This window comes from Mirounga leonina, unplaced genomic scaffold (assembly GCF_011800145.1).
Source record: "Mirounga leonina isolate KUSES-001 unplaced genomic scaffold, KU_Mleo_1.0 Mir_170, whole genome shotgun sequence".
Lineage (NCBI taxonomy): Eukaryota > Metazoa > Chordata > Mammalia > Carnivora > Phocidae > Mirounga > Mirounga leonina.
Window position 1 is genome coordinate 27432221 of NW_023270433.1, and position 144179 is coordinate 27576399.

A 144179-nucleotide genomic window follows, 5' to 3' on the forward strand; every position below is an offset into this window, starting at 1 on the left:
TTTCTAATAAGCAGAATAGGAAGGGCTTCGTGAAGAATATAACATATTTTTATCTTTATCCAGTTTTCAAAGTGCCATAGACCTTATGTTCGTGAACCAAGGAGCGGATAGGAGAATGATGAAGGTTTTATCCTATCTCTTTTAAAGAGATAAGAAAAGAAATGGCATCCCATAGTGAGAGTGACAACTAGAAGAAAGAGGGGCAGCATGCGTGCCATGGAGGAATGATTTAGAAAATTATCCAATTCAAGGGAAGCAGAAGCTCAGAAACCTACATGACTCAGGAAAGTCATAAATTCCTTCCCTTCCCACCCAGGACCACCACACTGTACAACATGGGATGCCATGCACATCGTAGCCTAGGTAAATGTGACACAGTAGGGAGTCTTAAGGAGTCTTTTTAGATCTTTTCCCTTATTGCTTTCTCATGAAACTTTAATACCACGGATATATTGTATGTCTGTTTGTGTACTGTGTATATATCTGTGCTTCATTCATAAAAGAATAAGAGTTTCTGTTCTTTCCCTTACTCACCCCCACCGATAAGAACAAAAGTCCACCCTCTTGGAAGTGAAATCGTCTATGTTGAGAACGTATGATGGAGAAGAGGTACCCATTTGGGTTACAATGGCCATCTTTACTACCGACCATCATGTGAATAGGTCTCCAGCTCCCCCATGGCACTTGGAATCTCACGGGAAAGGAGACAATCATTTAGCAGCCCTGTGGCAGGCATATTTCACTTTGAGTCATTTTCATTTCAATCTCAAATATTAGGTTATCCCAGTTGACATCTAAGTCACGTCATGAATAACAACAAAAGCCATTGCCAGATACAGAGGAGAATTCCCACATTTTTACAAAGCTAATGGAACTTTTCTGAAAAGCTCTAAATCATCAGTCACACAGGCATTTGAGTGGGTAGCAGCCTTTAGTGAAAGATTAGGGCTGCTCGTGCTCAGACTTTCCCACTCAACACAACCCCCCACCTTATTACGTGGGCCGATTGACCCTTCCTGATTCTGCATCTCTAACACCATCGTATCATTATTGGCCTTACCTTCATCAGGGCTGCTATTCTGAACTGGCAAAGACTTTGAAATATCATTTGTTCATTCTCACTCCTCCTATTAAACTTTTCCATAGACGAGGACAGTGTAAGAAACTTGTCTTCATTCTGATAATAACTGTCTCCCCAATACACAAAGATATTAAAAGGTTGAAGTGGTTATTGTTCATTATAGTTTTAAGTGACTTTTTTTTTCCCATTAAGGTGAGTCATGTATCATTATAGAGCTAATGTTGCTATCTCTATTTTAAAGTTGAAAGGCTCTATTTGGGGCTGCTAGCCAGACTTGCTTTTCTTCCCATTTTTCAAGTATCGTTCTTTGTAATGGCAAACAACAGCAAAACACTTTCACTGTTCTTTAATGGAGTGATCTGTCTTGAGAACAAATTAGATTCTCAAGGGCCTATTCAAGCATAAGACTCAATGACCACTTTCAAGTTTATTAAATATAAGGAAAATTCTCCCATAGAAAACAAGTGTAGACCTTGAAACCCCTAAGGTCTTGTCTAACTCCTAAGATTCCAAAAACAGTATTTTTTTTAATACTGCAGGAAACTTAGAGATTGCCAGTGTACCAGGTTCAGGTGATAAGCTAGAACTACAATAAATATTTCACCAGCCACTCTCCTCCCCAATATTAGCCAGAGACTGGTCTATACCATACCCATCCATCTCCTTTCTTGCCTAAATTTTTGTGATATTTGATCACTAAAAATTTGGGAGATTTTACTGCACAGTTTAAGGAATGTGTCCACATCGAAAAGAAAACACAAAAGTACCTTAGAATCTCTCTTCTTTAAAACATCCAGTACTGGGGCGCCTGGGTGGCTCTGTTAAGCATCTGCCTTCAGCTCAGGTCATGATCCCAGGGTCCTGGGATCGAGCCCCGCATTGGGCTCCCTGCTCAGCGGGGAGTCTGCTTCTCCCTCTCCCACTCCCCCTGCTTGTGTTCCCTCTCTTGCTGTGTCTCTCTCTGTCAAATAAATAAATAAAATCTTTGAAAATAAATACATAAAACACCCTGTATTTCCTACAGCATAATTCCTTCCTCATCCCCTGCAGAGGGATCTGATCCCATCCCCCCAGGCCTTCAGTAGCTTCAAATTGCCATCAGCAAAAAAGTGACAGTTGCTTAGCATGACATACAAAGTCATCTCCAGCCTGATCCCATCTGTATTTATGACCTCATTTCAAGCTAGCCTTTGTCTTACTTTTTCTGTTACTAGGCTTTTCTAAACAAGGCTCCCTTCCTCATGTTTATGCTTCTTTGCATGTCATTCCTTCTGTCTAGAAGTTAGGTACTTTCTCCTTGGGATGACCATTAACAATTAACAACTGACACCTCCCTTAACAAGCTCTTATAGAACTAGTCGTGCTTTCTTCTCTATTGTCAGGATGCTTTGCACACATCTCTGTCACAGTTCTTCTCTGAATGAATTGCAGTTATTTGTATGCAGACTTGCTCCTGCTGATAGGCAGTCTCTCTTTTGAGGGCAAGGACTGTGTTAACTCAGTAAAATGCTTATGACATTATGCATTTATTTACTAGGCTGAACTACATAAAACTGCTGATATTTAACCATTTTTGACCTACAAAAATGACAATAGTTATATTATTTATAATCTACTTCATTCCAAAACCACTTCTCAAAATCCTGTCAAAAATACACTGAGACAGAGGTAGTCTGCTCACCAAGTATTGCAGCCAAACCCTTACTTTTCCTGATGCCTCTACCATTGGGTTGGGCCATGGAGCCAAGTATGGTCAATAAAGCAACAAAAAGGTGAACAGAAGTATGTTACTTGCTGGCTGAAACAGTGAAAATAGCATGTGCATCTTTCCAGACTCTTCTCTTGCTACAATGACCAGCCTGCATGTTCCAGATGGTGCAGCTACAGATGGTAAAACTTTAGCATGAGCTGCTGAGTGACATATGGAGCAGACACCCCGACACCAACCAATAACGTGCATAAACAAGAAATAAACCATTGTTGTGGTGAGCCACTGGGATTTCAGCTTTAAATCTGGCTGATCTTATACATAACCAAGTTAAATAACACAGACAAAGAAATGAGGGAAAGGGACATAAAGATAGAGAAGTAAGACAGGATAAGATTAAACGCAAAGTGCAAGCCATTAATTATGTCTTCTGTGTACTAAAGGTATGATACAAATTTGATTTGAGCTTTCCTGTGATCAAGAAAAAGAGGAGAAACCATCTCTTGCAGAGTTTGACATCTCAAAAAAATAAAAACTAACTTACAACAATGCTTTAAATTTTTACATATACTGAAGGAATAAACGTATCATTTTTTATGTGTAGGCTGTATATCAGGAAAATAGAGATAGCAACGTTAGCTCTAGAAAGATTAAAGATTCTTTCTGAAAATGGGTCAGAGAAACCTCTTAACTATGTTGAACCTAGTCTAACATTAGATCAATTACCTTTCTATCTCCAGAGGTATTAACTTCAAATTTCCAATTAGCAAATGATTCTAAACAAAAGAAGGCTGATAATGAGGTAAACCACTCAATTTATACATGCATCTTTAATAAGCTCTTTTTAAAAATATTATTTTAGATAATGCTCAAGTGCATATTAACAAATCCACAACAAAGGATTTTATATTAATAAATTCTTAGCTCAGAGGTGAGAATAACACCTCCAAGAATTTTGTGGGAATCACAGGGCATAGAGACTGATAATAAGATATGAATAACTTTATCCTCCAAACTTCTGGTGAAACTAAGACAGTAATTATTTGAGTTGTTATCTCTCCTGTACATATTTCCAAATTAAGATATAAAGATAAAATTTATATGCATATACAATATATGCATGTATAAGCATTTGAGTCAAAAGGCTTGTGAGATTATGGATGATTTGTATTATCTTCTTTATACTTTGCTTTTTTTCAAAGTATTTAATAACAAACTGCATTATTTTTACAATCAGAGAAATGCATTTTTCAAAATATATAAATTCAAACACTTTGGCATTTTGATCCAGCCTCTCCTCAATACTATCCATCCACCCACACTTCTCATTCACAGCCTTGAACTGAAGTTTCTTTAAAGACAGAGATCATATTGGGGTGCCTATGTGGCTCAGTCATTAAGCATCTGCCTTAGGCTCAGGTCATGATCCCAGGGTCCTGGGATCGAGCCCTGCATTGGGCTCCCTGCTCAGTGGGAAGACTACTTCTCCCTCTCCCACTCCCCCTGCTTGTGTTCCCTCTCTCACTGTCTCTCTCTGTCAAATAAATAAATAAAATCTTAAAAAAAAAAAAAAACAGGGATCATATCATACTTACCATTTATTACCCCTTTACTGCCTCTATCATTGAAAGCTTCTCTGACGACAGAAATTCTTATTATAAACAAGCCTGATAGGTCTATGAAATACCAAAGCCTCTGCATTTGCACTGGCAAAATTCATAGAGAAGCCCACTCCTAGTTCACTTTAGAAACTCCTGCTTCAGCTCATGTGTGCCAGCAACTCATCCTGAATAATGCGATGTTCTTGTTTATTTAATATGATCTTGGGTCTGTTCTGTTGTCTCTTTTCTCAAAGCCAAAATTATTCAAACATTTTATTTTTATGCCCTTTTTATCCACTATTAAAGCCACATGACTCATTTCCAGAAATGCACATCCAGTTTTATTATTCTAGTCAAAGCACATGGCATCTCTGCACAGCAGTTAACTTCTCATATAATGCTTTAATAAGTTGGAAAGAAAGAAAAATATGAGTGCTTTCTTCATGTTAATTGATTTAAAATCTTGAACACTGATCTTTTCACTTGGTGTTCAATAAACAATTATAAAATCAATCTGTCAGTAAATTATGACATATTGCAATAATATCTTCCTTTACCTAAAATTTAGGAAAGGAAACTTAGAAAAATAAAAGCAATACTTCCCTGTTCAAACCATCAGACCCTCCATGTTTTGAGTAAACATTTTGCACTCACACACACACAAACACACACATGCACACATAACCCTCCAGGTAGGGCTGAGCAGCTCACTAAAAGTCCTCATTTTGTCCTCCCAAATCTTTAGATTCAGGTTCTTCTTAAGCACAGGTCTCACAAATAATCCAAAATAATGTCTTTAAATTCCAAAGGTCAGGCCCTTTTGTTTCCATTATTCCTGGGACCCAATTTATCTCCACCACAAAGGAGCTATCTGGTGTTTTCCTGAAGAAATACAAAAGACTGCATCATTAATACTTTGATAGACAGAGCCAGTAGTAAACTTAGTTCACGAAGTCTTTGGGAGGGCAGTCTTGCAACATATCTTTAAAGTGTTAAATTCCTGCATAAACTCTGACTCCAAATGTTTACTTCTAATAATTTATCCTAAGGAAATAATAATGGATATGTGCAAAGTTTACTTAAAAGAATGCTTATTATAAAATTATGTTGTTCCTGGAAAAAAGATCAACAGCTTTTATTTCAAGGTAATATGATTATGTCTTTTATTATCTTCTTGATAGTTTTTTTATTTATTTAAATTTTCCTATAATAGAAATTTAATCAGACATAAGAATTCCAGTTTCTGATCTGAGGATAGGCCTTGCTTACAAGCAGTTGGCAGACAGAGATGACTGACACTAATAATTTCACCTTTCATGTAAGACTTTTTCCTCCAGAATCAGAGGGAGGGCGTGGTCAAAGCCAACATTCAGGAAGTAAAAGGAAGGCCATTTACCCACATTGCCATAATAAGCAGGTTTTTAAAAAAATCACTTCTCGGGCGCCTGGGTGGCTCAGTTGGTTAAGCGACTGCCTTTGGCTCAGGTCATGATCCTGGAGTCCCGGGATCGAGTCCTGCATCGGGCTCCCTGCTCGGCAGGGAGCCTGCTTCTCCCTCTGACCCTCCTCCCTCTTATGCTCTCTGTCTCTCATTCTCCCTGTCTCAAATAAATAAATAAAATCTTTAAAAAAATAAAATAAATAAAATAAATAAAAAATAAAAAATCACTTCTCATTTGAACTGTCTGAAGCAATTTCTGCCAAAATCCTTCTTTAGCTGTTCAGTTTAATAGTTTGTATTTGTTTTCTTCTACAGTTATAAGTCATCAGCCCCCTGGTTTAGTTTGAATTATTGAAAATGCCTCAATAGCAGTGCAAATACAGAAATAGTGCTCCCATGTATTAATGTTCCAGGGAATAATCCTGGCCAAAGGCCATAGCTGACACCCAATAGCTGGTTGATGCCAGACATTTGCTGACAAATGTCTGAAACACTTGCCTCAATTTATAAAAATCTCCAAGTTGCTATTTAAACTCTAGAGTTCCCTATGAAAATGACCAGGACAGCAGTGTGCTGGAGCCAGGTCATACCTCCTCACAAACCCCATTTTTAAATATTCAGGGAAAGTGGCTGGGTCATTACCTTCTCCTCTTGAGCAAAGTTGTTAAACCTCTTGGAGCCGTAGTGTCATTATTCAAAAATTCAATAATTCCTACCTCACAAGAATATTGTGAGAATTAAATAAGAAAGTGCCTGGCTCATAGTAAATATTTGCTAAAACAAGAATATGCTAGCAAAAATTGTACCTGACCACGAGAAAATTCTCCAGCATGACCAGGGAGCTCCTGGCCATTTTCCTTTATAATGCCCCCCACCCCCCCGCCCTTTTTAAAAATTTTCTCTAGCATTTCCTCGACTGGAAAAAAAATGTTGCAGTAGGAATAAAAAAGATGGGTTTCAGTCCAACCTCTGAACCTGTGATCTGGAGTAACACTCTCTGGGTTACAATGACTATAACAAATATAAGGCAGGATGGCTATTTAAGGTCCCTGCAAGTTACAAAATTGTATGTTCTTATTTTTTTCAACTTTTCCATGCAAACTTTCCTTTGTTTAAACCCTTCTGGTTCTCCCATTTCCCACAAAACAGCATCCCTTTCCAAGTAGCTTTAAATATTGTAGTCCCAGCTCAGCCGTGAGAATGTAATAAAGGTTCGAAGAGAGACCGGGAATATTGTGATACAAACTTAGCTTAAATTACTAATGAAGGAAGCCATTGCCAAACGAACTTGCTCTCCTTAGTATTGCAGTCGTGCATCAGGAACTAACTGCATTTGATTTACTACATGTCTTCACTGACCTTCCAGCCCATTGGCTAAGCTGTTAGGTTTGCCTTGAAGTCCGTAAACCTTGGGTCCCTCTTGTTCTCAGTCTGGACCTTGGGCATCACGCAGGCATCATTCACCTTGATTGCCTTAGTGACCTTTCCCTTTCACTCACTGGAGCTTCTGGAATGTTTTCTTTTTATCCTCCATGGTAAAATATCTTTCACAATTGAGATCTCAGAGCCTCGGATAAGAAACCAGTTAAGGTATCTTGGACCATTTTTCTGTACCTTGGAAAGATATTATTGCCATAATATATGGTTTGTTAGTTTTTTTCAACCAATTTCCCTTCTGAGATCCCTGTGTGTCTCTTGGTGCCTCTAATTATTCCTGAATTTGAGTAGCAGCATTATAGATTTAATGCAACAGATGATACTGATAGTCTGTGCCAAAAGTCCAAATTGCTCTAAAGACCATGTATGTAAATTTAACTGGTACCTAAAATGTATAAAATGTTACCTTTTCATTATGAGGCCAATATTTTCTTTTCAATATTTATTTCACAACCAAATTTCTATAATTCACTTATGAGGCAACTTGGTGAAGAGGAAATAATCTATTAGGCTTTTGAGCTATAGGTTGGATCCGATATCTATGGGTTCTAGAGAGTCTCCATCAGAGAAACCCCTATGTAAACCATAGAACAGCTTGAACCTTCTCATTTCTGGGGAAGCTTGCATGGTACATATTTTAAGAGAAAAAATCCAAGACAGCTGAACTACCACTTGAGGGTCAGGCACCTGAATAAATCATAAGGTATAGCTTCTGCTACATATATATAAGTGCTCTCCAGCCATTCTTTGGGGGCAGAGCTCTTGCTGGCCAAGGAAGATTTTTATGAATACCAGAGTGCTCAGCAAGACTGGGGGCTCCCTGGAAGCGGCTGAGGTTACAGCAGTGATTGGGACAACCTTGGTGCCTTGGTCTATAGCAACAGAGGTACGGAGTGCAGGCCTAAGTAGAACACATTCCTATGTGGTTGGTGAGTGATGTCCAACAGACGCTGAACAAAATTCAAGGGGATTGTAAAATCATGGAGGTGGTCCTGACAACTGTTGGCATTTAGCCTGGAGCTCACCCAGTCCCTCTCTGTGCTCCCTGCAGTGATATCCAAAGGTCATACCTTTAAGAGATAATACAAAATGTATGAGAGGATCTTGTATTGTGTTGATGCAACCCAAAGTAAAGCAAACTGAAACAGAATAGTCGTGGCTTCTTTTTGGTCCTTGTTGGATAGAAGTAGGTGCCAATTCTAGTGCCAACATTCACCAGCAATATGACTGGGGGCAAGTTCCTTCAACTTTCTAAGCCTGGCCTTCCTCATCAATAAATTAGACAAAATAATGTATACCTTATAAGGTCATTGTAGGATCAAACTTAATAGCCTATGTAAAGTCCTTGCTGTGTAATAGGTCCTTAGTTAATGGCATCTGTCTTTACTGTTAGGCTGATGATGAGATGATGATGGTGGTACTGATTTTTAAACAAATACTTATTACAGAGTTTGGCACACAGTAAAAAATTAATATTCATTTTCCTTCCTTCTTGAGATTTCTTTATGTCAAATATTTATAATGTAATCTACCCGTAGCTTTTTTCCCTGGTGCCCTAAAGAAAAATGTACTGTCTTTAAAAAAAAAAAAGTTACCACTGATCTTCTCTCCATAAGACACTCTTGTGTTTTGTGCTAAGATGTGGGGAACAATGGCCTTTGGAGTCAGAATACCTGAGTTTTTCCTCTTTAACCATTCTCTAAGTATTAATGAACGTTCGTGTTAGAGTCATTTTTCTCTTATTAATATAGAAAACAATTAACTTAAAAAATAGAAAGCATTAATTGTACCAAAGCTCCTGAATCTTACTCCATCCAAAATATAATGACCATTTGAGAACACGTACAGTGTACAGGTGTACTATCTCATTTAATGCTTACAATTTTATTAAGTAATTGTTACTGCCATTCTGATTTTACAGATGAGAAAAATTTGGCTGATAAAGGTAAAAAAAACCTGGACCAAGGTCACAAAGCTAATAGGCAGTTGGGAATTAAACTTCTGCCCAATTCTAAAGCTTGTGCTCATATCTGTTATGCTAAATATCTAAGACAGAAACTCTTAGAAAGCTTATTCTCTTAGTGAACTATGAAATAATAAAAATCGTGTGAACAAAATGTCAACTTGTTCATTAGGATAGGAAGTACACATAATATAAAAATGATAAATCAGTAGACTTTTTTTATAACCTCAGTGTTCCGTGAGAAAACTAAACTCATCAATCTTCTTCCCAACTAATCTTTTCAACATTAATAATTTCCTAAAGTAAATTAGGAACTGGGAATTAATTTAATGAGTTTTTCTTCCTAATGACATAAGCCTCATATCATTGTAGTTTCCAAAGCAAATTGTCATTTAAGTTATCAAAAGCTGTGGATTTCAGCCCTCTATGGAACTCAGAGTTAAAAACAAAATTTAATAATTAGAATTTATCACTGAAGTGGACACTTCTCATTCTCAAAAAAAAAAATGTGTTAACATAGATAGCAGCCTGATTTCCTTAACAACTTAAGGATGTTTGTTGCTTCTCATGTGTTACCTGCTCCACAAAACACATGCTGCCAGTATAAAATATGGCTTGTATACATTTTTAAATACACAATTATAATTTTCAATGAGCCATGTACTAGAGATATATTGGTTCATGTCACTTGTATAAAATGTCAGTCAAGTTGGCAGCTAGTTCACCCTTTTGATGTCCTTGAAGCGGAGCACAGAATGCTGAATCTCATGTTATCATTAGTGATGCCAATCAGAATAAGAATCAGTCACTCACTTTTGGAGCGCCTGGGTGGCTCAGTCGTAAGCGTTTGCCTTCGGCTCAGGTCATGATCCCAGGGTCCTGGGATCGAGCCCTGTATCGGGATCCCTGCTCTCTGGGGAGCCTGCTTCTCCCTCTCCCACACCCCCCTGCTTGTGTTCCCTCTCTTGCTGTGTCTCTCTCTGTCAAATAAATAAATAAAATCTTTAAAAAAAAATCAGTCACTTACTTTTAACCAAAAGAATGAAAAATTGAATTACCTCTGATTTGTCAAATCATTCCATGGAGTAAGGATACTATTAATAAATCATACTAGTCCTACAAAGGGACCAGAATTCCCACTGTAACATTTATGGGCGAGTCATTATATTTATGGATTAGGAGGATTCAATCAAAAGGTTTGGATATTTCTTTAAGTATATTAGTACTTGAAAAGATTAAATAAGTTGAAGTATTATCTGTCTAGTCAATCTACATTTGTTTGTTTGCTTGTTTGTATGAATACCCATCCTGGACAAGAGTCTTCTGATAAGGGGATGACAGAACAGTACAAAAAGTTGAGTTGTCTCTATGCAAAAGAATGAGTAGTTTACAAAGTTTGTAGGAGAGGTGGAACTATGATAAGAACATATGAGGAGTGGCTGAGGAAACTGGATTTATTTAGCCTCAAGAAGATTCGGCAGAGAACATGCTATTTATTTGAAACTGTCATATGGAAGTTGATTAATAAACAAAACAAAGGCAAATGAGTAGCAGACACAAGAAGGCAGATTTCTACTCATCATAGGAGAAGACTGTAAACATTACAGCTGTGCATTGCTGTTTAATCTGGAAACCATTGAAAATATTCAACAGATTGAGGTTGAGAACATCATATGGGGAAAATGTATTCTACACAAGAAAACTAGGTAGTTGGCCAGTACTCTTTCTTTCAGTCCTAAATTTCTCCAGTCTAGAGAATAAGACACAGAGAAATTACTCAAGAATAATTTTAAAAGAAAATGACAGAAATTAACAAATACAAAAAAGAGAAATTCAAACTGAGGGTGAAGTATTGTCACAGCTGACTCTAAGACTGAGTTAGTTTGCTGAATGCTTATTAAGGAGCTCCCTTAGAGACATCCCTGTGGAAGAGAGGAGAAGGAAGTAGGACTGAGCAGAGAGAGAAGTCAAACTATGAGGCACCCAGGACCAATGGTAGCCTCAGCCTGCTCCCGGAGTTGCTCTGAAGCTGGAAAACCCCTTAACAGTTGTCCTGAGTTGGTTCAAAATGGCCAGGCCTTTATTTACTTTTAGCAATCATTCACTAGACGTAGACTCCCCCAGGAAGGGATGCAACCTTGGGCAAGGTGACTCCCTGCAGCTGAGCCAGACCCTGAGATAGCCTTCAGCTGTCAATCAGCAACAATTGGGGTAATAAGTCCTTCACTGAAGGGGCGTCTGGGTGATATATCATAGTGTCTCCAAATCACCCCTTGTGCAAGTTGAATCTAGTTCTTCATATACAATTTAGGAGCAACTTTTATAGGATTCTAGTAGACCTCTCTTGAATGAACTTCAGTGGGGAGGAAAGTTGGTGGGACAAACTACAACCCCTTCAGCTGGTCTCAGAGCCACAGGTGGTACTCATTGTCTCTCTCCAACAGTGGACCAGCGCTCTCCATTCTAGATGCCCCTTCGTGGCAGTATTAGCTCAATCAGCAATGGTAATGAAAATCCATACTACTGGGCATAAGTCCTATTGTGTCAGGTGGGAAGAACCCGACTTAAAGGAGGAGTCTGGGACAAGGGATTTCTGGCACCTGGGGCACCCAGGTGTTTCACATCCTAGGACTCCCTTGCCACCCTTTCCTAATTCCCTTATATTTCCCAAGATTCCACAAGATTGGGCTTCCTCTGTGAAGAATGGTCACGGCAGCAGCACCTCGTATCTGATTAAACCGTTCTCTGAGCTGATGCTCAGCACATCCCAGCCCATTCTCTCCCTGTGCTTCCATTGGACCCACACTTACTCCCCCACATACCCTAAACCACATAGTCCACCCTTCGGGCTCCCGTTTGCCTTCCTGGGAAGCCTCACATTCCCTTCCCTTCCCTGGTTCTGGCTTTCCGGTGTCACTCATGGTGTTCAAAAGAGAACCTTTCCTGGTGGAGGGGCCAGCTCCCCCATCTCAAGGTGTTGGAACTTGGGCTGCATAGAAAGGAAGCAATGTGCTGACGCTGTTCTGGGAAGGCCAGAGGAGCAGATCACAATGGTCTTCTGTGATGAATTCAAGACCTCTTGCAGCTGCTGGGAGGAAAAACTGACCCCGAGGGGTTACACCGTGTGATCATGTTGCTACAGACTTTGACCTTGCCAGAGGTAAGCTTTTCACCCCTAGAGCCTGTGCTATATCCTGGGACTTTGGCCACCAGGGACCTGGGCATCCTGGAAGGTGTTAGACTCTAGGTACTTATCCATGTCCCTCACTCCTTGCCAGCCCCTGGAATGAGCCACCATTACTGTGTGACTCTGACCATTGGGTTAGGGGAAGTTTAGTGTATGGAAATCACTTTGATGTGGTCTCCCGATATTGAACGGGTGAGGACGAGATTGACTAGATGTGTACGAGGACGGGGGTGTAACAGTGGTAAATTACAAGGGGGTCGTGGGCTAGCTGATAAGGGACTTGTGCTTGATTCTTGATGTTGCAATTTTATCTTAAGATGGATTATTGCTGGGCCCACCTGACTTTACGACTTGGTAAATCTGACAGAACCAAGCAAATGATGGGCACTTGGGGCTGTATGGTCAGTTGGTACCCCAAGCTTGGTACTCCATCTCTACAAGGGCTCAGTAGCACACCAGGAGTTGTTTTTCAGAAGATATTGGAGTTTCTGCTGCAGGTGGCTTGGCCCTGCCCTCTCTGTTGTGAATATCTCACTGGAGCTTGTGTGAGTTTCAACATGCTGTTTTTTCTCATAGCTGGTAATACCACAGGGTCTGCCTGGTTATATGTTCCAAGTGGCAAAGCTGCTTCCACCAGTGCCTGGCCTTGCCAAAGAACTTTTCCTGCTTGGGGCCCCACTCAAAGCTTCTATGTCACCTGGTATATGGGTCAACACAACTATTCCTAGTTATTGAACATACTGCCTTCAGAATCTGAAGAGGCCAATTAGTCACTGTTCTTCTTTGTATTAGAAGGTGAAGATGCATTAATTTATCTTTTACTTTGTATGCGATGTCCTGGAATACCTGTTACCACTAAACCACTAAAATTTTACTAGTGTGGCATACTGGAGTCATCCTAGGGTTTATCTTCCATGCTCTGGAGTACATGTATTGTAACAAGTTCCCTAATAGTCAGCCCTTCTTGCTCTTCTAGCATAATACAAATGATGTCATTGATATAGTAGATCAACGTGGTATTTTGCAAGATCTGTAGATCGTCCAGACCTCTTCACAGTATATTATGATAGCAGAAGGAAAACCCCAAATAATCCTGGAACTAAGCTGTAAATATATACTGTTGCCTATTATCTGAATTCAAACCATTTCTGGTCCCCTAATCTGACAGTAATGGAAAAAAATATATTTGATAAATCAGTGGCTACATTTCAGATAACCAGGGCTGTTTTAATCTGCTCAAAGGTATTCCACCTGGTGTGGTGGCTATAATTAGGACTACTCTTTGGTTGAGTCTGATGCAAGTTTCTAGGATTCATCTGGTTTTTGCAGGAGCCAGACTAGTGAAATAAGTGCAGAAAGGGCTGGACCACCAACTCTACATTCTGTAGATTGAGACTGCCAGGAAATGCTACCAATTCCATGGGATATGGTATTTTTGATTTGTTGTTTGGGAAAGGAGTTTGCCAGTGTTAGAAGCTTCCACTTAGAATTTCACACTAGAATGACTTTCACCCCACAGGCCGAGGACCCAATGTAGATGGTGTCCCATTATCAATGATGTCTATTCTGACTACATTTGGAAGAGGATAATGACCGCTAGGTGGGTGCATGCACTCGCTGTCCCCCTGTGAGCCAGTTTTCATTTATTATATAGCCTCCATATGCCCCCACTCTAACAAACAGATCATGATGAAACTCCAGGCCTCCAGGTATCTGTTTAATTCTCTTTATTCATTATTCCATAAAGTGTTTGGGTATTTACTTTTCCCTAGGGCACAATTATCCTGGCTTATAACTGGTCATCTTTGTGAATTTAATCTGAAAATCTGTCTAATTTATGTGTTTGAATTATTTTCATTTAATGTAATTATTAATATGCTTGGACTTTGGCCTAACACATTCTTATTTGTTTTCCCTTCATCCTTCTGTTTTTCATTTTTGTTTCTCTTACCTGATTTGTGGCAGGTTATTTGAGCATGTTTTAGATTTCATTTTAATTTATCTACATAGCTGTTTGATTTTATGTCTTTAGGTTTTGTTAGGGATTTTATATATATATATATTTATATAAAATAGGAAGGGGAGCAAGATGGCGGAAGAGTAGGAGACCTGGATTTCGTCTCCTCTCAGGAATTCAGCTGGATAGGGATCAAACCATTCTGAACACCTACAAACTCAACAGGAGATCGAAGAAAAGAAGAGCAACAACTCTCTCATCAGAAAAGCGACCACTTTCTGGAAGGTAGGACGTGCGGAGAAGTGAATCCGAGGTGATATTCGGGAGGATAGATGGCGGGGAAGGGGCCTCCGTTGGCCGCTTCTGGCAAGTGATAGAACCATGGAGCACAAAATCGGAACTTTTAAAAGTCTGCTCCGCTGAGGGACGTCACTCTGGTGGCTAAACGGGGGGTGGGACCCTCCAGGACAGTGTGGCCTCAGGACCCTCGGGGTCACAGAAAGACCGGGGGTGCCTGAGTGTGGCAGAGCTCCCAGGTAATGGAGCAGGGAAGCCGGCTGCAGAGGCGGAGCCCAGGCGCGGGCTCTCAGCTTGGGGTTGCCATAAACCATGATCCGCGGCACAGTCGGGCCACTGCTCCTCCAGCAGGGACCCAACAAGCGGCAGATCCAGGGAGACTCACCTTCCTCTCCCGGGACGAGCCGTGAGGGAGCGCACCGCAGGGATCTGCTGGGTTTGGAGACTCCACATGGGGTCGGGTGCCAGAGAGAGAAACGCGCGGTCACAGGCCGGGTGGGCACGGAGTGCGGCCAGAGACCGGGGAGACGGGAGTGACTGATGGCTTTTCTCTGGGGGCTCACTGGGGAGCGGGGCCCCGAGTTCTCGGCTCCTCCGGGGCAGAGATTGGGAGGCCGCATTTTCACTCTCCACCTCCGAAGCCGTACAGAAAGCTGGCAGGGAACAAAAGCTCCAGAGAGCAAACCCAAGCAGATTACTTAGCCGGGAGGGGGCAAGGGCGGGGCAATTCCGCCTCTGGCAAAGACATTTGGAAACCACGGCAACAGGCCCCTCCCCAGGAGATCAGCGAGAACAGCCAGCCAAAACCAAGTTTACCGATCAATGAGAACGGCAGAACTCCATCCAGCACGAGGGGAATACTGCACGTAGAATTCATGGCTTTTTTACCATGATTCTTTAGTCTTTCAAAGTTAATTTTTTTTTAACTGTCTTTTTTTTTTTGAATTTTTCATTTTCCCTTTTTCAACCAACATCTTATCAATCCCTTTTTTTAAAAAACATTTTTATTTTTCATTTTTAGAGTCATATTCTATCCCTTCATAGTAGTTACCCGTATTTTTGGCATATATATTTAAGTTGTTCTCTCTTTAAAATTTTGAGATAGTTTCTTCTAACAGATCAAAATATACCCTAAATCTCTAGTATATAGTTTTTTCTACTCCCCTGCCTGATCACATTCTCTCCCTTTTTTTTCTTTTTTCTTTTTTTAAATCCTCTTCTTTCTTTTTTCAAACAACTTCTTACCAATTCCTTTTATAAAATTTTTTATAATTTCCATCTTTACAATAATATTCCATCCCTTCATCATATCAACCCTTATTTTTGTACATATATAAGTTTTTCTTTCTTTAAAATTTTGGGAGGCACTTTCTCCTAAAAGACCAAAATTCATCCCAAATCTAGTGTGTGGCACTGACCTATATACCAGCCTGATCATATTTGATCACATTCTGTTTTTTTGTTGTTGTTGTTTTGTTTTGTTTGTCTGTTTTTATCTTTATCTTCCTCTTTTTCTTTTTTCTCTCTTTCCGTTTCTTTTCCCACTGCTTCAGGTCTTTTCTGATTTGTTTAGAGTATATTTTCTGGGGATGTTGTTACTCTGCTAGCATTTTGTTCTCTCATTAATCTATTCTCCTTGGCACAAAATGACAAGACGGAAAAAATCGCCTCAACAAAAAGAACAAGAGGTAGTACCGACTGCCAGGGACCTACTCAATACGGACATTAGTACGATGTCAGATCTAGAGTTCAGAATCATCACTTTAAAGATACTAGCTGGGCTTGAAAAAAATATGGAAGTTATTAGAGAAACCCTTTCTGGAGAAGTAAAAGAACTAAAATCTAACCAAGTAGAAATCAAAAAGGCTATTAATGAGGTGCAATCAAAAATGGGGGCGCTAACTGCTAGGATAAATGAGGCAGAAGAGAGAATCAGTAATATAGAAGACCAAATGATGGAAAATAAAGAAGCTGAGAAAAAGATAAACAACTACTGGATCATGAGGGCAGAATTCGAGAGATAAGCGATACCATAAGACGAAACAACATTAGAATAATTGGAATCCCAGAAGAAGAAGAAAGAGAGAGGGGCAGAAGGTATAATGGAGCAAATTATAGCAGAGAACTTCCCTAATTTGGGGAAGGAAACAGGCATCAAAATCCAGGAAGCACAGAGAAGCCCTCTCAAAATCAATAAAAATAGGTCAACACCCCGACATCTAATAGTAAAACTTACGAGTCTCAGAGACAAAGAGAAAATCCTGAAAGCAGCTCAGGAGAAGAGATATGTAACCTACAATGGTAGAAACATTAGATTGGCAACAGACCTATCCACAGAGACCTGGCAGGCCAGAAAGGACTGGCAGGATATATTCAGAGCACTAAATGAGAAAATTATTCAGCCAAGAATACTCTATCCAGCTAGGCTGTCATTGAAAATTGAAGGAGAGATAAAAAGCTTCCAGGACAAACAAAAACTAAAGGAATTTGCAAACACAAAACCAGCCCTACAAGAAATCTTGAAAGGGGTCATCTAAGCAAAGAGAGAGCCTAAAAGCAACATAGACCAGAAAGGAACACAGACAATATACGGTAACAGTCACCTTACAGGCAATACAATGGCACTAAATTCCTATCTTTCAATAGTTACCCTGAATGTAAATGGGCTAAATGCCCCAATCAAAAGACACAGGCTATCAGACTGGATTAAAAAACAAGACCCATCGATATGCTGTCTGCAAGAGACTCATTTTAGACCCAAAGACACCCCCAGATTGAAAGTGAGGGGGTGGAAAACCATTTACCATGCTAATGGACACCAAAAGAAAGCTGGGGTGGCAATCCTTATATCAGACAAATTAGATTTTAAACCAAAGACTATGATAAGGGATGAGGAAGAACACTATATCCTACTTAAAAGGTCTATCCAACAAGAAGATCTAACAATTGTAAATATCTATGCCCCTAACAGGGGAGCAGCCAATTATATAAGGCAATTAATAACAAAAGCAAAGAAACACATCAACAACAATACAATAATAGTGGGGAACTTAACACCCCCCTCACTGAAATGGACAGATCGTCTAAGCAAAAGATCAACAAGGAAATAAAGACTTTAAATGACACACTGGACCAAATGGACTTCACAGACATATTCAGAACATTCCATCCCAAAGCAACGGAATATACATTCTTCTCTAGTGCCCATGGAACATTGTCCAGAATAGATCACACCCTAGGTCATAAATCAGGTCTCAACCGGAACCAAAAGATTGGGATCATTCCCTGCCTATTTTCAGACCACAATGCTTTGAAACTAGAACTCAATCACAAGAGGAAAGTCAGAAAGAACTCAAATACGTGGAGGCTAAAGAGCATCCTACTGAATAATGAATGGGTCAACCAGGAAATTAAAGAAGAGTTAAAAAAATACATGGAAACCAATGAAAATGAAAACACAACTATTCAAAATCTTTGGGATGCAGCAAAGGCAGTCCTAAGAGGAAAGTATAGAGCAATACAAGCCTTTCTCAAGAAACAAGAAAGGTCTCAAGTATACAACCTAACCCTACACCTAAAGGAGTTGGAGAAAGAACAGCAAATAAAGCCTAAACCCAGCAAGAGAAGAGAAATAATAAAGAGCAGAGCAGAAATCAATGAAATAGAAACTAAAAGAACAGTAGAACAGATCAACGAAACTAGGAGCTGGTTCTTTGAAAGAATTAACAAGATTGATAAACCCCTGGCCAGACTTATCAAAAAGAAAAGAGAAATGACCCAAATCAACAGAATCATGAATGAAAGAGGAGAGATCACAACCAATACCAAAGAAATACAAACAATTATAAGAACATATTATGAGCAACTCTATGCCAGCAAATTAGATAACCTGGAAGAAATGGATGCATTCCTAGATAGAGATGTATCAACTGCCAAAACTGAACCAGGAAGAAATAGAAAACCTGAACAGACCCATAACCAGTAAGTAAATTGAAGCAGTCATCAAAAATCTCCCAACAAACAAAAGCCCAGGGCCAGATGGCCTCCCAGGGGAATTCTACCAAACATTTCAAGAAGAATTAATACCTATTCTTCTGAAACTGTTCCAAAAAATAGAAACGGAAGGAAAACTTCCAAACTCATTTTATGAGGCCAGCATTACCTTCATCCCCAAACCAGACAAAGACCCCATCAAAAAGGAGAATTACAGAGCAATATCCCTGAAAACATGGATGCAAATTATTCACCACGACCAAGTGGGATTTATCCCTGGGCTGCAAGGTTGGTTCAACATCCGCAAATCAATCAATGTGATACAATACATTAACAAAAGAAAGAACAAGAATCATATGATTCTCTCAATAGATGCAGAAAAAGCTTTTGAGAAAGTACAGCATCCTTTCTTGATCAAAACTCTTCAGAGTATAGGCATAGAGGGTACATACCTCAATATCATAAAAGCCATCTATGAAAAACCTACAGTGAATATCATTCTCAATGGGGAAAAACTGAGAGCTTCCCCCTAAGGTCAGGAATGTGGCAGGGATGTCCACTATCACCACTGCTATTCAACATAGTATTGGAAGTCCTAGCCACAGCAATCAGACAACAAAAAGAAATCAAAGGCATCCAAATTGGCAAAGAAGAAGTCAAACTCTCACTCTTTGCAGATGATATGATACTTTATGTGGAAAACCCAAAAGACTCCACCCCAAAACTGCTAGAACTCATACAGGAATTCAGTAAAGTGGCAGGATATAAAATCAATGCACAGAAATCAGTGGCATTCCTATACACCAACAACAAGACAGAAGAAAGAGAAATTAAGGAGTCGATCCCATTTACAATTGCACCCAAAACCATAAGATACCTAGGAATAAATCTAACCAAAGAGACAAAGGATCTGTACTCAGAAAATTTAAAATACTCATGAAAGAAATTGAGGAAGACACAAAGAAATGGAAAAACGTTCCATGCTCATGGATTGGAAGAACAAATATTGTGAAGATGTCAATGCTACCTAGAGCAATCTACACATTCAATGCAATCCCCATCAAAATACCATCCACTTTTTTCAAAGAAATGGAACAAATCATCCTAAAATTTGTATGGAACCAGAAAAGACCCCGCATAGCCAGAGGAATGTTGAAAAAGAAAAGCAAAGCTAGCGGCATCACAATTCCGGACTTCCAGCTCTATTACAAAGCTGTTATCATCAAGACAGCATGGTACTGGCACAAAAACAGACATATAGATCAATGGAACAGAATAGAGAGCCCAGAAATGGACCCTCAACTCTATGGTCAACTAATCTTCGACAAAGCAGGAAAGATGTCCAATGAATGTTGTCTCTTCAACAAATGGTGTTGGGAAAATTGGACAGCCACATGCAGAAGAATGAAACTGAACCATTTCCTTACACCACACACAAAAAATAGACTCCAAATGGTTGAAAGACCTCAATGTGAGACAGGAGTCCATCAAAATCCTAAAGGAGAACACAGGCAGCAACTTCTTTGACCTCAGCGGCAGCAACTTCTTCCTAGAAACATCGCCAAAGGCAAGGGAAGCAAGGGCAAAAATGAACTATTGGGACTTCATCAAGATAAAAAGCTTTTGCAAAGCAAAGGAAACAGTCAACAAAACCAAAAGACAACCGACAGAATGGGAGAAGATATTTGCAAATGACATATCAGATAAAGGGCTAGTATCCAAAATCTATAAAGAACTCATCAAACTCAACACCCAAAGAACAAAGAATCCAATCAAGAAATGGGCAGGAGACATGAACAGACATTTTTCCAAAGAAGACATCCAAATGGCCAACAGACACATGAAAAAGTGCTCAACATCGCTTGGCATCAGGGAAATCCAAATCAAAACCTCAATGAGATACCACCTCAGACCAGTCAGAATGGCTAAAATTAACAAGTCAGGAAACGACAGATGTTGGTGGGGATGTGGAGAAAGGGGAACCCTCCTACACTGTCGGTGGGAATGCAAGCTGGTGCAGCCACTCTGGAAAACAGTATGGAGGTTCCTCAAAAAGTTGAAAATAGAGCTACCATATGACCCAGCAGTTGGCACTACTGGGTATTTACCCCAAAGATACAAAAGTAGTGATCCGAAAGGGTATGTGCACCCCGATGTTTATAGCAGCAATGTCCACAATAGCCAAACTGTGGAAAGAGCCAAGATGTCCATCGACAGATGAATGGATAAAGAAGATGTGGTATATATACACGATGGAATATTATGTAACCATCAAAAGGAATGAGATCTTGCCATTTGCAACGACGTGGTTGGAACTCGAGGGTATTATGTTGAGTGAAATAAGTCAAACAGAGAAAGACATGTATCATATGATCTCACTGATATGAGGAATTCTTAATCTCAGGAAACAAACTGAGGGTTGCTGGATTAGGGGGTGGGGTGGGAGGGATGGGGTGACTGGGTGATAGACACTGGGGAAGGTATGTGCTCTGGTAAGCGCTGTGAATTGTGCAAGACTGTTGAATCTCAGATCTGTACCTCTGAAACAAATAATGCAATATATGTTAAGAAGAAGAAGAAGAAGAAGAAGAAGAAGAAGAAGAAGGAGAAGAAGAAGAAGAAGAAGGAGAAGAAGAAGGTAGCGGGAGGGGAAGAATGAAGTGGAAATCAGAGGGGTAGACGAACCGTGAGAGACGATGGACTCTGAAAAACAAACTGAGGGTTCTAGAGGGGAGGGGGGGTGGGAGGATGGGTTAGGCTGGTGATGGGTTGAGGAGGGCACATTCTGCATGGAGCACTGGGTGTTATGCACAGACAATGAATCATGGAACACTACATCTAAAACTAATGATGTAATGTATGGGGATTAACATAAGAATAAAAAAAATAAGTATATATATAAAATTTTATATATATATAGTAGGAGGAGAGAAAGAGGGGGAAGAAGGAAGAGGACATATATCAGAAATAATGAACTAAAGAAGAAAGACTATGAAAAGGAGCAGTGAAAAAGTACCTAGCCTCTTAATATTTATACATTCTATTAAAAGACAAACTCAACTCTTATTTTTAAATACTAAGATTTTAAGTGACATTAAAAATTCTTATTTTCATTCCTCCTATCAAATGTAACAATATCCCAACTAAACATGCTCCTTATTTCATTTGTTAATATGCCTCTTTTATAATTTTGGCCATGGCTATAAAAAAGCTTGGAAGCTGCCAAGGTGGGACAGAGGTGGTGCTTTGGAGAAGATATGTATATTTAAGATAGAAAGACCCATTGACAACCCTGTCAGACAAATTTATAAACTTTTCCTTCTCTTCATTTTATTTCATCTAGAATGTCCTTATTTTTCCTTCATTTCTTTTAAGATTTTTATTTATTTGAGATAGTGAGAGAGAAAGCATGAGCGTGAGCAGTGGGAGGGCAGAGGGAGAGGGAGAAGCAGACTTCCCCCTGAGTGAGGAGCCTGACAGGACTTAATCACAGGACTCTGAGGTCATGACCTGAGCTGAAGTCAGCCACTTAACTGACTAAGCCACCTGGGTGCCCCTTTCCTTCATTTCTGAAGGCTATTTTCTCTGGGTAGAGAATTATGGATAGACAGTTTTTTCTCCTAGCACTTCAAAAATACTTTTCCTCTGTTTTCTGCCCCTCATGGTTTCTGATAAGAAATCTGAGGTCATTCAGGGCGCCTGGGTGGCTCAGTTGGTTAAGCAACTGCCTTCGTCTCAGGTCATGATCCTGGAGTCCCAGGATTGAGTCCCGCATGGGGCTCCCTGCTCAGCAGGGAGTCTGCTTCTCCCTCTGACCCTCCCCCCTCTCATGTACTCTCTCATTCTCGCTCTCTCAAATAAATAAATAAAATCTTAAAAAAAAAGAAATCTGAGGTCATTCAAATTGATGTTTGCCTGTATATCGTATGTTGTTTTCTTTTGGCTGATTTCAAGACTTTCCCCCCTCATTTTCAGTTTTAAGTAGTTTGTTACATATTTGGATGTAGTTTGTTTTTGTTTTGTTTTTGTTTTTGTTTTTGCATTTATCCTGGTTAGATGTCACCAAATTTCTCATATCTGCTCATATCTTCTCACCAAATTTGGGGAATTTTAAGTCATTGTTTCTTAAATTTTCTGCATTGATTTTCCCTCCTCTCTCTATCTGGGACTCCAGTGACAGGAATATTTATTTTTTAATATTTTTAATATTGTCCCACAAGGTTCTTGAGGCTTTGTTCATTTTTTTTCCCAGTCTTTTTTTTTCAGAATATAAAATTTCAATTGGTCTGTCTTCAAGTTCAAAGTTCAACTTTCCTCTGTCATATCCAGTTTGCAAGTGAACTATTTAGGCAATATTTTTAAATTCCATTATTGTATTTTTCAATTCTAAAATTTCCATATTTTTTTCTATAAAGCTTCTACTTCTTTGCTAAGAACTTCTATCTTCCCATTCATTTCAACGATATTTGCCCTTACTTCATATAACATGGTTATTTCTGCTTTAAGTTGTTTGGTAATTCCAGCATCTGGGTCATTTCAGGGTTAGCATCTGTGAATTCTCTAGCATCTGTGAGCTTTATTGAGACTTTTACTGGTACTTTGCATCAAGTACTTTTCAACTATATCCAAAACTTTTTAGATGTTATGTTGTGAGCTTATTAAATTCTTCAGAGAATGTTATTTTATTTTAGCAGCAACCAACCTATTAGGTTCAGATGCAAGTCTTAACCTGTCTTTTGTGGGCTATAGTTTAGATATCAATTTAGTTTTCAAAGTTTATGCAGTGCTATTTGTGCCAATATGGGAACTTGTCAGTGGTTTACGCTATAGTATGACAGCACACCTCAGGTCAGTTTTTTGCTTGTGCAGTTCAGAGGGTGAGTGCTGGACATCATACACAGATTTAGATATCTCTTACTATAAATCATTCCTATGATTCCCCCTCTTCCCACCACACACACACACACACACACACACACACACACACACACAGTGTCTTCTTGTTGATCCTCTGGCCATTAAGCTTAAGTTTTAGTGTCTTGTGCTATCATAGACTTCCTAGAATTGGGTCTACCTCAGCCGCAAAATGGTGTGAGAAAAAGAGAAAAATAACATGAATCCCACACTCTTTGGACCATGGATACTTACTTTGTGGGTTCTTTTGGTCAGAATGAAGGATTTTTATCTCACAGTTTTAGGTGCCTGAGCAGTCATCACTGTAGTCCTTGCTAAGCAAGAGCAGCTTCATGGCTGGGGCTTTGCATAGGGCTGGACTGGGAGAATTTTTTTTAAACTAGAATTTCCTTTACAACTATTGGACAGGGCTCCCTTTCCTCAACCTTTGGCCAGAAAAGGAGGGAGAATTTCTTGGTGATTTTTTTCTGTCCATACCCACAAATTTGGGGTACCCTAAAACCTAAGGTAGGAGTCATGCGAGAAAAAAACAAAACAGGAGACTCAAGGCTGTATTGGTTATTCTTTGAGTTTTAATTTCTCTCTGAAATCTGCTTGCTGTTATTTACTTTTCAGGCTTCTCAGTTAGTGCCTTCATGTATTTGGTCTAGAGCTTTTAGTAAGTCTTAATAAGTGGAAGAAGTAGGGTGGAGTGTATTTACTCCATCCTAATTGGAATTTGAACCCCAAAACCCAGTCTAAAAAATTTAGAAATAGATTATTGTGAACCTCACAAAAGAATGTTAAGCATTACTTAGTCATTACTATTCTGATAAATTAGGGTCATGACATTTAAGAAACCTAAACAAAATAACAGTAAGGAACATTCAGTAGTTTCTTTCTTATTAGACCATTTTTACTTGGCTGGTTTTTGAATTATCCTGTAGCTTCAGTTCTTCTCATGCATTAAATGATTTCACCACTCCTTGACATAATAAAGACTTTAAGTGTTTGTTTGACAAATGGCTCATTTGACCTATTTATGAATGAATGCAGTTGTTTGACATTTCTAGTACAAAGAGTAAAGATCTCTTAATTTTTCTGTGTTTTTCTAAGTGAAATGACTTCTTAAATGTTAAGGATTTTAGTCATTTTTGAGAATAAATTGCTTTATTAAAAAAATAATTCTAACATCTACATCACAATAATAGCATCTCTATATTCTCTTTGCGCAACTAAAACTTTTTTAAATGCAGCATAACAAGAACATTGACCGTAATACTATGCCTTGGTGATGCATTAAATTAAATAGTTCTTGTAATAAAAAGGAACAACTTAGCTTCTAATAATTGCCATGCCTCCTAAAAAGTCTTACCTTCATCAAATTCCCATAAGTATTTTAGTCCTGGTCATGACATTTAAATTAAAAAAATAAGACTTTTTTTCTGTTCCCCTTCTTACTAACAACCACCCTAAGCAAGTTTCTTCATCTGTCTGTGCTGCAGCTTCTCTGAGTGGTGTTTGTGCGATATAGTCCTTCCTCTGTGCCTCTCGTTTTCTTATGTAAAAATCTTGCCAGAACAATGCACTATCATTGCACTGAGCAAAAATCACAAATTCTATTTTTTGTTACATTTTCATTAAAGTAGTGAGAGTCAGAGGCCTGCCACGGAACAAGAAAAGAATGAAGGATGCTATCTGCCCCAAAAGCACGAGTAGTCCTAGCAGCTCCTACAGTCTCGTGGACCCCAGGGAAGGACACACTTCTATGGCAGATTTGCTTAAGCCTCTCGGCTTGCTTCTGGTTTCTGTAAGTGTGTTTCAGTGAGATATTGTAAATCCCAGTCACATCTATTCTCTCTCCAGTTCCTTGTTTTAATCCATATAGCTCTGAATTCTCATCTCTAAGTTCTCTATAGGAACAAATACAAATATAGAGTGAGAGAAAGTTAAGCCTGGGGCATAAGTAAGGGCATAAGTGAGAAATAATTGAATTTGAAATAAGGATGTTGATTAAAATATATTACATATTTAAATGTGTTATACACTGTGGAGCATAGCCTCCAGCCCTGCCTGACGGGGAGGCCTGGTCAGAGCCCCGGGCAGACAGGTCTGCCCTACAGCTGTGTTACTGCATGAACTAAGGCCTGCCCTCGGTGCAGCATAGACTCAAGCTCCGTCTGACCAGGGGACCCTGATAAAGGACTCCAGGCAGCCATGGGGCCCAGACTTCTACGTGTATTTTTTCCAGCACCACAAAGCAATTAACTCAATTCTCGGCAGACACTGACCCCATGTCCCACAAATTTAACTCCATTCTGATACTATCTACCTGGGGATGGTGTCAGATTCCACAGATTAAGGGCTCAGTCCCAGAAGACTGCCCAAACTTCAGATATTAATTTCAGGTCCAGATGGTTACCTGTGTTTCTGACCACTGGCTATAAAGATCCCACAAGCTTCTCCTTGGGTTTCATTAATTTGCTAGAGCAGCTCACCAAACTCAGGAAACCAGTTTATTTATTAGATTATGGGTTTATTACAAAAGGTATTAAAGGATATAAATGAACAGCCACATGGAAAGATCCATAGGACAAGGTGTGGGGAAGGGGCCTGGAGCTTCCATGCCCACTCCCATTGTGTCACTCTCCCAGCACCTCCACAATTCACCAACCTGGAAGCCAGCCCAAGCCCAGCCTTTTAGGTTTTTATGGAGGCTTCATGATTAATTAAATCATTGGCCATTGGTAACTGAACTCAATCTCTGGAGTCTCTCCCTTCCTCAGAGGTTGGGGAGGGAGAGGGATGTAAGGGCTGAAAGTTCCAACCCTCTAACCAGGCTGTTGGTTCCCCTAGCAACCAGCCCCAATCCTTAGGTTACCTGAGAGGGGTTCAATAGTCATTCATTAACATAACAAAAGACACCTTTATCATTCTCTTCACTTAGCAAATTCTAGGAGCTTTAGGAGCTCCTTGCTGACATCCCAGGACTAGACCAACTGTAGATGTCCTATAATCACAATATTACAAACACCCACTCTTCAGAGAGCCCAGCCTACAGCTCCCCCCAGCAGCCAGTCCAGGCTAAGGCCCTACCCAAATGCAAAGCCCAGCCTGTGGCCTCTATCAGACAGGAAGCCCAGCCACTGACCCCACCCAACTATAAAGCACAGCTTCCATCCCCACTAAACTGCATGGTATAGCTAGAAGCCCTATCTGAATAGAGAGCCCAGGCAGAAACCATGTCCAAATGCAGAGCCTAACCAGCTGCCAGCCCATTCAGCAAACCCAACTACTGGATGTACCGCGTGGCCCCATCTGTGTCCCCATCCAATTGGGAAGCCCTGCCTGCAGTCCTACCTGAATGTGGAGTACAGCCAGTGGCACCATCCAGTGGGGGAGCACAGCCTGAGGTCCCACCCAACCAGGAGTCACTGGGGTAGCCCCATTTTGGAATTCTACTGGGGGCACCAGCAGGCCAGGGAGCACGGTCTGCCATTCCCACCCATCCGCTGTGACTGAGGAGTCCAAGGAGAGTCCCTGGCTGACTGCAGAGCCCAGCTAGCAGCCCCACCGGCCAAGGAGCCCAGTAAGTGGCCATTCCTTACTAGCTCCCCGCCTCAGAACATGGGCAACATCCTCACCGGACTAGAGACCCCAACAGCAAGCCCCGCCTGCTTGTGGATCTACCAGCTGACCCACCCAGCCCCCCAGGCTGAGCTGACTGAAGGTCTTTCCCTGCCAAAGCAAACCTGTAAACACTGGATGAGATCTTATTTTCAAATGCAGTAAGATGTTATTCAAAGGGTACAAACTTCCAGCTACAGATGAGTAGGTTCTGGGGATCTAATGTATAGCATGGTGACTATAGTTAACAATACTGTATTGTGTACCTGATAGCTGCTAAGAGAATAGATTTTAAGTGTTCTCACCACACCCACACAAATGGTATGATGGATGTGTTAACTAATCGTACTGTGGTAATCATTTTGCAATGTATATCAAATCATCATGTTTTATACATTAAACCTATACAATGTGGGATGCCAATTATATCTCAATAAGCCTGGAAAAATAGAAGTGTTTTATTCTCTCCCTATGAGCCTGGTAATAAGACCAGTGTAGAAATAAAGCTTGTTATTTGCCACTTGTAATTCATTTGAGCATTTCCTTTTCTCTTTTTTCCTCTGTCCCTTCAATCCCCACTTTCCAGAACCTCCTTCTCCACCATTGATTCCCCCCTCCACATCCCACCTCCCAACAACTGCTAGCATTGGTCTTCTCTGAGGCTTCACTGGTCGTCAGAATACCTTAGTATGTCAGGGATAAACCCTGGTGGCCCCTTAGATGCTAAATCATAACACTCCTTATTCACTCCCTCCTTGGCCCAGATCTTAGAACTGTGTTTCTTCTTTACTGTTCATGTTCTGCTTTCCTGGGAATGGAACTATATAAATTCAACTTCAAGTCATGTCCCCAGGACTACCTCCCTTTCCGATAATATTTCCAGTCCTAACTTCTCCCATACAGATATTCTGGAAACGGGTCCCCAGCCACTTGGGTGGATGCATTCATTCTAATTCATCAAGCTATACTCTTATGATTTGTATACTTTTCTATACCATGTTGTACTTAACAAGATGTTTATTAAAGTAAAAAATATAAGCAGAAAACAAGAGGGCTGAGTGCAGAATGCCAACGATGTGGAAAAAGTGGCTATATCTCTTAGAGGAATAAGATTTGGTAAGAGAAAATCTGTATGGTTGAGGGGACTCATAAAAGCTGCTCAGGGTGGGTGGATAAAGTCATCTCTGTTTGGCATGGAGAGGGGTGTGTGTGTGCAAAGAAGGCAAGCAGCTAGAAAGCCCCTGAAGATTGAGGAGTCTCGCCTTTTGGTTAAACCCAGCAATGCTTTTAATAAAATGGCTTATCTTGTGCTTCTCTGCTTGATGTTTCCAGAGCTCCTTGGCGACTCCAGGTCTTCCTGGATTCTCCTTGCTATGTCCCTAACTGCCTCAGTGGCATCTCCAAATGACAGAATAAGGACTCTTCCACCCCAGGGCCTTCTCAAGCATCAGCCTGTTTCAGGTTCTGTTTCTATAGGCCCTGCCCCACTCCCTGTGCCTGCCTGAACACCCATCCTGTAGTGACCCCAATATGCCCACATCAGCAGCCTGTTTTTGCACATAATATAAATGTTTCTGTTCTCTAATGTTGAGTCAGGCCATAAAACATACTCAGCACTGTTACTTAAAGTTCATCTTGACCTGGCTCCCTGGTTGACTGGGGTGAGAAAATTCAGAGCATGAGAAGGCTATGAGTTTCCATGAGTCAGGAAAGCTCATTTAAGTGATAAATCTGGAGGACAAAAGTAAAAACTGTCTATAGGTAAGTTATATCATGACAAGACTGAATAACCCTAATCTACCTCAACGATGCTACCCTGGATAAAACTTTAATTCTTTTTCCTTTAGGACACTTTGAGGTCGCTCTAGGCCATACTTTCTAATTACTGTGGAGTTTTGTTTGTCTGTGGACTTCTCTCCTAGTCACACAAAGAAGAATACGGAGCTTGAGCAAAGAAAAAATGAAACCATATTATAGAGATTATATTTTAAATTCATTTTGTTTGAAACTGGAGATAGGTGAACTCCAGAAGTCAGTTGTAGTGTCTGTCTTTGCCAAAAAATGGACTTTGTAAATGCTAAGTTCCTGAGACTACCAGTTCTGCTCTGTAAAGTGTAACGGGATTTGGTCACTTTGATTACTGAAAGCGAGGTGCTGAAAATCATCAGGAGTATGTGAAGCATTGTAGTTACTCCCTTTATTCTGAACCCGCTCTGAGGAAAATTGATTATTCATTAATTGTCATGAAGGTGCTAGGGAAACATAGGTGAAAATATTGTTCTTGAACTCAAGCAGTTGATGGTCTAATTTAGGATACAGAAATACAAACAAATACAGTTCAGAGTCGTGAGGGCTCTAACGGAAGAACTAGCTTCTCGGAGGCCTAGGTGTGTGGAGAAATGCATGATGCAAAGAAAGTTATGCTTACATTGGGCTTTCAAGAATGAGGGTTCATCAGGAAGAAATGTTGCCTGAGGTGTGGTGGAGCAAGAATGACCATGTGCCTCACGCTACGCCCGGAGCAAGCTGAGCAGGAGCCAAGGAGTCCTGTGGTGGAGGCTGGCCTGGCAGCGCAGACCAGTTTAAGTATGACAGCCCTTGCATACTTAGTTTGTAGCTAAAGGGGAATAAATAGAGAGTTTTAAGAGAATGAGATGATCAGATCTGCATTTTAGAAGGATACTGGAAGTAGCGTGAGCAATGGACTCACGAAAAATAGACAAAAGACAAGACCTGTTACAAGGCCCTGGCAAAAATCTCAGAAATAAAACTATCATATTTAACATATTTTGAGTGTTGGAAAGATCTTATCAAAGGCAGAATTATATGTTTGAAATTACATCTATAAAGGCTTTGAAAATTATTCATTTAATAAACACATTCATTTAATACACTATCATGTATCAAGCATTGAAAAAGCAGATATATAGGATGTGTGCAAAAGATTTAATTATAGCACTGTTCATTGCAAAGTTACAACTAAATATCTGCAAATAATCAAAGGACCCACAATTATTAGATTGCCTAAAATATTTTTCTATTTTATACATACACATTATACATATATAGTATGTATATACATAACTTTTTAAAAAGGCACATGACTTTTGTACATTTTTTTTTCAAAATATGAACAATTTCCATAATTATTTGTCATTTAAATGTAAATGCATTCCATCATAATGTTACTAGATAGAGAACCGGTTCCAAACTCAGGTTCAGCTGCTTGCTGCTTGAAAATCAGTACTCTAGAAACCAAGTGATGGTGGGAAAGAAAAGGTTGCTTTATTCAGGAAATCGGCGAACTAATGTCTCAAAGGCCATCTTCCCCGTCCAGGCGAAGCTAGAGGGCTTTAAAGGGGAAGACATGGGGAAAACGGGGGAGGGGGGGAGGCGCACGCTATGTGCAGAACAAGCAGGTGCCCAGGCGGTGAGTGGAATGTGGACATGACCCTGAACAGACTCGCTGACATCTGTATGAGAATGAAGTTAGGCCTTACCTTCTGGGGAAGTTTGGTCCTCCACTCCTAAGGCCCGTGGTCTGCAAATCTCAAAGTGTTCCTCTCCCCCTCTGTTTTCTGAAAGACTGTTATTACTTCTTCCTTGAATGGTAAAATTTACAAGTGAAACCCCATGGGACTAAAGTGTTCCTTGTGGGAGGATAGTCATTTGAATTGCATTAATAGATGTGAGGCTATTCTGGTTTTGTCTATTCTTGTCAGTTTTGGTTGAGTTTTATCTTTCCAATTTGTCTAAATTGCTGCATTGGCATAAAAAATCATAATTTTTTTAGGTATCCTTTTAATTAGGTAAGAGCCATAGTAGTAACTCTTCTTTCCATCTTGATATTAGACTGATTTTGTTGTTCTTTTGAGAACCAGTTAGCAGTTTCACTAATTTTTTCTCCACTGTTCTTCGGTCCTATATATGCTGACTTCTACCTTTTATTATTTCCACCTTTCTATTTACTTTGTTCTTATTTATTTAGAAAATGGAATATTAGACCATTGAATTTGCACCTCTTTTGGTTTTCTAAATCTATCATTTTTTTAACCCCCCCCCCCAAAAGGGATTCCTGACCATAACAGAAAAAACTAGAAATCTGTAAGAAAATATTACCTGGAAATTAAATACATTCCAAAAGAATCCAACAGTCAGAAGAAATGTCAAAGCAAATTAGAATATATTTTGAACTTAAAGATGAAAATGCAACATATCAAATTTTGTGAGATGAAGCTAAATGATATAGCTTGCTAGAAAGAAAGGTCTCAAGTCAATAATCTAACCTTCTACCATAAAGCTAGAAAAGAGCAAAGTAAGCCCAAAGCAAGCAGAAAAAAAGGACAGAGCAGAAATCAAAGAATTGAAAACTGAAAGGCAATAAAGTAAGTCAATGAAACAAAAAACTGGTTCTTTGAAAAGACAATAAAATCGACAAACTTCAGCAAGATTGACATAGAGAAAAAAACATAAATTACCCATACCAGGAATGAAACAAGTGATAGCACTTCAGAGCTTGAAGACATCAAAAGGATAATGAGGAAATACCATGACCGCTAAACAAATTACAAATTTGACAATTTAGGAGGAAAAAATTCCACAAAAAAACACAAAGCTATCCATTATAAAAGATAAATTTAAGTAGCCCCATAACTATTAAAGAAATTGTACTTTACATTCTCCCATCCCACCCCCCAATCTCTAGGCCCAGTTTCACAGAAAAATGCTAATATTTAAAGGATTAAGAAAAATTCTATAGGATTCTACAGAAAATGGAAGAAAGAACATTTCCCAATTCATTTTATAAAGGTAGCATTATCCCAAAACCAAAGAAAGCCAGTAGGGAAAAACAGAAAAGAAAAAGAAAACATACTGGTCAAAGTCCTTCATGAACATACACAAAAATCATGACCAAACTATCAGCAAACAGAATCCTCTAATAAAGGCATACCCTGGAGTTATTTCAGGTTCTGTTCCATACAACCACAACAAAGCAAGTATCACAAGGCAAAATTTGGGGTTTCCCAGTGCATATAAAAATATTTATAAGTCTATTAAATGTGCGACAGCATATGCATATACCTTAATTAAAAAATACCTTATTGCTAAAAAATGCTAACCATCATCTATCTGAGCTTTCAGTGAGTTGTAATCACTGATCACGGATCACCATAACAAATAATGAAAAAATTTGAAATTATCATGGGAATTACCAAACTGACAGACTCAAAGAGAACAAAGGCTGTCAGAAAAATGGTGCTGGCAGACTTGCTTGCTGCACAGTTGCCACAAACCTTCAATTTGTATAAAAAAACAAACATGCAGTTATCCGTGAATCATAATAAAACAAGGTATGCCTATACATAAAAAGAATTATAGACCATGGCCAAATGGGGTTTAATTTAGGAATACCAGGTAGGTTTAATATTCAAAAATTATGTAATGTAATTCATAATATAAACAGGTTAAAGAAGTTACATGATCATATCAATCAATGCAGAAAGGGCAATGAAAATTCAATAATGCATCCATGACAAAAGCGATCAAACTAGGAATAGAAGGAAACTTATCTTGATAAAGGATGTAAACCAAAAGCCTACAGCTAACATTTAGGTGGTGAAAGACTGAATGCTTTCCTCAGAATTCTGGGGAAAAGGTAATATGCCAGCTGTCATTATTACTCTTACACAACATTGGCCTGGAACCTCAAGCCAGGGCAGTTAAGAAAAGGAAATAAAAGGCACACAGATCAAAAAGGAAGAAAACCTGCCCCGATTTGCAGATGACATGATTGTGGAAGTGGCTGGCCTATTTGATTGCTTCGCCATATTAGAAAAGGGATTCTCAAGTTTTTGCTTTTGCCTTTGTTAGTGTACCTGAAATGCCCAAACCCAACAAAAAAAAGGAATCCTTTTCAAATGTTTGACATTCTTCCTAAAATAATTTTCTCACATTTTGCGTACTGCTCATCGAGGTGGGTCTTAAATTTATTACGTACAACACACACAAATGTTCCACCTCTCAGAAGGGTAATATATAATCTATCAGAGTCTGCAGACCAGCTGCCAAGACTGGTATCTTGGCTCTGCCTCTAACTGTGTTGCCACCGTGAACAAGTTTCTTAACTTGTCTGCTCAGTTTCCTCAATTATATAATGCTGATCAACAGTACTTACCTCAAATGTGAGAACATGTGCAAATGAGAATAGCATCTGATGTAGAAAAGAGCTCAGTAAATGTCAGTTACTCCTATTATTGCAGATCTGTGAAATAAATGTCCTCATTTCCCCTTCATGTCTTCTTCTAGTCAAAGAATATGAACAACATGACTCAACAAAAATTTAATGTTTGAGGATTTTCATCCAAGAGCAAGATTATATATGACACAAATTAGGGAAGCAAACACAGAAAATATGCAGTAAAGAAAACTGGTTCGTATGGCAAAATATTCAACCTCACAAGTTATTGAGAAAGTGCTAGTTAAAACAGCAATGAAGTACCATTTTATAACTAGCAAATCAGAAGTAATAAAACTAATAGCCAGTGCTGACTGGGTTGTGGTCAACAGGTATGTGACCTTGCTGCAAGTGTGAACTGACTGGCAAACAATTTGCAATGCATTTGAGAGGAAATAAACTCCTGTCTGTCTCATATGTGGTATTAGACCTCCTGTACTTCAGCATTTACAGCTTTGTCTCCCTCTCCTCCCACAATGGACAAGAACTAACTCCAGATTCAATCCTTTCCGATGTGTTATCTGACATGAGAAGGAAGGATGAGAAATGTTAAAGCCAAGGCCAAGAACTATAAGCATATATAGAGGAAGGATAACATAAAGGAACTAATAAGACTCAAGTATCAAGAAGGGATGTGGGGCCAAAATAACATACTCAAGATGGGATTAGATCATATGAGGGCTTTCAAGATTCAAAGTTTGGAGACACTGCTCTGGCAATGTACCTAGAGATAACAGGACCTACATATAGTAATCTTATGGTGGGTGGTAGTGCTTCTTTTGAGTTCTTAAAGGAAATTCAACCTTTTGAACTGGAAAGCAGAAGACATTAAGAAATATAATAATCAACAAATTTTGAGTTCTTTTGGTAAAATAGATGGATCTTTTTATAAATGTATAAGAATGAAGGAAAATAAATACATTCTCATTCACCAATAGACTGTACTGATTGGACTATGAAAAGCCAGACAAAAATCTCTGAAAACAGGAGACTTCAGATAAACGTGGAGGGCAGCATGCAACAGACCTTCTCCCAGACTTCTATTAAAAACCGGTGAAGACTTTTGAAAAACTTAAGATTGCACAGACCAATTACTAAGCATATAGAAACATGATATCCAAACATCACTGAGTCTACATCAGGGCTCTGGCATTGTATCTTCACAGAACTAACCACAAACAGCTCCTGCATGCCTAACAGCATCCTTTGTGTTCCCATTGTTGGTCCAGATACTTGCTTTATAAGTCTTCCTTACCTAAATGACTTTCTTAACAACAGAAAACACACTAATATTACCTTAGGAATTAAACTAATTAAAAGCTGACTATCAGCTATATTTATCCTATAATTTAATTTCATGTTTCTTTGATTTTTTAATTTTGCAAACAGAATTTACCCACCAACCATGTATCTCAGGCTCCCCAATATATATATATAAAAGAATTGTGTAAGAAAACGTTTGAGGACATGCATAAAATCACAATCACAGTAATTGGACCACAGTTACACTAATTAAGAAGAGAGGAATCTATACTCATTTATAAGTGATTACATAAAGGAAGAGAAGATACGGGTTAAGTAACAAAACATTACATTTTTACATAAATAAGTAAAGCCAAAGTTCTTTGTTTAAAAAACAGGTCAAGGTGAAGGAGTAAATTTGTACTTTTAACTTCCAGATGTGGTCATTTGGGTCCTTTTGCCTTGGATGTGGTTTCCTTTGGAATCTTTCCATTTTGACACTGAGTAAATCTGGCTACTGTAGAAACACCATCCACAAACTTGGTTTTGAAAAGGACATTTGCATTGTTGAACATACCCTCCTTCAGTGACACCACAATGAACTTAAGGGAAAAAAAGAAAACATAAAAGATACTTCTTGTAATCTGAAGAAATGCACTCCTGTTTTTATTCTGGGGTTAAGAACTGTGTGGAGATATGCTGATTTTGTTACTTCTTTCAAAGCTTGGCTCAAAGCAAAGGCACCATCCTCAAATGCAAGTAACAAATAGTTCTAATATTGGGCACCTAGATGAATTCTAGCTTTCTAAATTTGGTTTTAGGAGTCTCTTAATTTTACCTGGAGTGCGTCATCACCCAGGTTTACTAATTCCTACTGCTTGTTGCTGTCCTCTGCAGCTAGCTGGCATCACTGTTTTGCTGCTAGCTCTAAATGCCCCGCTGAAATAGCCTTCTCTCTGATATTTTAAGAGTATCAAAGAAGGCTACTAGTTCCTACACGCACTACCACTAGGTCAGATGGAACATCTACAGAATTAAGAAAGGGTACCACTTCACTGTTACCTGCTAAAAAGACTACCATAATAATAGTCTGTGATAACTACGATAAGTGAAGCCCCCCGGAGTTGTACGGTGCATTATCAATATAACCACGTGTGGCAGCCCCAGTTCCTGCAGCAACAGTTCGATAAAAAACAAACTGTTCTTAAAGGGCTTTTCTCTATTTCCTACCCAGGAAAAATGACGAGTGCCCCCATCAAGTACCACATGATTTTCTGATTTCCTAAAACAGTCTTGCTTTGGGTGTGTATTCTCTGGCAGCTAGCTAGAGAAAAAAATAATGTTAAATTAATTCCAAATTATGGGAAACTTAAGATTCTCCCTCAGGGTACAACCAACAATGGTAATGCCTGGCTCTTTCTTTAATAGGAAACCAAACCTTTTTTCCTCCTATATCCATTTGAATGTAAGTATATGTAAATCTTCACTATATATTTAAAGAGATACACAATAATATTTCTCAATCCTAAATATCTTCATATTGGCCATTACTAAAGAACAGTTTCAGAAGAACAAATAACTAAAACTATCCCGGAGACGTCTTTTCTGGTTCTTACCTGAGAATGTGTGAAATGAGTACGCAGCATCTGTCCAATATTCTGGGTGTGAGAAAGGTCCAAGGCTGCATCTACCTCATCCAGGATATAAATTGGAGCAGGTTTGAAGAGGAGCATGGATAATATTAATGACAAAGCTACTAACGACCTGCAAAAAAGACCAAAAGAGAAGTTATCAAAAGTTGATTTTACCACTCTTTACCCAAACACGGAAGCAAATCTGCTATCCTCTTATTATGGAATAGTGCAGATTTAACTGAAAGATCACCATAGAAATAAAGAATCTTAAGTTTCAAACTTCAACATTTTTGCTGTATTAAAATGGTTCTCTTATTTTAGCTTTTCCTTTTTTCTCTTCAATGGAGTTTTATTTTACAGGTTTATATTCTTTCCAATCAAAGAATCAGGATAATTGGCACTTACTCTTAAGGAAAGATCATGTTAAGTATTCTCTTTCCTTCCCCAATTGCTGTTAGATGCCTAGGTAGCAGGCGAGTGAGGGCCATAGACTCACTGGTTGACAACCGCTAGTGCTTGGTGATACTGTAACTGGTTTAGGTGCCCTCTTTCAAACTTTTACTATGCATGCATCTATGAGTACCTACACACACATTCTTATTGGCACCATTTAAGAGTAAGTTGTATAGATTATAGCCCATGACTTCCCAGTGTCAGAAGTTCAAACAATTATTATGTGATGGTTAATTTTGTGTGTCAACTTGCTTGGATTACGGAGTACTCAAATATTTGGCTGAACTTTATTTCTGGGTATGTCTGTGAGGGTATTTCTGGGTGAAATTTGCCTTTGAATTGGAAGACTCAGTAAAGCAGTTTGTCCTCTCCAATGTGGGTGGACATCACAGTCTGCTGAAGGACTCAATACTAAGAAAGGTAGAGGAAAGAATCTGTTTTTTCCTGCCTCATTACTTGAGCTGGGACATGGATATTCTGCCTCAGTGTTCCTGGTTCTCAGGCCTTCACACCCAGACTGAATTACACCACTGGCCCTCCTGGATTTCTAGCTTGCAGACAACAAATTGTGGGACTTCTCAGTCTCCACAATAAGACGAGCCAATTCCTTATTAAAAAACAACCTCTTCATACACATACACGCCCTGCTGGTTTTGTTTCTCCGGAGAACCCTAATAATACACCTTATTTAAAATTTGTAGTTAGGCATCTCAGATTCTATAGGTCTTTTTCAGTTCTCTTCTAGCTAACCATTCCCTGTAACTGTAGCTGGTTTTGTTCAGAATCCTAATAATTCTTGTATTTTTTTCTTAAACGTTTTATTTAAAAAAGGCTTTTTTTTTTTTTAAGGTGAAACCAAAATATCTAGCAAGGGAAATGTATGAAACAGTGCAAAAAACAGTGAGACTGACTCTACCTCAATAGAGGGGAGCTGAGGTCATACAAGCAACCTAAAATTATTTTTCATTGGCCTTCTCTGTGCCAAATGCTTATGGCACTGAGCTTTCTTCCAACTTAATTTTTCAGAAAAAAAATATCTCACCAAGAGTTAAAACTACTGTGCTGGATATACATCTAAAATAATGGTATATATCTAAAAATAATTTTGTATCTTAATTATGGAAATAATTTTCAGGTCCAATAAGAAAATAAGCATACTAAATTTTAGGTTTTCCTCAAAATATTTTCTAGGACTTTGGCAAAAAAAGTTAGATATTGGGATCTGAACTGTGGAATTCAATTTTAACAGTCACCAGAATGTGTCTTATACTGTTAAAATATTTAGGAATCTTACAATGAAATAAATCAAGGGACCACTATTCTAATTATAAAAATGACAAAGGATTTCACAAGGAAAATGAACAGGTCTTAGTATTTTCTACATATGTAAGAGTAACATGATGGCATCATATGGCACATGAGAACAATTTAAGGACTAGGATTGCACATCCTGAAAGGGAAAAATAAATAATAACCATCTTTAATTAATGTGAATATTCACGATTTTCTCTTAGTAGGTTTTAATTATTTGGTTCTCTGCAGCAGGTAAGGAGGGAGGCCACATGACCTCTTAAGTTTCTCCTTAGTATGCTGATTATCTGAATTCACTCCTTTATGTAGATCCAAGTTTCCTTCTGGTAAATCCTTTTCCTTTCACCTGAAAACTTCCTTTAACTTGTACAGTTCTGCTGGGATCAAACTCCTCCAGCTTTTGCTTTTCTGAAAAAAATATTTATATTGACTTCAATTTAAAGAATATTTCAATTAGACATAGAATTCTTGGTTGACATGTTTTTCTTTTAGCACTTTCTAGATGTTGTTCCAGACTTCTGGCTTGTACAGTTTTGACAATAAGCCCGAAGTCATTTTTCTCTTTGTCCCTTGCTGCTTTAAGATTTTTCTAATCATTGGCATATAAAAATCACAATTTCATATAACATGCTTTGCTATGTTATTGTATGTATGTGGGGGGGGGCAGGGGATGTGTTTATCCTACCGAGCGTTCACAGAAATGAAGATTGTGGGTTTATAGAACTCATCAAATTGGGAAAATCTGGGGCCATTATTTCAAGTATTTTTCTGTTTTGCCTCTTCCTTTCTTCTTGGAACTCCAAATACACGTATGTTAGATGGCTTGATAGTCACTGAAGCTCTGTTTTTATAGTTTTGTGTTTCTTAGTTTAGCTTTAATAGTTTCTATTTGCTGTGCCTTCAAAGTCATTCATGTTTCTTTTACACTGTCTAATCTGTTAATGTCATGTGGTGAACTTTTCCTTTCAGGCATATTTTTTTATCTCCAGAAATTCCACTAGGTTCTTTTTCCCCTGTAATTCTTGGAAATAACTAACATAATTCTATAACTTCCTTGTCTCCTATTTTTATCACCTGCCACTTCTGGGTCTGTTTCCATCGAATAATTTTTCTCTAGGCTATAAGTCACATTTTCTTGATTTCTGTCCAGTGCTTTTTATCAGATGCCAGACACTGTGTTATGTTAGAGTCTCAAGTTACATGAGGATCAGCTTGCTCTCTTCAGGGTATGTGATGAACTCTGCTGTGTGTGTAGAGTAGCTTTCACTTTGGGAACAGTACAGACTGAATGCTAAGCAGGGGCCTCCCAAAATTCTAATCTGTTTCTTTAACTTAGTGAGACTACTAGGCTTCATATGGATTCCCCTCCCTGCACCTGCAAACCAGAAATTCTCCTATGGAGAAAGCTGGGGTGAACACTGAGCTCAGCAGTTTTGTTTCATTGTTCTCAGGTATCATATTCTTGGCCTATTCATTTCCCAAAGTCTGAAAACAGTTGTTTTTCATATATTTTATCTAGTTTTCTAATCGCTTACCCTTATTTCTCCTTTGTTGCCTACTATCTTAAAGGTTTATTTATTTATTTGAGAGAGAGCATGCACATGCAAGCGGGCGGAGAGGGAGAGAATCCCAAGCAGACTCCCAACTGAGTGTGGAGCCCAATGTGAGGCTCAATCCCATGACCCTGATATCATGACCTGAGCCGAAATCAGGTGTTGGATGCTCAACCAAGCATCCAGGCGCCCCTGTTGCCTATTATTTTAATCAAATGTTTTTTTAAAAAATCTGCAGTCTTACATATAAAGCTCCTTAAATTCTACATGTAAAGATTACCTACCAATTTTCAATTTTGTTTTGCTTAGCTGTGAGATCATGATGGATTATAATACAATAAGAGGAATGAGAAATTATAATACTGCAAAGGGATTGCTTACCTCTGACCACCACTAAGTTCTGTTAGGTTTTCTTTCCAAGTATTTCCTAAAGCAACCTTGAACTCCAAACCATCCAATACAGTTTGCCCCTCTGGTGGTGCAAGCATAGCATTAGCACCAGGCAAGAGAGTAGAAAAAATAGACCCAAAGTCCTTGTTCACCTGGATTTAAAAAAAAAAAGATTAAAATAATATAGAAAGCTTTCCAAGAATAATCAAATGTTGGTATGTATATATTCAATCTAGCAGATGCATTTTGTTGTCTGTTACTAACTCAGGTTTTGACATATTATGGCCCATGTGACAAATCTGGCCATGCCCATTCATTTATATACTGTCTATGGCTGTTAGCACTAAAACAGTAGTCTAGTAATTGCAACAGAGACTATATGGCTCACAAAGCCAGAAATATTTATTACCTGCCCCTTTACAGAAAAAATTTACTGGGCTCTGCTCTAACTTCCAAGGGGAACTACAGGCTATACTTCTAACTCTATCCTGGAATTCTGATACTTTTGTAAGCTATATTACAGGAATCTTCAGAGACACACAACTGTATAATATAGGAAACTGAAGTTGCAGTTGGGAGAGGCAGAAAAGGAAAACTCTCTTTTGGCATAAAATGTTCTCTTATAAAACTTGTTTTCTGACTGTTTTGATAGGCCAGTGGTTATCAGCCAACCTTAAAAAGCCTAAGATCAAGGTGAAGTCTAGGAAAAAAAGAGGCATGAAATCAAACCGCCAGATCTGTTCAAGGTGTTGAATGGTCCTTTTCTGTAGGCTTCTTCTCAGCCAAAGAAGTTGTCAAAAGACAGGAGCAGGACTGGACCCCAACAGAAAAAGGCTAAAGAAGCTGTCTGGTTTATCCCCATTAAGCCACAGATTTACCTAGAGATTTAAGTCAATATTTGAATTGTGATTGGGTAATTTCTGTGCATACACACTTGATCAATGATTTGAGAATTTTCAAATACACAACTAATAATCTTAGAGTTCATCAAATTTGAGTGTGTACATTCACAGGCACAAATCCATGAGGATCTGACAGTCATGTTCTCCAAAGAAATCCCCAAATTCAAGTGCATGAATATTGGTACTAATGAGATCCAGATACAATCAAGCAGTGCTACTGAATATAGATGTATTAAGGAATACAGTTTTAAGAGCAACTGCATTACATGCTGAGTAATATTCTACACAGAGTTAATAGGTTTTAGTTTTATCTGGGATAGATTTCTAGAGCTAGGTGAGGTTCATCACAATGGAGAGGACCACTGTCTTTTTTGGGAATGATAAAGATAGCAGCATTTATAAACACCTTTGGTTCTTTTTCTTTTCTTTAATTTTTTGGCCAGGCAAGAGAAAAGCACTAAACAGAGGATTAAAACAGTAGACTACTACTAAACCCTTAACATGACCATGGATACCATGTGGAAATTCCTCCAAAGGGTAAAAGAGAAACTTATCAGTTAATGGGCAGAGAAGAATACAGCCCTATTCAAGATAGGAAATGCACTACATTCATGGACAGATATAAAGGTGAAATGCAATCAAATTCTGAAAATCCAATACGTTAAGAAGGAAACAGAAAAATAAACATAGCCAATGCCGAAAATACTCTGGCTTTCTGAATGAAGTGTGCTAGAAGCCAGAAGGAAATATATAATGCTAATAATAACACTACTACCTCAATAGGTTATTGTGAGGATTAAATGAGAAAATTAATATGAGAATGGTACTTCACATATAGTAAGTATTCAATAAATTTACCTGCTTTGAGAGAACCTTGGAAATTGGGGGAACATCAATTTAAAGGATAAATCTGTACTTGCACTAAGTCCAGGACTCATGGGGAAAACAAGAGACAAAACCTCTCAGATCCAGTGTTAAGTCCACATTTATACAAGAATAATGGGACCAACTTTTTGCATGTATTTTAAAACAAACACCACAGAGAGATGGAACACTGAAAATAAGTTATAGAGTAGTAAAAACAAGGTGACTAAAAGGGATAATTATGCTGCCATTACTGAAAATGAATTTTTCAGAATTATGAATAATTAGAGAATTAAAAAGCAAAAAAAGAGGCGAGGTGCCCAATTAAATCCCAGAGGCATGGGACTGTTGAAGTACCAAACAGCACGGTAACTATGTTTGGAATCTTTTGGCTGAGAGTCTTTTGCTAGGACAGATACAGGAAAACTTCCACATAAGAGGCTAAGGAATTATCCTACAGGAGACAAATACATGCAGTCAGGGAAGTAGAAATAATAGTAAAGAATCTTGAAATCTGCCAAAGTTGTCATAAGATAAAACAAAAAAGGCACTTAGGATTTTGCTGAATGACAGTCCAGTGAAAGAATTCTAAACTTCCTTGCTTACTGCCCTTTTAAGGGCAACAAGGGCGACAGCAGTTAGCAACTAAAGGCAATTTTAACTTTGGTTCTAATCTAGAAAAAGAGAATTCCAGTTTTTCCACCTTTGGCTATATGATCTTAGGCTATTTCAACTTTCTAGGCTTTGATTTCTTCATCTATAAAATATGGATGGCTAACTATCAGTTATGGAATTGTTAATTTACGTATAAAATGCTTTGCTAAAAACCTACAGAATGCATAATTATGAATTCTGAAATGCAGTTAATAACTTGTAAGTGGTAAGGAATATGCCAATCTTGTTAGAGTAATGTTCTGCGAAGGAATATTTGACTTCTTTGAGCCTGGGCCAGAGAAACCAAGGAAGTTAGAACCAAAGGGGTCCTTGCTTTCCAACAAGCAGAGCTTCCCCAGTGCGAAACTGAGACTGCTTCCAGCTTCCCAGCAGTGGGGTATGGCAGAAATCGGACAGAATCTAAGGTTTCAGACAAATGGTATCTCCTTTGAAAGTAACACAGACGTGGAAACAAGGTTAAGAATGAAAAATAAAGAAATCTAGAAAGTTAGAAATTTAATATAACTTAGGAACCAGAGAAGTAGACTATGAGAGTATGATGGAAGGACACAAATTTACCTTTGCAAATCGGTAGCAGTCAAGTCTAGAAGGTTTTAATTAAAGCATGAGTGTGTGCAAATCATCCATTTTAAATTCATCTCAGTGTACTACTGACCATTCTTCATCCTTTCCTCATATAGAATAAATGATAATATTTTTGGTTCAAATACCTTTTGCCAAGCAATATTTAGGGCTTGGTTTTTCTTCTGGTCAAGGTCTTCTATAGTTGCAAGGATTTTGGATTTGTCATTTTCTACAATTCTCTTCTTCTTCATCAAGTCATTATACTAGTAAGATAAAAAGCATACTTAATTGGAAAAATATAAAATTTTCTTTATATTCTAGAATTCAGTCAGGATTAGAGGTTTAATTTTTATATATAATATGTACACTTCTGTGTAACAAAGATATACTGCGTTAAGAGTTATAATGTAAACCAAATCATGAAAGTAAATAAATCACCTATAGGTAAAATTTAGTTGCTATTGAGAATTTATAGGACAAGCTCCTGAAGTATTTTGATTCCACTAATACACCAGATCTTTCTAACAGCCAAGGCAAAAAAGAAAATGTGTCGTATGTAAACTCAAAAGTAGCCCTAGCATGCTTTCTTTTTTTTTTTATTTATTTTTTATTCTTATGTTAATCCCCATACATTACATCATTAGTTTTAGATGTAGTGTTCCATGATTGTTTGTGCATAACACCCAGTGCTCCATGCAGAACGTGCCCTCCTCAATACCCACCACCAGGCTAACCCATCCTCCCACCCCCCTCCCCTCTAGAACCCCGTTTGTTTATCAGAGTCCATCGTCTCTCATGGTTCGTCTACCCCTCCGATTTCCCCCGCTTCATTCTTCCCCTCCTGCTACCTTCCTCTTTTTTTTTTTTTCTTAACATATATTGCATTATTTGTTTCAGAGGTACAGATCTGAGATTCAACAGTCTTGCACAATTCACAGCGCTTACCAGAGCACATACCCTCCCCAGTGTCCATCACCCAGCCAACCCATCCCTCCCACCCCACCCCCCGCTCCAGCAACCCTCAGTTTGTTTCCTGCGATTAAGAATTCCTCGAATCAGTGAGATCATGATACATGTCTTTCTCTGTTTGACTTATTTCACTCAACATAATACCCTCCAGTTCCATCCACGTCGTTGCAAATGGCAAGATCTCATTCCTTTTGATGACATGCTTTCTTCTTAAGGTCAGTTTTAGCAGTGACACAAAAGTTCAATTCCTCATCATGATGTATGAGTCCTACATAATTTGGCTCTTACTTATCTGACTTTTTGGCATCCCACTCCTCCCCAGGCTCCAGCCATATGGTCTTCTTTTCAGTTCCTTGAACATAATAAGCTCATTATAGCCTTCTAGCCCCTGCATTGTTCTCTCTTCCCAGAATGCTCTTTCTCTGTATCTGACATAATTGGTGCCTCAAGTTTCAGCTCTAACAGCACATCTTCCCAGATTGGTCTTTTCCTGGTTAATGTAGAAACTCACTGAAAAAAATTTGAGGGAGGCTGCAGAGGGATAATTACACCATGAGAAGCAGCAGCACTTTCTAAAAATTCTCTTAGCTCATTTCTCCTCAAAGCTTCAAAGGAGGCTTCAAATCCTCCCTGAAAAGTTCTAGCCAGTCCCGCTCGCTTCCTTGCTGTCTCTCTGCTTGATGGCCAAGCTCCTAAAACTCCTCTCTGCAATTTTCTCTTATTCCTTGCATAATTCCATGTAGTTTCTTATTTGGACGAACACAAAATAGAACAAAACAAAAGGCCATCTTACTGAACGACAGAGCCTTTCCTTCTGGTAAGGAAATGGGAGTTGGAGAATTCTTTTAAAAAATATTAGACCAGTTTTCATTATCTAATAAAAGCAAACAAGTGAATAAGTTTCACAATATGCAGTTCAAATTCAGACCAAAGATTTCTCCTCCACAAATATGGCATATATTGCGAAGCTTTAATGGAGAAATAAAAACCAGGAACATTTTATAGATAGATCACAACATGAGCGTTATTAGCCTACTTGGTATCTAACATTATATTCTTTGTAGACACTAATGTCAATAACAGTTACAAAAAACCCCATTATAGCAAAACTTCTTAAAAGTAATTGAACTCATAAGTATTACCACTTTTAGAGAGCTCTCATAACTCTATGATACAAATTCAAACAGAATTTTGCAAAATTAAAGGTGGTATAAGGCATAACAAAATTACTCAGCTATTTCCTATGGAGCTGTCAAGAATACGGACTGCTTTCCCCTGTGGATTTTTCTAGCAACATGGCAGACTATAAAAGTTTTGTCAGGGTTGGGGAGATGGATAACATTATCAAGTAAGTGAGCATTAAAACAGAAGACGCTGCTGGACTTACAGATTAATAGAGGAATGGTTATGCATATAACAATATTAATCATTACTTAGGTAATGGTTCTAGTATACCCTAGAGTCAAAAGGAAGACAATAGTTATGGAATGACTGGTAAGGAGGCAGATAGCAGAGTACACCTTATTTTTCAAAGCCCTTTCAAGGCAAGTGAAAGAAAAGATAGAAATGTGAGAAGTTGACTAGAACAAAAAGTAGAGTTTTTACTTACACCAAGAATAAGAAAAGGGTAGAATATGTTTGTGGCAAAGCCAATAGAAAAGTTATTCAAGGTACAACAGAATATATAAATAATTGATGACGCAAAACAATGAAATAAGAAAGAACTGAAAAAGAAAGGGAAAATAGAAAGAAATTCGGTATCAAGGGCATCAAGCAACAGATTTCCTCTAGTACTTGTTGCCGGGGTCCTAGATAGCCATTGAAGCTACTCGGGTGGCCGGTCCAAGGAAAAGGACTTACCCGTTCTTCAGCTTCTGTCAGAACATTCATAGCTCTCATGTTGACATTTCTCCCCAGTTTCTCCTTCATTTCTTGCAACTTCTGAAGTCTCTGACCAGCTTCTTTTGGGTTGTTGGTTTTGAAATCATAGGCACTATTAGGTTGCCCAAAGAGGTGTTTCTCTGCATTAATCCAGTCATAGTCTTTCAACATTTTGGAGACCTAGCCACAGAGGATAATAGAAGCATCTATCATTGTTTGCAAATGGACATTTAGAAAACGAGTTTCTTGGGGCGCCTGGGTGGCTCAGTCGATTGAGTCTCTGACTCTTGATTTTGGGTCAGGTCATGATCTCAGGGTCCTGGGCTCTGAGCTCAGCAGGGAGTCTGCTTGAGGATTCTCTCCTTCTCCCTCTGTCCCTACCCCTGCTTGTGCTCTCTCAAAAGTTTCTTAAATATTTAGTAATTTTAAATCAATGACTCATTTGTAAAAATGAGGTTCACTGTGAACAGTAAACCTACACTAAGTATGAATATTTTTACCTGGAGGATAGGCTCAAAAAAAAGATCTTCCCATTACTTAAGCACTGAAAGAATAGCCAGCCAGCTCAAATTTATTCAAAGTATATGTAAAACACCTCCGTTAGAATGAAATATAGGTCAAACTCAATCAATTGCTTCAAAAACAACTTGTGAAAGTTAAAATTCTTATAGGAATACTTAAGTCATAGATTTGGTAAATTTATGGAAGCCTAATCCTGACTGACAATTCTGAGAATTATTAGATAAATAAAAAACTCCCTAAACGTTGACTCCATTCCCTTAGCCGCTCCCTTTTAACAAGGCACAGTAATGTACTTTATATATTATAAACAGTTAAAAATTTTAAATTATAGTGCTTAAGGAAGACTTTCTTCTACTAAAATTGTTTAAGGTTGGTTCTGACTGGTAGAATCGAATCCTTGTCCATTTGTTTGTCCTTATTAATTCCATGGGTACTGTCTCACCTCCAGGCTCCAAAGAGGATCCTTTCCAGTCTGCCTTCCCTGCTGATCCATAAGCTCTATGAAGGCATTCTGGGTACATGTTGCTTATCCTTATCTTCAGAGCCTGGCTACTATCTGATACTACTTCGTATGCAATAAATATTTGATAAATTATATACTTCAAAGAATCCTTGACTTTTTAGCAGTTCCACTTGTGAGTCTCCTTTTCACTTCCTTAACTGTAAATAAAATCCCCCAGCAATCACCACTACTGGCATTTTCAATTACAAAAAACTATTAACAATATTAACATTGGTAATATTTCAGTGAATCCACTAATATTAGGCTACCAGCCTAATGGGAAATCGACAATAAAATATTAGGATATTAATGATGTGGCTATGAAAATATTTGTATTTTTTAAATTAAGGAACGAACCTGAACAGGCACACTTGGCTCTTTCAGAGGGTAGGGTGACTGTTTTGTATGTTCTGACTTTTTTGAAGTTAAATCTCTTCTACTTTTAAGGTGCTAAAGAAGATTTAAAAGGCACCAAACTGTTACACTCATCAGAAAACATGATGGGTGAATTACTAAGACTTCATGGGTACAGCCTCTTAACCAAGCAATGAATTTCTGCAAAAGCATGTATTCTTTTTAAAGTATTTAAGACACTATGATACATAGAAGGAAGAAACTTTTTAAGAGTGACCAAAAACTGAGATAACCTCAAAAAGATAGCTGCTTAGCAAAACATCAGATTTCAGGGGTGCCTGGGTGGCTTAGTCATTAAGCGTCTGCCTTTGGCTCAGGTCACAATCCCAGGGTCCTGGGATCAAAACCCACATCAGGATTCCTGCTCAGCGGGAAGCCTGCTTCTCCCTCTCCCACTCCCCCTGCTTGTGTTCCCTCTCTCACTGTATCTCTCTCTCTCTCAAATAAATAAAATCCTTAAAAAAAAAAAAAAAAAAAAATCAGATTTCAGATGAGGCTGCAAAATTGACTGTACAGATCCTCACAAGGACATCCGGAAGCCAATTAAGTCCTTATTTTAGAAGGTGCCTGTATATATATTTCTCTGAGTTTTTAATTCATTTTGAAATTATACTATTACTATTAATATATTAATAGTTCTATGAATATTTGGGTATTAAAAAATGGTCAGTTCCATGGGAGACCACTATTCAGTAAAACATCTTGGAGATAGGAATACCTGAAATTTAGAAACAAAACATTTATGCCATTTGGTGAAAATGAACATTGCTGAGAAGCCGTTAAAATAGCTGTAAGCCTCAAAATTATGTTACACAGTTCTGCCATTTTATTGAATTCTTCATTGAGCAGTTTACCAGAATATTTCAACAACTTAGAAGTAAAAATCTGATTATGGGTAAAAATAAACAACAGAAACGTGCCTTTGCAGCAGCATCTTCAGCTTCCCGTTTATGTTTGCTGATGTTGTGGTCCAGTTCCTTAATTTTAAGCTGAGAATCATTGTTTTGTTCCTTATGTGTTGCTACTTCGCCATATTTAGCTTTAATTACGTTGTCTTGGGCTGTTATCACTTCTTTTTGCTTGGTCACCTCTTCTTGGGCTTTATTTACAGACTCCTGAAACATAATTCAAAGACAACATATAGCAAGGTAATATGGACCTATTTTTAGTTTATTAAAAGATCTAACAAACTTTAGGGCAAGATGGGAATCTGATTACAGGCAGATGGTCACCTAACCCTCTACATTTCATATCCCCATTAAAATGGCTAATTTACATACAGGAGAAAACTTGTTTTACCACTAGAAATACGATGCGTTGCAGTGTTCATGCTGGAAGCAACAAAGTTTCTGCTGGATACAGCTTAGTTGGGATCAACTTGCAGAGGGGAGGAGAGACTATAGCAATCTGACTTTTGAGGTCTCAGAAAAGTGGCATTTTTTGGTACTTAACAAGAAGATAATATGACAGATCCCCAAATATCATTTACCAGGAGGGGTAGAATGTGGGCTGGGGCTTTCTACTTTTCCCTTCTATAGTTATAAGCCATATTTACCAGTGACAATGGAAGGTCATAATGTTTGGTTCTAGCACAAGGGTCAAAACAGAAAAATAAGAGAGAAACTTTCTGAATAAATAGATCTGTGGCACAAAGAAAAACTTTCTTGCTTTGATTTTTATTTTCCCCTACTTCCCAAGGCTGAAGCTACTCAATCTCCAAAGTGGTAATTATAACTGCAGTTCAGTCTATCACTAATCCTCTGCCCCACAAACCCCTTTGCTTCATCTTAGATCTTAAAAGAAATCACAAAAATATCTAAACCAAAAAAAACCTAGTTCAACTCATATTTAGGTAGGGGGAAAACCTAAGTAAGACAACTTGCTTCAAGCATCTGAGGAAGAACGGTTCTTCATGATGAAAAGCACAAATAAAAAATCTAGCAGTATTTTAGGCATGCTCATTAGGAAATTATCATTTTGAGCAACAAAGAATACTTAATGTTATGGTTAGGTTATTGAATGTTCTCAAAGTGCTTTAAATTCCTTGTAATGTTTAAACTGTGTCATTAGAGGGTCTTTTGAGGAAGGAAAATAAATCATGGCATTCATATAAAGACCTAAAGATATTTTAGCTTTTTGAAACCTTTGAAGAACAAGAAAAGCAAGTGAAAAATACTCTGGTGATATTAACCAAAGGGAAAAATAACAGACACAGGTTTATTAACTAACAAACACCGTATGTAAAAAAAAAAAAAAAACATGTTTATGAAGATTCTCTCAGGGCTACAGGTTAAAAATTGCATTGCAGGGGCACCTGGGTGGCTCAGTAGGTTGAGTGTCTGCCTTTGGCTCAGGTCATAATTCCAGTGTCCTGGGATGGAGCCCTGCATTGGGTTCCCTGCTCTGTGGGGCGCCTGCTTCTCCCTCTCCCACTGTAGCTACCCCTGCTTGTGCTTGCTCTCTTTCAAATAATAAAATCCTTAAAAAAAAATAGTTTTGACTATTTTCATCTTTTTTATAATAGAAATCTGTCACTAAGGTTGAGCAGAAATGAAATTTTCATTTTGTCTAATTAGTTATAGGCAGTTTCTTTTCTTAGCCTCCTGGGAGTGTCCTTTGATACTCTCATCAAGGAAAGGAAACAATTTAGAATGCAGAGCCTGAAAGAACAACCTTTAAAAACTACGTGATCCATTTTATACTTTTCCATAAAGAGAAATGGAAATAGGTACATGTTCTAACTTTGACTTTATTTAGATTGAGAAAGGAGTACCTAACTATTTTCACATTTATTTTGGAAACACGTATCTAATTTTTAAATGCTACATGAAAAATATGAGATTAAGACAACAAATCAGAAAAAAAACTAAAGATAGTTTTAAAAAATGAAAACTTACTTTGGAGGCAAAATAGAAACTGAACAGAAACTAGAAAATTTAATCAGCAACACAAAAACACAAAGTTGAGAAGCATTTTGATCTCTTAATTTCAAAAAAAGAGTAAAAACTGTTATTCTAGTGATATGACAATGTGCTACAAACAAAAAAAACTTGAATTTAGCCAAGAGGAGGATCAAGAGGAAAGACCTACTTTCCAAAATACCACATACTATAACATTAAAATAATCATTTCAAAGGAAAAACATAAAATGTAGAAGTAGACGACACAAGTAAGGCAAAAACACCACAATTAACGTCAAATGAACGCAACTCTCTTTTCAAAAGCTATCTACATTCAGTTACAATGAAAATGAAGGATATTTACCAATAGTATCAATAGCAACATGACAGAAAACTTTAACAGCATGGTGACTATCATGATACTGTACTGTATATTTAAAAGTTGCTGAGAAAGATTGTAACAGTTCTGATCACAAGAAAAAAAAATTATAACTGTGTGGTGACAGATCTTAATTAGACTCACTGGGGTGGTCATTTTGCAATATATACAAATAAATCATTATGCTGTACTCTTGAAACTAATACATATCAATTATACCTCAATATGAAACAATTCAAAGTCAAAATCAAAGAAAGGGACAAGAGAGTAGCCAATATTCAGGAGGAACAATCTCTAATAAAGACATACCACAATATGAATTTGCAGGTGACAGAATGTCTAACATGGGAAATCCCCTCAGCCCTAAATCCTTTACTTCCCCGCTTCTGATATCAGAACATTTCTCCCCCACCAGCAGCAACTATAGTCAGCCTCACCAGTAAAGGATGCTGTAGGGAAACTGTAGAAAGAGGTTTTACATCCCAGTTCTGGCATGCTTTTCTCAAAAGCAAGTTTGTCATGTGCCAGGGCTAGCAGCTTGCATGGCTGTCCCAACATCAAGCGGGGGGCGGGGCGGGGGGGAGGGAGAGGAGAGCGGGGCTTTGCAGCATGTTCACATGGCCAATGCCCCTGGCATCCCATGTGGCATTTCAAACTTCACCACCAGGGGGCCACAGTTATGTCTTCTCCAACTAGATCCGGTTTGCAGCCCTACCAAGTGCAATGAGGCTCTTTGCCAGATTTGTTCCTTCCATGGGTGAACTTCCTCAGCCCTACTCCCCATATCTGCTGCTCCTATATCATTGAACATTCTCTTTACTCTTTAGTGACCCAGCACACATCATTCCAAACTCCTACTGCAGTTTTTTAAACTTAGCCTGTTCGAATTACTGTGTACTTTTTGTCTTCAGAGTAGAGCCAGACTAAAACAATTAGTATTATTTCAGGACTCTTTCTGGATCAGTAATCACTGTTTTTGCCTCTCATCAACACAAGAATGAAGAGATTGAGACCTCTAAAGTCAAATATCTTCAAGCCAACATTTTGTAAGTGATTAACATTTGCTATTTCTCCAATATGGTAAGTAAACATTACCTTATTTTTAGCCACCTCAGCTGCCATTACTTCAATCTGTACTTCATAGGATTTGATAGCTTCATTTACAGCTTCAAGCTGTTGCTTATAGGATGCGTGCTCTCTCTTGAGCTCTTCCAGCTCCAGAGTGATAGCTTCAACTTCCTATAAGAAATCATTATCTACACATTCAACAGGCTATTAATTACTGAAAAATGAATACATACATATCAACAAACTTTGTAAGATTCTCATTCAGGTAAGACCCACAGCGTAGTTATTCAACTACCAAAACACATGTAAGCTGTTTCCCCTGAAGAAAGGAGAAAGGAAATTTATTTTCCTATACTTAAAAAAAAATGATGACAAACGTATGTAGTTTTTACAGGTTCAAAGAATTTAGCATAAACTATTTCCTTTATCCTTTTATTCCTACAGAGAAAAATATAGAATTCTACATAAGAGATAAATTAGCAGAGGAAAAGCCTTTTTTAAAACAATTATTCAATGTAAAAAAAAAATAGTTTCTCAATTTTCTTCTTTCCCATTATACTCTTTAGTTCGTTAGAAAATACTCTGTGCAGGTTTTTAGTGACAGAATATGAAGAAAAATAGATTTAAATAAAATCATCTAGAAAAGCGAGCACAGCCTTTGGAGACAGAAAAGGCTAGGTTCAAATTTCAGCTTTGGCACTATCCAGAAGATAAAAGCAGTTATCACCACCAGTCTACAACTGAATGGCACTTTGTAAAGTAACATGCTTTGTCTTGTATCTATCTTTCACAGTATCCATTCACATAGATGATCACCTAATAGAAATGTCACCACTCAAGCCGATAGGACATAGCTCTACTACAGGATACAAGCTTTGGTCTACTCTTAAGTGAAGCATTTACAAAAAGGCAATTTTGCTCTTTCTCTAAAATTAGCAAGACATTGCAACCCATCCTTATGACATTCATTACAAGGTTTTCAGCAAAATGACTTAGAAGATGAATACTTTATTTCCTAAAGAACCATAGTGTGCTTTTAGATGTTGTGAATACTGATGAATAAGGCCACCTTCAGCTCTATATTGACAATAGAAGATTGGTTCCACTTCAAGAAAGGTTATTACCTGTTGTTTTTCTTTCATTTTCTTACTAGAAGCATCTGCTTTCGTTTTGGCAAAATCCAGTTTTTCCTGAGCATCCTTCAGTTCTTGCTCCCTTTCAGCCTCTGCATTTTTCATTTTATTCTCCAATACTTCATATTTTTCTTCTGCTTTTTTCTGAATTTCTTTGGTATTTTTTAAGGTCTCCTCACTTTCCTCTGCATCATAAAGTAGGCAAATGTGGCTTAATGAGGTCCTCCAAACTATTAGTAGTTACAGGTAATGGTTTATTAATGCCTTATAAATGCATCTTTTAATAGAAGAAATGGTCTGAAAAATTGGAGGCTAAAATTTAAAAAAATTAACTGTTCCAACCTTATTCTAGAAACGTTATGTTGAAACACAGATCCTACCTAAGAGCCATACTTGAATCATCTAAAGATCTATGAAGAAAGTATTTCCAAGCATATGAACTTGAGGAACATAATAAACTTTACCTGCAACTTACTTAAAAGATCACAGATCATCTTTTTAATACCTTTAGTACGCTTCTTAAACCAGAATCGACAGTATAACTATGGTATTTTCCCCTTACTTAATTGCCAAAGGCTTACAGTTAATTTCATAAATAAGCTTATGTTGTATTCTTTGCTCATTTATGCCTTTTCTTAAAGCAGAGAAATACTGAGAAAACTTTTCTAGGATGAAGCATAGGAGAAATATCTCTAATTTACAAAGAAAAAAATAAAACCAAGATAAAATGAGCACATTACTGTTACAACTGCCATACACTGTTTTAGAATGTAGATACAAATATAACCCTGGAGACCATGACTACACAATGTCCTATACTACTTTTCAGTGCATAATATCACTATAAGAAATCAAAGAAAATTTTTAAAAAATACCTTAAGACAAATGAAAATGGAAATACAACATACCAAAACTTAATGGGATGCAGCAAAAGCAGTTCTAAGAGTAAAGTTTATAACAACTGCCTACATTAAGAAACAAGAAAAATCTCTAACAATCTAACTTACATGTAAAGGAACTAAAAAACAAACAAAAAACAAAGCCCAGGTTAATAGAAGGAATGAAATAAAGATCAGAGCAAAGGAAAAATGAAAGAGACCAAAAAATAATAGAAAAGATCCATGAAAGTAAAAGCTAGTTCTAAGAAAGAAGGAATCGACACACTTTAAGCTAGCCTAAGAAAGGGCTCAGATAAAATCAGAAAAACAAGGAAGACATTACAACTGATACCACAGAAATACAAAGGATCCCAAGAGACTACTATGAACAATTATATACCAAGAAATAGGACAACCTAGAAGAAAGAGATAAATTCCTAGAAACCTACAACCTACAAAGACTGAATCATGAGAAACAAAATCTGAACAGACCAATTAGTAATTGGTAAGGAGATTGAATCAGTAATCAAAAACCTCTTAACAAACAAAAGCCCAGTACCAGATGGCTTTACTGGTGAATTCTACCAAACATTCAAAGATTTAATACCTATCTTGAAGTCTTTCAAAAAACAGAAGAGGAGGGCACACTTCGAAACTCATAAGGCCAGCATTACCCTGATACCAAAACCAGACAAGGACACCAGAGGAAAAAAAAATTATAGCCTAATAACCCTGATGAACCCAGACACAAAAATCTTCAGCAAATATTAGCAAACTGAATTAAACGATACATTAAAAGGATGATACACCGTGATCAAGTGGGATTTATTCCAAGGATGCAAGGCTGGTTTAACATCTGCAATCAATATGCTACACCAAATTAACCAAATGAAGGATAAATAACATGTTTTCAATAGATGCAGAAAACATTAGACCAATTTCAACATCCATTTATGGTAAAACTCAACGAAGTGGATATAAATGAAATGTATCTCAACATAAAAAAGGCCATGCAAGACAAGCCCACAGCTAACATCGTACTCAATACTGAGAGGCTGAGTTTTTCCTCTAAGATCAGAAACAAGACAAGGAGGACTCTTGCCACTTTTACTCAGCATAGTACTGGAAGTCCTAATCAGAGCAATGAGGCGAAAGAAAGAAACAAACAAAGGCATCCAAATTAGAAAGAAGTTAAACTATCTCTATTTGCAGATGACATATTATATACAGAAAATCTAAAGACTCCACTAAAAAACTGTCAGAACTAATAAATTCAGTAAAGTTGCAAGATACACCAATGTACAAAAATCTGTTGCATTTCTATATACTAATAATGAACTGTCAGAGAAATTAAAAAAAACAATCCTATTTATAATTGCATCAAAAAGAACAAAATACGAAGGAATAAATTTACCAAGGAGGTAGAAAGTTGTGTACACAGAAAACTAAAGCACTGATAAAAGAAACTGAAGAAGGCACAAATAAATGGAAAGATCTACTGTACTCATGGATTGGGAGAATACTGTTAAAATGTTCAGACTACCCAAAGCAATCTGCAGATTTGTTGAAATCCCTATCAAAATTGTAATGGCATTTTTTCAGAAATAAAACAATCCTAAAATCTGTAGGGAACCATAAAAGATCCTGAGTAGCCAAAGCTATCTTAAGAACAACAAAGGTGGAGGCATCATACTCCCTGATTTAAACTATAATACAAAGCTTTAGTAATCAAACAGTATGGAATTGGCATTAAAAACAGACACATTGATCAATGGAACAAAACGAGCCCAGGAATAAACTCATGCATGTATGGTCAATTAATTTATGACAAAGGAGCCAAGAACATGCAATGAAGGGACAGTTTCTTCAATAAATGGTGCTAGGAAAATTGGACAGCCACATGCAAACGAATGAAACTGGACCACTACCTTATACTACACATAAAACTTCACTCAAAATAGATTAAAGACTTAAATGTAAGACCTGAAACTATAAAACTCCTAGAAGAAAACATGAGTGAAAACCTCCTTGGCACTGGTCTCAGCAGTGATTTTTTTGGATTTCACACTAAAAGCAAACGCAGCAAAAGCAAAGATAAGTGGACAATATCAAACTAAAAAGCTAGAGCAAAAAAACCCATCAACAAAAGGCAACCTAACGAATGAGAGAAAATATCTGCACATCATTTATCAATAAGGGGTTAATACCCCAAATACATAAAGAACCCATACAGCTCAAAAGAAAAAGCCAGTCTAATTAAAAAATGGGTAAAATATCTGAATACACACTTTTCTACAGAAGACACACAGTCAATAGTTACATGAAAAGATGCTCAACATCACTAAGCATTAGGGAAATGCAAATCTTAAAACTACAATGAGGTACCATCTCACACCAGTTACAAGGGCTATTATCAAAAAAAAAAAAAAAAAACAAGTGCTGGAGATGACGTGGAGAAAAAGGAACCCTCACACACTGTTGGTAGGAATGCAAATTGGTGCAGCAACTATGAAAAACAGTACGGAGGTTCCTCAAATAATTAAAAAATAGATATGATCTAAATAAAAGTTCCACTTCTGGGTATTTGAAGAAAACAAAAACACTCAAAAAAATATATATGCACCCTATGTTCACTGCAGCATTATTTTTAACAACCAAGATATGGAAACAACCTAAGCATCCACCCATGGATGAACAGATAAAGAAAATGTATGTGTATATACAATGGAATATTATTCAGCCAAAAAAAGAAAACCTTGCCATTTGCAACAACATGGATGAACCTTGAAGGCATTATGCTAAGTTAAAAAAGAGAAAGAGAAATATGATACAATATCACTTACATGTTGAATCTTATTTTAACCAATTTAAAAAAATCTTAGCTAACGCATACAGAGAACAGATTAATGGTTGGCAGAGGTGGGGGGGTGAACAAAATGGGTAAATTACTTTTATAAAAAGGGAAGAAAATATATTAGTGGGAATATTGTCCTAAAGAATGAGAAAAACTAAAACTACCATATACAATTAAATTCTAATTAAGTGTAAGACAAGTTCTTAAAATTAGGGGTAGAGGCGGCTATAAATTGAATCATGTCAAACATTAAAAATTTCTGTTTAATAAAAATACTATAAACAAAGTTAAAAGACAAGCACATAAACCAAAAGATATTCGTAATGCAGATAATTTACAAGAAATCAGCACTCAAACAAACCATAAACAACTCAAAAGAAAAATGGGGAAAAGAAATAAAAAATTCAGAAAATAGAAGTAGAAACCAAAAGGTCCAAGGAACATATATAGATCCTAAGCTTCACCAGCAAATCAAGGATCTGCAAGTTAATACTAATATGCTATCTCTTCAGAACAATCAGATTTGGAGATATTTTAGTCTTTCCAGAAAAGAAAGGATTTGGAAAAATGAGAACTTTCATATGCCACTGGTGGAAATGAATACTGCTGCAAATGGGCAGAACTTGGCAATATAATAATAATAATAATATCTAATAAAAATATTTAGTGATTACTTCAAATAAATATATAATAAAGAGGAGATCTAAAATGTCTAAAGTAAGGTTATCAGTAGAAATAAGATAAAAACATTCTGTGTTTAACCTACCAATGATTTTTTTAAGAGCATCTAATTCTTCTTGTTGCTTATGATATGAGCTTTGCTGAAGCTTCGTTTGCAATAAATCTGCCTCCTCAGTTTTCATCTCCCATTGCTGTTTTAGTTGGCGATACCTTAGAAAAAGAAATTTACAATAAATGATCACAACTTTTCTGATATTTGAGATATGCATTTAAACTGTAGGCTCTTAGCTAAAGTAATCTCACAATATAAAATAGGAATAAATAGGTTCCCTTAAAAATGGTCTCTCCTACTGATCCTTACCAAGAAGAAAAACTCCACAATAGCTCCCCACCACAAAAACACATTAAAATGTAACCACCACACAAAATTTCAAAAATCTGGTTATCAATTCCCATTTTCAAATATTAAAGTTCCCTACATTTTGTAATGAGACCGATAGTTTAAAAAGGCACAGTACTGGGGTGCCTGGGTGGCTCAGTCAGTTAAGCATCTGCCTTCAGCTCAGGTCATGATCTCAGGGTCCTGGGATCGAGTCCCGCATCAGGCTCCCTGCTCGGTGGGGAGCCTGCTTCTCCCTCTCCCTCTGCTGCTCTCCCCTGCTGATGCTCTTTCTCTCTCGCAAAAACAAAAAAAATAAAAAAATAAAAGGCACAGTACTGAACTTAAACATTACAGTGTGCTCTTCTTGCAAATCCTGTAATTATAGCCCATTTCTAGCTGCTGAATATTCTTTCTTTGGAAGTTATTTAGCTAATTCAGCTGCAGTGAAATTTCAAGCTGTAATAAATTCACAAGGAAGCTTGGCACTAGAAATTCATGAGGTCTGAGGAAAAAGGAAGGAAGCAACTTATAAAACATAAATATTCCCTTGAGTATTCTTGCCTGAGAATGCTTGACAGCAATTAAAACCATAATTTTCAAGCCATTTCTCAATTCGTTTAAAAATGTGGAATGCAGAAATTTGAAAAAAGTTAGAAACTTTTTTCATAATATAGTCCGTGAAAGAATGGCTTTAGGACCTTTCCACGCTCATATTTTTTAAGTAGGCTCCATGCATCTTGCATGGAGCCTAACACAGGGCTTGAACTCACGACACTGAGATCAAGACCTGAGCTGAAATGAAGTCGGATGCTTAACTGACTGAGCCACCCAGGGGCCCTCTACTCTCATATTTTTAACAATCTATTTCCTTTCCTTGACCTCAATGCCACTATCAGTCCACAAGACAATTCTGTAAAATAACTTTATTCAGTAGTATTGGATCATTTAACAGGAAGCCAAATGCAACTACAAACTCATTGCCTTGCCAAAGCTTCCACAGATCTCAGAAATCTTCTTCCCATCTTTTTCCAAGAAAAGTTCATTCACTTTTTGGTAATTTATGTTAATGAAGGTAAAATCAGGCTTTACATATGTATATGTTTGAAAGTGGGCATTTTGATACAATTTCTATCTTAGAACGATTATGACCATCTCTTCCATATGTATAGTATTCCAAAAAAGTTTTGGCACCATTCTAAGCTTTCATAATTCAGAAAATGAAAGCGAAAAATTTACAAATATATATATATTAAAGTTTATCTACATACATATTTTAACCTTTATTCAGTATTGCAAATTCCAAAAAAAGTGATTTTAATTTTAACTCTGTTCCCATTTGTCATCTTCAGAGAGACTGGAAAAAAATCAGAAAGTTTCAAATAATGTACTTTTTAAGTTTGTGGCATTTTTCCTCTTAGAACTTAGCATTATCTAATATGTTTTACCAATTTAACTTTTTTTAATTGTGTTTTCCCAGCTATATATATGAAAACAAGAAGGAAGAGATTTATCTCTTTGGTTCACTGCTATATTCCCGCTCCTAAAAGAGTACTTGGGACATAGGAGACACTTAGCAGTAAATAACATTAATTGACAAAAAGAGGTTACATTAAATAGCATGATCCCAATTTCAAAAAAATAAAAATATGTATCTACCTATATCATACACAAACAGAAGTAATGTTGAAAAGCACACATGCATACCCATATCCACACCTACACAGAAGAAACACTGTTAAGGAAACACTTTACAGTGACTTTCTACATGAACTTGTTTACTTCCTCAGTGGGAAACCCAGTGATCTTTATTATCTATCAGACAGCAACAAGCTGCTAAACTTAATGCTGACATGTGATTGATGCTATACTGTTTATCATTTCAAATCAAGGACTCCAGTATCCTCTGGTATCAACCTCCAGAGTATCTATGGATTTCCCCATCAATCCCAGTAGAATGTTACCAGTATATCTCAACAGGGAAAGAAAAATATCTGGCTGATGTTTTCTTCCTTTTGTTTAATTAGCTTTCCCTATTTTCTTATAACAAAGACATTATTTTTATCAGAAAAAATAACTGATATGTAAGTTATCAACTCACAATTTATTCAAATAAAACCAAGGATATTATGAAAAAAGGCAAAAGTTATATTTCTTTAGATAAAATTCTTTCATTTTCTACCATGCAAGTCTTTGACCAGAAAGAAACTTTAATATATAATTTAATCTGACAGAAGTCTTACTTTTCAGCTGTGTTTTTAAGACCTGCTAATTCCTCGTCTAGAGTCTGTAGCTTATTCTCCTTGATTCTCAGCTCATCTTGAACATCTTTGAGTTCTTGAAACTTGGTTAAAATAGAAGCTGCCTGGGATCGAGCACCTGATAGAAACAAATTTTAATAGGCCTTAGACATTAAGTTACAACATACTTAGTAGACAAAAACTTTCTAAGAATTATACTTGAAAAGATTCAATGGCAAATCTTTTATAGTAAGCTTATAAAGATATAGAATTCATTTTATCATTAGAATCTTAGGGCATATATACTTGATAAGAAAATACTTCTAAGCAGATGTGGTGGATTGTTTATTCAAAATAATCACTGCCCCTTCCTACTGGGCCCATCCCTCTCAGGGCCATTTTCCTCTCTAATATCAGCTTAGCTATGTAGTTTTCTCTGGCCAATGAAATGGAAAATGTGCCTCTTTTGAAAGTAAGCTTTAAAAGGGAGCACATAATTCACCATTTGTTTTCCCTCTCCCCTGAGAAAAGCATGTTCAAAGTAGGGGCTATTTTTCCTTTAGCCTGGGTTCCAGAATGAGAATAACACAGAACAGAGAGAAAAATGACCTACAGGTAAAGTAGCATAATTATGGTACTATTTTAAGCCACTGAGATTTGGGGGCTATTTTTTACCGCATCATAATCTGGCCTAAACTTTGATATAGCAGAGGAAGCAGAGGAAATTGGTTTCACTTTACAAGCAACTATAATTGTCTGACAACAACAGGTTGAGTTATGTTGGCAAGAAAACTCTAGGTTTGATGGGAGAATGCAAAGTCAATTAGCAATGCTATTATGAGCACTTTGGTAATATGATACAGGGACAGATATTTGCCATCCCTGAAGTAGGAACTTCAAGAACATCCAAATCAATGAAATCTAAAAAGTTTCTTCTATTTTACACATTTAAAAATATTTGATCTCTCTTTATCTTCCAATTACAGATATTAATCCTCTTATTGTATATACTGGAATTCATTTCGCTGGCTATTGTTTTCTTGGCCTAGAAAGAAATTAAGTCACTTGATACCTCAACAGGCATTATACTTGGCTTTGTTAAAAGCACAAACTGGGAAAACAGATAACCTGAATTCAAATCCTGGGCTTTGCCACTTACCTGCAAGTTATTTAACCACCCTGTAAGTTAATTTCTACAACTGTATACTGCAGATGATAGTAATACACCTGCCACATTGTTGCTATAAGGATGAAAAGAGTTCATTATTTAAAGCCCTGAGAATAGGTCTTCATAAAATGATAAAAATGTTGTGTATCTGCATTGCGCAGTTACCCATTAACTATTTGTGGTCAGAGTCCTTGAAATGTGACTAGGACAATCGAGTAAATTATTTTATTTAACTTTAATTATCTTAATTAAATGTAAAGAGCCACATTTGGCTGCTGTACTGAATGGCACAGTTTTAGAATGTTGCCTGGTACACAGGAAGTACTATTCAGTGTTTGTTAGCTACTTGATCACTCAACATAGATCTGGAAACTCAATGTGGCAAATATTAGAATAAGAAGAATATGATCATTATTTCATTCTCAAGGGCAGATTTAATTCTTTTGTTTTACTTTTCACAGATGCAGTGGCATATACTCAAGTTAGAATTTAGCGTTTCCTGAACAAGGGTAAAAATGTACTGAATTAAAAAAAATTTTCCAATGACTAGAATATCCTAATAGGGCAAAATGCAAGAGAAAAAAAACAAAACAAAACAAAACAACGCAAAAAAACAGGAACAGACTTACTTGAGAAAAATTAAAAAAAGCAACAGGACTGATTACTACACTATGAGCTCCTTGAGGGCTAAAATACTTCAAAATTTCTCAGTATTTAATTAAATAGCTGTGACACGGTAGGTAATCAAAAGAAAACCCAATCCTTAAGTTAGAAATAAAACTCTGGATTAAGTCATTCCAAACCCACAATTTCCTATTTTAAAAAACAAAACAAAAAAGTCCCATCCTATTTACCACACAGAATTTTGAGGACAAAATAATATAAAACTTACCTCCGAGATTTGCGGGGAAGATGGAAGCAGGATAGAAGGACCCCTAGGGTCACCTCACACCATGAACAGAACTAGATAACTATGAAATCATCCAAAATGCCCCAGAAATTGACCTGAAGACTGGCAGAACAAACTCCACAAGTAAAGGCAGAAAAGAGACCACATCAAAGAAGGTAGGAAGTGTGGAGACGTGGTTTGGGAGAGAAACGGCTGCCGTGATGGGGTGGGAGTTATGCTGAACTAGCACACAGGGGAGGCCACACAGGGAAGACAGATCCCCTAACGACTAGCTTCGAGAGTGAGAGGGGCCAAATTTCCTGAGTTTTGGCAACCGGCAGAGCTTAGAACCTACAGTTTTAAAGGTCAGTGTGCTTGGGTCTGGGAGAGCCCCAAAGGTATTGTTCTTTGGACAGAGTAGGGCAAACAGCCCACCAGCAAACAGCATGGTAACAGCTTTCTGCAGAGCACCTGGGGCACGCAGTGGGGAGGTTGTGAGCTCATCTGGAAGCATGTCCCAGAGAGCGTTCACAGAGAGACCCCTCCTAGAACAAAGGAACGAGTAGGCATCATTCCCCTCTCCCACCTCTCAGTATAAACATAGGGCCACATTTGAGAACCAACCCAGCAGACACTTGCTACCTAACATCCTTACACCAAACTCCATCTCCCATGCTCAGGTGGTTTCCCCCTTCCCAATCACTCTTGCCTCAGTCCCAGAATAGCAGGCTCCCACCCCCAGAAGACCAGTGCAAACCCCTGGCAACACCATGTCTCCCGACCTGGGAATTTTACAGGGCTTCGGTTCCACTGGCAACAGGTCTCATTTCACGAACAGACCAGAGCACACCTAGTTAAAAATGCTCCACATTCAGGCCAGGGACTAAACAGTGTTGCCCACAATAGGCAAAGAGAGCCTCTGCAGACAATTGGCCTGAAGGATAGAGAGGCCAGGACATACTGCAGACGCTCGTGGAAACACCAGGTCCTGGAGAATAAGGGACACTATACTGCTAGGCACTACAGAGACCTCTTCTCCATCAAGCCATTACCATCAAGAAAAGGAGATGACTTTCCTAACACAGAGAAACAGGCAGAAACTTAGACAAAATGGGAAGACAGAGGAATCTGTCCCAAAGAACAGGAAAAGGCCACAGCCACAGATCCAAGCAAAACAAATACAAGTAACATGAGTGAAAAAGAATTTATTTATTTAATTTTAAAGATTTTATTTTTGCAAGAGAAAGAGCAAGCACGTGAGTACACAAGCAGAGGGGAGGGGCAGAGGGAGAAGCAGACTCCCCACTGAGCAGGGAGCCCGATGTGGGACTTGATCCCAGGACCCTGGGATCATGACCTGAGCTGAAGGCAGATGCTTAATCAACTGAGCCACCCAGGTGCCCTGAAAGAGAATTTAAAGTAATGATCATAAAGGTACTGCACTTTAAAGAAAAGTGGAAGACATCAGTGAGACCCTTAAGGCAGAAATAAAAAAAGAACCAATCAAGAGATGAAGAGTGCAATAAATGAGATTACAAACACCCATGATGCAACAAACAGTAGGCTGGGAGAAGCAGAAAAACAAATTAATGACGTAGAAGACAGAGGGATGGAAAATAAACTTAACAGGAGAGAGAAAAAAGAATTATGCAAATAGAACAGACTTAGGGAACTCAGTGACTTCCATTAAATGTAATAATATTCATATTGTAGGGATCCTAGAAGAATAAGAGAGAAAAGGGGGTAGAAAGTTTGAAGAAATCATACCTGAAAACTTCCCTAATCTGGGGAAGGAAACAGATAACCAGACCCAGGAGACATGAAGAACCCCCCCAAAAATCCACAAAAGCAGATCCACATGAAGACATATTATAATTAAGATGTCTAAATGTAGTGATAAATTTTAAAAAGGAGCAAAACAAAAGAAGACAGTAACCTACCAGGGAAACTACATAAGGCTATCAGCAGATTTTTCAGCAAAATCTTTGAAGGCCAGAAGGGAGTGGCATGATATACTGCAAGTGAATGAGAAAAAGATGCAGCCAAGAATACTCTATCCAGCAAGGCTATCACTCAGAATAAAAGGAGAAAGAAAGTTTCCCAAAGAAACAAAAATTAGAGCAGTTCATGACCACTAAACCAGACCTGCAAGAGAACTGACTAGGAAGGAAAGACCAAAGTGACAGTAAGAAAGCAGGAAACACAAAAGTAATAAAAATGAGTATTTCTGTAAGAAATCAGTCAATGAACTCACAAAACACAATGATGTAAAATATCCAAATACCTAAATGTGGGGAGGAGAATGGTAAAAATGGGTTCAAACTTAAGCAAAATGCTTCCTAATATAGACTGCTATATTCAAAAGATATTATATACAAATCAAAAGATAGCCAGAAATTAAAAACGACTAAAAGAAATGCAAAGGAGAAAAAGGAATGCAAATATAGCACTAAAGAAAACCAGCACACCATGAAAGAAAAAGGATGAGAAAAACTTCAGAAACAAGTAACAAAATGACAGTAAGTACACACCTATCAATAATTATTTTGAATGTAAATGGACTAAATGCTCCAATCAAAATAGGGTGACAGAATGCATAAAAAAAAAAAAAAAAAAGACTCATCTATATGCTGCCTATAAGAGACACATTTCAGACCTAAAGACACCTGAAGTTGAAAGTGAAGGAATGGAGAAACATTTATCATACAAACGGATGTCAAAAGAAAGCAGGAACAGACATATCAGACAAAATAGATTTTAAAACAAAGACTGTAACAAGAGACAAAGACACCATAAAATAATAAAGGGGACTATCCAACAAAAAGACATAACAATTGTAGATATTTACACACTCAACATGGAGTACCCAAATACATAAAACAGTTAATAACATAAACGAACTAATCAATAACCACACAATAATAGTAGGGGGACTTTAACACCCCACTTACATCAATGGATAGATCAATCAGAAAATCCACAAGGAAACAGTGGCTTTGAAGGACACACTGGACCAAATGGGTTTAACAAATATATTCAGAACATTCCATCCTAAATAGCAGAATACACATTCTAATCAGGTACACATGGAAAATTCTCCAGAATAAATCACATATTGGGCCACAAAAGAAGTCTCAACAAATTCAAAAAGAACTGAAGTTGCACCATGCATCTTTTCAGACCACAACACTATGAAACTAGAAATCAACCACAAGAAAAAAATCCACAAAGAGCACAAATACATGGAGGACAAAAACATGCTACTAAATAATGAATGGGTCAACCAAAAAAAAAAATCAAAGAAGAAATCCAAAGATACACAGAAACAAATAAAAATGAAAACACAACAGTCCAAAAACTTTGAGATGCAGCAAAAGCAGTTCCAACAGGGAAGGTTACAGCAATACAGTCCTACCTCAAGAAGCAAGAAAAATTTCAAGTAAATAACCTAACCTTATACCCAAAGGAGCTAAAAAAAGAACAAAAATCAAAACCAGCAGAAGGAAGGGAATCATAAGGATTAGAGCATGAATAAATGATATAGAAATTAAAAGAACAGAATAAATGAAACCAGGAGCTGATTCTTTAAAAAGATGGATAAACTGATAAATCTTCAGTTAGGCTCATGAAAGAACAAGAGGAAAGACTCAAATAAATAAAATTACAAATGAAAGAGAATAACAACAAACCACACAGATAATACAAACAACTCTAAGAAAATATTATGAAGAACTATATGCCAACGAATTGGAGAACCTAGAAGAAATGGATAAACTAGAAACATAAACTACTAAAACTGAAACAGAAAGAAATAGAGAATTTGAATAGTGATTACCAGCAAGGAGACTGAATCGGTAATATAAAAACTGCCAAAAAGCCGAAGTCCAGGACGAGATGGCTTCACACGCAAATTCTACCAAACATTCAAAGAACAGTTAACATACCTATTCTTCTCAAACTAGTCCAAAAAAAAAAAAAAATAGAAAAAGGAAAATTCCTTCCAAATTCCTTTTCTGAGGCCAGCATTACCCTTATACCAAAACCAAATAAAGACACCACAAAAAAAGAGAACCATAGGCTAGTATCTCTGATGAATATATATGCAAAAATCCTCAACAAAATCTTAGCAAACCAAATCCAAAACTACATTTTAAAAAGATCATTCACCATAATCAAGTGGGATTTACTCCCAGGATGCAAGGGTGGGTCAACATTCGCAAATCATTGTGATATATCACACCATCAAGAGAAAGGACAAAAACCATATGATCATTTCAACAGATGCAGAAAAAGCATCCCAGAGAGTAGAACATCCATTCATAATAAAAGCCCTCAAAAAAGTAGATTTAGAGGGAACATACCTCAACATAATAATGGCCATCTATCTACAAAAAACCTACAGCTCACATCCTACTCAATGGGGAAAAACAGAGCTTTTACTCGAAGGTATGGAACATGACAAGGATGCCCACTCTCACCATTTCTATTCAACATGGTACTGAAGTCCTAGCCAGAGCAATCAGCCAACAAAAAAGAAATAAAAGGCATCCAAATTGGTAAGGAAGAAGTAAAACTTGCACAATTTCCAAATGACATTATACAATATATAGAAAACCCTAAAGACTCCACCAAAAAACTCCTAGAACTGATCAGTGAATTCAGTAAAGATTCAGGATACAAAAATCAATGTGCATAAATGTTGTACTTCTATATACTAATAATGAAGCACCCGAAAGAGAAACTTAATCAAAGGGGTGAAACACCTATATTTCCAAACTCTACAAAAAACTGATGAAAGAAACAGAGGTGACAGAAAAGATACTCCATGTTCATGGAATGGAACAAATATTGTTGAAATGTCCAAACTACGCAAAGCAATCTACACATTTAATGCAATTCCTCTCAAAATACCAACCAGGGTTTTTTCACAGACTAGACGAATCCTCAAATTTGTATGGAACCCCAAAAGACCCCAAATAGTCAAAGCAATCTTGAAAAAGAAAAGCAAATCTGGAGGTATCACAGTTCCAGACTTCAAGTTATATTAAAAATCTGTATTCAAAATAATATGTTACTGGCACAAAAACATACACACAAATCAATGGAACAGAACAGAAAACCTAGAAATAAATTCACAATTATATGGTCAATTAATCTTTGACAAAGGAGGAAAGATATCCAATGGGAAAAAGAGATCTCTTCAACAAATGGTGTTGGGAAACTGGTCAGCTACATGCAATAAAAGTAGACCACTTTCCTATACCACACACACAAATAAACTCAAGATGGAATAGACGGAACTGTAAGACCTAAAACCATAAAATTCCTGGAAGACAGTACCGACAGTAATGTCACTGATATAGGTCACAGCAACATTTTTCTAGACACATCTCTCAAGGAAAGGGAAATAGAAGCAAAAATAAACATTTGGGACTACATGAAAATAAAAAGCTTCCGCACAGCAAAGGAAACAATCAACAATACTAAAAGACAGCCTACAGAATGGGAGACGATATTTGCACCTGACATACCTAATAAGTATCCAAAATATATAAAAAACTGATAAAACTCAACACCCAAAACCCAAAAAATCCAATTAAAAAATGAGAAGACAGGGCACCTGGGTGGTTCAGTTGGTTAAGCAACTGCCTTCGGCTCAGGTCATGATCCTGGAGTCCCTGGAGTCCCGCATTGGGCTCCCTGCTCGGCAGGGAGCCTGCTTCTCCCTCTGACCCTCCCCACTCTCCTGGGCTCTCTCTCTCTCTCTCTCTCATTCTGTCTCAAATAAATAAATAAAATCTTTAAAAAAAAAAAATATGAGAAGACATGAAGAGGCATTTCTCCAAATAAGAAATATAGATGGCCATTAGACACATGAAAAGATGCTCATCACTCCGCAAGGAAATGCAAATCAGAACTATGAGGTATCACCTCACATCTGTCAGAATGGCTAAAATGAAAAACACAAGAGACAAGTGTGGCAGAGGATGTTAAAAAACAGGAACTCTTTTGCACTGCCAGTGGGAACGCAAACTAGTGCAACTACTGTGAAAAACAGTATGGAGGTTCCTCAAAAGGTTAAAAATGGAACTACCCTATGGTCTATCAATCACACCACTGGGTATTTACGCAAAAAATACAAAAACACTAATTCAAAGGGATACATGCACCTTATGTCTACTGCAGCATTATTTACAATATCCAAATTATGGAACCAGCCCACCTGTCCATCGAATGATGAATGGCTAAAGAAGAGGTGGTGTATGTGTGTGTATGTATGTATGTACACACACACACACACACACACCCCATGGAATATTATTCAGCTATAAGAAATAAGGAAATCTTGCCATTTGCAAAGACATGGACAGAACTAGGAAGTATAAGGCTAAGTGAAATTAAGTCAGTCAGAGAAATACCATATGACTTCATTCATATGTGGAATTTAAGAAACAAAGAAGAAAAAGAGAGATAAGCCAAGAAACAGACTCTAAACTAGAGAACAAACTGATGGTTACCAGATGGAGGGCTGGTAAGGTGATGGGTGAAATGGGTTACAGGGACTAAGGAGTGTACTTGTTGGGATGAGCACTAGGTATTGCATGTAATTGTCAAATCACTAAATTGTACACCTGAAATTAATACATCACTGTATGTTACAAAGAAAAAACTGATACAATCAATATTGCATAATGATTCTTTTTACTTTTTTGTTTGAGTCTTATTTAAATTCAATTTAACTAACACATACTGTATTATTAGTTTCAGAGGTAGAATTTAGTGATTCACAAGTTGCATATAACACCTAATGCTCATTCCATCAAGTGCCCTCCTTAATGCCCCCATCACCCAGTTACCCCATTGCCCCCACCTTCCCTCCAGCAACCCTCAGTTTGTTTCCTAGAGTTAAGAGTCTCTTATGGTTTGCCTTCCTGTTTTCCTCATTTTTCCTTCCCTTCCCTTATGTTCATTGCTTTGTTTCTTAAATTCCACATATGAGTGCAATCGTATGATTTTTGTCTTTCTCGGAACTTATTTCACTTAGCATAATACCCTCTAGTTCTATCCATGTCATTGCAAATGGCAAGATTTCATTCTTTTTGATGGCTGAGTAATAGTCCATTATGTAAATATATATGTGTATTTTATACCTTATCTTCTTTATCCATTCATCTGTAGATGGACATCTGGGCTCTTTCCATAGTTTGGCTATTATGGCCATTGTGGCTGTAAACATTGGGGTGCATGTGCCCCTTCGGATCACTATGTTTGTATCTTTGGGGTAAATACCCAGTAGTGCAATTGCTGGGTGGTAGGGTAGCTCTATTTTTAACTTTTTGAGGAACATCCATACTGTTTTCCAGGGTGGCTGCACCAGTTCTCATTCCTATCAACAGTATAAGACGGTTCCCCTTTTTCCACATCCTCGGCAACACCTGTTATCTCCTGAGTTGTTAAATTTAGCCATTCTGACTAGTGTGAGGTGGTATCTCATTGTAGTTTTTGATTTGTATTTCCCTGATGCCAAGTGACATTGAGCATTTTTTCTTTCATGTGTCTGTTGGCCATTTGTATGTCTTCTTTGGAGAAATATCTGTTCATTTCTTCTGTCCACTTCTTGATTGGATTGTTTTTTCGGTGTTGAATTTAATAAGTTCTTTATAGATTTTGGATTCTAGCCCTTTATCTGATAAGACATTTGTAAATATCTTCTCCCATTCCATAGGTTGCCTTTTAATTTTGTCGACCGTTTTCCTTTACTGTGCAAAAGCTTTTTATCTTGATGAAGTCCCAATAGTTCATTTTTGCTTTTGTTTCCCTTGCCTTTGGAGATGTATCTTGAAAGAAGTTGCTGTGGCCGAGGTCAAAGAGGTTGCTGCCTGTGTTTTCCTCTAGGATTTTGATGGATTCCTGTCTCACATTTAGGTCTTTCATCCATTTTGAGTTTAAAGTTCCAGTTCCTTTTGACTCAATACATTTAGTACTGAGTATTAATCTTGTCTTCTAGGCTTTCTTTTGTTGCTGTTTGTCTCATATCTTGTGTATTTTTTTAGTTATTTTTACTTTTTTTTTTTTAAATCATTTAGGTTTAAGCCCAAAAGTAAAGCCCAAAAAAACCACAAACAACCCTAAAAGTAAATAAAAAGTCAAATCCATAAATCTTTGCACTTCAATATTAGATTTTTAAGTCACTAGTAAACTGATATGCTTAATAACTCTGTTTCTGCTTCTCCTTTTTATAATCTTACCTATCTCTTAGAGCTACTGAAACATTAAATGAACTAATGGTATGGTTCCTGGCATATCCTAAGTTCTCAATAAACATACAGAGGAAAGAATATTTAGTAGAGGTTCAAGACTTAGCTCTGAAATCCAACTCTTTGAGTTAAAATACTAGCTCTAACACTATTTGCTATTGAATGCATTACTAAACTTTTCTAATTTTAATTTCATTCCCTAAAAAAGTAGGAAAATAAAACTTTATAGAATAGTTGTAAGGAATAAATGAGGGGGGAAAAAAAAGCAAATATATATAGCACCTGGCATAGAATGAATTAAATATTAGCTATTTTTATTCCTTGCAAACAAAAAAGCAACCTACCTCCACTCAATGTCCCATGAGGATCAAACACATCACCCCCTAGAGTTACAGTTCTAGTCATTATCCTTTTATCAAAGGCCACTTTTTTTGCATTATCCATATTATTACAAACAAACGTTGTTCCAAAGACAAATTCCATTGCTTTCTGAAGTTCTGGTTTGTATTCAACCAGGGAAAGAGCCACGTGAACATTGTTAGGACCAACCTGTGGGAAAACAACAAATATATCACAGTACATACTACCCCTTTCTTTTCAAATATTTTACAAAACAGAACTGCTATACTAGAAATTTAAGTACCACTTACCTAGCACTACAATTCCTTTTGACCTTTCTAAAATACTATGGAAAACAAGAGTTTTAGAAAAAATTTCAAGTTTAAACATTGAAACTTCTATGGCTAAGTAAAATATTTAAAGTACCAGGTACTATGAGAGTGTCTATTAAGCAGGAGCCAGTACCAAGTTTCTAAATCCAAAATGGACTATTTGGACACACTCTCTTAGTTAAAATACGGCAATTGCTGGATCAACACAATTATATAATATGTTCTATTTCAATTATTAATTTGCTTTTTCTATAGTGAATACATTTTCATTCAAATTAAACATGCTAAGCAGCCACCTATCTATCAGTTACAGAAAAACACAACTAGCCATTGAGAGGGCAAAAAAAATTTTAAATCCCTCGGTGTTGTATTTTGATCCAACTGCCTCTTCTCAACCTTTGTTGATGTGTACTTCTGCCCATCTTTTTAAAACAACTAAGCATCCTTTAAGGAGCTTAGCAGCAGCAAGACAAATCAAAATGAAGGCAGCTCTGTATAACAAATGTTCAGCATTGCCCTCTGACATAGCAGCTATCATTAAAAAGGTTTGGCTAAGGGACCTGGCTAGAAGTATTTTTGCTACTACCTGAAACCCCACTTCTTACACTGGGACTTGTCCAAAAGCTGAAGTAACTTCCAAAATCTTCCAGACCTAATGGTGATTTTTCAAAGTAAACAAAGTACTAACCAGAAACACTACCTTTCTTTTTTTTTTTTATTCTTATGTTAATCCCCATACATTACATCATTAGTTTTAGATGTCGTGTTCCATGATTCATTGTTTGTGCATAACACCCAGTGCTCCATGCAGAACGTGCCCTCCTCAATACCCACCACCAGGCTACCCCATCCTCCCACCCCCCTCCCCTCTAGAACCCTCAGTTTGTTTCTCAGAAACACTACCTTTCAATTACTCTGCACTCATTTTCCTTCTGAGTATACATGTCAATACAACTGTATTTTAAAATAATTTTCACTGAAGGCTTCTCAATAGCAGCAAGAACACTGAGTATCCATTTAGTATCTTAATTATAAATGCATTTCTAAGTTTCACAGAACTGTCTTTTCAACTGATGCACTTGGAATGCCTGCTCAATAACAAACTGGTAACACTGCTGAACATTAGGATTGGCTTCATGTTATTACCCAATATTACACAACTATAATTGCCTTTTAAATGTATTGCCTTGTACTCCTCTGGGGTTTGTTTTTATTTTTTTTACTAATAGCAATACCACTTTAGATCCACCTCAGCAGCTGAATGGGTATCCTGGTCCCCTGCTTTGTATGTCCAGAGGCCGGAAGGCAACCGAGAGAAACTCTAAGCATCTCTGTAAGATTGATAGATAACAGATGTCACTGTGGGCAGTTTAACTGTGTCTGGCATGAAAAAAAACTGAAGAATTCTGGTATTTATAAACTCTGTAATTCTCGTAACTCAGAGATTGGAAATTTAATATCATGTGATTGTCATGTGACCGGACTGAAGGTTTAAAGACATTTTAACATTACAACTTTGTAATATCAAAGGTAGTTTTAGTTTTCCACTGTTTCTACTGGTCCTTCCATCTATTTTCACAAAAGCCAACCCTTTTTTGGTAGCTTAAATGTTTAAGGCATGGTAACAACAAAATTTTGTGGTTCTACATATGATTATGTCCCCCAAGTTAATGTCCTCTAACTAAAACAAAACAAAACCAAACTAAAAAACAAGATGTACATAAAACATAAAGAAGACTTACAAGATTCTGAGCGACCCTCAGAGTTTCTGGAGCAATACATCGGGCTGAAATTTTATTGAGTGGAATTATAGTGTATCGACGTTTCAATTCCCCCTTTTCTAGTAACTTTTTTCCAGTAATCTAAAAAATTGTGCATTTGAAATAAGGAAATATTAATGACAGAAAACGTTCAGAGGGAAAGAGTGCAAGTTTAGGAATCCACAATTAAATGTTTAGTGCCTAGTATCCTGAACAATGGAAAGTCTAAAACTGGTAATATGCATTCTGGATTCCTAAGTAAACATAAGACTTCTTTGGGAATACAGTTTTATCAAATATACTATAATCAAGAATATAATAAAAAGTCATTAACTGAACAGCTACACCTGTAAAGATAACCAACCTTAGGAATACCTTAAAACATCAAGAAAGTACTTAATTCTAGCAGCTCATGATTTTTCCAGCTAAGGAGGAATTATAAATTTTCTTTAATTAATTTACCTCTGTGTCTACTATAACATTGTAGAGCCGTTCCCCAGCCACCAATTCTAAAGCTGTGGTTGCAGAAGTATCTTTCACACTAATCAGGGAAGCTACAAGTCCTTTCACACAATTTCTATTCCAGTTCTTCTCTGGATCCCTAAAATAGAACAGTTGACAAAAATTAATCTGAAACAATAAAATAGAAAAAGTTGTATTTTACTAGTGAAGAGCTCGTCCTAGCAACACATCAAAAGCATGTACACTTTTAAGAAAAACAAAAATTTGGGCGCCTGGGTGGCTCAGTTGGTTAAGCGACTGCCTTTGGCTCAGGTCATGATCCTGGAGTCCCGGGATCGAGTCCCGCATCGGGCTCCCTGCTCGGCAGGGAGCCTGCTTCTCCCTCTGACCCTCCCCCCTCTCATGTGCTCTCTGGCTCTCTCATTCTCTCTGTCTCAAATAAATAAATAAAATCTTTAAAAAAAGAAAAAAAGAAAAAAAAATTTAATGTTCAGATGACTAGTCAACTCTTATTTTAAGTCACTCAAAAGATCTTTCAGTACATATTGTTTTCAATGAAACAAAAACAACTTTGATGTTATAATCTTTTTTTTTTTTAAGATTTATTTCAGGGGCGCTCAGTCGTTAAGCATCTGCCTTCGGCTCTGGTCATGATCCCAGGGTCCTGGGATCGAGCCCCACATCAGGCTCCCTGCTCCGTGGTAAGCCTGCTTCTCCCTCTCCCACTCCCCCTGCTTGTGTTCCTGCTCTATCTCTCTCTCTCTGTATCTTAAAAAAAAAACTTTATTTCAGAGAGAGTGAGTGCAGAGCCCCACACAGGGCTCAATCTCAGAAGCCTGAGATCATGACCTGAGCTGAAACCAAGAGTCAGACACTCAACTGCCTGAGCCACCGAGGCTCCCCGAGGCTATAATCTTTGTAATACATATATTACTCTAAGTATTCCATGAAAAAAAACCCATGTAAATTTGTAAATTGTAAAATGTTAATGTTAGATATTTAAAGAAACTCTGGACTGAGATCTAATTTCCCTCATTTTGGTCTTAAGAATTCCCACTGCCAACACTTGAAACATTTCAATAAACATTTAAGGAAAAAAATGCCAATTAAGGAAAAGCAGCTTACAATATTTTTCATACAAAAATCTTAATGTTAACAAAATTTTCAGATTGTCTTCCATCTTAAATGAAAATATATCTTGGTTAACATTTCAGTAAGTGTTTAGGGAAAAAATACCAATTAAGGAAAAGTAGCTTACAATATTTTTCATACAGAAATCTTGATGTAATGAAATTTTCAGATTGTCTTTGAGCTTAAATAAAAATGTATCTTGGCTATTACCATGTTAAAATTTAAGGTTTAAATCTCTTACCTGTAGGCAAATTGAATATTAGGAAATCTGGCTAAGAGAGCTTCATATGTTTCTTTCAATCTACTGATATCACGAGATAGCTGCCTGCGCTTTTCCAGAAGTCCTTCCTCTTTGTTTTCTGAACAGTAAATCACAAGTAAATGGAAACAGAGTTTTAAAAATGCAAATATTCTACAGTTTTAAAGAAACTATCAGTAACCTCTATTTCCAGAGCATTCCTAGAAGCAAAATACAAATTTCTGGTATTAAATAAAAAGCATGCTTAATATTAAAGATCAAGTAGACAATTATTACCAACAAGTAACAGAAATTTTCATTCCAAAAACAATATATGAATTGAATAACTACAAATGTGGAAATATACAAATGACATTTTGGGAGTTTTCAAATGGCACTTTGGTGACCAAAGCAGGAAACTGTCAGTAGTGAGTTTTCAAAAATTCAAAGAGCTGGGAAGATGGTAAAGTGGAGAATCTTAACCTCACCACATCCCATGGATTCAACTAGATAACACCTACATCAGTGTAACCCAGAAAATTGCCCAAACGCTGACAGAACAGACTCTCCACAGCTAAATGTAGAGAAGAGGCCACATGAAACAGGGTAGGAAGGGCAGAGATACAGTCAGGAGCCAAGCAGACCTGCAGGACTGTCAATGGAAGGGAGGGACACCGAGGGCACAGAAACGGGAGAGAAATGGACTGTAGTCACACCAGGCACCCCAAGCACAGGGAACCGCAAGGGGAAAACAAATCCCCACTGAATGGCGCCTGGGTGGCTCAGTCAGTTAAGCATCTGCCTTCAGCTCAGGTCATGGGCCTAGGGTCCTGGGATCAAGCCCCGCATCTGGCTCCCTGCTCAGCAGTCGGCTTCTCCCTCTGCCTGCTTGTGCTCTCTCGTGCTCATTCTCTCTCTCTCCCCTCTCAAATAAATAAAATCTTAAAAAACAAACAAAACAGAAAAACCATTTCTCTTTGAAAACCAGAGGGGCATAATTTCACAAGTTCTTATGATCTGTAGGGACTAACACTTGGAACTTTAAAACTCAGCAGGCTCAGCTCTAAGAGAGCTGAGAGGGTGAGAGGAAACAGACTCCCCATCCTTAAAGAGATAGCACGACAAATAGCCCCACAGAGACACAGCATAAAAGCAGCAGTTTGAAAAGCTGCCTAGACTATTCTGGTGGGAGATTTGTTTACCAGTCTCAGAGCATGTGCTGGAGGGGCAGGGGTCCTTGGGAGACTTCTCCGGGAACAAAAGAGCTGGCAGGCACTATTTTCCTCCTCTACCACCCCCCGGATCCTAGACACACAGACACTTGCAGGAACGAGCATAGGTCTCCACCTAGCTTGCTAACAGTGCATCTCACCCAAGTTTTGCAGACTTGTCCTTTCCCACAACAGACCTGTGCAAACCTTGATAAAACTGCTGCCGCACTCTGCTTTCTCGTGTGGACCTGCCCCCTCCAATATGCCCTGGGTCAGAGCCCATCCAAAGCAGTCCAAGCCAGGCAGGGTACAAACAGCCCCAACAGGGACCAGCCCAACTCTAAAATAACTCCCTACGCTGCAGAGAGGGGGAAGATAACGACATATACCAGTCCTACTGAGGCCTCAGCAGTAGGCTGGGGTCATATACCTGGGCTGACTGTAGGCCTCACCCACCAAGGGCTTTCTCCGGGGAAAACAACAAACAGTTCTGTGCTACCCCAGCAGTTCTGTGCTAATGGGCCATCATCACCTACCTCTTCTCCCCTCCCCCTCTCACTTCCCCTGACACTAGCTGCTGACTGCCCCATGATTTAGGAGCAGTGTTGGGGTATCCATGTGGTCTCAGCAGCTTCTTCCTCTCTGGCAAACACCTGGTCTGACTCCACTCAAGCCCAAGGCAGCCCCAGACTGGCCCACTAACAACTCAGGGTTCAAACCCTGTCCATGACAGGCAAAGAGAGACATTCCAGACAACTAGACTGAAGGCAAAAGCAGCTTAGCCACAAGAGTAGGGTACACATATCACATAGGAGATACCACTGAAGCATCAGGTTCTGGTGAACAGGGGACACTGCACTGAGGGTATTACAGGAACTCTTCTTCAGAAGGTCATTACTCTCAAGAGCAGGAGACGTAGCTAATGTTCCTAACATGTAGAAACAGACACAGAGAGACAAAATGAGGAGATGCAGGGATATATCTCCAAAGGAAGGAAGAGGACAAAAATCACAGCAAGAGAGCTCAATGAAACAGTGAGGAGTAATATGCCTGATAAAGAATTTAAAGTAATGATCATAAAAATACTCACTGGACCTGGAAAAGAGTGAACTTCAGTGAGACCCTTAACAAAGAGACAGAAAACATAAAGGAGAACCAATCAGATGAAGAACTCAATAAATGAAATTAAAAATACTCAAGATGGAACAAATAGACTAGAGGAGGCAGAAGAACAGATCAGCAACCTAGAGGACAAAGTAACAGAAGGCAATCAAGCTGAACAGGTGATAGACAAGATAACAAAAAATGATTACAGACTTAGGGAACTCAGCAATACCATCAAGTGTAGTAACTTTCCCACTATAGAGATTCCAGAAGGAGAGAGAGAAAAGGGGGCAGAAAATTTGAAGAAAGAATAACTGAAAACTTCTTGAATCTAGGGAAGAAAACAAGTCTAGATCCAGGAGGCAAAGAGAGATCCCAACAAAATCAACTCAGTGGGGTCCAAACCAAGACACAGAGTAATTAAAATGGCAAAAAGTTGTTATAGAGAATTTTAAAAGCATCAAGAGAAAACAGTTACAAGCAAGGGAAACTCCGTAGGTTATCAGTTGATTTTTCGTTGCAAACCTTGTAAGCCAGAAGGGAGTGGCATGCTATATTCAAGTGCTGAAAGAAAAAAAGCCTGTAGCCAAGAGTATTCTATCCAGCAAGGCCATCATTCTTTTCAAGTGCACATGGAACATTTTACAGAATAGATCACATATTAGGCCACAAAAGAAGTCTCAACAAATTCATACCACAATGCTAAGAAACTAGAAATCAACAAGAAAGTCTTCAAAAAGTACAAACACATGAAGGATAAAAACATGCTACTAAAGAATGAATGGGACAACCAAGAAAAAAAAAAAAAAGGAAATAAGTACATGGAGACAAATGAAAATGAAAACACAGTGGTCCAAAATCTTTGGGATGCAGCAAGCTGTTCTAAGAGGGAATTTTATAGCAATACAGGCCTACCTCAAGAAGCAAGAAATACCTCAAACATCCTAACCTTATACCTAAAGGAGCTAGAAAAAGAACAAACAAAACCCCAAACCAGCAGAAAGAAATAATATAGATTAGAGTAGAAACAAATGAAAGAGAAACTAAAAGAAAAGAATAAAAGAAACCAGGAGTTGGTTTTTTTAAAAAAGATCAACAAAATTGATAAACCTTTAGCCAGACTCAGCAAGAAAATAAAGAAGACTCAAATGAAATCAGAAATGAGAAGAAATAACAACCAACACCACAGAAATACAAATAACTGTAAGACAATATTATGAAGAAATATATACCAACAAATTGGACAACCTAGAATGGATAAATTCCTAGAAACATACAACCCAACAAAAATTTATTTCTTCCTGTTTCAGTTTAACAGACTGACTACCAAAAATGAAACTGAGTCAGTCAGTAATATAAAAACTCCCAAAAAGCTGAAGTCCAGGACCAGACGGTTTCATAGGCAAATTCTACCAAACTTTTTTTTAAGATTTTTATTTATTTGACAGAGAGAGACACAGCAAGAGAGGAAACACAAGCAGGGAGAGTGGGAGAGCGAGAGGGAGAAGAAGGTTTCCCACAGAGCAGGGAGCCTGACGTGGAGCTTGATCCCAGGACCCTGGGATCATGACCTGAGCTGAAGGCAGACGATTAACAACTGAGCCACCCAGGGGCCCCTCTACCAAACATTTAAGGAACAGTTAATACCTATTCTTCTCAAACTATTCCAAAAAATAGAAAAGGAAGGAAAACTTCCAAATTCATTCTATGAAGCCAGCATTACCCTGATTAAAAAAAAAACAAAAAACAGATAAAGACACTAAAAAAAGAGAACTACAGGCAGTATCTCTGATGAATATAAATGCAAAAATCCTCAACAAAATATTAATAAACCAAAACCAACAATACATTAAAAGAAATCATTCACCACAATCAAATTTATTTATTTATTTATTCCTGGTGATTAAATAGTCACAAATCATTCAATGTGATATATCACATCAACAAAATAAGGGATAAAAACCATACAATCATTTCAATAGATGGAGAAAAAGCATTTGACAAAGTACAACATCCATTCACGATAAAAGCCCTCAACAAACTAGGTTTAGAGGATATATACCTCAACATAATAAAGGCCTTGTATAAATAACCCACACCTAACAACATACTCGATGGGGAAAAACAGAGCTTTTCCCCTAAGATCAGGAACAAGACAAGAATGCCTACTCTCACCACTTGTATGCAACATGATACTAAAGTCCTAGCCACACCAATCAGCCAACAAAAAGAAATAAAAGGCATCCAAACTGGTAAGGAAGAAGTAAAACTCTCACAATTTCCAGATGACATGATACTATATATAGAAAAATCAAAAGATCTACCAAAAAACTGCTAGAACTGATAAATGAATTCAGTAAAATTGCAGGATACAAAATCAATGTACAGAAATCTGTTGCCTTCTATGTACCAATAATCAAACAGCAGAAAGAAAAATTATACACCAATAATGAAACAGCAGAAAGAAAAATTAATATTCCCATTTACAATTGCACCAAAAATAATAAAACACCTAGAAATAAACTTAACCAAGAGGGTAAGAGACTTGTATACTGAAAACTATAAAGCACTGATGAATAAAATTATAGATAACATAAACAAATGGGAAGGTATTCCAGGTTCATGGCTGGAAGAACAAATAATGTTAAATTCACCATACCACCCAAAGCAATCTACAGATGTAATGCAATCTCTATCAAAATACCAGTATCATTTTTCACAGAACTACAACAAACAATCCCCAAATTTGTATGGAACCACAAAAGACCCTGAAGAGCCAAAGCAAATCTTGAAAAAGAAGAACAAAGCTGGAGGTATCACAATCCTACATTTCAAGATATACTATAAAGTTGCAGTAATCAAAACAGTATGGTACAGGCACAAAAGTAGACACACAGATCAATGGAATAGAATAGAGCGCCCCAAAATAGATCCATGATTATATGGTCAATCAACCTTTGACTAAGCAGAAAAGAATATACAATGGGAAAAAGTCTCTTCAACAAACGGTGTTGGGGAACTGGACACTTTCTTACACCATACACAAAAATAAACTCAAAATGAATTAAGGACCTAAACGTCAGACTTGAAACCATAAAAATCCTAAAAGAAAGCATAGGCAATAATGTCTCTGACATCAGCTATACCAACATTTTTCTAGATAGGTCTCCTGAGGCACAGGAAACAAAAGCAAAAATAAACTATTGGACTATGTCAAAATAAAAAGCTTCTACACAGCAAAGGAAACAACCAACAAAATTAAGACAACCTATGGAATGGGAGAAGATATTTACAAATGACACATCCATTAACGGTTAGTATCCAAAATATACAAAGAACTTAAAAAACTCAACACTAAAAAAAACAAATAATCCAATTAAAAATGGGCAGAAGACATAAACAGACCTTTCTGCAAAGACACAGAGATGGCCAACAGACACATGAAAAGATGCTCAACATCACTAATCACCAGGGAAATGCAAATCCAAACCACAATGAGATTTTACTTCACACCTACACACCTAGCTATACTCAAAACAAGAGACAATAAGTGTTGGCAAAGTTGTGGAGAAAAAGGAACACTTGTGCACTGTTGGTGGGAACGCAAACTGGTGTAGCCACTATGGAAAACAGCATGGAGGCTCCTCAAAAAATTAAAAATATGATTACCATCTAATCCAATAATTTCAATACTGGGTATTTACCCAAAGAAAATGAAAACACTAATTTGAAAAAATATACACCCTTATGTTTATTGCTGCATTATTTGCAATAGCCAAATTATGGAAGCAGCCCATGTGTCTATCAATAGATGAATGGATAAATATATGATATAGATATACAATGGAATATTACTCAGCCACCAAAAAAGAATGAAATCTTGCCACTTGCAACGCAGATAGATCTAGTGAGTATAACGCTAAGTGAAATAAGTCAGTCAGAAAAAGACAATTACCATGATTTCACTCATGTGGAATTTAAGAAACAAAGCTGCAAATAAGGAAAAAAAAGAGACAAACCAAAAAACCACTAACTATAGTTAACAAATTGATGGGGAACGTGGTAGGCGGATGGGTGAAATGAAACAGGTAAAGTGGATTAAAAGTACACTTAATCATGATGAGCACTGAGTAATGTATAGAACTGTTGAATCACTATACTCTACACCTGAAACTAAAATAACACTGTATATTAACTATACTGGGATTAAAAAGAACAGCTGTTTTATACTTAGTTGACCCTTAAACAATGGGGCGACTTGGGAGGAGGTTGGGGCACTGACACTCCTGCCCCACAGTTCTAAATCCATGATTTTTTTTTTTTTTTTTTAAGTAACCTCCATGCCCAACATAGGGTTTGAATTCACCACCCTGAGATCAAGAGTTGTATGCTCTACCACTGAAACAGACACACCTAAATTTGTTTAACTTTTGACCCTCAAACTTAACTAATGGTCAAATGTTCACAAGAAGCTTTATGGAGAAGATAAATGGTTAACACATAGTTTGTTTTATGTATTATATATTGTGTTCTTACAATTAAGTAAGTTAAAGAAAATACATTTACAGTACTAAATTGTATTTATCAAAACAAAAAAAAGCCTCAAGTAAGCAGACCCATGCAGTTCAAGCTAATGTTCAGGGATCAACTGTATTTAGAAATATCTCTTACACTAACACCCATTAATAGAGTAAAAAAAAAATTCGTACTTGCTATTTCCTTTATTTAATTTCGTTTCTATCAACAATCACTACCTCCTAATGATTTAATATCAAGTGTTTAAATGCAAACCTTCATAATTTAGCTTTTTCATTTCGGCTTCAAGTTTTTCTTTAAGTTTCTTCACAGCCTCTAAAGCTTCTTGATCCTTCCTGTAGCCACTATCCATCTTCTTAACTTCAGCCTGTTTAGTCTTTAATTCTTGTTGAGCATGTTTCAACTTCATCTGCGCCTGTTATTGAAAATTTAATAGACTATGTGAGGCAAACAGTGCTAATGATTAAATGGCCAAAAATGCAGATTGGTTTAAGAAACATCAGCCTTGAAAATGTAACGGTTAGGTCACTTGCATTAATATCTCAAGGGATGAATCATTTCCCAGTATTTTCTCCTCAGAAAACTACTCAGAGTCTAAATGAATATATGCTTAACCTAATTCATCAAATCATTTATAATTTAAGTCCATATTTTTAATACTTATTAAAGATTACATTACTGAGTTCAAAAATTATATCCAAGAATAACTGTCATTAGCTGGTTAAATTAAAAACACAATAGAAAGCTAGTAATCAGAACTCTAGTTCTCTTCCTTTCATATGTGTATTTGTATTTGTGTATTTGTGAGTGTTGTTCAATTAACAGTGGAGAAACTGTATTGAGCAGTAAGAAAATTACACTGGAATGGGAAACTAAACTGACAAGAGAAATTTCAGTGCTAGGAGTTGGATATTCAAATGCTAGTTTATGTAACTGAGTACACTGTTCCTTAAAAGAATGAACCAGTATTCTGAGATCTAGGTGGATGTCACCTCATCTAAAACTGAATAATGGTGGACTTTTCCCAATATATAGTAAGTTAACAGAAAAACTGAGAGGACCTGAAAGTTTTTCTATTGATTTCTTACAGATTTTTGTGACCATCATCTTTGAATGGAAAAGTTGCAAACGTGTAACAGAAAATGTTGAACAGGATTAATACCAACACAGATATGAACATCTGTATATATTTTTAAAGAGGAGTTGTCTTTTAAAAAAATTTAAAAATGCGTGAAAAAATATATGTATTTTTTCTTTCTGCCCTCAAAACTCTTGCATCCATAGGACTTTAAAAGCTGCACAACTATCTAAACAAATTTGAGGGGCGCCTGGGTGGCTCAGTCGTTAAGCGTCTGCCTTCGGCTCAGGTCATGATCCCAGGGTCCTGGGATCAAGCCCCGCATCGGGCTCCCTGCTCAGCAGGGAGCCTGCTTCTCCTTCTCCCACTCCCCCTGCTTGTATTCCCTCTCTCGCTGTGTCTCTCTCTGTCAAATAAATAAAATCTTTAAAAAATATATATATACAAATTTGAAAGCCTTCACTGACAAGCCTTAAAGATTATGAAATTAGTGTAGGGAAAGGGAAGACTAGAATGGGGGAGAGGGAGGTAGAGGTACTTCCAAGGACGAAAGGTAAGGACTAAGTGCGGTGGGCACAGAAATGGACAGGATGTTTGTTTTCCTGTTAAAGCTTAAGACTGCAACTTTATGTTGCCAACAAAAACAGGGAAAAGAAATAAGAAAAAACAAGAAATTAACCTCAAATATTCCATACAATACTACAAATAAAGCACTTACTGAATTTACAATTTCAACTAACTATGAAAGTAGTTAATGTTGTATAGCATCTTAAAATATTGTCATCAATATTTAGTAGTTAAGATATAGAGTGGCAGAATAACAAATTCCATGACACTGATCTGAATATTGTCAATGTTTTACAACAACTGCTAAAGCATAATGTGAAGCAGCTTCTAAAAAAAAAAAAAAAAAAAAAAAAAAAGGCAATCACACGGTCGTTAACGTCTGTATTTACCTGTTTGGCTTCTGTCTGAGCTTTACTTATGTCATTCTTACAGGCCATCATTTGACCAGCAAGAGTTGCTTCGGCCCCATCGTCACTGCTCGACAGGCCAGCGGAAACAGCATTGAAGTGTTGCTGTGCAGCAGCCAAAGCTTCAGCATCTTTGTTACCTGCTTCCTGAAGGGCGTTCAGCCCATCTGTTATCTTTTTAACCTCTTTTTCCTTTGCTGCTAAAGTTCTAGAATCCTTCAGAAAGAGTTTAAGATTGGAAAGTATTAGGTTTTAGGAAAGACATCCATTTTTTCCTATACACCTATACCTTTAGGTCATCAAATTTCATAGCATTTTGAAGTGGACATGGTTAAAAGGAAAATAATTTAACCATCATAACTTTAAATACTTTATTTCCATTTTGAAATTCACCCTGTTTTTCAGATAAACGTGCCCTTATACTACCAGAAATACTTTCATTCCATATGTTACAGTCTAATCTAGAAATTAGCTAAAATATTATAGTGCAAACCAACCATTTGAAGAAACTAAAAATCACTTTCTAGAGCTTTAAAATTGAATAACCATTCTACTCTAAGCTTCAAAGTAGAGACTGTAGGATTAGGAGCGTGTACACGAAAATTTATAAACTATCAAAGGCCATAAAATTTAAATATTAAATACTTATGGGAACAGCATTACTAATACTTAACATCTTTTAAGTTATATGCACTATAACACCATATATACTAAGATACCAGCACTGGAAAAAAATAGAATCCAGCTAAATTATTTACATGAAAGTGACCAGAAATTTTGGCCCACGTTTAACTCATGATTCATTAAATATTTATTAGATGTTTACCATGTACCAGGCATTGTTCTAGACATTAAAGACATGGTCCTCAGGGACCCTATATTCTAGAATGGAAGACAGAGGAAAAAATAAAGCAAGGTAAAGGGACGGAAAGTGATGGAAACTACTATTTTAAGAACAATGAGGGAAGGCCTTTTTGTGGTGACATTTTGAGAAGAACCTACATGAAATAAAAGGAATGATCATGCTGATACTAGGGGGACAAATAATAGGCAAACTGCAGAACATGCTTAGGTGTTTGAGGAACTGGGGTTGGAGCAGTGAGCAAGTGGAAAGGAGCCAGGAGCCCTATCAGGTAGGGATGGTAAAGGCTCAATTATACATGTGACTTTGAAACCATTAAGGAACTTTAAGTACAAGAGTGATGTGATCCAATTCATATTTCAGCTTCTGAAAGAGCTGACTGTAGAGCAGCAAGAGTAAAAGCAGGATAACTGATATGGACACTATTACAGCATCCCTCATGGGTGATGATGGCTTGCAGGTTAGCAGTGATGGAGGTGATGAAAAGTGGCTGTATTCAGGATGTACTTTTAAAGTCAAGAGAGTTTGCTGATGGACTAGATATGGAGTTTGAGAAAAAAAGGTGGAATGCAGGAAGACTCCAGGATTTCTGGACTGAACAATTAGGTTAATAGTGGTGCCTGGTACCATTTTCTAACATAGGGAAAATTCAGCTACTAAAAGAGGTTTGGGGGGCACATGGGTGGCTCAGTAGTTAAGTGTCTGCCTTCGATCCTGGGATCGAGCCCCACATTGGGATCCCTGCTTGGCGGGAAGCCTGCTTCTCCCTCTCCCACTCCTCCTGCTTGTGTTCCTGCTCTCGCTATCTGTCAAATAAATAAATAAAATCTTTAAAAAAAAATAAAAGGTTTGAGTAGGCAGGGAATATTTAAGAGTTCTCTTTTTGATACATTAAGTTTTAGACTTTTTGTTAATCAAGTATGTAAAAACGTCAATCCAATAGCTGGACAAATATTCAGGGAAGGAGTCAAGGTTAATTATAGATCTGAACATCACCCTGCAGATGGTATTTTAGGGCTACCAGGCTGGATGGGATTACCTAAGAAATGAGTGCATATAAAAAAAGCCTTTTTGTGGTTTGTCTATCTAGACTGGATTCAATATTCCCATATTCAACTACCTAATCAACATCTCTACTTAGATGTTTTAACAGGCACCTCAAGCCTATTATGTTCACACTGTACTTCTTTCTATTCTCTACTAAGCTAATGGTAACAATATTTCCAATTGTCAAAGACAAAAATCCACTGCTATATTCCTAGCCCAAACTATACTTGGTCCATAGCACACACTCAATAAATATTAATGTAACAGACAAATGTATACTAGTGGAATTAAACTGAACTTCATATTTACTTACCTCAATCATATTTTTCTCTAGCTCTTTGCGTTTGTTCTCTTCACTTGCCAGATTTTTCTTCTTGAGATCAAAGGCACTTTGAGATTTAGTATTAACTCGCTGAGCTTCTGCAAGAGCATCTTCTAAAGATCGGAGTATACCTCCAATTTCCTATAATCAAATGCACCCAATTCAATCAACGTACTTATAATTTACTCATGTCATCATCTTCTTGTATGACTTCTAGAAGATTTACTTTTTATAAGCTATTTATTATCATACATTAAGATTAACAAATCAATATGGAAGACCATGCCCAGTGAATATTAGTTATTGTATATAACTTTTTCACAGTATATTATCTATTCTTACGTATATATCTGACCTTATCTTTTCCTTTTTCCAACTCTTCTATTTCATGACTAAGTGCTTTTATTTTTTTATCATTCTCAGACAATTTTTCTTGAAGCTTTACAACTTTATCTTGCATTTCTTTTAACTCCTCGGCTGAGCGTTCTTTTGTATCTTCAGCCAGCAAAAACTGATAGGCAATATATAAACGACTCAAATGTTCTATTTCCCTCATTACTTTTTGGTACTCCAAGTAGGAAGATCTTTCCTAGAAAAGAAATCACCAATAAAGTATAACTCAAACTTCGTATTTTTCAACAAATTTAGAAAGACTCAAACTATAGCAACATGTATAAAATTTCCCATCACATAATAGATTTTGTCTTAGATTAGTGATCATGGATTATAGAAACTTTAACATTAGACCTCTGGCTTTTCAGACAGAATTATACCATCCCCAGTGAATCCCATGTGGCTATTTCTTCCAATATATAATCAGGCAGTTGGGATTAACAAAGAAATGTAGACATAAGGTTCATAAACTGGGGTTAGTAAGTAGTCTATAAATATGACCTATACAACCACCAATGATATACTATCACACGTATTTTGTAGTAGTATTACCAAGATGCCTACCCAACATTCAATCATGTAACTACTTACAAACATATGCTCACACATTACTAAACTTGATTCCAATAAGGACCTGCTAGGGCAAACAGAATAATAATTAAAATCTCGAACTTGCAGGAGAAGAAATGAATTCAGTGTGGTTAAATGACCTCTCCGTGTTGTCAGATTTAGAAAGAATTTGGCAAAATCAGGTATAAAACCTAGGTTTAAACTCATGATCTAGTGTTTTCTACTAACCATTCATATAAACAGGATACCTTCAAGATCACTTTTCAGTTTTTCTAATAACATCCACACTACTATATGGATTCAGAAGACAACTTTTGAGAAGTATCGAATTTTAATGAGCATTTAATGAATTCCTAAATGCGTAACTTTAAAATCAATGCACTCTAAGTGCATTTTTTCACTGAAACATTGATGTCAGAAGCTACAAAGATTATAGAAAAAATCTGGACATCTGTTTCAGTACCCCTCACTTACCAACTGTCTTGACAGCAGTAATTGCAGTGATAGCCCCTATTATCCTAGAAGTTATTCACTCTACCAACAGGGTTACTAGGACTGTGATATCCTCAAGAAATAGTTCACTAATTCCAATTATCCAGGAAAATTCAGACTTCTCTTCAACAAAGTATTACAATCTGGCATATCATTTTCTGAGATTATGAAGAGCAATGATTAATAGATATGAAGAACATGCCCTCTACAAGCAGAAGGCTGATTATCAAGTACCAACTCTTAACTCCTATCTCTCCCACAGAAAAATTCCTGAGACGTGGTATACATTTCATCTCTATTTGTATAATCTTGAATATGTCACCATTTTTGAGAGATGTTCTAGCTGGCTATCCTCTATATAGTATATACCTCTTTTAATTTTTGAATGGTTGGAGTAATCTCTTCTTCAAGTATCTGGAAAATAAAGGAAAATCAATTTTTTCAGTATGAAAGTACCATTAAAAAAAACTGAAAAGCAAAGGAAGCATGAAGTCCAAGGAAAACTAGGGAGGGGGAACTTCCTCTTTACAGAGAGAAACTCTGAAATTACTCTCTTTAAAAAACGTTTTATGTAAATTTAATTACCGTCTTAATTTCTTTCAGCTTAGCCTCTTTTTTTTCTATAGTTTTCTGGGCAGCTATTTTTTTGTACTCATACATCCTGGTTCCAGCTGCTTCTTCTATCATGGACAAAATCTGGAAAGACAATTATATTAATGTTTTTAGAATCCAAGATAAAGAACTTCATTGGAGTTTACAAAAAGTATATAATTTAAGGTCTTAACTTCACTAAGCATTTTACCAAAGTATCCCAAATGGATCAGAGATGTTAAGTGCATGTATTACCCATAGCCCTAACATTCAAGAAATATTTCTGACCTTTACTCCAATCCTAAAATCAAACTGCATGCTACACTGAGGTTGCAGAGTAAATCTCTTTTAAAATTGAAGCCAGGGGTGTCTGACTGGCTCGGTCAGCTGAGCATGTGACTCTTGATTTTGGGGTTGTGGGTTTGAGCCCCATGTTGGATATACAAATTACCTAAAAATAAAAATTTAAAAATAAAAATAAAATTGAAGCCAGTAATTCTTCCCTCCTCTTTTCCTTCATATATAAGTCTAAAAAAGTAAAGACTAACAACACTCAGTTGTCACTTTAGAAATTCCTAATTTTTTGTGCCAGTTTCTTCATCCACAGGGTACTTAACATCTCACAACACTATTGAGAATTACACAAAGTAATTCATGTGAAAAGCACTCTGAAAAAGGCAAACACTAATCAATTATGTTTTAAAAGTAGAACAATTTTACCAGCACTCCTTTTTCAGAAGCTTCTACTCACCACCAATCCTTATCTCAAGAGGATTATTTCTCTCAAAACCATTTTGATTTCTATGTATTTGACAGGTTTCAAATTAGAAGTTTCCCTTAAGATGTTATCTAAAGAAGATATGCATGACCTATGTTCCAACCAGACTGGTGTTATCAATTACCAGTTTTTTCTTCTTAGTTCTTCTCAATAGAAAAGAGTAACTATAGAGACTTTGTTCTTATACAAAACATTCATTCCTTCATACCAACTCTTTTCAAGGGGGCTCCAAGAAACAAATTAAAATTAAGTCTTAATACCCTGTGCCCTAAGCAATCCACTGTATTCAATGAATTAATTTCACTCAAATCTTCTTCTGTAGGGTTTTTTGTTTTGGTTTTTTTTTTTTTTTAAAGATTTTATTTATTTATTTGAGAGAGAGAATGAGAGACAGAGAGCACGAGAGGGAAGAGGGTCAGAGGGAGCAGCAGACCCCCCGCTGAGCAGGGAGCCCGATGCGGGACTCGATCCCGGGACTCCAGGATCATGATCTGAGCCGAAGGCAGTCGCTCAACCAACTGAGCCACCCAGGCGCCCCTTCTGTAGGGTTTAACTCTGACACAGAACACTGGTTGAGAAAGGCTGCTTGATACAGTCAAATTTCTTTTAATATTGGGCACATAAAACTCTTAGAAGAAAACACAGGAGGTTAAGCTCCTTGACATCGGTCATGGTGAGGATTTTTTTGGATTTAACACCAAAGCAAAGGCAACAAAGGCAAAAATAAACAAGTGGGATTATATCAAGCTGAAAACCTACACAACAAAGGAAACCAAAAACAAAATGAAAAGGCAACCTACGGAACGGGAGAAAATAGTTGTAAGTCATGAATCTGCTAAGGGGTTATTATCCAAATACATAAGGAACATGTGTATGGGAACAAACATTTTTCACAAAAAACATACAGATGGCCAATATGTATATAAATGGTACTCAACATCACTAATCATCTGGGAAATTCAAATTAAAACCATGAGCTACTACTTCTGTCAGAATGGCTATTATCACAAAGACAAGAAAAAACAAGCGTTGGTGAGGCTGTGGAGAAAAGGGAAACCTTATGTACTGTTGGTAGGAATGTAAATTGGGTGCAGCCATTATTGAAAACTATGAAGGTTCCTCAAAAAATTAAAAATAGAACTACTATATAATCCAACAATTCCACTTCTGGATATTTATCCAAAGAATACAAAGACACTAACTTGAAAAGGTATCTGCAACCTCATTTATAATACCAAGACATGGAAACAAAGTGTCCACTGACAGATGAATGGATAAAAAAAATGTGATATGTATATACACAATGGAATATTATTCAGTTATTTAAAAAAAATACAATCTTGCCATTTGTGACAACATGGATGCAACTTGAGGACATTATGCTAAGTGAAATAAGTCAGACAGAGAAAGACAAATACTGTATAATCTTACTTGTATGTGGAATCTAAAAAGAAAAAAAGAAAAACCTGAGCTCAGAGAGAACATATTAGTGGTTGCCAGAGATGGGGGTTAGTGGGTGGGCAATATGGGTATAGGTGATCAAAGCTACAACCTTCAGTTACAAAAGTCCTGGGGATATAATATATAGCATGGTGACTATAGTTAATACTGTATTATATATTTGAAAGTTGCTAAGAGAGTAAATCTTAAAGTTCTCATAAGAAAAAGAAAATTCTGGGGCGCCTGGGTGGCTCAGTCGTTAAGCGTCTGCCTTCGGCTCAGGTCGTGATCCCAGGGTCCTGGGATCTAGTCCTGCATCGGGCTTCTTGCTCAGTGGGGAGCCTGCTGCTCCCTCTCCCACTCCCCCTGCTTGTGTTCCTGCTCTCACTCTCTCTCTCTGTCAAATAAATAAATAAATAAATAAAACCTTTAAAAAAGAAAATTTTAATTGTGGTGATGGCTGTTAAATGACTTATAAGGATCACTTTGCAATGACGACATGTATTTAATCACTATGCTGCACACTTGAAACTAGTATATCACTTATACCTACATTAAAAAATATCTGCTCAACAATGACCCGTGGCTTTTCTTAAACATTCTCATTTAATCCTCAAAATACCTGAGGTAAGGACTTTTGACTCTAATCTACAGATGAGGAAACACAGGCTCAGAAGGGTTATGTTATACAGCTTTAAAAAGGTGGGGTGACACAGTGCCAAATAGTAAAAAACAAACAAAAAAACAAAAAATGACTTTACTAATCACTTAGTAATGTTTCCAAGAATTTTAATGGAAGAAATTATGCTTAAAAAATTGATTTAAAAGATTAAAAACAATATCTACAATTATAATTTTTACTGTCCACAAATAGTATCCTTACCTCTGGAGGTTTCATATTCAATACTTTTGTAATTCGGCCCTGAAAAATAAAATGGCAGTTACTATAATGATAGAGTCATATAGGCATACATGTTTATCTGCCCTGAAGTTGTTCCATCCTAATATACAAATCTTTTGGGAGTTCTTTTACCTACATTACATTTGAGACCAAAGGTGCCTTATAATTCCAGACATTTGCTATTTACCTTTTCACTTACCAGTGACATACAGTTATTAATACAAAGTTAACTCAGACCATATTTCTGAAACAATAATGACATAGAAGTCTCCAGCAAGTATATAAATATATAAATGTTGGCATAACTGTTGAACACTTCTTGTTTTTTTTTTAATGGCTGTGCTCCAAGATAATTTCTAGAAATACACTGCACACTTCTGGGCCTCAAATAAAAGAGTAACATCTTTTATTTCAATGCCAGCATATCACTATCAAAAAACAAAACAAAACCCTACTAACCCAACTCTGGGGCATCATATTACTTAGGATTTAGATTCATTTGAAATCAATTTTCAGCTTTGAGGCTGTGATGTGGTAAAAATAATGTTATTTTGGTTGCATTAGGATCCTGCCATTGGCCTTGCTGGGATTTTCTAAGAGGATAGATGGATGGGTCAAGTGAGGTAATATAAGGGCAAGACAATATTAGCACTTATTTTTCATTTGAATAAGTTTCTAAGGAAGAAAATTACTTAAAATTTAGTATATATGTGAAATAATGAAATGCTTGAATCCAGTACTTTAAAAAGATACATTATGACAATATATTTTTAAAAATTTTTACAGTGACCGTGTATTATTCTTGCAATAACAAAATAAGTCCAGGAAAATTACTTCTAGACATTCTTCAAATGTGTATCTTAGAACATATCAGTACATATAAACCTATACTCTTAACAGGTACCCAAATACCAGTACAATAGAACACCCAAAAAGAAGCACTTCTCCTATTATAATAACTTAAAAAATAAACGATGTCAAAACCATTATATAAAGACCATAAATAAAATACCTGCATGATGAGAAAGTGAGGGTTGTTAACATTAAGGCCAACAGAACAGAAGAGATCTTGTACTCTGGTATTGTTTGCATTTACTCCATTGATTAAATATTTATTTCTACCACCAATAACCACCTAAAAGGGAAGTATTTTAAAATATATAAATGAACATACACATCTTGAACTAAGATGATAAATTCCCAAATATGTTTCACTTGTTTGTTCTGTCCAACTAATGGTAAATAAAACCAATCCTGAGTAAATAATGGAGGAAGTGTGAGATGGTCAACAAGAATATAGACGTCAATTGTCCTGACTCAATCCAAAGACTTTTGCTAACTAGTTATATAACCATGCACAATCCTCCTAACCTCCCCTGCATTGGACTCGATCTCTAAGGTCACTTTTGACTTTGTTTCCAAGCATGTGTAAAACATATTCTAACCCTGATCACTCTTTCTGCAATTTTTCCACGCTCAGAGGTTAACCCCTCTTTCCTCGTTTTAATTTCCAAAGAACAGAAGTCAGATACTAAAAACTAAAGACAGGCGGTTTTGTTTTGGTTTTTCTCATTTTGTTTTTGTTTTTAAGAGGGAAAGGGAAAGAGAATCTTAAGTAGGTTTCACGCCCTGCGTTAAGAACCACGAGGGGGCTTGATCTCACAACCCCGAGATCATGACCTGAGCTGAAATCAAGAATCAGACGCTTAACCGAATGAGCCACCGAGCTGCCCCAAAGACAAGAAGTTTGATAACAATCCTTGACAAGATTCTAAAAGGGGTTAATAAAGATATGACTTGTGAATTCTTGAAAGAAAAAGAGTAATCATAGAGCTTCAAAGAACTTATACCAGACACCAGCTTGTTCAGACTCTACTATTGCACTTCTATTGTCACCTAAATAATCATCTCACCCATAGTATTTTGAGGTCCTTAATAAGATGTTACTCATTCTTCTATCTGTATTTCCCAGTGCCTTCAAGAATGCCCAGCACACAGCAAACATTTAATAAAATACTGAATGAGTGTTAATTCATTTCTTGACAGGAGTATGAAGCTGATCATATATTAATATATTTGAACAGACCTAATATACATAAATATTTTAACAAAATCCTTATGACAAAATTTTGGTGAAAATACAGGCATATGGAATGCATGAGGAAAGGATTTTTAGGTAGATTAGTAGCAGATTTACTGAAAATTCCTAAAAGTATTTCATGGATACTTAATGACACACAACAGGATTTTATCCTAGTCAATGCCTTATTTTTTTTTTAGCCAGAGGTTTTTATTAAAATAGAAAGGGGATTCATAAGTTACATAATGCTAAGATGGAGAGTAAACAGGACTTAACAGAATTTTTAAAAATAAAACTGACAAAGTAACATTGTATGACTATAAGAAAAAGGGACAGATGTATGGTCCTGCACTGGTTTTAAAAACCTGCATACAGAAATGGCAGTAACATAGCTAATAACACACATTTAAAAAATTAGAGTGATTTTAAGTAAATCAGATATGAATTCATAATGTATTATGAACTCTCCAATGTCATATAGGGGAAAACAGAAGGGCACTTAAAATTAAAGAAATGACAATTCTGCTTAATCCTGTCCTAAGGAGACTATTTCTGGTAAATGCAATTTAAGGTGCCATGCATTAAAAATAATAAGGGCATAAAAAAACTAGAGCAAGTTTGTATTCAGTGTGATCAGACAAGTGAAGGAAATAGAAACAATTATCAGTTGAAAGACCTAGAGAGATTTAGCTTAAATATTAAATATTTAACACCTAAATATTAAACCTAAATATTAAAATATGGAATACATTAGATTTGCTTTTCGATGCTTTCAAGGAACCAGATTTAATGTGTAAAAGTTGATGACAACACTTCAGCTCATTTTATAGGAATAACTAATTAGACCTGACCAGTAACAGAATATATTACCTCAGAAGATAACAAGATCCCAACTATAGGTATTCCAGCACAGAGAAGATTCAAGTATGGTTCAAGATTTAAGCATGGTTGAGTGTCTACACTGATTGATGGCTTTTCAGATCCCTTTCAATCCTCTTGGTAAATGGTAGAATTTGCATGATCAAATTTTTAACATAAGGAAGATACTCTTAAGAAATCTAGTCAGGGGGTGCCTGAGTGGCTCAGTCGGTTAAACATGTACCTTCAGCTCAGGTCATGATCCCAGGGTCCTGGGATGGAACCCTGCATCGAATCGGGCTCCCTGCTCAGCAGGAAGCCTGCTTCTCCCTCTCCCACTCCCTCTGCTTGTGTTCCCTCTCTCGCTGTCTGTCAAATAAATAAATAAAATCTTAAAAAAAAAAAAAAAAAAAAAGAAATCTAGTCAGTATTTGATCAATTTTGCTCATAAACTTTCTCTCCACGAAAGTCATATAGCCAAAAACACCTCAGACGTAAGTTCCTAGATACCCAGATATTTCGAAACCACTCACCTGCCTTGTTACTGTAATTTCATCATGAACCTCAAATCCTAAAGGGCTTTGCTTTTTGTCAGAATTATCAAATGTGATTGACACTGAGGCTTTGGTTATACCAGCCTGCCCATTTTTGTAAACTAAATCTTGTAAATTAGAAGCCCGAACCTAAAACAAAAGAAAAGGTCATCAATTACAAAACCCCGTACTGCACAAAATGGCATTAAAATTGGGTTTCTTGCTGTTGGAAAACCACCCATGTAGTATCCATTAAGTAGCCAAGGACAGACAGTTGCATTCAGAACCAAGAAAAGCAAGGAAAATGGGAAACCACCTAAAATGAGTGCCTTTCTCCACAGGGCTTTTCCACCCCTGCATTGAATGGTTTTCCACTCATTTCTTAACTGAAGTTCATTTCAAAGATTTAGGAAGACAGCATCTAAGAATTTCACTGTTCATCCAATTCCTTTAGATCCTGAAAAGGCATTATAATGAGTGGATAGGAATACAGACTCTGGAAGAAGACTGCCTTAAAGAATACCTGACTTTGAGTGTTGCTCCGAACATCTTAAAAGGGATGAACCTTACGCAACACCAAGTTTCTGTTTTCTCACCTGAAAAACGGAGTAATAATATCTACCTCTAAAGGATTGTGGTGAGGTGTAAGATAATTTGCATAAACAAAAATGCAAATGAAGAGAATACTGGCAATAGTCTCTAAGTCCAATGTGGATTCCCCTGAGGGTCCCCAAACTTATAACCCACATAAATCAGAAAGTTTACCTGAGAGAGGTTGGAGATGCCCAGTAAAAAGCAGATGGAGTCCAATATGTTGGATTTCCCACTACCATTTAAACCAGTGATAGCATTGAAGAGGGGGTCAAAACCATTGACTTCAGTCCTCTGAGCATAGGACTTAAATCCTTCAAGGATGATTGACTTAACATGCATTTTCACTACTGCCTTGGACAGGTAAACGTCTGCTAGGAATCCAACAGGCCACAAAGCAGCTCTGTATAAAACAGAAATAGATAAGTGGGACAGAAATCTGTAATCATAATGTATGTAAAAGACTAAAACGTAAGAATGACAGCTTAATAGAAAACAGCCACTTGCCGAGCTACTTCCTCTAATGTAAAGACACCTTTTTCCAACTTAATTAATTGGAATTAAACCATTAATTCAACCTGAAGTCAACGACTTACTTTTCTAGGCTTACCTTCCATCTTTATCATACTAACAGCAACTGATGATTTCATATCCCACTCCCTTTGTCCATAATGTCCTGCTCCCCAAAAATGACATGACTCGCTCTTTACTACACTCAAGTCCTTGCTCAAACGTAATCTTACTAGGGTCTTTTCTGACTTCCCTATTTAAAAACGCACCTGTGCCCATCCCCTCACTCTGCTTTTTCCTTCATCGTACTTAGGATGACACTACACAGTATTTATTTACTCGTCTATCCAGACTATCGTAATGCAAGTTCCTGTAGAATCTTTGCCTGCGTCCACCGCTGTATTCCGGAACAGTGCCTGACTCCAGGGCGCCGGGAAAGGGAAGTGCCATCAATATTCACTAAATAGATGAATCCCACATACTCTCCAGCTTGTTTTCACTCTGCCTGTTCCCTAGCCCCACCAGGCCTTTCTATCAACACGTTTGCCCTACTCCAAGGCTGGAAAGGAAGTAGCCACTCTGTCAGGGAACCCATTAGCACTCACTTTAGTTTGAGGGCCCTTCTCGCTAACCCCTCTCTGCCCTGGCACACACAAAAAAACCCCTCCTCCTCTCCAGCCAAGGAATGCCAGACTAGGCCCAGCCAGCCGCGCGCACGCACCCGCCTCACCGCTGCGCCAGGCCGCCCCGGCTTGAGGCGCCCTAGAAGCTACTCCTGGTTACAAGAGCAGAAAGCCGGCCCGCTCTGCCAGGCTTCGGGCGCTACCAAGAGAAGCCCTCCATAGCGGCTGCAACACCCGCCCCGCGCTCCGCATCAGGCCGGAAATATTTATACCTTTGAATTTCGGCGCGAGCAAAGGACCCCACCTCCACTGCCTATTTCATTGGCCGGTGCCTAGGAGATGCCTGACTTAGGGGTTCCATTTTTCCCTCCCATCGAACAACCAAAGTGACAGGGAGATAGGAAAGAGCGTCACGACATGGGCAGCTCTGGGGATGCGACGGCTGGGGCCTGAGGACTAAAAGAGCGAGTGGCATGTGTTGAACTCAGCATCCGGCACTCCTCGGGCAGCCACGCACCTCAGCCTCGGGGCCTCGCGCCGCGCCGGCCCCGCCCCACCCCAGGCCCCGTGGGCCTCGGGTCCTCCCAGCGGCCCCGCCCCGTCCGGAGTCCCGCGGGCTTGGCGGGGCTTGGTTGTACGGACGCTGTGGCCTTAGAGTCGTGGAGGCAGGGAGGCGGGAATCCTTGTGGCCGGTGTCCTCGTTGTACTTCAGAAGCCTCAGGATTTACCCGATTTGGCTCACGTTTATCAAGAATGGGAGGCTACGCTTTGTCCGGGCTGGGGAGGCGCGGAATTTGGGCGGGCTGTGGGGCGCGTTCTGGCTCCGCCCCTCCTGGCTCCGGACCCTGGCGGGCTTTTTCGTCTCAAATTTCGCAATGGGGAGGAACGTTAGTTTTCGCGGACGCTCCCGGAAGCCGTGCTGATCCCAGAGGAGAAATTGTGTGGGGCCGGCAGCGGGAGGTGGACTAATAGGTGCTCCCTCCCTGCACTTCGATAAAGCAGTGGCAGAACTAACATTTCAGAGAGTTTCTTTGGAAACCCGACAGCTAATATTTATTGAGCTTTGTGTGACAGGCTGGGTTCCAAGGGCTTTAAAATCCTGCGACAACTCTGTGATACTGCCCTAACTTGGAGAGGGAAGGGCTGGAAGTAAAGATAGACCATAGGGTAAATGTAAAAATAAAACACTGTTCTCGTTTCATCACCATGGATCAAGATCTTTTGAAAGGTTCAAGATTGACAGGCCGGGGGAGTTTTAGTCCTTATGTACAAGGCGGGCAGCACCAACAAAGGCACTGATAAAGCCATAAGGGGGACCTAGGAAAAAGATTTGGTCTACTCTTCCAGGACACGGAAGGACAGCCTTTCCCTGGGTGCACATTTCTAATTTTAGAGTTCTCAAGTAGCTCTTCTTGGGACTTAGATGAATTCTCTCACCCTGCAACTTAGGACCGAAGAAAAAATGAAAGGACTTTACCTTCCCTGCAGACATAAGGAAAGGTTGATTCATTTTGTTGAGAGATTAATTGGGGTTCAAAGGAATGAATTGATAATGACGGGAAGTCCATATTGTAAAACTGTATTGCATACCAGCACATTTTGAATACACCAAGTATAACCTGTTTTTTTTTTTTTTTAAAGATTTTATTTATTTATTTTGAGAGAGAGAATGAGAGACCGAGAGCATGAGAGGGAGGAGGGTCAGAGGGAGAAGCAGACTCCCTGCTGAGCAGGGAGCCCGATGCGGGACTCGATCCCGGGAGTCCAGGATCATGACCTGAGCCGAAGGCAGTCGCCCAACCAACTGAGCCATCCAGGTGCCCAGATTTTATTTATTTATGAGAGAGAGAGAATGAGAGAGAGCAGGGTCAGAGGGAGAAGCAGACTCCCTGATGAGCAGGGAGCCCGATGCGGGACTCGATCCCGGGAGTCCAGGAACATGACCTGAGCTGAAGGCAGTCGCTTAATCAACTGAGCCACCCAGGCGCCCCCAAGTATAACCTGTTTGACAAGAAATATAGCTGAACATAATTTAAGTAATAGGAAAGGACGTGACCATTCATTCACCTATGGGATCCAGTTAGGCCCATTCACTTTCATTTCAATGACAAAACTGTTTTCAGTACTACATGTTATGTTTGGTTCTTTGTGAAATCTGTCTATATTCTTTCATCATAATTTCTGCTATTTTGCCTCTTTAATCAAATATCTTTATCTTCTCTTTCAGGTACTTCCAGCTTTTGAGTTCCTAACTCTACTATTTACAACATTTGCTGAGTTTTACTCCATAGTGATTTATATCCTCCCCTGGTACTGTTCTGGGATGGGGTGGTTTTGTTGATGGGAGTCTCTTATGCCAAGTTGTGAAAGAGTCCCTTCAGAACAGTTATGTATTTGTTTCTGCCAGGGTTTTTTGCCTCTTAAATATCCTGGGGCATTTGTGAATGATTATTTCTCAGTTTGGAGTTCCTGAATTATGCAGATATTGTAAATTTATGTCATGCAGGCCTGGGGTTTTTATTTCTCACAGGTACCTTTTGTTTGTAACCCCTATTCAAAGCCCCAGGCAAAGAACAAACTTCTCTACTTCCCCAGACTAGCAGGTGGGATTTTTCAGTCCCAGTGACTGGCAGTTGCTTAAGGCTTGAGGTTTTACCTAAGGGCTTAGTTCCTGCTCCTCTGCCTCACTGAGGCTCCAGGCCTTATGCTTGTGCCCTGAAACCCAACCACTGGCTCCTGAGCCATATAGCCAGGTTATAAAATGTGGGAACATTGCAATTTTTCAGTTTGTTTCTGGCACTGAGAATTTCCTGTGGTGGTTTTTTGTTTTTTGTTTTTTGGGGGTTTTTTGTTTTTGTTATTGAGCTGGGCATATGGTTTATATAATTATTATTATATTTTATCCAGTATTACTATATAAAGGGAAGTTCAGTCAACAGTATTAGAGGAGGTCTTCTTGATGTAGTTTTTTAATGTAGATGAGTTGGTGTTGGTGGGGTGAGGTCTGGAGCCAGCAATCAAGAAAGAATTCTTGAGACCTCTTTGGTGCAAAAAGGTGGTTTTATTAAAGCACGGGGACAGGACCCATGGGCAGAAAGAGTTGCTGCACTGAAGTTTTGAGGACTGGCTGATTACATACTTGGGAGTTGGGGGGGAGGTAAGGGAGAAGGGAAGTTTTCAAAAGAACATTTTTATGCTAATGAGGACCCACAGGATATTGAGACCTTGCCATTGTCAAATTAAGGTGGTTTTTCCCTCTAGCAAATCATTAACGTTAAGACACTTGGGAGGTTGTTATACTCTGCCTATCACAAGTCCTTGTCCATTGGCTGCAGGTTACAAGGAAATTTTATTTTATTTACATTCCCTTCTACCTTTGTTTCCCACATCACTATGGATGGGTAGGTGATGTTAGGGCTCCAGGAAATTGAGTCTATGGGTCTATGGAAGTTGGTCTATTGATAAGAATGCTTTTTCCTTGTAAATCACTAAGACATTTGTAAACTGATAGAGGCTCATGTCTTGTGGGACTGTGATCTCTATTAGTTAACCATTTGTTTTTGTTGGGTTTTTTTTTCCCCTTTCCTTAGTTTGAGGGCAGCCAGGAGTGCCTGAGGAATGTCACATATATCCCACATGGAAGTGGGGGTGGAGGTTTGCAGGGTGTCAGCTTGTGCTTTGTCCTCAGCTTGCTTTCTGTTCCCTCATCATTCTCGTTTACTTTTCATGAAGAACATCAATGATCTCTGTTTTGCACTGCCAAGCATTGCTTTCAGATTCTTACATTCCATATAGAAAGTAGCTTTTCCTAAAAAACAGAAGTCTGGTACCAACTAGCTCTTAAGAAAATATTTTCACACAGTACTCATAAAATGCAAAATTTTCTTATTTCATATTTGTAATTTCAGTTTTTCAGCTCTCTTTGGCTTTTATCACTTCCATGCTGGCTTATGGCCAAAGCTACTCATCTCCTTTTTTCTGTTTTGCCACACCCCTTCCTTTATGAAGATGATTACTGGCTCCCCTTTCTCAAATGTAATTCTCATTTCATTGTTCTCTTTGTCATCATAGTATCTTTTTATTTCAAATCCATACACATCTGCTTGATCTTCCTCCAACTGGTTTCCTTTTATTACTAAGTTAGTTCTTATTAGATTCAGACTCTTCACCTTTGGATGTTTATTTCACAAACTCTGCATCTTCTGTAATTAACATTTTCCTTGTACTCCTCTACATCATTCTTCAGTCCTCTAGAGTCACAAGTATTTCTTATTCTTTGAATTCTGACTTAAATTCCCACTTCAACAAATATGTATTAGTACCAGTCTCTGCCCTCTCTAAAGTTGTACAAAATACTTATGTTTCTGTATCAGAAATATGATGTCTCTGGCTATTCCCTTTCAGTCTCCACTCTTCCTCTCCCCAAATCCCACTCCTACACATAAGGGTGGGGTCTTGCCCTTTGTTTCCCAAGGGACTTCAGACCAGGATAATGTAACATCAATACATTTCTAAGAGTTTGAGGGTGTTTTTCCTTCAAAATACAGCATTTTATGGACATTCACGGCAGAGCTCATGTGGGCCTTCAGCAATCCAGATCTAATTCTTTATATCCTTTGTCAGTGGGCAATGAAAATCATGTCTCCCAGTCTTCTCTGTCATTTCCAGTTCCCCTCTTCCAATTTCTATGGGTCACTGTTTGGAAAAAAAGAAATTGCTTATTGACTTTTATAAGGACAAGCAATAATGTACGGCATAGAATAATTTAGATTCATACATAGTAAAGAACCATTTTTTTTAAAAGATTTTATTTATTCACTTGAGACACAGAGATACAGAGAGAGAGAGAGAGAAAGCATGAGCAGGGAGAGGGAGAAGCAGGCTCCTCACTGAGCCAGGAGCCCCATGTGGGGCTCGATCCCAGGACCCTGGGATCATGACCTGAGCCCAAGGCAGACGCTGAACCATCTGAGCCACCCAGGCGCCCCAAGGACCATGTGTTTAAGAGAAACAGATTTTGCTACAGTAATATAAATATGTTATAATATTAAGCAAAGCTGTTTATTTTCTTGATGCTATATATCTAAAATCTTTCTATTCTAGCAGAGAACCATTGCTCTACATTTGTGTAAATTTGAGTATCCATTCAGATGATTCTCCAAAAACAAAGCCTTTTAATCCCTAAAAGTTTAAGCCTTCACATTTTAGGGAAAAAAACAGGCCTTGCCACTTTCAGACAACAGTTATGCCCATCACTGCTCTTCAAGGATTTAAAATAATCTTATTTCAGACTTGGCTTGAGTCATCTTATTGTTATAAGTAATTCTATTGCTTAAAATATTGATGTATACTTGTGCTGTGCCAAGTTCCAAACACTTTTCCTAAGTTACTTTATGTAACTCAGTAAGTATTTATTTATTTATTATTATTATTATTTTTTAAGTATGTCCACGCCCAGCATGGAGCCCAATGTGGGGCTTGAACTCACAACCCTGAGATCAAGAACTGAGCTGAGGTGAAGAGTCAGACTCTTAACCAACTGAGTCAGCCAGGCACCCCAACAATTCTTTTATTATCTCCACTCTATAGATGAAGTAGCAGGATCATAGAACTAGACTTTGATCACAGAGAAAAGCCAGGACTAAAGTCCATCCATTTATTCAACAAATGCTCAAATGCTTACAATGTCAGTGGGCAGTACAACAAAAATTTCTGCCTTATGGAGCTTAGATTGTAGTGGATATCAGTTTTTATTTTATTGATTACAAAGCATAACTTTTTGCAATAATCTTATACTGCCCTAGAAATAACTAGCAGTCTTAATGCCTCCAGTAATTTTCCTCTTCATGTGACTACCGAAGCCCTCAGGTCATTGAAACCCCACCAGATCCTGGACATTCTCAGTCAAGTTTGGATTTATAGTGGGTACCCAGGTTTAGGTCAAAAACATAAAACCTGAACAATTTTAACCACTGCTCACAGGGAGTGGACTCTTAGTGAAGAAGTAATATCCCACTAAGAATAAATGACAGGCTAGACAGGTAGATTTGTAAATGTTTATAAAAAGCAGATTGGATTTAGCATAGGTGGAAGTGCTGAGCAGGGACGATGGGAGGAAATGTTCTTCATGGTGCTGGCCAGTGGCATCTTCTTTTTATACAAAGAAATGTTGCCAGCAATTCTGCTTAGTCTACTTTGGAGTAATTTTTTTATTTTGAATATTTTTTATTAGTTAATGGGATCTAGGAGTGTAATAACCTGGTGAGAATTTCTCTATAAACGGCAATCGGATTAGTCTTACTCATGAAGCTCATAAATAAGCTATAATTCAACATTTTACATCTAGGGAAAATAAAAATGGGGTCATGCTGTTTAAGAGGGTAAGGGTATTTAACCAAACACTGGGGGATTTATAGCAGATTTATGATGAAGATACATTCTAACTGGAAGCTTCATTGTGATTTAAATTACAGGTCAAGCTGTGCAATGTGTTTTCTTTTTAGGGGAAAATCTTTGGGGAGGTAGAGTGTGCTTGTTTAAAGAAGAAACAGCAAGCAAATAAGAAAAGATTGCATTTTCTGCTTTTCTTTTAAAATTTCAAGCTGCTTTAAGTCAAATTGCCCCTGAGTTCCTGATGGTGGCTGTTGTGAAATTTCTTTGTTTTACTTTCTTTGTGTTATTCTCACCCTCTGTTCCAGAGCAGTTATTTCACTTGACAGTAACAAAAAGATGTGGGCAGCATATCTGCCAGCAAACTAATACGGAAACCCGAGATAAGGTATTCTCAACCTTTCTAGAATTGTGACATCCTATCATTTTAGGCTGACGCACATAAAATTAGTAAGTTCTACAGAGGGAAGAACCCTTGAAGAATTATAGCCACTCATTTTGCCAATGGGAAAATTAAGTCTTCTAGTGATTTTCCTAAATTTACTCTTTATCTCAAGTAAATTAAGGTCTAATGAAGAAATAAAACACGCGTATGAATAATTTTAATTTAAAGCATAAAGAAATTACTTCCCTGCAAAATAAAACAGATAATCAGAGGTTGACTCTGTAGGGAGACATTCTGCTGGGAAAAGAACAGTTAGACCTGACAGCTCAGATTCTTACTCTCTGACATTTCCCTCACCCTCAGCAAAATTCCTCCATACTTACCACAACCACCATGCAGGATTCAGCCATGAATGGGATGGGGTCAGAGGTGGGGAATGGGGACAGAAGGCCTTGAAATGACCTGCTCTCCCTTTAAGTCTCTGAAACAAGGCCAAGTCAAGAATGGAACATTTAACCAATCTTCTACTGAAGCTTCAGAATAACAGGGAAACAGTCCATAGAATATGGTGAAAGAAGAACCTAGCTTACAAGTCATGATATGGGACAGCAGATACTCTGGGACTCCCAGGTTTAGGGTCATCTGTGCGAGACCCCAGAGAATCAATGGCACTAGAATGTCCTGTCTTAATTTCTCATGTTATACTCCCCACCCCCCACCATCTTCCATCTTAGTTTCTCTATGTCTCAGGCTTGAGGAGCAGCTTCATAGTCATTCACTTAGCGGGACTTCCCCATTCAAAGCAAACATAACACAGGACTGGTGTAGAGTCCCAAGAGAGTCCAAAAGAGGAAAAAAAATTATGGTTGAAAACAGCATCATTTCCTGGTAGGGTTTCCCTAGATGGCTTTTGAGCTGAATCCTTAAAGGTAAATATGCTTTTGACAGTTGGAGATTGGGAAACAACAGTCCAAGTGGACAGATCGTTGTGGACAAAAACTAAGAGGTAACGGTTTCCGTAAGAGATAACCTGGTACAGGGGCCAATAATTTTATTAGGAATTTATATTACTCTTGTCGTAGAGGATGTGTTGTCCCACACAGAATACCCTTCAGGACAGAGGCAAAAGTTCTTTCAGCTGCCAGGAGTGATGGCTGCTGATAGGACACAGCTGAGCCCCTTCCCAGGCACTGCTCTCCCCTGAAGCAAGCTGCCTTGCTGAAATTACACCTCCTCTTCTGTGACCAGCTACATCCAATGACTGGCTGATGCTCGGACACAAAAGCCCCTTTGCTTCAACCAGGACAAATATAAAGGGTCATCTAAACAGTTGCCCATACAGTCAGCAGGGGCCTTGTGATAGCCTCGCAGTTCAGCATCTCCCTGGGGCCAGTTCTGTTCTCTGCATTTGGTCACAGGTGTTGTTCTGGACAGCACTCTTGAACTGGCTTTCTGCATAGCAATCTCTGGGTCTCACTGTATTCTCTGAGGAACCCCCTAAGAAAACTCCAGATATAATTTGAGACACTATAGGCTATTTTAACAACATTTAACAAAGAATTGGGAAAGCCTAAATAGTATATATGATTAGAAGTGCTGGCTTGTGGTCTCTGTGGTAACAAGTTGGCATCGCAAATTAAGTGCTGAATTACTAAACCAATTTATATTCCACTGACAAAGAACTGGAAAGGAGAGAAATTGTACTTGAGCTGTGAGTTCGCTGTCCTCAAGCTTTGCCAAGCCCATCAATCAGTTCTGGTCACTAAGTGTTAAGAGCTCTATCAGTAAGATTGTACCACGAAGTTATGCTGTGGGAAAACTAAACAAAACCAAAACCAAACAAAAATTATCAAAGGCTTAAAAAGCAACAGTAGTTTATTTCTTGTTCATGCTATATATCCACTGTAGGCCAGCAGGGGGAAGAGATATTGCTGCTTATAGTCACCATCGGAGATAGTCTAATGGAGTAGTCTCTCCCTTAGAACCTTATAGATCTCAGGGCGCCTGGGTGATTCAGTTAGTTAAGCATCTGATTCTTGGTTTCAGCTCAGGTCATGATCTCAGGGTTGTGAGATAGAGCCCTGTGTCAGGCTCCATTGGTGCAGAGTATGCTTGAGATTCTCTCTCTAGCCTTCCCCCTTGCTCACTCTCTCTCTCTAGAAAATAAAAAAAAAAAATTTAAAGAAAAATCTGGTTAAGGTGGTAGTTGAATTCTCAATTTTCAATGGAATTTTTAAAAAGCTTGGTAGTAAGTACCTTTATTATCCTTCATTATCTTTTAAATCATATTTGCACTGTTTAGATTTTACATTTATTTTATAAACATGTGTTAGGTACCTTCTATTTAAAAAGTGCTATGATTGTTACTCTTGGAGCATAACTATGAAATAACTCTGGAATGTTTCTTTAAATACATTTGTATCTAGTTGGAGATATAGGCTTCTGAAGTATATAGGAGAAGAGAACAAAGACAAGATAGAGGCAATGTTAAGTGAATGCAAAGGAGGAAATTGTTAAGTGCCAAGTTTTATGTTTGAAGCTGGACAGGACAAAACTGTACCCTCTACAAATACACTTGAAAAGACTCTTCTGGGGTGCCTAGGTGGCTCAGTCAGTTAAGCGTCTGCCTTCGGCTCAGGTCATGATCCCAGAGTCCTGGGATCAAGCCCTGCATTGGGCTCCCTGTTCAGCAGTGAGTCTGCTTCTCTCTCTCCCTCTGCCTGTCATTCCCCCTGCTTGTGCTCTCGCTTTCTCTCTCTGACAAATAAATAAATAAAATCTTAAAAAAAAAAAAAAAAAAGAAAATACTCTTCTGATTTGAGCTATATAGAAGAGCTAGATAAGGAAAAGTGAGTGTTATACTATTGTTTTTAAACCCACTTCTTGATTTTCATTTCCCCCTTCCCATTTAATACCTTTCTATTTACATCTAAAATTTTTTTCCATATACAGCACCATAAATCTTCATGTGCTTAGGATAAATTATAATGAGCTGAAAGCTAATATCATTGCTCCTTGAAACCAGGAGCCATGCGTTTTTGGTATTCTGTACACTCTCTTCCAAGTTAATGATGATTTATGGTGATAATTACAATAAATTGCACCTCTAATGCCTCTTACAGCTTATAAAGCAAGTTTACATATACTATTAAAGTTACTTCCACAACATGCTCATGAAATAGGTTGAGGAAGTTTTAATAAAACTATTTCCATATCATAGATAGAGAAATTGAGGCTGAAAGAAATAATTTAATTATAGTTGCAGTTATTTATAGCTGTGAACAAACCACCTTCAAATGGTGGCTTAAGATAATGGCACTCATTTATTTTGCTCATCTGAGGGCTGACTGGGCTCAGCTAGTCAATCCTCACTTGGGATCATGCAATCACGTGATCACTGGGGCTGAGGTCACCTCAAAGATTTCACTCACTGTTTGATGCCTGGGCTGGGAAGATTCAAACATCCTATATGAGAACTGTTGGGGCTTCTCAAGACCCAACTTTCTCTGTGGCCTGCCCACAGTCTTTCCACTTTATTTTTTAAGGTATTTATTTATTTATTTATCTATCTATCTATTTATTTATTTATTTATTATTTATTTATTTGACAGAGAGAGACACAGCAAGAGAGGGAACACAAGCAGGGGGAGTGGGAGAGGGAGCAGCAGGCCTCCCGCCGAGCAGAGAGCCCGATGTGGGGCTCGATCCCAGGACTCTGAGATCATGACCTGAGCCGAAGGCAGACGCTTAATGACTGAGCCACCCAGGTGCCCCAGTCTTTCCACTTTAGATGTGGGCCACCCCAGGAAGGGGTATGAAGTTAGCAAACATGGTTCTCTGTGGCTGAAGCAGTCCCTGAAGGTGGTGGCAGCTGACGACCGTCTGCCAGCAGGACTCCCAGCAGCTGAGGCAACAAATTCTTCATTAAGGGAGAATTACTTACTTTGGCTCCAAATCCAGTACCCTCGTATTATACCATACTGTCTCCACTAATATAACATCACTACTCTGTAGACATTAATAAATGTTAATTGTGAATTAATTATACAGTGAAAATATATAATCACATTGGGACACTTTAGCAATTATATAGCACTTTGCATGTACATCTATTACCAGAACATGCCATACCTTCCTAATTTGAAGGTATCAATGAGATCACATCAGCATTAGCCCTCAAATCTTCTTGCTCGCTTCAAGCTCCCACATACTTCTCCAACAATTCCAGCTCCTTTCCTTTCAGAGTAACCATCCTTGAACATATATGGGAATGCCCCTAGATGGGATATATGGACTACAAGTCAGTCCAGGGTACCAGTGGCTGTCAGCCTTTATTTACTGCTCCAGGCTGCACTACCAATGCTCCTATCCCTAATTCCAGGGTTGCTGCAGTGGAGAGTCATTGCTGTGATCCAACCTATCCATCAAGCTCCAGAGACTCCTTTATCCAACTGCTTAATCAACATTTCCATTAATATTGAGTCAGCATCTCAAAATATACTGGTCCAAAACCAAACACCCGATTTTGCCCACTGAAAACCCTATGCTTCCATATTTCAGTAAATGTCATAACCATTCTCCAAAACCTAGAAGTCATCCTTGACTCCTTTCTTTTGCATCCTGCATGAAAATACCTGAAATTATATTACTTATTTGCTCATCTATTTATTTTCTGTTTCCTCCTCCTCAAATTTTAGCTCCATAAGAGCAGAAAATTCATTTGTTCCATTCCCTAGTGTGTGTCCAGCACCTGCAAAAACTTAGGTCTACGATTTACATAGAGTAAGCACTAGGTAAATATATGACAAATAAATTGGTGAAGAAATGAACTAATTGAATTCTTTTAACTAATTCAGGAATCCACAGGCACCAGCTTCAACAATTCTATAGAGATGCTGCCCCAAGAAGATATATCTGCCCTAAGCAGAGATAGCTCTTAGTGGCCTTAGAATCAGGCCATCTCTACCACCACTACTTATTGAATACCAGCCACTCTCAAGATCTGCTGATGTCATAGCCAGGATCACACATATGATGGAGATTTCCCAGGTGCTGGCCTCTGAAACTGTTTTGTCTTTATTTTAATGGCACCATGTCCAGTGGCCTGTGATGGCATCAGCCAACATTACTGCTACCACTGTGCTAACACCACAGCATTTGTGAAGTATGTTATGTTCAGTTGTAAAAAGAAGTATTCCACAGGAGAGATATTTGGGTCCCAAATCATTACTGAGTCTAGTGAAACAGACCTTTCCATTGATACATAGCCCCTTTTATTCTCCCTGGACCTATACACAATCATAGCTGGGTTAGATGGATACAAATAAAAACTTAACACCGAAAAGGGCCAGTTTCTTTTCAGACTAATGCCTGCCATTCTTAAAGAGAATTCTCTTGGCAGAAGCTCTATTGTCCATTACAACAGTCTGTTTCCAATGTAACACAATGCATCTTTCCTACTTTCCTTCCTTCTCCCTCTTTCTCTTTCCTACTTATCTTTAACAAATATTCACAGAGCACCTATTCTGTTAAATACGGGGGAAACAAAGATGAATTAGACAGAGTCTATAATCCCAAGGTACAGACATATCTTTGGAAAGGTGCAAAATAATTATTTCAGGTTCATGACAAATATATATATGTTCAAGCCACAGTGGGTCACAAAGATAGGAGAGGCCAATTGTTAGTAATTAATAAGATCTTAATTCAGGAGGAGAAACAAGATGTATCTGGAGATGTGGTTAAGTTTTCTTCTTCAGGGTGATAATGGAGTGTTGGAGGCAAAAAAAACAAAGGGGATACAGGCAGTTGGAACAACACAGGTAAAGCCATGAAGAGGTAGCCTAACTCATGACATAAAGTATCAAATCAGTCTAAGTTGGACACCTGCAGATTTGTCTTTATCTTCAATTAAAAATATGTATTGTGTTTCAGATAGAAACAATTCACAGAAGGGAGAAGACATCCCTTCATTTTTCTTTTATGAATTTTCTTATTATAAAAGTACCATAATTCATCCTAGGAATTCAGAAAAGTACATGATAACATCCTGGCATATTTTTTCCTAATTTAAATATGTGTTTGTATATTATGTACATATTCTTAATATACAAATTTTTAATAGCTAGCTAAGGTCATATTTCATAGACGTTGTCACTTTTTTTCTGATCTGTAATGCACATATAACTCTAACTGTTCCAGACGAAGGTGTGGTTGGGTGTGTGATGCAAATTCTCCCACTGAACTGATTGTCTGTTCCAGGACATAATTACTTCTTGGATGTGGCCCAGTAGGATGCCAACTCCTAATATAAAATCATGGTCAACATAGCTCAAATTTCTGATTGATCTGATAGATCCCTTTATAAAAAAGGAGAGAGGGCGCACCTGGGTGGCTCAGTCAAGCATCCGACTCCTGATCTTAGGGTCATGAGTTCAAGCCCCATGTTGGGTTCCACACTGGGCGTGGAGCCTACTTAGAAAAAAAAAAAAAAAGGAGAGAGAAACACACACAGTTAAAGAATATAGAGTAGCCTATGTAGAAACTATGTGTATATAGCCAAATAGAATACATATGAAATATAAAAGTATCTTTCCTATTATAATGAAGCACACTGTCTATGTTTTTACTTAGAATAATAGTTATGCTTTATTGAGCACTGATAATTGGCAGATATTGTTCTCAGTTTTCTCATGTATTACACCTAACCCTCAAAACTATTTCCCGGTATTTACAGATGTGGGAAACTGAGGCTCAGGGAGATTAAATAATTTGCTCAAGTCACACATCTAATAAATGCCTAGACTGAAATTAAACCCAAGTGGATTACAGTAATTATTGTGGTATTAAATAAACACCCAATTTAGTTATCTATTCTCCTGTTAATGGATACTTCAACTGGAGAAACAATGATATTTTAATAGTTGTTATCTATATTTGGTAGGATTTTGTAGTTTAGTTTTATTCTTTACTGTTATGATGAGGAAAAATTACTATTTTTTCCACTATTTCAGACTGTGGCTCTGCCTGTTCCTAGCAGGACGACACTGGGCAAATACCCTCTTTATATTTAATTTTTCATCTTTGTCATATCTGGAAATTGAGAGTGTTGAGACAACTTTTTGAGGATCCCTTCTTGCTCTGAAATTCTGTGGCTTGTAAGGCTTGACAAGGGATAGAATATTGCATGCAGAGGACCTATATAATGTTGAGACTAAAGTTCATGTTTATATAATATTATTTCTAGAAATACATTATAAAACTCAGTTTTCTCTAGAAAATACCCAAAAAAACCCTCAGAGGAAAAACTAGAGAAAGCAAAGGGAATCATTTTGGAAGAAAGGTATAGTAGAAAAGCATTTTTCTAAGAAGCAGGACTGAGTTACATTTCAGGAATTGCTACTTTCCAGCTGTGTTGAGAAAATGCTTTCCCTCTGATTCCCAGTTGCCTCTCCCACCATAAATGAGGCAATTAGGAATTGAAGAAGTTAATGTCTTGCTGTAATATCAGGTAAACTTGGTACTACATGAAACATCAGAATCAGAGCAGTAAGCAAAGTAGGTTTATCACCTTCTGGGGGATGGAGGGAGGAAGGCAAACATTGCTGACTCTTGGACAGTAACACAACACATACCAAAGGTGCCTCATTCCAAAGACAAAATGAGCTTTTCAATATAAGCCTTTCTAGGAGAATCTGGGGGTGGAAGGGTAAGGATGTTTAGTGATTCCCAGGCTACATAATAGCAAAAGGCTTGTCCTATGAGATCTGTATGCTTATTTGCAGAGGACTCACTTGTAGATAGTCAGCCTTTAATCAAACAGTCCTTCTGTATGGGAGCAGAGAGAGGTGCCCCTACTCAACATTCCTGATTTCTTCCTCCCACAGAATGAAACCTCTTTCTTGCTGCAAACCATGGTGGAGGAACTGATATGGTTCCTCTCTACTGTGTAATGATGATCCATGATCTTGATAAAGAAAGAGTCTGACAGTTACATAGTTGAGTACACACTGAGGGCAAAGAGGAAAAAGGGATCACAGCACATTACATGATAACAAGAAATCATGTAACTTACTTTAGGGAAAAATGTGGATAAAGGGAACTCTCATATACAGTGAATGAATTATAAATTGGTAATATCTAGTGATGTTGAAGGTGTATATTCCCTACAACTCAGCAGCTTCTTTTCTAGGAAAATTCTGCCATGTGTATAAAAAGAGATATGTTCAAGATTTTATGGTGGCACTGGTTGAAAAGGGAAGGAATTAGAAACAAAGTGTCCATCAACAGGAGAAAAAATAAATTGTGTGATTTAGTCATGAAATAGAACGCTACAAATATAAAGCAGTCAAAATAAGCAAACCAGAACAACACATACATTAATATGGATGACACTCACAAACGTAATGTTAAATAAAACAAAGCACTTTGCAAAATAATACCTGTAATATGATACTATTTATATAAAGTTTAAAATTCTGCAAAGTTATAATATATATTGTTTAGAGATAAATACAAGTGTAGAAATAGTAGAAAACCCAACTATAAGTGATAAACATTGAATTAATGAGACTACCTCTGAGAAGGAACAAAGGTCATGGAAATACCAAGGATTTTAGAGAGAACCCCAGCAATAACAAAAGCAAATATGGAATAATGTGAAAGTATGATAAAACTAGATGCTGAGCACATGATTTTTATTATGGCATTCAATATTGTTGTCTGAGTTTTTTGAACTACTTAATCTTGAAACACAAATTTAAAAAGTTTAAACATTATATATAGCATGTTCAAGTTTGTGTATTTTTTAATGGGTATAAAAATTGCCTTTGACATGTATAAAAGATAAGATGCCAATCAAATGTTAGAAACATTGAATTATCACCTCTGGATTCTGTAGAAATATATGAACCTGTAAGAGGAGATAAATTAGGGAAATTATGGGTTTCATTATTGTAGAGGATTTTATCCTCTTATTGAATGAAATTTTATCCATTTGTCTGACTAATATTCTGGCTCTGAGTTTTACCACATATATAAGCACAGGTATTTCAATTTTGGTGTAATTTATCCATTTCTAAAATTGACATATTGGTTTTTTCAGATTATTGTTTCCAAGCTCTTTGACAAGAAAAAGTAGCTTCTAAAATTGTAAGTAAAGTCAGCACATTTGTTTGGCTATTAAACCTGATGTGTGCTTTAATTTCAGCAAGTAAAACTCATAGGAATGCATTCTCACCGTGTCTGTCCAAGACACATTGAGACAGTGAAGTTCGAAGGTGTTATGTTCCTGTAGATTTCTATTATAGTAAAAATCCTTGAAGCATGAGAAGTGTGTAGCCATACTGATTTTCTCCCAGCAGGCAATGCAGAATTTATATACTCTATTTTGCTCCCATAAAAGAAAATCTATTGCCAAAAATAATGGTCCTGCACAAATTATATATTGAAAATGATCAAATACCTCCTTTTAAAATTCTCACTTTTTATGTGACATAAAAATACAAATTAGGAAACCAGAGTTTGAAGAAAAATGGTTAAAATTATCATGCCTTTTAGCATCAGTTTTTATTTTACTATATATTTTACATAGCTTGAATTAAATATAATTTTGAGGCAATAATGTGTCTATTTAATTGCATATTTTTATTAAAATATTTTTTAAAACTTTTCAGGAAGTCTTCTAAATTACATATTTCTATAATCCATTCATTTAGTACTTCTTGTAGACTTACCATGTGCAGGATATGGGGGACCAAGATGTATAAGGAACACACAATTTAGCATGTACTGAATTTATATATTCAAAGCATTTGCCAAGAACTTCTTAATATCTTATTTTACAGTAGCTCTGAAATGCAGATATTCCCATTATGTTGATTTTGGCAGCTCCTCTCATCAAGTAGAGTCTATTTCCCATAAGTTGACTCTGAACTTCTCTTTTGGTTAATTTTGGTCAACAGAATGCAGTAGAATTGACTGTCATTTCTGAGCTCAGGTTCTAAGAAATCTTCTACTTGCTTTCTCTTGGCATTCTCACTGCCATGTGAGATTTTCTAGCTCAGGCTAGCTTACTGGAGGATGAGAAATTATGTGGAAAGAGCCAGTTGTCCTAAGAGCCACTTGTCCTAACTGAGGTTATCCTACATCATCTTATTGCCAGCCAACTACCAAACATGGGAAGGAACCCAGCCACGATCAGTAAAGTTGTACCCTTTATACAAGTCTCATTGAAGATGTGTAAGCCCAGCCAAGCCCAGAAGAACCACCTAGCTTACTCATAGATTTAAGAGAAATAGGATTCTAAGTCAATAATAAAACTATAATTAATAATACTGTATTGTATATTTGAAAGTTGCTAAGAGTAAATCTTAAAAGTTCTCATTTTCTTAAAAAAAGCATTCAGAAATGCTTATTTTTTTTCTAAAGATTTTATCCATTTATTTGAGAGAGAGAGAAAGAAAGAGGGCATGGGGAGCAGAGAGAGAGGGAGAAGCAGACTCCCCACTGAGCAGGGAGCCCAATGCCAGGCTTGATCCCAGGACCCTGAAATCATGACCTGAGCTGAAGGCAGATGCTTAACCAACTGAACCACCCAGGCACCCCAGAAATGCTTACCGTTTTAAGCCACTGAATTTTGAAATAATTTGTTACACAGCAATAGTTAAGTGACACACTGATTTCAAAAAAGGGACATAATTTAAATTAGAGGTGACTAGTGAATCACACCTGTATAACATCAAAGCTCATGTTCTTTCCATACATTACATGGGATATAAATAATGTAGAAGTGTATAGACCAAAGTAGTAAAGCTATTCCAAACAGGTAGGAGTAACTTTGATTGACATGATTTAAAAAGCTGTTATAAGGAAGATTTTCTTTGGATTGTGCCCTTAATAGCTGGAGTTGGAGGAGGAGGCTTGCAGTTGAAAAATGAGCTAAGATACAAAAGCAAGAAGGTGAAAATTATGTTCAAAGAATGGTCAATGAGGCTGTTACCCAGAAAGTACAGTTGGCAGAAAAGAGCATTGGGAGATAAGGCCCCAAGAGTGGTTTTTATTCATACTAGTTTTTTTTTTTCATTCAGATAAAATTTATATGGAAAGAAATTGCTATTAGTTCATAAGCAGAAATAGTAATTGGTTGAGTGTTTTGATTACTTGATTATAATTTCATCATGTTTTGAATTAAAATATACAAATGTCAAAGCATAATTTATAATAAAAAATTGGTGTTTCAAGAAGAAAATATACTTACCTTTTGAAATGACTCGATATAACTGAAAGGTCAGAGATTTTGGAGAGGCAACACTGGATGTGAAATTCACCTTAGCCATTTACTGCCCGGACACGGACAAGATCCTTAACATCTCTGAGACTTAGTTTCCTAACCGGCAGAATGGAGGCAATGAATAACTATCTCATAGGATTGCTGGGAAAATTAGGCATAAGGTATATAGAAATGTCCAGCACATAGTAGGCACTTGATACATAGTAGCTATTTTTACAAAACCAGCATTTAATACATTTTTAAAAATCCTCTTAGAATCAAAGTTTCACTAGTGATCTTAAAGATGGACACAACCATGAATAAATTCAGTGGTGTTCTTAAGTGCAGTGATTCTTCATATTTTACTTACATGATTTCTTAGGTTATATGTCAAATAGAAGTATTTATGCTATTCTGCAATTATGGAACCTGCAGAAACTCATCTTAATCCCTGCTTCCTCCACAAGATGAAATATATCGCGTTCCAACACCAGAAAACATTGAATTAGTGATTTTGTGGTAAGAATAAAGTGTAAAATGAATTTCTATCAAACACAGTTGAAGAATGAACCAGCAAATTGGAAAGGGGCAAATTATGGGGGGGATCATTTTCCCCTCAGAGGTTTATCAACTGTCCTTATAAACTTGCCATTGTCTTAAGAGACCTATCAGGGAGCAGCAATCTAGAAGGGGACAATGAATCCACACACCAACAATGACATATGAAACAAAACTAGTGTGACTATTAAAGGAGTAAAATCCAATGCTGTATCTTTTTCCAATTATTAACAAATATGTGCAAGTGAGTTTGTACTGAAACTAGTGCACTAATTCATACTTCTGAGAATTTAAATCATAGTCATCTTTTGAAAACAAAGTAGCAAAAACTTGGAAAACTGTCAAGTTTTTTGACCTGCTATTGCTATTGCTGACTATTATTTTAAGGAAAAAGTAAAAATCACATGCAAAAGTACTCATTGCTAACTTATTTTTTTAATTGAGTTTTATTATGTTATGTTAATCACCATACATTACATCATTTGTTTTTGATGTAGTGTTCCATGATTCATTGTTTTCGTACAACACCCAGTGCTCCATGCAGTACATGCCCTCCTTAACACCCATCACCGGGCTAACCAATCCCCCCATCCCCTCCCCTCTAGAACCCTCAGTTTGTTTCTCAGAGTCCATAGTCTCTCATGGTTCATCTCTCCTTCTGATTTCCCCTGCTTCATTTTTCCCTTCTTTCTCCTAATGTCCTCCATGCTATTTCTTATGTTCCACAAATAAGTGAAACCATATGATAATTGACTTTCTCTGCTTGACTTATTTCACTTAGCATGATCTCCTGCAGTCCCATCCATGTTGAGGTAAAAGTTGGGTATTCATCCTTTCTGATGGCTGAGTAATATTCCATTGTACATATGGACCACATCTTTATCCATTTGTCTGTTGAAGGGCATCTCGGCTCTTTCCACAGTTTGGCTATTGTGGACATTGCTACTATGAACATTGGGGTGCATATGGCCCTTCTTTTCACTACCTCTGTGTCTTTCGGGTAAATACCCAGTAATGTAATAGCTGGGTCATAGGGTAGCTCTATTTTTAATTTTTTGAGGAATCTCCACATTGTTTTCCAAAGTGGCTGTACCAACTTGCATTCCCACCAACAGTGTAAGAGCATTCCCCTTTCTCCACAACCTCTCCAACATTTGTTGTTTCTTGCCTCATCAATTTTTGCCATTCTAACTGGTGTAAGGTGGTATCTCAATGTGGTTTTGATTTGAATTTCCCTGATGGCTAATGATGATGAACATTTTTTTATGTGTCTATTAGCCATTTGTATGTCTTCTTTGGAGAAGTGTCTGTTCATGTCTTCTGCCCATTTTTTGACTTGATTATTTGTTTTTTGGGTGTTGAGTTTGAGAAGTTCTTTATAGATCTTGGATACAAGCCCTTTATCTGTAGTGTCATTTGCAAATATCTTCTCCCGTTCTGTGGGTTGCCTCTTTGTTTTGTTGACTGTTTCCTTTGCTGTGCTGAAGTTTTTTATCTTGATGAGGTCCAAAAGCTTCCAGACTCATTCTATGAGGCCAACATTACCTTAATCCCCAAACCAGGCAAAGACTACATCAAAAAGGAGAATTTCAGACCAATATCCCTGATGAATATGGATTCCAAAATCCTCAACAAAATCCTAGCTGATAGGATCCAATAATACATTAAAAGGATCATTCACCACGATCAAGTGGGATTTATCCCTGGGATGCAAGGGTGGTTCAACATTTGCAAATCAATCAATGTGATAGAACACATTAATAAGAGGAGAGAGAAGAACCATATGGTCCTCTCAATTGATGCAGAAACAGCATTTGACAAAATACAGCATCCTTTCCTGATTAAAACTTTTCAGAGTATAGGGATAGAGGGAACATTCCTCAAGTTCATAAAATCCATCTATGAAAAACCCACAGCAAATATCATCCTCAGTGGGGAAAAGCTGAGAGTCTTTCCCTTAAGTTCAGGAACATGTCAAGGATGCCCACTCTCACCACTCTCATTCAACATAGTACTAGAAGTCCTAGCAACAGCAATCAGACAACAAAAAGAAATAAAAGGTATTTAAATTGGCAAAGAAGAAGTCAAACTCTCTCTTTTCGCAGAGGACATGATACTTTATGTGGAAAATCCAAAAGACTCCATCCCCAAATTGCTAGAACTCATACAGCAATTCAGTAACGTGACAGGATACAAAATCAATGCACAGAAATCAGCTGCCTTCTTATACACTAACAATGCAACTGTAGAAAGAGAAATTAGAGAAACGATTCCATTTACAATAGCACCAAAAACCGTAAGATACCTTGGAATAAACCTAACCAAAGAGGTAAAGGATCTATACTCTAGGAACTACAAAACACTCATGAAAGAAATTGAAGAAGACACAAAAAGATGGAAAAATATTCCATGCTCATGGATCGGAAGAATAAACATTGTTAAAATGTCTATGCTACCCAGAGCAATCTATACCTTCAATGCCATCCCAATCAAAATTCTGATGACATTTTTCAAAGTGCTGGAACAAACAATCCTAAAATTTGTATGGAATCAGAAAAGACCCCAAATCTCCAAGGAAATGTTGAAAAAGAAAACAAAGCTGGAGGCATCACGTTGCCCAATTTCAAGCTATATTACAAAGCTGTGATCACCAAGACAGCATGGTACTGGCACAAAAACAGACATACAGACCAATGGAACAGAATAGAGAACCCAGATATGGACCCTCAACTCCATGGTCAAATAATCTTCAATAAAGCAGGAAAAAATATGCAATGGATAAAAAGTCTCTTCAATAAATGGTGCTGGGAAAATTGGACAGCTATATATAGAAGAATAAAACTTGACCATTCTCTAACACCATACACAAATATAAGCTCAAAATGGAAGAAAGACCTCAATGTGAGACAGGAATCCATCAAAATTCTAGAGGAGAACATAGGCAGTAATCTCTTTGGCATCAGCCACAGCAACTTCTTTCAAGATACATCTCCAAAGGCTAGTGAAACATTGCTAACTTATTTATAACAGTGAAAACCTGAAAGCAGCTTAATGTCTAAAAACTGAGAAATGGTTCAGTAAATGATAGAATATCAATTTGTAAGCTAGAAACCACCATTAAAAAGTATTATTGTGAAGAACAGCAACATATAAAAATGTTTATAACATAATGTCAAGTGAAAAAAAAAAACATTAAAATGTACACTATATTTCCAAACACATAAAATTATTTTCCTCTGATCGAGAGAATGCAAAATGTGAAAACAAAGGATTTGCTAGTGACGTGGGATTGTAAGAGATTTTTCTTTTTATTTCTTTCTTTCATTATTGGTCTAATGCTTCTAGTGCTACAAAGAGAAGACAGAATTAGAAATTAATAATATGGAACTAATTACTCCTATGAGAGATTTTGAAGGCACCTACAGGTTGATTCTTTACAGTTTACCATTATCAGTGTAATTTCCTATTTCCAGAAATGCTTCATGTCCTTTCTTCAACAGATGCAATTAAATGTTCTTGTAGCTATAAATTGACATCAATCTGAAATAAATACTGTAAGAATAATAGGCTGGAATTTATGTAACCTCCATTGTGTAGAGTTTAGAATGAATGATAAAACAATTATTCACCAGTTCCTCAATATTTCACTATATCTTGGACTGGGAAAAAGGAAAAAATGAATTCTTGAAAATGGTATTTTCAATGTCTGTGGTTTATGTTTTGAAAAAATGAGACCACTTTTTTCAGTAATAATAGCTATATGAATTTTATCTAATTCCATCATTCATATTCCACTTTGAGTTATACAATTCTTTATAAGAAATACAGAGCTCTTTCTTTTTCTAGCCACATCACAGAAAGACCATCATAATATTGAACATTTGAAAGAATGTGTGTGCTGAATGCTAATTTTTAGGAGATTTCGATCCGAAAGCTAGCACTAACTTCTGAAAGAGGTATTACCTGCTTTGAGCTTCAGTGATCTTATTTATAAACTGATAGTAATTTCTCTTTCCTCTGCTTCTCAGGAAAAGTTATAACAAACTATAAATTAATGAAAAGAACTGTGAATTCACTGGAAAAATATAAAATAATAAAATTGCACTTGCTACCCCTTAGAGAGGTATTAATAAATATTGAAAACGTTCTATTACAAAAAGAAAAAAACATTATCTTTCTATTTTACATATCAATTTCTTGGTCAATCAATAAATATTTATTTGGGGCCTGTAGTCACTGTGCTAGATACTTCGAATACAACCATAAAAATGGCAAAGATCTTATTCCACAGGCTAATAGGCAATAACAGTACAATTTGATACATTTTATGGTAGACTACTATGGCAGTGCTATGGATTGAATGTTTCTGTGCTCTCAAAATTCATATGTTGACTTCCTAATCACCACTGTGATGGGATTTAGAGGTGGGTCCTTTAGGAAGTCATTAGGTTTGCATGAGGTCATAGGAGTAAAGACCCCATGATGGGAGTTGGAACCAAGGTGGAAATTGGTACTGAGAAGGGGGGTTCCATTGTAACAAATACCTAAAAATGTGCAAGTAGCTTTGGAGGTGGATAATGGGCAGAGGCTAGTAGAGTTTTGAGGTAAATGCTAGCAAAATCCAATATTGCTGTAAAAAGGATTTGTAAAGGCAACTCTGGTGAGGGCTCAGAATGGAAAGAGGAAAGCTGTAGAGAGAGCTTCCATCTTCTTAAAAAATACATTAATAATCATGTATGGAATGCTGGTAGAAATACAGATGGTAAAGGCCATTCTGAGGAGGTCTCAGTTGGAGATAAGGAACATGTTACTGGAAAATGGAGAAAAGGCAATTCCTGTTGTAAAGTAGCAAAGAACATGGTTGAATTGTATTTTGTGTCCTAGTGTTTTCTGGAAGATAGAACTTGCAAGCAATAAGAATGGATTTTTAGCTGAGATTTCTAAGCAAAATATTGAAGGAGAGGCTTGGTTCCTCCTGACTACTTATGTTAAAATATGACAGGAGAGATGCTCTGCGGGAAGCTTGCTTCTCCCTCTCCCTCTGCCTGCCTCTCTGCCTACTTGTGCTCTGTCTCTGTCTCTCTGTCAAATAAATAAATAAAATCTTTAAAAAAAATATGACAGGAAAGAGATAAATTGAAGATGGAATTAGCAAAATTGATAAATTGAAGATGGAATTAGCAAAAAGAAATCAGAACTTGGAACTTTGTAAAATTCTCAGCCTGTCCATATCACAAAAAATGAGAATACCAAAGGTTTGTCTTTTTTATAAGGAGATTAAGTTTGGGCATGAACCACAGATCTTATCAGCCATCTCAACAGAAGCCAAGAATAGGGATGCGAGGACACTAGAACACACTGCTGGTTTGAACTTAAGAGGACAGAGAAAGTGGGATGAAATGAAGAAAAGTTGCTGGACTTCTTAGACCCCACAGGACTGGACCATAAATAAAGCTGTTTGGCTGTGAACTTACGCTGTCCTTCAAGAAAAGAGAAGAAGGATCCCAAGGATGATCCAGAGATCATCCAGGTGACCACCTCAACAGGCCAGATGGCTTCCAACCAAATTCTTTTCGCCACCCAGTGGGTCTGGAGTGCAGAGCTTCAAACCAAAGAGGATTATTTTTGAGCCTCAAGGTTGAATGGAGTTTGCCTTGCTGGGTTTTGGACAAACTTGAAATCTGTCACTCCTTTCTTTCTCCCCCTTTCTCTCTTTTGGAATGGGAATGTCTATCCTATACCTGCCCCATCATTGATGGTATTTGGAAATATGATTGACTTCCATATATAGACTTTGTATTCTATGACCTTGTTAAGCTCACTCAGTTATTGGACCTGCTTTTGTAGATTCTTTGGAATTTTCTAAATAAACAAACATGTCTTCTATGAATACAATTTTTCTATCCAGTCTACCAGTCTTTTCTTTTACTTCTACTTCTTTTTTTATTGTACTTACTAGTCAGTACTTACAGTTCCAAGTTGATTAGGGGTAATAAGAGAGTACATCCTTGCCTTCTCAGACTTAGAGGAAAAGCATTCAGTCTCTCACCATTAAGTATGATGGTAGCAATGGGCCCCTGGGTGGCTCAGTCATTAGGCATCTGCCTTCAGCTCAGGTCATGATCCCAGGGTCCTGGGATCGAGCCCCGCATTGAGCTCCCTGCTCAGCGGGGAGCCTGCTTCTCCCTTTCCCACTCCTCCTGCTAACTGAGCCACCCAGGTGCCCCCCAACTTTTTTATTTCTTATAATCCAGTGATGCTTTAAAAAGCATATACATACATACACACATACAATACCTATTTGTTTACTCTTTAGAAGGCCCTTCAGAATATCTTGACTCCACATGGTTATAAGTAGAAGTCACCTAATCAGTTGAGTCAGAAATACACACTCTGCTCTCTGCTACATTTTAATAAGAAGAAAACATAATAAAGATGATATGTAAGTTGCTTACAACCACATAACTAGGAAGTGTTATATCCAGACCAAAGTCCATGCTGTTTCCAAAAAACCATACTCCCATCTTCTGTAGGGTACATATAATGAGAAATATGAGGCCTTAAAAAATTTTTCATTCTTGTATGTGTTTTTCACATGATCTTATTTGCAGGAAACCAATTATTGACTTTATTAGGAAATCAGAATATTTTATTATCTGAGCACTCAACCATAGCTTTTATTTTTTAATTATAATTTTTTATTATGTTATATTAGTCACCATACAGCACATCATTAGTTTTTGATGTAGTAGTGTTCCATGATTCATTGTTTGCATATAACACCCAGTGCTCCTTGCAGTACGTGCCCTCCTTAATACCCATCATTGGGCTAACCCATCCCCTGCCCCCCTCTAAAACCTTCAGTTTGATTCCCAGAGTCCATAGTCTCTCATGGTTCGTCTCCCCCTCTGGTTCCCCCCTTCATTTTCCCCTTCCTTCTCCTAATGTCCTCCATGCTATTCCTTATGTTCCACAAATAAGTGAAACCATATGATAATTGACTTTCTCTGCTTGACTTATTTCACTTAGCATAATCTCCTCCAGTTCCATCCATGTTCATGCAAATGGTGGGTATTCATTCTTTCTGATGGCTGAGTAATATTCCATTGTATATATGGACCACATCTTCTTTATCCATTCGTCTGTTGAAGGGCATCTCGGCTCCTTCCACAGTTTGGCTATTGTGGACATTGCTGCTATGAACATTGGGGTGCATATGGCCCTTCTCTTCACTACATCTGTGTCTTTGGGTTGCTGGGTCATAGGGTAGCTCTGTTTTTAACTTTTTGAGGAATCTCCACACTGTTTTTCAAAGTGGCTGTACCAACTTGCATTTCTACCAACAGTATAAGAGGGTTCCCCTTTCTCCACAACCTCTCCAATATTTGTTGTTTCTTGCCTTGTCAATTTTTGCCATTCTAACTGGTGTAAGGTGGTATCTTAATGTGGTTTTGATTTGAATTTCCCTAATGGCTAATGATGTTGAACATTTTTTCATATGTCTGTTATCAACCATAGCTTTTACTTTTACCTCTGCTTACTCTTTCTTTTATACCAACCATATTTAGATTTGCAAGAGCAAGAGTTTCTACTTCTTTGTCAGGATTCCATGGCTCCTGTATTCTGGTTGTAATCATTTATGTGTTCAGCAATTAGAGAATCTAGATTTGCTTTCATTAAACCAATCCTGAAAGCACAGCTAGTACTTTCCTGTAATTGAAGTACAATAACATTAAATACATTAATTTGAAGGCTAGGATGAAAGATTTTTATCCAGAGTTTCTTCTCTTCATACCCATTTTGTTATTCAAACATTTTGAGCATTAGTGTGCACTATTTTTTTAAGTAATAAAAATCCACACCTAATTGGACATGATTTCTTTGTCAGTTAATAAGAACACATTATACAGTTTAATGAATCTGCAAACTAAATAATGGTTGTAGTGGGTGTGAAAATAGGGATATTTAAATGCATAAGGAAATTTAGCACGCATCCCAGTGGCCATGTAAACAGACTTCTGATTCTTTTATAAATTGCAAATACTTTCTTGTGCAGAAACACAGTGAAAAATATAGTCCTGCATCCATACATAGAGCTCATTATCATACCTCAGAATGCTTACTGCATGCCTATTATCCACTTAAAAGCTCCATTTAAACAGCCACTCTGTTTCAGCAGCAGCAAAACAAGTAAAAAACTAACCCTCATTTGTCACTATTTATCCCTGGAGATTAAAGACAGCTGTATTGATGAGGTGTGTTTAAGATTATATCTTCAGTTATTTTGATAAAAAGGTTCCAAATATGACCTTGTGTCATATAGAATCAGTATTCAAAAGCTCATTATCAATATAAATTCTGGAATAGACAGACCCAAGAGAAGTGTACATGAAGAAAAATGATTGTAGGTAATGGACATTTGGTAGATTGTATGGATAACTTGCTATAAGAAACATAAGCCTTTTGGTGTAATAGTTATTTACAATGTGCATGCAAGGATATCCGACATGATCAATGCTTTACGTGAAAGTAAAGTAAAATAATTAACAGAAATTGGGCTCCAGCTTAGGGCCAAGTAAAGAAACCATATTACAGAGGCTACTGACATTCAGAATGTGTCATACAGACGATGCATTTTGAAACCTGCAGTTTTAAAAGGCTGTGATAGTCTCTTCTCTTCATTTGGCCCCATCTATCCTTTACTTGGACACCACAGACCATTGTTCTACAATCGCTGTGCTGCCCTCACAAGGGCAGATGGTAGCAGTATTCACACACACAAATCAGAATGTGTTAGGTTAAGCTTCTAAAATGAATATGAAAGAGTGACTAGTCATATGGAGATCAAATAATTTGTATGACCTTTGGATGAATTACATGAGATGAACTGTGTGGTATCTATTCAGGTGAGCTTAGATCCAACCCCTTTGTGTGCACCTGTGCTTTCCCATGTTTAAACATAAAACATGTATTGCTATCTTGATCCATTCCTTTACGTCTTTATATATACATGATTACTGGGAATTCAATACACATGTTTTTCAGCAGTGTAAAAAACTTTTTCAGAATGAATGTTCAAAGAACCTTCCTAAAAATAAAGAGATGCATGTCACTGTTTAACCATTGTATTTCAGTGTTTCTTTCTATTTCTTTTTATTTACTTATTTTTAAATCTGGAAGAAAGCTACCATCTTGCTGTTTCTTGATTTCAGGACGCAGCAGATGTTGGTTGTCTATAAACCATGATCCTTAGCCACACACATTTTTCTCCTTTAAAGAAGCCTGATTTTATTTAGTAGGTCACATGCTAGGTTCATAAAATTAAGCACGAGTCGTTGAAGCTAAACATTTCCCTATGTTAGGGACTGGAGGATTGAACATGTGATCTGGTTCTGGCCAATAAAGGGCTTGGAAGGATAGGGCTCCTACAAGGGAATTTGCTCTCTGATAAAAGGAGAGAAGGCAAGGTGTCTGTTTCCTATCTTAAAGGGGTTTTGTGGGGATCTGATGCTAGAAGCCATGCTGAAGCAACGATATTATCATGTTTCTTCTGTGCTAGTGCAGTGGATGGATTGGAGGAAAGAGGATGCATTAATGAGTTAAAAGGTTATTATAGGAGTCTGAACCAAAGAAATGGCAGTGGTGATAGAGTAGATGGAATAGGTTCCAGAGATACCAGAGAAGTAAAATGGACAGGAATTGGTGATGGATTTGATATGAGTGGGAGAACAGGAGCTGTTGAAGAGGACATGAGGTTTCTGGCTTGGGAACCAAGGAGTGGTAGTTCTCTTAACCAGGAAGATAAAAGATAAGATTTAATAGGCCTTTAAAAGTCAGGGTAGTGTTACCCAGAAAACCGTGAAGTAGGGATCTCAGCTCAGATTAGATTATAAGGACTAGAGCTAAAGCTATAAATTTAGAATCGTTGATGTATAAATGTCAGTAAAAGTCATGGATATAAATGAGGTTAAAAGAAATGGGAAGCTTCTTTAAATTATTTTTCATTAAAATTCCTTCCTGCTTGTTTTTTTCTATCTTTGTGTATTGAAAAACTTAATCCATTTCTCATATACCCAACTGCTACTGAATATTTTTTTACTTATAAACCTTATAGGCACCTCAAAAACAGAATATCTAAAATCAAGCTTGTACCTTTACCAAAACTAAACTCTCTTTTCTTTTTATCTTCAAGAAAAATAACAGAATCCTCCCAATCATTTGTGAGTCACTTAGAATTCTGCTTTTTATTTAGTTATTCCGTATTTAATCTGTTCTACTTCCTTAGTATATCTTCGGCTTATTACTTTTTCTCCATTTCATTGACTATTTTAGCTAATAAACATAGCATTTATTGACAGGATTATGGAGACAGTCTCCAAATCAACTTACTTCTAGTTTTGGTCCTTCCAATTTGTCCTCCATCCCAATTTTTGTTGGCCTAGAAAGCTTAAAGTACAAAGCTAATTGTGAAATCTCTGTTTGAAATCTCTCAGTGGTCATTACTGTCATTCAGGATAAAATTTAAATTTCTTAGCTTGATATACCAGACACTTCACTGTCTTCCACCTCACTGCACACTCACATTTCCTCTATATATATATATATATATATATATATATATATATATATTCACTGCACACTCACATTTCCTCCATATATATATATATAAATATATATATATGGAGGAAATGTGAGGAAATATATATATATATAAATAAAACATTGGTTTTCTAGTGCTGCCTTGAAGAATTACTACATATTTAGTGGCTTAAAATAACACAAATTTATTGTCTTACAATTTCTGAAGTTCAGAAGGTCAAAATGGGTCAATAGGGCACATTTCTTCTGGAGGCTCAAGGGGAATCCATTTCTTTGACTTTTCTAACTTCTAGAGGCCAGGTTTATGGCCCATTCCTCCATCTTCAAAGTCAGCAATGTGCTTTCCTCAAATCTTGATTCTCTCTGCTTCTGGTCATCTTCTCTGACCTTCCCCTTCCTTCTTCCTTCTTTACGTTTTAACCACCTTGTGATTAGATTGGACCCACCCAACTAACCTAGGGTAATCCCCTCACCTGAAGACACTTAACTTAATCATATCTGCAAAGTCCCTTTTGCCATGTAAGGTATCATATTCTGGGGATTAAGATATGGAAATGACAGCCAACAGGTACATGAGAAGATGCTTATCACCACTTATCATCAGGAAATGCAAATCAAAACTACAATGAGATATCACCTCACACCTGTCAGAATGGCTAAAATAAAAAACTCAAGAAACAGCAAGTGTTGGTGAGGATGTGGAGAAAATGGAACCCTATTGCACTGTTGGTGGGAATGCAAACTGTGCAGCCACTGTAGAAAACAGTATGGAGGTTTCTCAAAAAGTTAAAAAGAGAACTACCTTATGATCCAGCAATTGCACTACCAGGTGTTTATCTAAAGAATACAACAACACTAATTCAAAGGCATACATGCACTCCAATGTTTATAGCAGCATTATTTACAATAGCCAAGATATGGAAGCAGCCCAAGTGCCCATCAATGAATGAATGGATAAAGAAAATGTGGTATGTATACACAATGGAATATTACTCAGCCATAAAAAATAATGAAATCTTGCCATTTGCAATAACATGGACAGAGCTAGAGAATATAATGCTAAGTGAAATAAGTCAGTCAGAGAAAGACAAATACCATATGATTTCACTCATATGTGGAATTTAAGAAACAAAAACAAACAAGCAAAGGGAAAAAAATGAAAGAGAGAGGGAAAGAGACAAAGCAAGAAACAGACTCTTAATTATAGGGAACAAACTGATGATGGGAGGGATGTGTGAAATAGGTGATGGGGATTAAGGAGAGCACTTGTGATGAGCACGGGGTGATGTATGGAAGTTTTGAATGATATATTATACACCTGAAGTTAATATAACACTGTATGTTAAGTAACTGGAATTAAAAGAAAAACTGAGAATAAATAAATGAATGAATAAATAAATAAATAGGGATGACAGTATTCTGCCTACCACAAATAAACCTTACAGCAGCTTTGGAAACTATATTGTTGCCTTTTCCTGGAATCCCATTCCCCTCATTCCTGTTTCACTTAACTTCAGGTGTTTCTAAGAAAGAATGCTCAACTTCAGGTTTCAATTCCCTTTCCTTGGGGAAAATCACCCACAGGCAACAAGGAGAATAAGGCACAGAAACATATATTCTAAACATATATTCTAGATAATGTCTGTAGCTCTAAGCTAAAACATATGACCATGGAAATGGATGTGGAATAGCACCTCACTTAATAGAATGAAAAATTTCAAATTTAAGAGCTTGCAGAGAGAGCTGTTTGTGAAATCTCTGTTTAAAATCTCTCAGTGGTCATTAATGTCAGACTATGAGAACAGAGAGAGATACTATGAGAACAAGTTGATTATTTTCTCCATAGCACTCTGGAAAGGCCTAAAGAATTAGAAGCAACACTTAGCACAAAAGGTCAGCATAAAGGGGATGGGGTAAATGAAAATGAGAGACTGGTTTGAAAATGTAGACAAAGAGCAGTTACTGCTTCCTCCACACACTGCAGGAGACAAGAAAATCCTGTTACTGAAAAAAACAGAACCAGGGAGTCTCCAGGTTAGTGTAGGGGTCTAACAACAGAGAAGAGTTCAAGCCAAGCATAAAAAACTAAATTGCCTTGCTCAGTTGTTTAGCAGATGCTAGAGCTAATCTGGGCACAGACAGAACTGATCAGCCCTGTGTAAGCCTAGCCCATTCACACTCCTCTAATTTCACCAGTGTCCCAGTCAGTAATTGTCCTCAGTATGTCTGTTTTCCACCTTTGCTTTGTAAATTTCCTTTTAGAATAAAAAAATTGTGAGAAAAGAAAAATTGGTATGAATAACTATTCATAGAAAAACTCATTCACTGAATCTCTATACCAAAGGGTAGTGTTATATACAGTCATATCTTAGAGTTAAACACAAAAACTAAAAGCATCACACTGATTACTAGGAAAAACACTAAAGACATGTTTTTCAAATTCTTTTTTCAAACAATTTCATGTGAAGTAGATAAATAGGGAGGATTTCTGGCTGCAGTAGAGGCAGAACCATAATTGGAGGGAGGAACACAGCCACCCAATATTCATAAGGGATGCCTTTTAGTACTTGTAATTTTTAAGATAAAAAGTATGAAATAGACAACGGAAACGTCAATGGTCAGACAAGAAGGCACTTGCAGAAGATCAACAAAGGGTGGTAACTTTTTACGTGTTTGCTCCTTCACCAACTAAAGGCACAGGGTTCCATCGAAGGACAGCTTTCCATGGCTCTGGGTCCTCCTGCTGTGTTGTAGTCCACAAGGGGGCTCTGTAGCATCCGGCTTAAATAAAATTCACTCGCGGCTTTTTCCTTCTTTTCAAACTAACTCTATAAAACCTGGAATTGCTTGATGTTGAGATTTACCATTGGGCTTTTGACATTTTTATCTGAGGATGTTGCTTCATCACTGGTGAATCCACTGTAGGTAAACCTCATTAATTGGGTGGAAGCATAGTGACAAATCTAAATTATTGAATATTTAAAAAAAAACACTTGTTTTACTTTTAAGGAAACTAGATGATAGAATATGAAAATGTTAGGGAAATAGTTTCAATGAATAAATAAAAACAATTGCTTTAGGGAAATAGTTTCAATGAATAAATAAAAACAATTGTAATTAGCCTATTATCCCAGGTATTTACATGTAAATGATGCTACTAAAGTACTTGAGATTGCCTGAAAGTAATTTCTTCTTTGAATTAGTTATAAACTTTAACCATTCTGTTCTCAATGGTTTTCCTCTATTAATTTGCTTAATAAACCATTTCTTCATCATTAGCACAAAGGTAAACGGCAACTTAATTAAGAAAATTTCCGAATTATGGTGATCTTTGTAAGTGAATTTCATTTTGCCAGGGTGAACCAGGTATGAACTTGATGCCAGAAATTGACATGGGCTATCACTGAACCTATAGTATGTCTGTCCGATCATCCAAGAACTAGCATATGTATCACTTCTAGCTGGAAGCTAATCTTGCTTATAAGACTGCGCATGACACACAAAGGACAGTGTCCACTTCTAAAGCTTTTGTATCTCATAGTTCCACCTAGCGGCAGTGGAGAATCCTGTGACATATTAGGATGGAAGAGAGAGTCTCAGGGAAAGCCAGACTCCTGAGTTTAGTAGTGATATTAAGGGCACCACTGAGCGGATGGGGGCTGCCAACTAGAATCAACTCCTGTAACAGATGCTCTCAGTTTAAAAAAGTTAACGCAAAACTATGAGAGACATAACTTTTCAGCACGGAGGCCCTTGAGGATAGATGATGCCAGAAAAATGTGAGATTATTGTGCCTACCAGACTATATTAATACTATAAATACAGATAATTTCCTGAGGAACAAGATCCTCGAAAATGTACCAAATGTATGATGCTGAATATCAAGTTAAACAGCAAAGACACAGAGTGGTGAGCCAGCCTTCATTCCCGCCCTTCTCCCTTCCTCGAGGTGGTGAAACATGACTGGGATGTCTTATGGGTACCTTGGATTTAAGTGGGTCCCACACTAAACACATTAAATTGTTTCTGATGCTTCCTTCTCTTTTCAGCATCTCCATCATCATTAAAGTTAGAGACAGCCACCCAGTAGCTCAAGACCTGAATGATCAGGTTCATTTTTTCATTCAACAAATATTTATTTTACTTTTATTTTTTTTAAGATTTTATTTATTTGACAGAGAGAGAGACACAGCGAGAGAGGGAACACAAGCAAGGGGAGTGGGAGAGGGAGAAGCAGGCTCCCCGCTGAGCAGGGAGCCCTATGCGGGGCTTGATTCCAGGACCCTGGGATCATGACCTGAGCCAAAGGCAGACACTTAACGACTGAACAACCCAGGCGCCCCAACAAATATTTATTAAACAACTCTGAAGTACTGGGCACTATCCGAAGCCCTTAGGATATATTAGTGAACAAAACAGACAAACATTCCTGCCTGCTTGGAATTTATATGCCAGTGAAGGTGAGTAGTATGGACAGTAAACAATAAATATAACAAATGAATAATTTCTATGGTGTGTTAATGATGGCTGTGGAAAACAAGTAGATCGGATAAGGGGAGTGGCGGTCAGGATTGTGGTAAGGAATGGCAGGAAGGATGGGAGGCAATTTTAAACTGGGTGGTCAGGGTTGACTGAAATTGACCCAGACTCAACTGTACTTCCTGCTTCTCTTCACCGTATGTAGCGGAGTGAAATTCTACCCATCCTTCAATGCCCTGTTCAGAAGTCATCTCCTCTGTGATGTCTCCCTGGTTCCCTCAGTATTCCTTAAACATGCTCCCCGTTACATCCCTACACCTGGCTGTATTGCCTCAGCACAGCAGGCAGGTCCTGGGACTGTGCATATATGCCGTCTGACAGTTTCCTGCCTCGAGTGCTTGCATCTCTGACTCTGCCTTAGGGCATCTCCAGTGCCGATGCTTAGAGTGCAAAGAAGCCCAGAAGTGCTGGGGATTTAACAGCCCTCAGGGATAATCCTCAAACAAGGAGAGAAGAGAGTGGGTAGGTGACTGCTCCAGCTTCCCCATCTGCTGGTAGAGTAATTTTGAAGTGTGTTCCACACAATTCCTCAGAGGCTTCCAGTGGGATTAAGCATTAGTTGCTCATAGTATCTGTTTATTAATGCACCATTTACAGATGCTTTGCCCTTTCCTGTCTCCCTCTTTGACTTCTGCACTCACCTTATAAATAACCTACCCAACCCAAATCCTTCAGGGGCATCTAAATTCAGACACCTTAGCCTTTCAATTTTGAAGTCCTATGGTCTTATTGGATTTTTCTTTATATTATATTATTTATGAACATTTGCCTCTTTTACTAACTTGTGAGTTCCTCAGTTTATATCCAAAAAATTCTATATTGCTAAACAGAGCTTTTGACCTTTAATCCAAAATATTAAGTTGCCTATATATTTGGTAAAGTTGATCTGGGTTTAGTTACCCAATTACCTGGATTCAAATCCTGGCTCTATCATTTAACAACTGTATTTGTGGGCACTATTCTGTGCCTCAAATTTCTCATTAGTAGACTCGTGGGGTTGGGGATTATTCTGAGGATAAAATAAGAAAATGTGCACAAAGATCCTAACATAGGGCCTGGCACATATTGGGCACTCATTCACTGTAAGTCATTTCCTGCCCCCGGCCTTTCTCTTTCTTGCTAAATTCAATATTTTAAAATAAAGGAACTGGTGTCTTCTAAGGCTGATTTTTGGCCTAAGCATATGTAATGCTAAACATAACGCATTAATTGTAAATAAATAAAAATAAATAAATACACACACACACACACACATACATACATAAAGGAACTGAAACAGATATAGTAGAATTTCAAATCTCTAAAATATTAATGTGCTAAATCAGAGGCATTTCATCTGAGTAAGATATAGAACCATAAACTGATACGTTTTTGTATTTTTCTTCCATCCCTTTTAATTCAATAAAGAAGTTGGCATCATGTATGGCAAGGCTCCATTTATCTCTTTAAAGTATCTGACATAGGGTGCCTGGGTGGCTCAGTCGTTAAGCGTCTGCCTTCGGCTCAGGTCATGGTCCCAGGGTCCTGGGATCGAGCCCCGCATCGGGCTTCCTGCTCGGCGGGAAGCCTGCTTCTCCCTCTCCCACTCCCCGTGCTTGTGTTCCTTCTCTCGCTGTATCTCTCTCTGTCAAATAAATAAATAAAATCTTTAAAAAAAAAAAAAATAAAAAAAATAAAGTATCTGACATATATTGTGGAAATATACTGCCAATAAAATAATCACTTTGGCCAACTGGTTACCTAGGGCAGGTGTATACAAAAGAAGTACTACATTATTTGTAGCAAGGGTTTGCCAATCAAAAAACGTGTTAATCATTAGATACTCATTTTTCCCTATTCTATATTTTGAGATAGTTATTTGAGGACAGAGACCCAACTATTCTAAGAGTGGTGCCTTGTAAATTATAAGAAAATAGTACTTAACTCACTAATAACTACAGATAGTGAAATATTTTCAGAATTTCAATTTAAGAAATATTTCATGCATATGCAAAATCCTGTGTCAGGTGCTTTATGAAAGCTTACAGAGAAGAGTAAGTGTAGGGGGAAGATTTAGAATGGTATGTAGTACTATAGGATGGGGTCAAATTTGGGTGATGAAAGACATATGAAATCATTGCAATAGAGGTTCAAAAGAGAGAAGGATAAGACTATTTCAGCATTCAGGAAAACTTCATGAGGAGATAATATCTGGGATGAATGGGTCCTAAGGATTTTAGCACGCAGAAATGGAACAGAGAGTATTTCTGAAATGTGGGGCAGCTTATACAAAGACGTGGTCATGGGAAATAAAAAATATTTTCAAAAAGAGATTTTAGTCTTTCCATTTGGTTCAAAAGTGAAGTGTATTGAAATAGGTTGTAGTAAGCAGGGGTGGGAGAGGAGAGAGAGGCCAAAAGGTGAAGGGTCATGAAAATGGGAGAGAGAGAGAGAGATTTGCATCAAATGGGAATGCAATTAACTGAAAATTCTGGCTTAATTCATTTAAACAATAAAGAAAATTTATTATCTCACACAAGCAGAAGAGTACCCTGCTTCTGGATGTAATGGTACCTCAGGTTTGGTTGATTCAGTATCTCAATGACATAATCAAAGAACCAAGTTCTTTTCATCTTTCTCTCTGCCAAAGCTAGGACATCAGCTTTGTCCCCTGCCAGTCACCTCATGATTATAAGTTGCCCACCGTGGTTCCAGGCACCAAATGAAGACAAGACATCAGCCAGCAGAGGATAAGAACTGTCTTTACATATGTGTATAGAAACATCTTTCAGAAATCGCTTTCCCCGAAGCAGCTACTTCTCACATTTCACAGGCTAAAATTAGATCACATGTTCCTTCCTAAAGCAATTACTGACAAAAGGAATGGGAAGTTCACGTCGGCTAAGATGATTCAATTTATATCACTGAATTATGTCGATGGGGTGGATGCCAGAAAAAAAAAAAAGTTTTTCTTCCAGAAGAGGAAGAAAGGGGCGCCTGGGTGGCTCAGTTGATTAAGCATCTGCCTTCAGCTGAGGTCATGATCCCAGGGTCCTGGGATCGAGCCCCATGTCAGGCTCTCGGCTCAGTGGCCAAGTCTGCTTTTCCCTCTCCCTCTGTGATCTCTCTTGCTTTTACACTCTCTCAAATAAATAAATAAATAAATAAATAAATAAATAAATAAATAAAATTTTTAAAAAGGAAGAAGAAAGGCATGATTGTTGAGTAGGCAACCAACAGTCCCTGTGGAAGTTATGGTGACCATATATCCTGATTTGCCTGTTGAGTTCTGGTCCATACCTGCTGTCCCAATGTAATTAATAATACATTAATTCACTCTTGATAGTGTTCCTGTTTGGACAATAAATTGTATGGTCACTGCAGCTAAAACAGATCATTTTAGACATTTAAAGATTTGAGTGTGAGAGCTACAATTTAGAGTGATTAATTAGTAAATAATGTGAAAACACTCACAGGTAAAGACCAAGAGACTAGCTTGAAAATGACTAAAACAGTTTAAACAAAAAAGTCTGAACTAGTGTGGTGGCAATGGGAATGGAAAGAAAGAGGCAAAGAGTCCTTACAGAAGTAATAATTTAAAATTTGGCATCTGTTGATGTAAGACATAACAGTAAGGGAGTAGAATAAAAGGTGAAAGGCTTTAAATATTTAAATTCACATTACTGAGAGAATACATTGTTCTAATGGAAACACCAGGTCCAGAAAGACTTGTTTCGATGGGTAGAATGCTAAGTTCAGTTTTGACATGTTGAGTTCAGTTTTGTTGGGAAAATTAGGTGGAAGTATAAGGAGGTATATTAGGGTTATCAACAACTTCTGTGATAATTTAATTAGAAATATAATTTTTTTTTTTTTTGGTGGGCTCTCATGGAGCCAAAGCATTTAACTCAGCAAAAATAAACAAGTAGGTAAAAAAATTTAATTCTTCATTTACTCGGTAAATAATTACTAAGTGCCAGGCACAGTTCTAAAAGTTGAGGAATCAGCAATTAACAAAACAGATAAAATCTTTGACCTCTCAGAGCTTATATTCTAATGGAGGGAATCATGATAAACACATAAATGTAGTATTATGACATATTTTGATACAGGTTATAAAAGAAAAATAAAAGCATTGAGGGTGATCATGCAAGTCTTTTCCAAGAAAGTGACATTTGAGTAAAGAGCTGAAGGAAATGAGCCCTGCAGATATCCAGGCAATGAATATTCTAGTCGGAGAGGAAAGCAGGTATAAAGGTTTTTATTGAAGAGTTCTTAGAACTTGCAGGAACACATTAGTAGGACCAGTGTGTCTGGAGCCTAGAGAATGAGGAAGGCAGTGGGAAGTGACAAGGTCAGACAGAGAGCCAGAGGCCAGGTTCATAGGGCCTTATGGGTCCTATTGATCACTTTGAATTTTGCAATGAATGAGGCAGAAAGCCATAAGATTTTTAACGTTAATGAGTGGAGAAGAGATTGTTGTCAGGCAAGGGGAAGTAGGGATACTAGTTAGGAAGCTATTGCAAAAATTTTGACAAGAAATTATAGAGCTTTAAAGTAGGAAAGCAGCAGAGGAGATGGTGAGAAGTGGTCAGATTCAGAATATATTTTGAAGATGGAATCAAAAAAGATTTGTTGATGGATTAGATATGGGGTGTCAAAGCAAGAGAATTAAAAAAAACCCCAAAGCACCAAGATTCTGGCCAGAGACATGGGGAAGACTTTTGGAGGGGCATACATGAAAGAGAGGTGGTAAACCAAATATTTGGTTTCAGAATATTAAGTTGAGATGCTTAATTAGACATTGGAGTGAAGATGTTAACAAGGCTGTTGGATAGATGGAATATGAGGTTCAGCAAAAAAGTCAGGGCTAGAGATAAAAATTTGGAGTCATCAACAAGTAGATGGTATTTAAAACAATGGGTCTGGATAAAATCACTTGGAAAATGAATATAGATAAATAAGAGAAGAGGCCAATGAACTAATAGTCCTGGGGCACTCCAATGTTGAAAGATCAGGAATATGTTTTTGCAAGGCAGAAGAAGAACTAAAAGAGCAATGTCCCAGATTCAATAGCATGATGATAAATGTTTAACAAATGACCTTCTAAAAATAAAAGCCCTGATTTTTAGTGCTTGCCAATTTCTGTGGTATAAGTACTTCTACCATAACCAACTTTATGCTATGTACTATTGTTCAACAATAGGCTTGCAAGAGTCCAAAAAATTAATAGCTCTCTCTTGCAAAGCAAGCTCCAGGATACTACTGCCTGAAAGCGAAGTAAGATGTTTAAAGGAAGCAGGACTGACAAGCTGTGTTAAATGCTGCCAATAGAATGAGCAAGAAAAATATTAAGAAATGATCACTGGATTGGCAACATGGAAGTCCACTGATGAATTTGACCAATGAATATGACAAATGAAAAAGTTGCTTTGAAGGGTGTTTTTATGATGGATAATGGGAAGTGGGTAATGCTACTTAGTAAGATGGGCAGTTAATGCTTAAAGTTTCCTTCTGAGAAAGCAGTATTGAGGATGTGAAACATTTAACTACATAAAGAACAAGAAGGAGAACATGCCAGGGAGAGAAAGGCCCTGTAGCAGGAATGACCTTAGTGGTTTCATGAATTGAGAGAGGGCCTATGTCCTTCAAGTACAGGAGGTAAGGCAGGACATGGCCAGAGGTGAGCTGGAGATGGAAACAAGATCATAGTGTTCCTTGTAGGCTATCAAAAGCGATTTATATTCATTATAAATAATGTGGAATTATGTAGAAGGGTTCTAAGCAGAGGAGTCTCATAATCTGATTGGGTTTTTACAAAAGATGACTGTCCAATGTGTAAAGAATGCCTTGGGAATTAGGGGAAAAATAAGAAAGTGTAGTGTCCCTGTAGGAGAAGTGTTACAGTTGCTCGGGTGGGAGGAAGATGATAGTGACATGGTGCCAGATGGTAGCAAGAAAGAAGGAAATAAAAGGATACATTTTCAAGGTATATAAATTGTTGATAGATAGAATGTGAAAGATAAACAAAAAGGCGGCATTAAACATGATGTTTAGATTTATGGCTTGGGCGTTTGAGTAGGTTGTCATGCCATCTACTGAAATAGGAAAAGTAGAGGGAAAAAGAAATCTTAAAAGGAAAAACATGTATTTTATTGTTTATATGTTAAATGGATTTAGCTTTGTGGGGTTGCAGATGAGAAGAAAGGTTTGGGCCACAGATATACACTGAGGAGTTGGCACATTTTTGATATTTAAAGTCATAGGAATGAGTGAGATCACCCAGTGAAAGAGAGTAGAGAGAAAAGAAGGTTGTAGAGTGGAAGACGATCAAGGAGACTGAGGAGTATGCAGAACGAGTAGAAAAGTTAGAGCGAAGTAGTATTGCAGGTTCTAAGAAAGAAGAGCAATTTGTGAGGGAATAGTCAGTCCATGGTTGAAGGTCCAGTGAGAGTGAAAAGCATGAGGGTCCCTGGAGACCTTGACAAGAATAATTTTAGAGAAATGGTGGGGGCAGAAGCTAAACAGCAGGGAATTGAAGAGTGAGCAGCTGGGAGAAGATGTATAGACAGTTTGTGTTGACAACTCTTGCAAGAAGTTTAGCTATGAAAGGGAACAGAAAAATGGAGAACAGGTAAAGAAGATGTAAGGAAATATTGTTTAAATATGTGTGATGGTGGACAATCTTTGCATGCCAGCAGGAATAATTCATTACGGAGAGACAGATGATGCAGAAGACAGGGGGAATAATCAAGAAGCAAAACCCTTTAAAGGTGAATCCATCAAAATCCTAGAGGAGAATATAGGCAATAGCCTCTTCGACATCAGCCACAGCAACTTCTTTCAAGATACATCTCCAAAGGCAAGTTAAACAAAAGCGAAAATGAACTTTTGGGACTTCATCAAGATAAAAAGCTTCTTCTCAGCAAAGGAAACAGTCAACAAAACAAAGAGGCAACCCACAGAATGGGAGAAAATATTTGCAAATGACACTACAGATAAAGGGCTGATATCCAAGATCTATAAAGAACTTCTCAAACTCAACACCCAAAAAACAAATAATCAAGTCAAAAAGTGGGCAGAAGACAGGAACAGACACTTCTCCAAAGAAGACATAGAAATGGCTAATAGACACATAAAAAAATGTTCATCATCATTAGCCATCAGGGAAATTCAAATCAAAACCACATTGAGATACCACCTTATACCAGTTAGAATGGCAAAAATTGACGAGGCAAGAAACAACAAATGTTGGAGAGGTTGTGGAGAAAGGGGAATGCTCTTACACTGTTGGTGGGAATGCAAGTTGGTACAGCCACTTTGGAAAACAATGTGGAGATCCTCAAAAAATTAAAAATAGAGCTACCCTATGACCCAGCAATTACATTACTGGGTATTTACCCGAAAGACACAGAGGTAGTGAAAAGAAGGGCCATATGCACCCCAATGTTCATAGCAGCAATGTCCGCAATAGCCAAACTGTGGAAGGAGGCGAGATGCCCTTCAACAGACGAATGGATAAAGAAGATGTGGTCCATATATACAATGGAATATTACTCAGCCATCAGAAAGGATCAATACCCAACTTTTACATCAACATGGATGGGACTGTTGGAGATTATGCTAAGTGAAATAAGTCAAGCAGAGAAAGTCAATTATCATATGGTTTCAGTTATTTGTGGAACGTAAGGAATAGCATGGAGGACATTAGGAGAAGGAAGGGAAAAATGAAGGGGGTGGGAATTGGAGAGGGAGATGAACCATGAGAGACTGGACTCCAAGAAACTGAAGGTTTTAGAGGGGAGGGCGATGGGGGAGGTTGGTTAGCCTGGTGATGGGTATTATGGAGGGCACGTATTGCATGGAGCACTGGGTGTTATATGCAAACAATGAATCATGGAACACTACATCAAAAACTAATGATGTATTGTATGGTGACTAACATAATAAAATAATAAAAAAAATAAAGGTGAGTGGCAAAGGGACACGGAGTGAGGAAATGACATCAGCTGGTGTGGGGAGCTTCTCCTTTTGCATCTGAAAGGTAGAAAAAGCAAGTACAGATCAGGCAGGTTTGCTGACTTAGTGACAGGAAGAGGGAGTTCTTCCCATATCATGGCTTCTGTTTTATCCGTGAACTATGAGACAAAGTCGGCATAATAAAATGGTGTGGGGCGGTTTGCAAAGTAATAAAAAGTAATTATCTGAGGGGTGCCTGGGTGGCTGAGTCATTGAGCATCTGCCTTCGGCTCAGGTCATGATCCCGGGGTCCTGGGATCGAGCCCTGCATGGGGCTCCCTGCTCTGCGGGAAGCCTGCTTCTCCATCTCCCACTCCTCCTGCTTGTGTTCCCTCTCTCGCTGTGTCTCTCTCTGTCAAATAAATAAATTAAAAAAAAAATCTTAAAAAAAAAGTAATTATCTGAGTAAAGAATAGAAAAATCAGCTTCTTGGAGAAACAGAGTAACATTGCATGGCATAAGTGAATATCTATTCAAGGCTGGTGATCATGGTGTTCATGAATTTAAAGTGACACTAATTACATCAATTTCCGCAGTTGTGTGATTTTCTCAATAATTCTATTACGCTGTGATTAGAAACCAAAATTATGTCATGTATGTACCTATCATAAAAAATGAAATTTATAATGTTTAAATGGGTAAAAGTTATTAGTTTCCCTTCAACCAGCACTTATTAAGTACCTGCTACATGTCAGGCACTCAAGATTCAAGGACAGAAGTCACGGTACCTGCTGTGAGAAATCACAATACGGTAGTGCCACAGGCATTTACACAGCAACTACGATCCACTCATGTCAGCGTGTAAGAACACACTGGTCTAGGATGTGTAAATCCAGGTTTATATTGAGTATGTGAGGTCTTACAGCTTAAAGCATTCATAACAACCCTATGACAAAAAAACAAAAATCAGTATTATCTGATATTTCATCAATCATAGGATTGCACGAGCTAGCATTTCTGATGTTCTATTCCCTTCCATACACATAAGTTTTGGACATACTCATCTAAAATAATTGTCAAAACTGTCTGATAGCCTATATCCTATATCCTGATATTCTATATCCTATAACATGAGCCAGAATCTCTGAAGGTAAATTACATGTGTCCTGAAAATTTAAATACTAATTCTATGTTATATGTACACAGTCTGCCTTAATAATAAGTGCCAGATAAGTGCTAAGCACTGACACACATTATCTCAGTCTAGCATCATATATACAACAAAAAAACGTAGATGTCATTACTAACATTTTTTCAGATGAGGAAACTGAGTCTAAGAGAAGTAGTAAACTAGGCTTTAAATCTAATCTGTCTGATGAATGGATAAAGAAGATGTGGTACACACACACACACACACACACACACAATGGAATATTATGCAGCCATCAAAAGGAATGAAATCTTGCCATTTGCAACAATGTGGATGGAACTGGAGGGTATTATGCTGAGCGAAATAAGTCAATCAGAGAAAGACATGTATCATATGACCTCACTGATATGAGGAATTCTTAATGTCAGGAAACAAACTGAGGGTTGCTGGAGTGGTGGGGGTGGGAGGGATGGGGTGGCTGGGTGATAGACACTGGGGAGGGTATGTGCTATGGTGAGCGCTGTAAATTGTGCAAGACTGTTGAATCACAGACCTGTACCTCTGAAACAAATAATACATTATAATGTTAAAAAAAAGAAGAAGAGAGTAGGAAGGGAAAAATGAAGGGGGCGGGAATTGGAGGGGGAGACAAACCATGAGAGACGATGGACTCTGAGAAACAAACTGAGGGTTCTAGAGGGGAGGGGGCTGGGGGGATGGGTTAGCCTGGTGATGGGTATTAAAGAGGGCACGTACTGAATGGAGCACTGGGTGTTATACGCAAACAATGAATCATGGAACACTATATCAAAAACTAATGAGTAATGTATGGTGATTAACATAACATAATAAAAAAATAAATAAATCTAATCTGTCCACCTCAGTCTGTACTTTTAACCCCTCTTTAGTTTGATTTTTGATAAATATTTTTAGGAATTGTTTTAAATGTTTAAATGTTCTTTACTTAGATCCTTCCCCCACCAAGATCTCCCCCCACCATTGTCAACCAAGGCAGAACATTCTTTTTTTCTTTTCTTTTTAAAGATTTTTATTTATTTGACACAGAGAGACACAGCGAGAGAGAGAACACAAGCAGGGGGAGTGGGTAGAGGGAGAAGCAGGCTTCCTGCCGAGCAGGGAGCCCGATGCAGGGCTCCATCCCAGGACCCTGGGATCATGACCGGAGTCAAAGGCAGACGCCCAATGACTGAGCCACCCAGGTGCCCCTCCTTTTTTCTTTTTTAAGATTTTATTTTTAAGTAATCTCTACACCCAACATGGGGCTTGAACTCACAACCCCGAGATCAATAGTCTCATGCTGTACTCACTGAGCCAGCCAAGCACCCCCAAGAAAGAACATTCTTGTACATCTGAGCATGTTTAGTCTTTGGACATTTCTAATAAGAAAAATTTTTTTTTGCTGCTTATCTCTGAATAAAGTTCGCCTGTACTCTTCATCCTCATCAAAATGAGTTTATAGTGGATCCTCCTTTAGAATTTCTGAGGGCAGACATCATGTGTTAATCTTTCATTTATCTCTATCTCCTAGTTCAGTTCCTGGCACACAGTTTGGGCTCAGAAATATCTGTTTATCTGAAGTTAGGATGGGATATGATACCACGGTGGGAGTTTGAGTGGTCATGGCTCTAGGCTTAGACAGAGAGCATGATGACATCTGGAAGCTCTGACCAAAAGCCCCAGCAATGCCTGGTGATTGGTGGAGAGGGATGCTGCGGACACAGACATTGCCTCCAGGGTATTCTAATGACAGTGCATGTTAGAAAAATGGCGAATTCAATGTATATGGGGTTTTCTCTGACTAACATTCAGGGTGAGGTCTTTCTGAGGAGCAGGGACCAAGAAAAGTAAGGCAGAGACTTTTCTGTGCTTGTATAGCCTGGTGGTTCCACCACTATTATGGCTCTTATCTCATGGTCGTTCAAGAAGGAGGAAGAGACAGACACAGACAGAGACAGAGAAGGAGACCTAGGTTCACAGCCTGAATCCTCTTGCTATTGCCTAGGTTGATAGCCTTTAGGAAGTAAGCTCTGTGAATTTCACATTCCTTACAGTGTGTTTTCCTTCCAAGGTTAATATGAGATTTAAATGACAAAATATTTATGTATCTTGTGAAAAAACCTGGACCTCTGCCCATTATGTAGAAATGTTGGGTAATTGATGGCTGTTGACACTGTGACATTTTTAGACTGACCTCTTTGATGTCAGGAGTTATGCCATGTCTATCTTTATGGCCCTGATGACAAAGCCAAGTCCAACTTAGAGAAGTGAATCAAGAAAGAATTAATAAAAGTAATAGCATTTTTCGGGGTGTCTGGGTGGCGCAGTTGGTTAAGCATCTGACTCGGTTTTAGTTCAGGTCCTGATCTCAGGGTCATGAGATCAGCTCCCTCATTGGGCTTCATGCTCAGCGGGGAGTCTGCTTAGGACTCTCTCTGCCCCTCTCTCTGCCTCTCTCTCTGCATACTCTCTCCCTCTCTCAAATAAAATAAATATTTTTTAAAAAGTAACAGCATTTTTCTCTCTTTTGTCTTTCTTTTTTTTTTTTTTTTTAAGATTTTATTTATTTATTTGACAGAGAGAGACACAGCGAGAGAGGGAACACAAGCAGGGGGAGTGGGAGAGGGAGAAGCAGGCTTTCCGCGGAGCAGGGAGCCCGATGCAGGGCTCCATCCCAGGACCCTGGGATCATGACCTGAGCCAAAGGCAGAAGCTTAACTGACTGAGCCACCCGGTCGCCCCTCTCTTTTGTCTTTCATCTCCCAAAGGCCACTGACCTTTAGGAAGCTAAGGTTACTGATCATTGGATTTTTCTAATCACCTACGGAAATCATTGAGACAAACTCGGCAAGAAGTACGGTGAAACAATGACAAGACACCCATTTGTATTTTTAATTATTAATCACATACTTTATTTGAATTGACTCTTTTATTTACCACTTGTCTAAGTGATAGTAAACATAATCACTCTCATTATGAACTAATTTGGAAGATAATTTTCCAATTAATAAATATATACCAATGTAAATTGTGTTTTTTTGATAAAATAATTATAATAGCTGCCAACAACTTTGGAAAGAAAACAAAGGCATTTGTCAGTGGCAACACCTGATGAAAAATTTGATGGGCTAAACTAGAAAAATTGACAGGCACAATTCCCCCCACAAGAACAATTTGTTACTGATGATGAAACTGAGAAATAACCAGAATGAAAGGTGTGAGATTCATAGTGAAAGCCCTCAGGGTAAAATTAATTTCTTTATAACACAGTTTAAAGGCACACAAAAAGGAAATTGCTTGTGCCAGATGGGATAGCAAAGGCATTGTGAATAAAAATGAGCATCTCTTTTCTGCTTACAAATATTTAAATCAAGATGATACCAGCATGTCTAGTTAATGGAGTAACAGTATTGATTGCACAACTTTTAAAGATTTTCTTGTTTTTTTTTAAATGGACTTTGTCAACGCACTGAAGTACTTTTAGCAATATATTAAACCTGGCACTTAACAGAGCACATGCTCTTCTCTTTGAATTATCGTTGCAGGCAGAAAAGGAGGAATACAATGGAAAATGTGCTGGATTTAGGGTCTGAGAATCCACTGCAGCTCTCAGGCAGGCTCTGCCACCCAGTGGAGGGAGGTGAGGCAAGTTGCAGAGCTCCATGGGACAGTTTCTTCATTAGTAAAATGAGGACAGGAATACCTTCCCTTCCATCAACTAAGTTCCACAAGGATTAAATGAGACAGATAATGAAGGCAAATATTTCTTGAAACCCATAAAGCATATGTGTGCAAACTTTGATTTTGTGGCTTATTTTTTCTGGAAATGGTCTGGAAATGATCTCCAGTGTTGTCCTGCATCTGATCTCAACTGTTGGTTCACAGCTGCTAGCTTTCTTCTTGTTATAATCTCATGCATTTTTATACAAACCATTTTAAATCTAATCATTGAGGATTTATCTGATGGTGATCTCTCTTTGCTCTAAAGCACCTGTAATAGTTAGTTAGTATTTCTCATATGCCACCATTTATCTTTATATTCATATGTCCTCTCCATTTAGTTGTAACATAAACTCTTGAATATTAACACTACTCCTACTAATAGCTTACACTTATTGTTTACTATATGCCAGGCACTGTGCTAAGCATTTTAAATAGATGACTACATTTAACAAGAAGCAGAAAATGCATCCTATTTTTCAGCAGGGTCACATCATACATCTGTGAATATAATGTGAATTAACATTTCACACTCGTCAGCTTCCACTCTCCAAAAAATTAGAGATTAAAAAGCTATAGGAATATAAATTTATAGAAACATTTTCCTTCCATTTCATTCAGCGGGCCTATGCCCCAGAGTGAGAGTGAGATGGGAGAGGTGAATATGTTCCTTCCCCAGCCGACGTCACTTCTCATACAGCGCTCACAGTGTGAGCATCTAGCTGTAGAAAGTAGGATTATAATGTCTAAAGACATTGGTAAAATATGAACTATGAATGTAGCCTATATATTGTAGCTGATACTAACCTAAGGAAAGTTTCAATGCCAGGGCAAAAACTGGTCATATTAGACCTCCTAAGAAAGGATGTGTCAGTCTCCAGTGTGCAACTTTCCAAGAAATTTTTAAAGTTAATTTGACTCTATGCAGTTTTTGCCATACATGTTGGTTATCGATGAAGTGAGAAGTAAGGGCATCAGCTAAAAGTGGGAAGAGGAAAGCGCTTTGAAATTTTGAGCAGAGAGGAGGGAAAAATGTGAAATGGGGAGTACATAAATTAGGGATATGTTGTAGGGTTGTCCAGCAATGGTAAAAATCTGCTATGCATTTGTGATTTTGACTTTAAAGTGTGACAGATGAGTCTATGGCCATACCACCTTGAATACGCCAAATCTTGTCTGATCTTGGAAGCTAAGCAGGATCTCGCCTGGTTAGTACTTGGATGGGAGACTATTTGGGAATACCGGGTGCTTAGGCTTTAACAAATAGTGTGACAAATGAGCATGATTATGCTTTTTCTCCCAATATATTTAGCTGCTCAAGTACAGAGGAAGAAGTAGGTGGAAGGTTGTGGTTAATAGGACAAGGGGTTTTACCATGTAAATTCTTCAGAGGGAGAGGGGGAGAAAGGAAATGTGGGTAAATGCAAGAGGGTTATTTTAATTCTAGGCATGGAGTCTGAGCTGGATAAAAAGCGAGAACATGGATTGAGGGAATGAATAATGAAAAAATCGGGAGGGTCAATGTATTGAAAGCCCTGGATTAGCCATAAATGTGTTATGCTCAGTAGTTCTTTTTTCTTTTCCTGTAAATGGTGCCATCTTCTTCCCAATCTCTGAAAAAGGAATCCTACGACTGATACTCTATTTCCACATCTTACTCAACCTCCTCCACCTTATGGTATTCACTCAATTACCAAAAATTTTCGCTTCTATATTCTGATGTTTCATATCTAG

At 37.7% G+C, this 144179-nt stretch overlaps 1 protein-coding gene across 1 annotated transcript; it reads right to left on the minus strand.

Moving 5' to 3' along the window:
* Positions 1-34806: 34806 nt before the first annotated feature.
* Positions 34807-96139, minus strand: SMC2 (structural maintenance of chromosomes 2). The gene is made up of 25 exons (XM_035016183.1): positions 95978-96139; positions 94921-95149; positions 94156-94305; positions 91697-91819; positions 90667-90705; positions 87560-87670; positions 87344-87388; positions 85875-86108; positions 85511-85660; positions 83271-83504; positions 81492-81651; positions 74389-74506; positions 73017-73155; positions 72537-72656; positions 70468-70672; positions 59812-59947; positions 57275-57399; positions 52768-52961; positions 51671-51814; positions 48217-48411; positions 45838-46038; positions 43155-43271; positions 39995-40155; positions 36279-36426; positions 34807-35264 (listed from the first exon to the last, which is right to left on the minus strand). Exons 2-25 carry the CDS (start codon positions 95086-95088, stop codon positions 35106-35108), a joined length of 3576 nt encoding a protein of 1191 aa, XP_034872074.1. The 5' UTR covers positions 95089-95149; positions 95978-96139; the 3' UTR covers positions 34807-35105.
* Positions 96140-144179: the final 48040 nt, after the last annotated feature.

Coding starts and splice junctions, on each gene's coding strand:
- SMC2 (XM_035016183.1), bottom strand. CDS start 95,088: ATGCATGTTAAGTCAATCATCCTTGAAGGATTTAAGTCCTATGCTCAG. Junction 74,507..81,491: donor GAAAAAGCTAAATTATGAAG/GTTTGCATTTAA, acceptor TTTACTGTTCAG/AAAACAAAGAGGAAGGACTT. Junction 70,673..72,536: donor TGAGGGTCGCTCAGAATCTT/GTAAGTCTTCTT, acceptor GTTTTCCCACAG/GTTGGTCCTAACAATGTTCA.